Source organism: Pecten maximus, chromosome 3, assembly GCF_902652985.1.
Source record: "Pecten maximus chromosome 3, xPecMax1.1, whole genome shotgun sequence".
Lineage (NCBI taxonomy): Eukaryota > Metazoa > Mollusca > Bivalvia > Pectinida > Pectinidae > Pecten > Pecten maximus.
The window spans coordinates 7,843,361-7,965,256 of record NC_047017.1 but is presented as its reverse complement, the minus strand read 5'-3'; the positions used below and the strand labels follow the sequence as shown (position 1 = coordinate 7,965,256).

At 35.6% G+C, this 121,896-nt stretch overlaps 2 protein-coding genes across 2 annotated transcripts; one reads left to right on the top strand and one right to left on the bottom strand.

Moving 5' to 3' along the window:
* Window positions 1-4,147: 4,147 nt before the first annotated feature.
* LOC117323067 (EH domain-binding protein 1-like) lies at window positions 4,148-83,884 on the bottom strand. Its single transcript, XM_033878067.1, has 24 exons — window positions 83,787-83,884; window positions 75,653-75,828; window positions 75,290-75,347; window positions 74,129-74,278; window positions 69,246-69,427; window positions 67,423-67,685; window positions 64,963-65,524; window positions 63,993-64,062; window positions 63,245-63,411; window positions 62,724-62,772; window positions 61,117-61,883; window positions 60,683-60,731; window positions 58,597-58,797; window positions 57,929-58,073; window positions 57,249-57,308; window positions 53,813-53,937; window positions 53,326-53,407; window positions 52,942-53,009; window positions 52,207-52,236; window positions 48,516-48,636; window positions 47,919-48,018; window positions 28,048-28,121; window positions 10,655-10,769; window positions 4,148-5,961 (listed from the first exon to the last, which is right to left on the bottom strand). Exons 2-24 carry the CDS (start codon window positions 75,751-75,753, stop codon window positions 5,877-5,879), a joined length of 3,624 nt encoding a protein of 1,207 aa, XP_033733958.1. The 5' UTR covers window positions 75,754-75,828; window positions 83,787-83,884; the 3' UTR covers window positions 4,148-5,876.
* A 382-nt stretch (window positions 83,885-84,266) lies between these two features.
* On the top strand, window positions 84,267-95,935 carry LOC117323066. Its single transcript, XM_033878066.1, has 9 exons — window positions 84,267-84,351; window positions 85,326-85,471; window positions 85,652-85,907; window positions 86,456-86,524; window positions 86,983-87,693; window positions 87,982-88,157; window positions 88,662-88,797; window positions 89,824-89,969; window positions 90,363-95,935. The coding sequence occupies exons 1-9, from the start codon at window positions 84,288-84,290 to the stop codon at window positions 90,810-90,812; spliced, it is 2,154 nt and encodes a 717-aa protein (XP_033733957.1). The 5' UTR covers window positions 84,267-84,287; the 3' UTR covers window positions 90,813-95,935.
* Window positions 95,936-121,896: the final 25,961 nt, after the last annotated feature.

Below are 121,896 nucleotides of genomic sequence, written 5' to 3'. Positions count from 1 at the left end.
GCACTTCCAACATGGTTACCAGGAAGAAAGTGTGCTGGTCAATCACACGAGAGAATATATCATTAAAATGTCTATTTTTGTATCAGTGTTGCTAAAATTACATGTAACCTCGCATGGAAATTATCACATTTGGGATTTCTTTTGTTTACAGAGTATAATTATCATATATACAACAAAATTATGATAAACAACTTGTATACAACATTGTCTCATCTGTTATATATACTTGTAGTAGTATTTACATGATTTGAGTCAAACATTTTCATTCTGAAGTTTTTCTCTATTTTCTTCTTCTTAAAGTCTGTTGATTTGCTTCATTGTTTTTACTGGTACGTATACTCAACCACACAAAAAACAAACAAAACTTAATTTTTATATTTTTACAATATATTCTAAGTGGGATATTTTACAATATATTCTAAGTGGGCTTCAGAACATGAAAACATTTGTATATTTATAAGACAAACTGAAATTTTTTCAAAACTTTTTGAAAGCATTTTAAATGACATACAATGTATAATTAATATGTATCACAGATGATTAAACTACAATGTATGTAACATGACAAGATAAGCAATATTTCAGCAAAAGTTTCTACAATGGCAGAATATCAGAGAACACTCATTGGTATTCAGCATTACAGGCAAGGCCAGTACATATTAACTACATCAGTTTTCTCAATAGTCACTAAATACACACCTGACCTCTTAACCTTGGTTAAAAATCTCTACTTCTTAACCTTGGTTAAAAATCTCTACTTCTTAACCTTAGTAAAAAATCTCTACATCTTAACCTTGTTTAAAAATCTCTACTTCTTAACCTTGGTTAAAAATCTCTACTTCTTAACCTTAGTAAAAAATCTCTACATCTTAACCTTGGTTAAAAATCTCTACTTCTTAACCAAGGTTACATACACAATTTATGGGGTACAGAATTCTGCTGGCCTCTTAACCATGGTTGAAACACCTTTATATCTTAACCATGGTTAAAACATCTTTCCATCTTAACCATGGTTAAAAAACCTTTACATCTTATCATGGTTAAGAAATCTGAAGAATTGTGATCACCTTTTATAACAAGTCATATATATCATAAATTAAAAATAATGGTTGCTTCGAATTCTCCTAAAAGACTAACTACCGGGCAGATGTCCTCAAATGAAATGGCGTTAAACGCCTCTGATTGTCATTTTTCATTGTAACATTGTCCGTCACCTTGACATACACCGTAACATTGTCCGTCACCTTGACATACACCGTAACAATGTCCGTCACCTTGACATACATTGTAACATTGTCCGTCACCTTGACATACACCGTAACATTGTCCCTCACCTTGACATACATTGTAACAATGTCGGTCACCTTGACACACTGTAACAATGTCGGTCACCTTGACACACACTGTAACAATGTCGGTCACCTTGACATACACCGTAACAATGACAGTCACATTGACATACACTGTAACAATGTCGGTCACCTCGACATACATTGTAACAATGTCGGTCACCTTGACATACACCATAACAATGTTTGTCACCTTGACATACATTGTAACAGTGTCGGTCACCCGACATACACTGTAACAATGTCGGTCACCTTGACATACACTGTAACAATGTCGGTCACCTTGACATACACCATAACAATGTTTGTCACCTTGACATACATTGTAACAGTGTCGGTCACCCGACATACATTGTAATAATGTCGGTCACCTTGACATACATTGTAACAATGTCGGTCACCTTGACATAATTTGTAACAATGTCGGTCACCTTGACATACATGTAACAATGTTTGTCATCTTGACATACATTGTACCAATGTTGGTCACCTTGACAAACATCGTAACAATGTTTGTCACCTTGACATACACGGATACAATGTCAGTCACCTTGACATTCATTCTTATGCTTCTACTTAGCATCCAATAATATATCAAAGCAAACTTATGAGTCTAACCTCCATATACACGATTTAACAATTAAATGTACATGTTATATATCTCAGTACCACCAACAGATGGCATAATTAAGCTACCCTCAGTAACAAAACCTTACAGTCATGATGATGTTGAATGGGAAGCCAATGAAATTCTGATAAAATATATTTCTCAAACAAAATAGCCCTGTGGAATGATAGTTCACAACCGTTACTTTTCAAGAGATGCCAAATTTCTTCTGTTTAGAGTAACAATCGAGCAAAATCCGAGATATTAATTTTACTAAAAATCTAAAATAATCATAAAATTTTTTGTGTCAAGAAAGCAAAAAGATATTTCTAAACCTGTTCCGAATATCTAATTCTGCTAAAAATCAAATGAATGAACAAATATGTAGACTGGACAAATAATTTTTCTGACCACAGGGACCTGGAACAAATTCTCAACCCTTTGGTCTGTATATATATAATGAAATACTTATGGATCGTGGGTTATGACTGTGTGCCATACTCCTGTGATTCCGACAGTCATAGAGTGTCACAAAAAGTTCTTACTAAAAAAGATTACAGTGCAAGAACAGGTAATACACAAGCAAAATAATAATACTGAAAATATCTCAATATAATTTAAAATAAGGAAAGCATTTTATTTTTTTTATTCAGTGAGCACAAAGAAATCAAGATAGAATTTAGATACCATATATATATTTATCCTCAAATAATCCCCCTCCCCTCGAGTTAAAGTTTGGGAAGGGTTTAATTGGGAACCACTTTTAGCTTTTCTATTTCAAAAATGTGAAAATGGTTTGTATCAGTACGAGTTTTTTCACGTCATATAGACTATGCAGATAATCAGCTAGAATACCTGGTAATAAAACAACTACTGTTTTAACCTTCATTTAGAACAATTGCTGTTCTTTTTTGTTCCCTTTAATTAGAAATAGTTGCAAGGGTTAACTTATACAAAGTTAAATTTCAGAGTAATGAAAGAAATTTTTCATAACCTAAATATCTCCAAAACATGATTCCCTACTTTTTACCTACACAACAATTAATCTTTTTTGATGAAAGTGGAACCATAAACATATATCATATTTATAGCCTGATTAGTATATTGTACTTCAGTTTATAATATACAGAGCCTTTATGATCTCTTTAATGGAACAGTTGTTTCAGTACACCATAATTAATAAGTTTGGTTTAATTTCCTTAATGTCCTATTAACAGCTAAGGTCATTTAAGGACGGCCTCCCGTGTTTGCAACAAAATTATTGTAAGGCTACAATATATAGGTCACCAGATAATTAGTGGATGGAGAGAGTGAAAATCTTTTGTCCAACACTGTCAGTACACAAAACGTTTTACATGTACAGTAAGATAGACTGTGTGTGATTTTGACCTTTCAAAATCAAATATTTTAAATTTCTTTGAAAAGTTAAATTACATAAAGATGGGGTTTTTTTTTGCTTTAATTTCCAGACATTATCTTATTCATTTTCCCTGATGACATTAATTTAAAAAAAAATTCTAGGAAACCAATTTTTCTATCTTAAATGAATAGAATCTACTGCCGCTCCTAATGCGAGAGTACTCACCAGGGGAGATAATCAAGGGGACATAACTGTGGGCAATTTATAAGGGGAGATAATCATGGGGGACATAACTGTGGGTAATGTATAAGGGGAGATAATCAAGGGGACATAACTGTGGGTAATGTATAAGGGGAGATAATCAAGGGGACATAACTGTGGGTAATGTATAAGGGGAGATAATCAGGGGGACATAACTGTGGGTAATTTATAAGGGGGAGATAATCAGGGGGACATAACTGTGGGTAATATATAAGGCTGAGATAATCAAGGGACATAACTGTAGGTAATCTATAAGGGGAGATAATCAGGGGGACATAACTGTGGGTAATTTATAAGGGGAGATAATCAGGGGGACATAACTGTGGGTAATTTATAAGGCTGAGATCACAACACAGAATATAGAGGGCTCATCACTCAAAATCATACATTTTGACTGGAAATTGGTAGGTTTATGTGCATTTTCCATTGATCAAACTTATAACAAATTTTATGGCTTTGGTAACAGATGTTTGGTTTGGTTTGTTTTTGTTTAACGTCCTATTAACAGCCAGGGTCATTTTAAGGACGTGCCAGGTTTTGGAGGTGGAGGAAAGCCGGAGTACCCGGAGAAAAACCACTGGCCTTCAGTCAGTACCTGGCAACTGCCCCACGTAGGTTACGAACTCGCAACCCAGAGGTGGAGGGCTAGTGATAAAGTGTCGGGACACCTTGACCACTCAGCCACTGCGCCCCCCTAACAAGGTAACAGATGTATTGGATTTTTGTAGGGATAATTACAGTACACAGTTAAAATCACAACATTCCACGATTTTTCTATGTTGCGAGTGTTAACTTTTAACAAAACCTCGTAAAGATCAGCAAAAGTACATATAGAACTTACAGAGTATCTAAATAATCCTCACTTCAACTAATGATGACTGTATTTATCATAAATCTTGACCTTGAAAAAATCTATAGCTTATGAAGAATTAACATGTAAACGGATTAATGTTTCTTGTATCCTTGAGTTCAGTATCGAGAAAAATATATATCCTTACAAAACCAACATCATCACGATGGGACATTCTTAATGTTCTTCCTCTCTCTACCGTATACACATATTTACATCCTGTTCTTATGCACACACTCCTTCAGGCACCTCGCCCATATCTCCTCGACACAAATATTGGCTCCCTCACCCATTACACAAACCTTTCTGTCATCTGCCCCCTCGCTATTAGTCTGTCTCGTGATATTCATTTTTATGTATTTGTTACTAGATCCCCGGTACATAATGCCCACATTCTGAAATATTTTTGACCTACTTCCTGTTTTATGTGGTGACACATTTTTGTACCTTTTTACCCAATATCCTGTTTAGGCGGTAACCGATATTCTGATCTTCCCTGTTGTAGGCAGTACTGCACCTACAGTAACATTCACCAACTTCCTGTTTAGCTGGCACCACATTTTGAGTTCACTTTACTCACTTCCTCTTGGAGGTGGTGACACATCTTGAGTAAACTTTACACACTTCCTGTTCAGTTGGTGCCACATCATGAGATTACCTTACCCACTTCCTGATTCGATAGAGAGATATATTGAGTAAACTTCACCCACTTCCTGTTAAGGTGGTGCCACATTCTGAGTAAACATTAACCAGTTCCTGTTAGGGTGGTGCCACATTCTGAGTAAACATCAACCAGCTTTTGTTTAGGTGTTGCCACATTTTGAGTGAACATTAACCAGTTCCTGTTAGGGTGGTGCCACATTCTGAGTAAACATTAACTAGTTCCTGTTTAGGTGGTGCCACATTATGAGTTAACCTTACCCACTTCCTGTTCAGGTGGTGCCACATTCTTAATAAACACACACCACTTCCTGTTTAGGTGGTGCCACATTCTGAGTTAACCTTATTCACTTCCTGTTCAGGGGATGCCACATTCTGAGTAAACATTACCCACTTCCTGTTTAGGTGGTGCCACATTCTGAGCTAAAATCATTCCACTTCCTTATTGGAAGTACCCAATTCTGAGTTTAAATTACCCACTTTTGTTTTAAGTGGAGCAACATCAGCATTGAGATATTTCAGGATTTGGTGGAGCCATGTAGCCTAGGCTTCTTTTAGATTTGGTGGCACCACATTATCATGGACTCCTTTTTAAATTTGACGGAGCCACGTAGCATTGACTCCCTTCGAGTTTTCATGGAGCCACGCAGCATTGACTCCCTTCGAGTTTTCATGGAGCCACGTAGCACTGACTTCCTTCCAGTTCTGTGGATCCTCATAAGGAGCAACCCCTGGCAGTAAAAGAAATCCCACATTGTTTCAGCGGGTCCTTATGTTCAAGATGGTAGTTTACTGAACACAGCATTGTTTATCTTGTTGGTGTAGGAACTTCCCTTCCGACACCACCTGGTCCAACTTTTCTTCATCCTCAATTCTGTAAATGAAAGAAAATCTTGTTAGAAGGATGATTATTCCTCAAAATTCAACTCAACTTCCTTTAAAAAATCAAAAAAAATCTTGAAATTTTGACTTTTTTGTCCCCAACTTCTTAAAAAATTCTCCTAAAAGGAAAGAAAAATGGTCATGCATATTCAGAAATGGGATAATGAAATAAGCCATTTCAGTGTTTGGAGTCCTCCATGAGGTGTTTCCTGCTTTTCCAATGGATAGACAAGACACCACCTGAATTTTACCTGTACACTCTCTGCCAGGTAGGGTCGTATCCCAAAATGTTTGTAGTCCCCCTGTGACACTGTGCTCTCTCGCTGGATATCTAAGTCAGACGGCTCTGTAGTAATGCTAAGCCATTATATACAAGTATTCAGAATATTTAATGAGGATGGTTTGTAGTAAAATCAGCTTCTTAGCCATGTAAGTAACTTGTCAGAGTGTTGTTGGTAATAGCATTAGGGCAATCCGTTTGTGGAATTTTAAAGCTGTTTTGTAAATATTGCATGCACCAAGAACTAAGACCACATTGGAAATATACACAGTCATAATCGATGGAGGTATTTGGTTGAAACTTTTTAAAATATTTTTTTAAAGTTTTAACCTAAAAGAACCACATTAATGGTGAATAGAATTATATATCTGTCTCCTGATTGTGTTATTTTAAGATTATTTTCATTATTTTTGATTCTTACTCGTAAAACCCAAAATATAACCTTTATAGGATCTGATATGTATTATAAAAGTGACAATATATCTAAATAATGTCAAATTAAAATACCATCAATAAGAAAGAAAATGATACTGAAGCCAATTTGACAAAAGGCAGAGAAAATCATTTGATGTTACATGTCTTTCAACATCAGGCTCATTTAACACTGTGTAATAACATGGTCATGTTAAATATGTGGAAAGTGAAAGTAAGAATTGGGCTAATTTGACAACAACAGCGGGAGATAAATTGGCAATAAGGCCTAGGACCAGATGTCACAGGGTCGCAATCCACTGTCACTGTTCCGTGAGGCAGAAAAACACAAATAGGACGAATGCCTGCCTGCCTCTGCAACCTCATTCACGGCTAATGAAGCGCAACCCTACACCAACCCTGGCAGTTTAAAAGTCTCGAAACATTAAGACAACTAGGAAAATACACGGACGTGGTAAAAGTGAATGATTTTTTTTCTGCTGGATATTCCCGGCTATGTTACCTGTTCGGCTTTAAGGTACCGAGTTAGCTGTATTAATTCCACCCGAATGACTGACAACTCTTGATTCTGATGCAGCGGACAAGTTAATGGGAGAAAAGAAAGATGTGCAGAAAATTGCCTCAGTAACTGGTGAAAACCATCAACATGTAGTTTCAGATGAATGAGTTTGAATGGCGGCCCAACATGAAGAAATTATCTTTTCATCACTAAACCATTACGCCTGTGCCAATACGCATTCAGATGTACGCACACTAGGGAAAACAGAAAGCCATTTACATTATCAAATATGGAAACTCCGGTCTTATATAGAAGGCCAATTTGATGACTTCATCTAAAGACCATTAGCATACTTATTACCTGAAACTTGTGTAAATAAGTAGGTTATTGAAGCTAGAGGTCACTCGGCATGCACAGACATTTCACAACAGGTATAACGTGGCCACAGATGAAAGGTGGCATCACTTCAAAGTGGCATCAAAAGCATCGGAGAACAAACCACAGACAAGATGAAGAAGAACAATGCCATGTTTTTTCTTGAAGATGCAGACTGTCAGCCATTGTCTTTGGTACTTGAGAAGTCAACAATGGACAAACGTAGTCGTGGTTTATATCTAATGAATATCGGAGTAAATCACTGAAGATTGATTTATACATGACAGTTATTTGTGTGTACTACATATCTGAACTCCCAAGGAAAAGTCAGGCAGATACAACCAATATGTTTAGCTTGAATATCAGCTAATTATATTGCATGTAGAATTAATTGAAATTTTTTTCCTCATGTATTTTTTCCCCCCAAATGATTTCATAGGGACTTTCATGAAACTTGGGAAACAATTTAGCAAATCATAAATGTAGGATTTCTTAATACTGTACAAAGAATTATACTGTACACAGATTTATTGTACTAACACACTGTTTCTAAATATAGTAACCTCAAGTCAATATCACAAATCACCAACCTCCACATGATTACGAAATGAAGACTGTTTATGCTTTTTTATTTTATCAACTGAATTTCAAAATCATAAACATTTCAAGAAAATTTGTCAAAATTTAAAATAATCATTTAAATCATTATTTTGAAATTATCCTACATTCAAAATTAATGTTCAAGACATCAAATTAACCACTACCTGGTATATATATGGTGAAATTGATTTTATTTGTGAATTTGAATTCTAATGACAAATTGTTTGAAACTATTTTTTTCATTTAATTACCAAATGATGCATTGACATGTTATCAAAGTAAAATATTTACTAATCAAATCTGAAGTACATCATTGTAAAATTAATTTCTAAAACATATAAATGTATATGAAAAAAAACCACCAGTATATACATTAACAAGTACTCTTAAAAGTAAAAAATTCTAAGTAAGGTGCTTTTTATAGTATACCTAACAAAAAAATCTTATTTGATTAAGTTCACAGAATAAATATTTATCTATTTAAACAGGAAGCTGCCTTCTCCTGTCTGAGATCGTATTTGTACTTTAGCGATTTGCAGAAGTGTTCCTCACTTTTGTACTATACTCTAATGTATAGCCCTACCAGTACATGTACTGTACTTTCAAAAGAGTGCAAAACAACCCAAAAGTCCAGAAGCCAAATTAAAAAATAATTTAATTGGCAATTTACGTTTTAATAACCCCAATTATGTGTGTTTTGATGAACATGTGAATTTGTTTTAAAATCAAATTGACAAATCTGTTCGTCGATAAGTGGTAGAAGTATCAGCATTAGATGAACAAACTCTTTATAAATGTTCTCCTAGATTAATGCCATTTTTTTTTTCTTTTTCGTGTGATGTTTGATTTCAGATGTGAATTAACATGATTTTGTGCTGTCATCTACAATATGAGGTAACTGTAATTATATTGTCACCGTGCCTGTCTTCAAGGCAAGAGATAAGTCCCTAGGGACTTAGAATTCGCCTGTTAAAACGAATCCCTCCCTGATTCCCACTGACAGGCCTATTGGGTACCTAGCTGGTCTTAAGCAGATTACATATTTAATTAGCCTCCCTTGAATGGACAATAGAGGATTTGGTATTGAGCTTTAAAAAGGATTAAACATGAGAAAATTTACTGTTACTTAAAATCTAGGCTTATAACTTTGATCATAAACTAGACAATCTTGTTCTTTTATTTTCAGCTATGTAGCAACAAACTTTTAAGAAATTATTTCCCCCTATTGCGTAAGGAGATTAAATAAATGTATTAAACAAATTTAGCTAAATGGTTTTCTCCTTAGAAGAATGAAAACTGTTTTTTTACTGTTTTTAGAAAATTAAGATTTTTTTTCCTCCGCTGAAATATCTAGAGACATTAGAATCTGCTGACATTGGAAGTTGGGTGTAAAACATTTGCGTCCGAATTGTTTAATGTTCATTAACATCCAATATGTTTCGAAACTGCAGGCAATGAATGTTTGGCCAACTTCCTGGAAAATTCCCAGCCAACAAAAAAGTGTCAGACGTACTAATATGCGAGTCTGTCCACTTGCCAAACCTAATCATCACGTCTTATTTCAAACAGAAAGATTTTTTTTTGTCTTTAAATGTCAACAGAAATTTCATCTCTTTTTAAAATTCTTCATTTCTCCTTCAGAAATATTCAGTAATTCCATGAAAAATGACGAAAAAAAAAAAAAAAAAAAATATACCGTAAAGGAAAATGAACACATGACCTCTCGTATTATTTGTTTCCAAAGACCAGCCCAAGACCAACCCAAGACCAGTTGATCGAGGCTCTCACTATTTTATGGCCATTATCAGCGGAGATACAAAATGGTTATACCACTTAGTACTGTGATAGATGGCTGATACCTGAAACACGAACCAGGTATTTCATTTGTAAAGGAGCTTAGGATAGTAATTACACAGAGGAAGCTTGTGGTATGAAAATGAGACAGGCAGCACGAGACTTAAGTCACACGACAACATTATTGGGGAATATCACGAAACTCGGAGGCTGCGGTAACAGGATAACGTTGTGATGATGGACGGCCAATGGACCGTACCCGAGTACACTTTTAATTTACAGAACACAAAGATTAAACAAAAAAATAGTTTTTACAAATTAATCTATATTTTTTTTTAAACCTTAAATATGAAACTAACAGGTGGAGAGAAAGAGAACGGAGGGATAAATATAAGACTGTGATGGATGTAGATGAAAAAGGTACCGGTAGATGAATCATGATAGAGAGAAAGAAGAATGGGATGGGAAGACAGCAGAAAGTGGTAGAAATTGTAAAGAGAAGAGGGCGAAAGGAAATGAAAATTTGTGGAAGTAAGATAGAGGAAAAGATGAAGAAAGAATAGAAGAGTAGATGACATGAGGAAAAGATGAAGAAAAAAAAGAGTAGATGACATGAGGAAAAGATGAAGAAAGAATAGAAGAGTAGATGACATGAGGAAAAGATGAAGAAAGAAAAGAAGAGTAGATGACATGAGTGAGACTTACGCTCTCTCCTGTGTGTCCAGATGCTGGACAAGTTCATCCCGTTTGTTGACGATGGCGACCAATTCTTCGAGCAGTAGCTTTTCTCTGTGTTTCTGAGCTTGTGTCTTCTGCCAATCTGGAAAAATGAAACAACTAGAAATTGAACAACTGCAGTATTCAAATTTAAATTATTCTCAAGGAAATAGTAATTTATTTCTTCATAAACTAAATAAATAAATAAAATAAATAAAGAAAATAATGGTGATAAAAATGATGACAACCAGCAGTATTTTGTATTTTTCACTGATTCAGACTGGGACATTTGCCTCATTTTGGAAAGAAAATTTGTGAATTAGGGAAGGAAATTTTCAGGATAAAATTGCAAAGTCATGGAATTTAAATATGAAACACTTTCAATTGGAAATAGGGCCCATAAAAGAATCTGCTGCTTTGAGACCTGTCAGTAGCTGCCTGACTAGGTATTCTCTGCTCCATATAAGATGTATAAACTACTATATATAACACATAACTTAAAAGATATTCAGCTGTGGTTTTGGCAGATTTTTCTTTCTTTAATGCGATTTTAGGAGATTTTTTCATTCTTTAACTGTGATTTTAGGAGATTTTTCTTTCTTTAATATTGTGGTTTTAGGAATTTTCTTTAATTGGGGTTTTGGGGGATTTTTCTTCCTTTCACTTATACCTGTTAGACAATATTTATTTATCACAAAACCCTTTGACCTGATAATCATACAGGGCCACACAGTAATCTTGATGGTCAATCAACTTTGATAACTTATTGATGATCAGATACTGATCTTTTTTTCACTCAAAGCAAATCTAACTGTTATCTAAATTTCTGTTTACGATTACATTCAATTCTCCTATAACATGCTTTTGTTTACATATAAGTGAATTTTATTTACATGTAATAAAATTACATCCCAAGCATCAAGTATCCACCGGGGTATACAGATTATATAAAAGTTAGGTCAGTATACTACATACACACAACACACCGGTAGATATCGGCTGCCGAGAGCATATCAACAAGTCCATATGGCATAAAGAAAAAAATACAAATCAATCTAATTGCCACAATTGAATTCTAGAAATTTAACTTGAATATCCAATTTTAGGAAATTTGTCCAATACACACTTTTCTATTCATTTAAAAACAATGAATATTCAACTGTAATGCAAAAGAATAATCTCCAAAAGAATCTGGCAGATATTAAAAAAAAAATAAAATAAAATAAAAAAAGATATATTTATATAATATGTTCAATGTAGCTGTTGTTATCAAAAGTAGCTAGAGTATTGAGAATTAGATTTTAAGTTGAAATGGTATAAAAGTGTGGGAGATTATTTAACATTTTCTCATATTCCTAAAATTTGTAAAAAGTCAAGAAAATTTCCTTCCTTACTCAGACAAAAAAGCCCCATCCCAACCAGTACAAAAAGAGCCCTGAATGTATAAACTGACCACTCAAGACAAAAGAACTGACCATCAAGGTCATTTTAGCAGAGAGAAAGTCAACAGTAAATAGAGGTGGGTCAATTATAGGTATTTTATAGGTTTAATACTATTTAGTCTGGAAAGTTGAGAACCCTATAACACTTATATAAACAAACAGCACAGGTAACTCCATAACACTTATCTAAATACCTGTACAAACAATAAAACAAACACCAAAAACACCTGCTCTAACTTAAAGAGATAAACCGTGAAAAAATATCACCTTTCTCTGTCGAATCAATATTTATTTAGCACCGGCTAATTTAATTTTATCTTATTTTCAAACAAGCACAAACTAGGCATGACCGACGGAGGTGATTAAGGCGGGAGGTGTAAATGTCTTTAGTGAATAAACAATGGCTGTCCTCAAACACCGCTGGACAATAATGTGCTACCATCAATATCAATCTATCCAACCAACAGTCTCATTAAACCCTCACCAAAACACATTTACTCGTGTCTTAAGTCTATAATCACACAATTTAGTTACGTCTTAAGAATCCGTCACATGGTCATGCATGAATGATTTTGAGTCCGGAAACGTTTATTCCATTTAGAGATTTTTTTATGTGCTTATTGGGGCAATTTGTTTCAGAGACAATCAAAATCAGGGTTGCCTTTTAGCCAGTCACATCATCTTTTACAAACAATCAGGGTTGCCTTTCAGCTTCCTCATCCTCACAAACATCATAGAATATCTGTATTATTAGACTAAAACATACGTGAAAATTAACTGCTTGTGTATTTAAAGACGAATTTTCTTTGATTGGCTTAGTGGTAGATTCCCTGTAATTCTCTCACAGGATGTCCACACATGAAAACCGACAATTAAATAAACCAAAACTCCACAGAACCGATCAATCATTCCCCCAAATCTTGTAGATTATGTAAATAAATCCCAACAGCGATTGTATGTTGTTTGGAATCCCGAGTCCAACCAACCGTACTGCCTTCTTCAGATTCTGACAGCAGGCAAAGACAAAAAATGCACGTCCATTTCATACATGTGTACTGTTTTTTAGGCATAGAATTTATCCAATAAATTCTAAATGAAACGGCCATCGTTTTGGTATGAAACATTTCATATCCTGGCTTCGACAATGGTATGCCAATGAATTGATGGCTGACAATGTCAGCCCTGTTTAATCACTTAGAAGAAATATCTTTTCATCTTTCAACAAAAGAACTTTACAGAAAACCCTATACCTCCTTCCCCCAATTTCCCACCCCAAAAGGAAATAAACTGGAATAAAATTACATGAAAAGAAATGATGTATTCTCTGCCTGAAATATTGCCACGTCTGTATAATGTAACAAGATCTATGGGGATGTCACACAGGACATCGATATTGTCATCAAGTTTAACACTAAGTGATACTAATTCTCACTGAGTTTGTGATTCTGGGTTTATATCTATCTACACAGGTAATTATGATCAAATAATATCATTACTAATTCTCCATATTGAATTTGATGCACATTTCTTGCAGTTTCATGTTCTAAGAACTGATCAATTAAGATGATGGTTTAAGTTATACTTATCTAAATTCAGAATATGTAGATGTATAACGATTCTGAAAATAATTTATCAAATATTTTTCCTATTTGGTCAAAAGATAATACTATGCGTTTCAACTCAAACAATTTTTCACATGTTAATTCAAAACGTTTACCTATTATAAGTTGATAAAATTATAATTAATGGTTTTTCATCAAGGAATTTGGAATATTTTTTGCATAATATCAAGTTACCAGTAGCCTGTTGAGTGTTCAACCTAGACTACTTGTAAACGCCCGTCCCTATGAACAAACTCTTGTCAATTTTTTTCTGAGATAAAAAGAATGAGTTTTTTTGCTTAATCAAAGTCCATAAATGGGCAATCACTTCAAAGTCAATATTGTTTATAAAAAGATGTTCAAGAGAAGCTATATAGACTCTCTATCTCCAAAAAATATATATTAATATAATTTTTGAATAACACTTAATTCACATGGAAAAATAAGGTTGAATATGATAATATAATTATCTTCAAGAAAAATGTTTTGAACTGAAACATTTATGTATTTTACTTTTATAAATGCATGCTAACTGATTAAAAACACTTACTAACACTTACTAAATTTGTCTTCGTTCTAATATGAAATTTCACATGATTTTATTTCAACAACTTTATTGACAGATCTTATATTACTACCAGTCATTTGGATGGAAAAAACTTAGGAAAGGTCTACATTGTATATAAATTGTCTCTGAAGATGGCTACAGTATACAGAAACAGATTATGTAATTAAGATAGTGAATTGATACGTCAGATCAGAAATGAAATCTAAAAATAGAATATAGTTTTGCCTTCTCTATATTGATCTTTTCATGTTCCAATTGAGGAAACAGCTTTTTAATTTAGAGTACCACACTTAAAGGAGACAGAGATACTAAATTTTATGGTATATTTTTCTGGTAGAGATAATTTTTAACAGATATTTTTTCCTGAATCTACTAAAGAATGTTTCTGAATTTTTACTCAGTATTTTTTTCTTTTAAATAACCAGGAGTTGAGAGTGATAATGACTGCTGGAAGGCCAATCACTACTTTTAGCGATACATTACATGTGAATTTAATTTGAGAATTTTCAAAATTAGCATTTAGTGACTATATAGTTTCATTGATAAAAGAGGAACTGAATGGTGTTATAGTTTAACTACGGGTATTTTGGAATTAATACACAAGATCCTGAGAGGACCTCAGAATTGCTATTCATGGTTGTCCGTTTCCTTGATGAGAAATTGAATGATTGGGTGTTTTCAGTCAGAGTTTCCTGGAATTAATAGCCGTTTAACCCCGCTGATAATTGTGGCAGAGAAGGAACATGAAGTGTTGGACATTTCCGCGGTAACCAAACATTGATGTGTGATCAGATGATGGATTAGCGCGAGGATCGTCACCCCTTTCCCTGCAGGTGTTGGCGGGGACAGTAATCTGTGTACATATCCCCCCCAACATATTCCCCGAGAGACAAGGTTTGGGAGGGTTCGGTAGGCGGAACCATTCCTTGTTAACGGGCAAACACGTGCCGGAGTATCACGCCTCCCCTTGCCATTGTCTGGTCGGAACTCTTCAGTGTATAGGTTTTCATGTTGATGGGTAAAGATGAAACTTGACTCTGTGTCTCACTGTGGAGTCCATTGTGATCAGGTGGGTGAGCGGATCGTCGGACGGGTGGCGAGCACTCTCACACCTCATAATATCATGTCAGTCTTAGTCGTAGCCATTTGAAGATTTGACTGTAAATCATCGCAAGGCAAACAAAAAAGGACATCAGGGATATGATTTGGACACACACCGAGACACACCACTAGTTCATGAACCGAGTTACAGTCCATCAATATGAATAATCCCTTTCAGTAGTAAATGACCATACAATAGTGTGTCGATGATAACTACAATTATGGCAATATTTGTTGGGATTCTTTCCCCCTCAATCTCTGACGGGGCTTATCCCATGCTCAGTACATACAGACACGCATATTATGTCGTGCCCTCGTTCGAGTGGGTCTCGGAACGTAACCCGATGCCACCGTCACATGTACATACCTCTCATGAGAGTCGTAAAAAACTGTTTTAATGGTCAGAAGAAAAAGCTTCGGATTCTCCCGAGACAAACTTTCACTTTATTGGTGCTTTTTTTTGCCGGCTTCCTTTAATTTTATTTGCCGGTTTTTTACAGCGAAGATGTAAAAAAAACGACGATATTGTAAACAGAAATGACTTACGATGCGTGGAGTACACCGTGCTCTTTACTTCCACGATAAAAAACTCGGAGACCATTAGTAAGTGACGTGACTAGTTGGGGTTACCCATGACAAAATGACAGCCCAAACGTGTCTCCGTCTGTACAATCGATCACCAAACATATACCCCCTCAACTCTGTATATTTATCATCGTTTCCATTTCCCAGACTATAGTTCTTTCCTGGAGCGTATGTATCAATATTAGTATGTGATACTAGCCATCAAAATTTCTAATAAAAAATCCTGTAATATGAAATCCTGTAATATGATATCAAGTAATATGATATCAAGTAATATGAAATCCTGTAATATGAAATCCTGTAATATGAAATCTTGTAACATGAAATCTTGTAATATGAAATCCTGTAATATGAAATCTTGTAATATGAAATCCTGTAATATGAAATCCTGTAATATGAAATCTTGTTATATGAAATCCTGTTATATGAAATCCTGTAATATGAAATCCTGTTATATGAAATCCTGTAATATGAAAATCCTGTAATAGGAAATCCTGTAATATGAAAATCCTGTAACAATATTGCACCAAACACTTTTAATATGAAATTTTTAAATGTAGATAAAATCGAAATGAGACTGGAAATCAGGGAAATTGTCAAACCTTGTTATCACAAGGTTACTTAGGCCATGAAAAAAATCTATATATCCCAAGTAATCATGGTAATCGAGAATGTTTGATGTAAGTAGGATTTTTTACCGTCAGAACAAAATTTTTATTTTGAGTTTAGCAGACTCCTTGAGTTATCAGAGTTTGAGATAATGAGGTTTTAAATTCAAATTCTTCTACAATATTCAAGATATAGGATTATCCCTGACAGTCATCTCAACAAACGTCATCATACTGATGAAGAAATGGATATTCATGAACATCAAGCTCTGTCAAATTAAATTGTCTTATTGATCTTTATATGTCAACAATATTAAAACTATAAATGATGATAAAACTAACACTGCTTTTCCATTGAATATTGTTTGAGCAAACATTTATCAAGTTAATTGTTTATATAAGATGTCAGATTCAATTGAATATTTTATCTTTCTTAAAGAATGGACAAAAAAATTTAAATTGCTCAGAGGTCAAGTTTTTTGGTTTGTTGCCTTGAGGTTAAATTTCCGGAAAATATCTTTAATGAGACTAAAATCAAAGTTAACACATAAATATCAATGTATTAAAACTATGATTTTCAAACTTGACAGGTGAATTTAATGTTAACAAACTGAAAGTGTATTATGAAAAAAGTTTAATCATAGATATTACAAATTATGTAAAACGTGAATGGTTAATAACATACCTACAATATTATCTTAACACTTCAATGCTTTTGTCAGAGTTGAAATGACTGCACCCGAACACGACAATACAAACATACAAAAGATTCATATAGACTTGTGTATATTTTTTAAACCTGTGCCAATTTTATTGTTCACTTTATACAACAATGTAGAAAAGAAATTGAAGGCTGTTGACGATGGCAATCATCGACGGTAAACACGGTGAAGCAGACGTTACTTTTAATCTGACTGTGTCAAGTCGCAAAGAGGCAGCGGTCATTTCACGGTCCATTTATCAACGCATTGTAAGAAACGCTCCATATGGGCCCCTCATTCTTATACAATATTTCATATTCATGATAATTTTCCATTGAAACACAAATTGTCCGGGATGGTGCACGTACGTTAATGTTGCTCCCTAACAGGTAAGGCCGTAAAGATGTTTGCACACGGGCTGTTTCCATCAACAGCTGGGGTGATGGGAGACATGATTGATAGTGGGGGATGTGGCCAAACGGTCCCGCAATGCTGTACATACAACAGGGTTTTCTGGGAGACATTTCGAGGGGCCACAACAGCATGACTATCAACCGGCCATTTACTTTTATTTTTACTGCGGGACATTGATTTTTACCAAGCTGAAATGTCTTAAGGTGTCACACCGCCATTGTGAAGAAATTTTATAGTTGTCTACTCTGTCTACACACATGGTGTTCACGGGGCAGTCTGCCAGAGATCTTTACGTAACACATCGGTTACCAACATCATATAAATTCCTCATCAAGTTATGGTTAGTTTCTCGCAGATCATAAAATAAAACTATCGTCGTTACCTTCAGGAAGAAAACATAACTTTATCATCATGTGGTGTTAAAGTTATATTATAGAATTATCTGTTACATCAACCCTATTTAAATATAACATGCCATTTTCAATCATGGTTGCTAAGATTATGTAATATAGATTTATGCTATATGCCATGTGAGTAGTAATGCAGAAAACTTGTGTAATTGTGTAATTGAATTTTGAAATTTATCTAAATCTTTTATTCCAACACTGATTATAACAATTAAATCCTTTTTTTATTTAAATTGAATAAAAATATATATGTTTATAATAATAATAATAAAAAAACACCATAAATATATATATTTGTATTCTGTTTGGAAATAATAAGTCAAAAATCTCATAAATTGAAAATTAAGGAACACAAGCAAATTTAACTTCCATGGAAATACTAATAATTTGGATTCTGTTTGTCAAAACAAATCTGTTCAGTTCAGAATCCCCATCAAGAAAAGGTCAATTGTGTTGTACTACAGTGGAGACCTCCCGCCCTGAACCAGCGGTCGAGTTTACTAGCTCCAGGGAGTCGTGGGCTCTCAAACCACCACAGCACCTGTACCCCTGGTCCACAATAATCCTACAGGAAATTGTTTGTCCTTTCTGTGTCTAGGACTTAAAGCGTTTTTTATGTACTAATAATACATTTCTGGACAGTCACATAATGTGGTTAGGATTCGTGACTTGTATCAAAATGGAACGGCACATCAACGATTTTAGTCACAATTTTTTGTTTATCTGATTCATATTTGTAAATTCCCCACCTGCATCAGATGAATTAGTGATGAATTTGGCTACCTCGAACCACAGAAAACATCGCAGAGCTGTAAACCCAAAGTATATAATCCAGCTATGTAGACATTGTGTATTGAGACCAAAAACGATCAAACAGATCTAGGAGTATTTATATTTAGGAACTAGTAAGATATTAACAAATAGGTTAGATATCTGATATCTATAAACAGGTATGATATCTACAAACAGATATGATATCTACAAACAGGTATGATATCTATAAACAGGTATGATATCTACAAACAGATATGATATCTACAAACAGGTATGATATCTACAAACAGATATGATATCTACAAACAGATATGATATCCACAAACAGGTATGATATCCACAAACGGGTACAATATCTACAAACAGGTATGATATCTACAAACAGGTATGATATCTACAAACAGGTATATCTACAAACAGGTATGATATCTACAAACGGGTTAGATATCTACAAACAGGTATGATATCCACAAACGGGTACAAGATCTACAAACAGGTATGATATCTACAAACAGGTATGATATCTACAAACAGGTATATCTACAAACAGGTATGATATCCACAAACGGGTACAATATCTACAAACAGGTATGATATCTACAAACAGGTATGATATCTACAAACAGGTATATCTACAAACAGGTATGATATCTACAAACGGGTTAGATATCTACAAACAGGTATGATATCTACAAACGGGTTAGATATCTACAAACAGGTATGATATCCACAAACAGGTATGATATCCACAAACAGGTATGATATCAACAAACAGGTATGATATCTACAAACAGGTATGATATCCACAAACATGTATGATATCCACAAACAGGTATGATATCTACAAACAGGTATGATATCTACAAACAGGTATGATATCCACAAACAGGTATGATATCTACAAACAGGTATGATATCCACAAACAGGTATGATATCCACAAACAGGTATGATATCTACAAACAGGTATGATATCCACAAACAGGTAAGATATCCACAAACAGGTATGATATCTACAAACAGGTATATCTACAAACAGGTATGATATCTACAAACAGGTATGATACCCACAAACAGGTATGATATCAACAAAAGGTATGATATCTACAAACAGGTATGATATCTACAAACAGGTATGATATCTATAAACAGGTATGATATCTACAAACAGGTATGATATCAACAAACAGGTATGATATCCACAAACAGGTATGATATCTACAAACAGGTATGATATCTACAAACAGGTATGATATCTATAAACAGGTATGATATCAACAAACAGGTATGATATCCACAAACAGGTATGATATCTACAAACAGGTATGATATCTACAAACAGTTATGATATCCGGAGATATCTCATGACAGGTTTTTCTTTGAAAATGTTTGAAGATGTCTATTAGCTGATACAGAATAATTTGGGTGCCATTGTCATTGTGATATACATCAACTAATTACCCATCAACCTTTGTGTATCTGTTGACGAGTGTCAGATCAGAGAATGACATTCTCAGGTAAGATCTTGACTTTTGACTTAAGAGGCCTCTTTTACCTGGATATACCAGTGACAAAAAAAAAATATCTGTAGAAATTTATAACGGTAGATTGATGACTGCAACCATTGGACAAAAGCTCCCTATCTCAAGATTATTATTCTCAATTAGGAAATAGGATAAAAATTTGTTCATCACCGAGACGGGTGGCAAAGAACCTTAGTGTCATAGTAGCAGTTTGATCTTGATGGATATTTACGGATCAAGCGGAGCTGTTGTCTGATTGGCCAATCAGAGGATGAAACCGTATTAGTTTTCCAGTCTGATCAGTGCCAATTAATTATCATGCCTCTTGAATCTCTCTGATGTAGTGATTTTGGGCACTCATGTACCCTTCAAATTCCTGCCCTAGGTTAAGACTTAACTACGCAGCACGCGAGACTCTTGTTCTAGGAATGTCGGCTATTATGTCTTCGAGATATCAATATAATTTCAATATTATGGATTTTTTTCGCTTCCATAAGCAGTTTCTCGTTTTTTCAAATCATTCTCATATCAATAGGTCTATATAGCGAGTTGATAATATTACGGGTTTATTACATTTCTGCTATTAGTTTATTTCCCGTGTTTGAAGACACTCAGAACTCATTTCACAAATTTTTAGTTTGTTTTAAATTAATACTGACATACAAAAGTGTATATAACTCTTTAGACAAATTTATGCTCAAAATTTGACATCTTACCTTAAAACTAAAAACTAAACTTTATTTTACAACAACTGCGAAACAAGTTATCTATCAACTCAAATATTTATCATTCTTGTTGGCCCGGATGGAAGTGCGCGAGGGGTCTTACTGTAGGAGGAAACCGGAGTACCCAGGGAAAACCCAGGTGGTCGGGTAGGTGACCCATACCTTTTCACCTCCATTCGGGGAATCGAACCCCGGCCGCATAAAGGCAACTACGATACCACTGTGCCACCCAACCAACTTTGTCTCTATTTGGAAAAAGTCAAACAACCATTCCTTGTCGGCCACTGTACCACGATCAGGGCAGATTTTGTTTTTCTCTGACCAGGGGAAGATGCTTGGACAAAAAAGACAAAATGAGGACAAACAAGGCCTGACAAATTTTAAATAAAAATATTTTTATTCAGAAATCAAAACAACAACCATTTAGCCTATTTTGAATGAAAAAAATCAGTTTCAAAAGAAATGTAATTTCGTTACTATGTACGGTTGTGAATTCTCGAAGTGCTATTTGTGTGATGTCACAGAGAGTGTTAAGATCAAAGCTCAAAATTGCAATAATATCTGAAAATTTTTGCTGTATTTAATTGAATTTTATTATTATTAATGATTCTACAACAGAATCCACAAAAATAATACTGTCATAAAAATAACCCTGTGTATGTTAAATATACAATAAGCAGATTAAAACTGAAAAAAAAATCTGAAAAAAAAAAAGTTATTCTGAGCATAGCTTAATATATTAATTAGGGCATATGCTTTGATGACAAATTAATCTTGTACCAAATTAAGCAATTTCTGGTACCATATAAAGTTTTTTATTCTTTCATCTCCAAATACTATATAACCTCAATGATGCCAAAAATATCTTTTCATTGATTTTCATGAAATTATACATAGCAATATTTTGTAATTAATATCCCAAAATTTCCTTAATTTCCTTATTATCAGAACTGAATATCCTTAATCGTCTTTGTCCACTTGATTTAGCGTATTCCAATCCTAGTAATTAGGTCAGGTTAATTTCCTGTATCAAACTTCATTAAGAAGTAAAACAGGAATATTCAACATTCAAACAAAACGTGGTCTAATGATCAATCCCTATATGGGTTTGGGGAAATTTGTCATAAAATTACAAACATTATAATAGCTGTTTTTCTCTCAAAACACATTGATTCTCAAATTGTCATTTATGAGGTTCATTATGAGGTACATATATTCCTTTCCAATAAAACTCGTAAAATATACAGATCTATAACTTTAGATATGATAGGGACTACACGGAATAGTTTGTCAAAATGTCTAAGGCATTTGTTGACAACCAATTAAATTGACACAAGAATACAGCATACAATATATATCATCTAGTCCTTTCCACTATAGCTTGGAGCCAAGATTAATATTTTGCATATGCTTATCTTAACTTTTTGAATTATAAAGTTTTTAATTTTTATTTTCAAAATAATCCGAAATTTAACAGATAAGCATGATAAAGAGCATTTAAGATATTTACTGTAGAAAACAATAAAGATACTGAGATTAGCGTAATCATGATTTTGAGTAAAATTGGTAAACCTCCTGTCAGTTCGAATCGGCGGGTAGTTCAAACACGTAATTTAAATTATTTCATACTTGTTCTTCTGAGAAAGATTATAAGATAGTTTAAACTTATATTAATCATGCTTGTTGGCCGTAATGGAAGCATACGAGGGGTCTTACTGCGGCAGGAAATCAGAGTATCCGGGGAAAACCCACGAAGTCGCGCATGTGATCATGACCCCATAGCTTTTTCATGTCCTATCGGGGAATCGAACCCATACACCTAGGTGCAAGGTAATGCGTTACCATCTGACCATCCACTTTTAGATAGTAAGAAAGTATTATTGAAAATTAAGACACATGTATATTACCATACAGATATTAAAGTTCCATATCCCATATTCAGGAAATCTGGGTGATTTAAAATTGAAATATTATACCTGACAAATTTTAGTTTTTCACTTTTCCTTTCTCGTATGTTTCGTTTCCTAACTAGCTGAAAACCCAACACACACTCAATGATTATGTAAACAAAGCCTGAGTCCGATTACAGAGCACACACTCCGACGTATTAGCTCAGATGCTTGTAAGGCCATTATTTACCGACAACATTCGTGTCTAAATACTGACAATCTGCTTCCCATTGACGTTTAAATGAGCAAATTTATCAAAAAAGTGTAAAATACACAACTATAGCATATGTCACTGGTATGTTTTCGCTGGTGACCTATTCAATATGACACAGGTTCTGCTGAACAAATACGCAACAGGCCCAAATTATAGAAGGAATTGTAAGCTTAACAGAGACAAAAAACTACGGTAGCATTTCCAGAAAATATGAAAAAAAATATAATTATACTTACATTTTTTTACCCAAAATTTACAGCGAAAAATAATATTTATAATGTTATTCCTAAAAGTGCTAAGCATCTGGATGTCAAATGATAATTTATTAAACAGGTGGATGTGTTTTGTAGTATTTCTAACAGGTCTGAGCTGATTGTACTTGAATGTGTAAACTTGGGTACATTAGCAGAGGAAGTGGTAGAGAGAGAGAGTGTTGGCGCTGTTTGATGACAAAATAGATTTCAGAGGACAGACAGAGAAATCGTGCAAGCAAGTATTACAGGCGAAGTGTCTACCTGCTCGGAGATCGATCGAGATGAAGAAGGAGACATATGGACTTTGACAGACAGACGGGAAAGTCGGATCACAGGGAGAAACGGGAACACACATTACAAATGAACACTTAATGCATGTATCACCTTATGACAGTGTGGTCCAACTTAAAACAATCACGCTGTCACCTTGTCAAGCCATCAAAAACAAACCACGGCCAATTTCTACATCCTGATGGATGGCCTGGCTTTGTCGCTCAGGTGCAGCAGCTGACAAGATACAGGTAACAAAAGCCAGGTGAGGGGTCATGTGACCCTCGTCCAGACTGACCGACAGGCAGTCTGTCCACCCAAACATACGGCCAAACAAAAGCCGGGGAAACTGCCATATGTTTCCAGTGGATCTCTCTCGTCACTGTACATAAGAAACAGGTTCTCTCTTTGTTCTGTAATTGTTTCTTCATGACTGAATACGACAGTCTTTGGATAATTGCAGAGGAATTATCTTCTTTTAGGAAGCTCCTAATAGCTGGTGTTTACCCACAAAATTATTGCTATTTTCAAGGAGAAGAAGAATAGAAAGAAAATAAAGAGTTCTGTTTATATCTCAACAAATAAATGATTCAATAACTATATAGAACACTTTTTTAATGGCTTCACTTATTGTTGCTTTTCTTCTTCTTTTTCACTGATTAACAATATTTTTTGTTTTTAATTTTTATGTACCATACTAAGAAAACCTTTCCACAGATAGTTTCAATATTTTATCAATATTAAAAAATATATATACCTGAAAAAAAAACAACCTTGTAAATATTTATTCAGAACCAATTTTTAATCTTAATTATTCATGATGTTTTTCGTTTAATTACTTTGTTATATTTGAATCTTTATTAATTCTGTGGCCTAATATTTCTACTCTATTCTCTGGATGATTAGGTTGTATAAGTAGTGCAGTGTTGGGAGTAATGAGTATTTAACGGATGTTCGGGAGCCTTCCAACATGATCTATTGTTATCAGCTACACTCAAAATCCTGTTATCTAGCTGAGCTAGGCCGGTGGTGGAAAATTAACCTGAACAGGTAACACAGGTGCTCACAGGTGAGCATCGTTATTTCAGGTTAATTACAAACCTGTTACAACCAATCATTAGTACCTCTCCTTTTTATAAACAGCTCGTAAATGTCGCAGTCATTCAGGCGTTTCCGTGCTCCATCCATTTCTAATTTTTCCTGCTATCAATAACCATATTTAGCAACATGAGAAGCTTTTATTTTCTTGAGTTTTGATTTAAATGATATTCATTCTGTTTTCAATTTACTGTTGCAAAGATGTATACACAGTTATGCTGAATGATGAAATTCTCAATAATTTCCGGTTTGTTATTTTAAAATTAACAATAAAAAAAAAAAATCCTGCAATAAAAATATACTCAATAAAATTTCAAATATAAAAGAGAAAGGCAAATAATACTCAAATTTAGTTTAAAATTCAACAAAAGAAATCAACTAAAATTTCTAATGATTTGTAATCAATGTGTTAATTATGTTCAAACATTTTCATAATGTTTTCAATAAGAATAATATAATCATGCAAACTTGAGTTTTCATCAAAATAACCAAATATCATTTTATTGATTTTGCAGATTTAAATGTACCATTCATTTTTTCTCAAATTGTTTTTATAAAATCAATGTTTAAAGTTCTAAAGCTTCCCTTGATTTTGTTCAATTAAAACTGTGAAATCTCGATATATATCCGGCAGCGAATACCTTGACCTTAGAATGAAACAATTACATTTAAGTATGGTGTGTAAACACAGAGGCAAGAACGGCACAATAGCGAATCAAAACATTTGATGAATGAACAGGTATTGTCCACTCCGGACTGACCACGAGAAAATGACCAGAGGAATACAAAACTAATGTTTTTCCTATTTGACTGTTGTTGAGCAGTATGGTAAGGCCGAGTAGTGCTTGTTAAACAGGTGTCATAAACAAAACACATGAACCGGTCAAATGTCCCGAGGAATGACCAGTATAGTGGTGGACAAACCCGAGCGGTCAGTCCTGGACACCTAAGTGTCAACACCACATAGGTAAACACTGACCAGTTAATTACAAACTAATTATAGCCAGGAATGAAACAACTAAAATAACATTTACCTAAAATACAGGTAAGAAAATTCGGCCTATCATAACAAACTGCCTGTAATTGACCCACAAATTTAAACTGACCATTCAATGTCCGGAGATTAGTGGACGCTGTTGTCCAGGTACAATCAAGTTATGATAACATCATTACAGTCAGAGTACAAATGTATAGGCAATTCTCACATCCGACCCCTGACAGTGCTAAAAAGTAAAATTCCAGGTAAAGTACGACATCATCTGTGATAATTATATAATGGTGCAGGAATTTACATGACATACTGTTTTAACACCTTAACACAGTCAACTGGTGCCGGTCAGGTCTGCCATGCATACCGGATTTTGGATACCCCTTTTCCATTGTTAAGTGTATTGGACAAAACTTGATTAGATCTTTTCCTTGTTGCCTAATTTACTGGAGGACAAAACTTAATATCATTTCCTTTGTCGTCTAATTTACTGGAAAAATCAAGATTTCGGAGACTCTTACTTTTAAATAATGTCTAATGTACAGATAGATATTATGAAAAATTCTAGTTTAATGGATAAATTTTTAATTCTTTTCTGTGCTGTCTTGTACAGCTGAACAAAGATTTCTTCCAAATTTTGTTTTTTCATTAAGAAAAAAAACGAAAAAAAAACAAGGAAAATCATTTTTTTTTATCTATACATTTCTAAAGTGAAATTTTACTTATATTATACAATACACTCAATGGCCCCTGGATTATATTTTCTTTATCCACACATATTTAAACAGAAAATATTGTTTGGCAAACTTCAAAGGAATCTGTACTGGTTCAGTATGTACATGTCTATATTATGTACTAGTTTTCTTTAATAAAATATTCAAATACACACAGATTTCACACCCAGACTATGCCAATCTGTGCAAAACACAATAATTTTACATCTAACTATCGTAACACACAGGCCCATATGGTGCACATGTATATCTTAATAACCATCTTAATAAACAAACAAATACGAATTGTTCAGAACATGTTACTGTCAATTAATGCATATCAGTTCTTCTATTGGCTGAATTCCAGGGATAGATGTTTATATTTAGCAAAATATAATTTTACTTCTTCTAAAATTCTATGAATGATAAATTTCTGTTTAAGATTTGTGATATCCTGTTTTGTAAGTTTTTTTCAATGAAAATTTCGTTTTGAAGTAAAAAATAATTCAAATCTAATATTGCTCAATGACAGTATTAATAATGAAACAAATCTATTTGCTTTTAATATATGCCATAAATTGATTCTACAATATATTTTACATAAATTTATGAATAAATTATCAATATTTAGAGCTAAATTTTAACCTGTAACAGTTTATATCTGCTAATTGTTTGAGCCTATGCAGTTCCTGCCCCCCCCCCCCCCCCTCAGACTCAGATAATAAAAGTTTATCAGCTACAGTGAGTTATTATTTATATTGACAGAACATTCAACAATAACAACTATCGGCTGTATATACATAAACTTATGTTCAAGTAAATATACAGCATTGTGTTCATCGTAAGATTCACAAGTATTGATTAATTTCTAAAACAATATACCAGTAATGATGGTTAGCTTTTCATTAAGGCAGCCAGGCAACCATCTGACGGACTGATAATTGAATATGTAGACCTCATACATAGATCAGAATACGCGATCAGTATATTTTAAATATTGGACACAGGATATTTCAGTTACAAACTTAATTATGATAAATTATCAATAAAATCAAGTATATTTAAAACATTTTTTTCTGTAGGACTGGAAATACATTTCCACAATTTTTTAATCCCTACGACCTAAAAAAGTTCCTTGTGTGCTTATCAACTTAGATATGGAATGTTGATATATTTAATTCTATAAGAATTAGATTCAGTTACAATACTTCCTTAAAACAATGGATACATTTACCTTATATCATCTTCAAACAAAACCTGACAAAAACCATTCCTGAACTGAAGTTTATGACCCCTAAAAAGAATTACAATTCTATTTTGAGTTTTTTAATTGATACTAGTCACAAACAGTAAACAGTGTTCACTGAACTGTGTCCGTTTCCTGTTCTGGCTCGCACAGGAGGCCCACATACAACTTATAAGACCTTGATCTTTTCAATATACCAACCTTCAATCGCCATCATAGCGCGTAGTTCCCGATTCAACAACTCAAATCGTCGCTCCAAATCGTCCTCTTTTTCTCTGTAGAAGAAGAAAACAAAATTTTACTCCTGTTTAGTTTGAGGAAACAAGCGAGAATAGAAGTTCCTGCATGCTACTTATATAGGCTGAGAAACTTTACAGAAAAGCTGATTTCTTAACCAGCATTACTGTAATGGGTTTATGTCTAAAGATGATAATATTTTCACAATATACTTACAAGACTTAGAAGTTTTCTCTTGGGATAGCAATGTAACTTATCCCTTCCTAAACCTTTATTTCAGCAAATGAGAAAAACTACTAAAACTTCTGATCTGTCAGGCACATTTTGGGAGAAATCGCGCATTTGGGCAGATTATGGAATGGCGAAGGGTAAAGAGACGGAACAGCTGGCAGAAAAGGGTGAAATTAAGATAAAGAAGCTAAAGAGATTGTGGGCTTGGATTGATGTTCAGTGTGAGCCAGCTAAGACTACGTAAGACCAGCAAACAGCAGAAAGCTGCTTATACTCTTAGTATTTTTCTCATAAGGAGCTTGGCTTGACTGTTTCAGATAAAGTCTTAAATGGTCTTTGAAAAATTCATTCCACCAGCCACATTTGGTCGTGTGGGGTTTCCTTGTCGGTCTTCTCGGCTGTCAAGTAAGGAAATGAACCAGGGTCCTTGGAGGATTTTAAGCCTGCTATTTATTAGGTGATAGGAGATATAAACAGCCTCTGTAGCCAGTCAACAAGAACGTGGAGACTGACAAATCGGAACATCGACAGTTTTCTCCAGCGACATCGTAAAACAGCAGCCCCAATCTGCCAGTTCTGTGACAACGTTGAGACATGGGGTCACATATCATTACTAATTGTGATATTAAACAAACTAATGATTATCATTTTGCTGTTTAATTTCCTAGAACTCATCCAAGTGCTCATATTTTTACAGAAATTTGTTTATTTCCAGATTGGCTTATTTTGTTTTGTGGAGTTTTTGTACTGGCATGCGATTTGGGGAAATGACGGATGACATTGCTAGGACTTCGGTGTTTATATATATGACTCGCCAGTGTTCCCAGCTGTGACAAGTTTTGATGGGATTCTACAACACATTAACTGTCCTCTCCCTCCGTCTCAAAAACCTAATGAAATACTGAAGTAAAATGAAGTGACAGTTTTTTCCTTTTAAATTTAAAAATTATTCTTGAACCAAATTTGAAATACAGATCTATATAATTTGAAATATTCTGGGTATGATTTCGAATATAATTATTCCTTTAGTACTAATATTTTCATTTGATCGCAAATATAATTCTAAACATGCTGATATTAAAATACAAGTAAAATTCATACTAAATTTATTTTAAGTATATAAACTTGTATTCTGCTATTTTCGTTTAAATCTATGTATATATTAGTTTACTCAAATACAAAAGTATTTAACTCCTGTTTTTAAGCTTTATCCCGGAGAAGTGAACAAGTTACTAAACATCATCTTAAGGAAACGTCAGTTTCAGATTACGAAATTAACAAGTAATGACGATGATGATAAAAGGATAGTATACTATCTGTAGTTACAACTGACACTAGGAAATGAGGATTAATATACATGTGGTGGAGGATGAAAAACATGCTTATCTAAAAACCCTAAAACTTCCTTCCTAATGTCTCACACTCTAGATTTAAGTTACATCACAGAAAATTTTTTATTAATAATTTTCCATATCTTTTCTCTGCTTCTTCAATTCATAATTTATAACTTTCATTATCTTTTTTCTGCTACTCAAATTATTACATGTTAAAATTGAATTCATTTTTGAATAAATTTTCTTTTTTTATCCATCTTTTTTAATCAAAGTGATTATTTTATGTCAAATAGTAGAAAAACAGACGTTTGATTACAGTACAACTACCAAGTAATATGTACTCAAACATGTCAGATTAATAAAATATTGTTTATAGATATATAGATATATTTAGTCCTAAATTTATGACAATTGTCACTGAAAGTACATTGAATGATTAAAATGAATTTATACAACTCGTTTGGTATTTTGAGGCATAGTAGCAGCTTCATATGTTTACGACCGTTGTTTTGATGTCGCAATGAAATAAACATCATGTTGATTTCTACGCAAACTAATTACGCATCAAAACAAATGGTTATACTAATGGTTTGAAAATTTAAGATCTGAAATTAATATCTTTGAAATTTGGATTTACCTTTTAAACTGATGGCATAACTGAGTGCATAGCTTAATCCTTACAAAAGCTTCTCACTATCATCGAGGGAAATATATTTGTTGTGACAGCGACATCTTGGTAAATGATACAATGTTTCGACAAATCACATCAATTTTTCCCTAATTACCAGTTACACACTGGAGTCTTTAATCAAATAAAAGAAAAAAGATGAGATGAAACTGAAGCTCGATTGGTGATTTGTCAAATTCTCTTTAATTATTTGTGTTACGGTAAAAGTGAAGAAAAAACCTCCAAACCTTACAAGTTCTAGCATATGTGTGATGGTAAAATCGATACGGGACAGATTTGTCGACTTGTTTAATGGTGATCAATCAAGCCGTGGAACTATCAACATGTACTTTTTACAAAAAAAACTTACTGACAAGGTTTTTTTTTGTTCTGAAACATATGTTTATGCATTTTTTTAAAACTAATTAATATTGCGCTTCTCTTTTTACACTATTTCCATTTTTTTCTTTTAAATATTGAAACTATTTACCTGTAATTTGTATGGTAAAAAGATATTAACAAGCTTTTGAAACATGTTTCAGCAACTTTTTACAAACAATTTATTACTGCATTTTTAATACATAAAATGTACTAATTCAAATTTCCTTTTTCTTCCCATTTTATTAGACATGTTTTTTTTTGTTTTTGTTTTTACATAGCATATGTTTCAGCAATTTTAAAAACTATTTTGATATTGATTCATAACACTAAATTTCATATTTTATTCTATTTCATAACTTTTTCTGAAATCATTTTGTACAACATTATGTGGAAGCTTATTTTCAGGAAAAGGTATCCTTTTTTATTCAATATTCAGGAATAAATCATTTATTATTTATTTTTTTTTTATTCTTTCTTAAATTCATACAATTGTTAAAACATATTACCATATGTATGTGTTAAAAAGATGTTAATTGTTTTGTATTAAAGTCACAATTAATATCATCCTGTATTCTAATCATTAATTTTTTAGTCATAAGAGAAAATATGATTTTTGCCCCAATATTTTATGAAACACTAAAAGAATTTAACAAGTCTGTTCTTTTTGCAGTACATCATATAAAGATATCAAAGTCATATAGAAGTGAAATTCTGACTCAATCTATAAATATTTTTTTAAACTACGATGTACATGCATTCAAAATATAATATTTTTATACTATTTCTATCTATCCAATGCTATAAAATTCACATATATACATTTAATATTTTGAAACAACATTACACAGGTGACTGTATGTGGTCAGGAATATTTTGTTACAATAACTAGTAGTGTTTACTACAAAACAAGAGAGGATATGAGGCCATCGAGACAAAACAAATCCAACATTTTCGGTCTGAGAATGGTACTTGTCTTTGATACACACAAAACCTCTAGGTGTTTAATAATCTTCAAAACTCTCAGACATTCTGGGGCATTAGGAGACCACGTTGGTCCGAGAACATGGCCCTTTGCCAGCTATGAAATAATGCAAGATTTAATCTTTTATGACAAAATATGAATTCCATAATGACATCGGACTCATTAGTATCGGTCCCCGCGGCTGTCGTTATAATCTCCCCGAAACCAGGCGCGGTTACTCAATGTATCCGAAGACTAAGGCCTTGGAATGTCTGTACGATAGCTAGGGATTACACTACGATTTACGCAGGTGCCAACACAATACCGTTACAGATGAATAGTATTTTTCTTAATCATTAGCCCTCCTCCTAGATCTCTAATGTTCTTACTGCCGTCAATATTGTTTCTGAACATTTTCAAAATAACATCAATTCCAATAGAAAATTACTCATGGGCATACAAATTTACGACTAGAATAACATTTGACTTGCTTTTAGACTTCCAAAATAATTTTTTTTCTTACTTATTTGAAATATTTAACAATGAAATATGGAATTAGTGGACAAGTTCAGTCTTGTTTGTTAAGATATTATTGGTGACAGGTGTGTAGGGTGTCTCTAAATCCCAATCACAATGACAACAGGGTCACATATAATAACAGGCAATAATTATATAGAAGGAATTAGGGTCAAATTTGAGTCTTACATCATATTAACCTTACCGACATAATATATGACACATATTGTATATAATACACCGTTATTTTAACACAACACATTCTTCTACTTCTCAATTGTAGTACCGATCAAAACATAGCTGTAGGCATGGAGTTCTGTTTTTTTTGTTTTGTTTTTTTGACAGAAATAAAATTAATGGTGCCTTGTTTGTTTTTGTATTGTCCAATATACCACAGCCCATCAACACTTAAATCAAAGGATCAGCTGTGATTGTATAGAGCTTGTGTTTATATCCAAGATGACAAATGACAATGTTATGATGGTGATCTAATTATTGATACATTTTAATCATGATTACTGGATTTAAGGAAAAAATCTGAAGTTAAGAGATTTAAGAGTTAAGAGATTTTAAAAAAATCTGAAGTTAAGAGATTGAAGTTAAGAGATTAAAAAAAATCTGAAGTTAAGAGATTTAAGAGTTAAGAGAATAGCACTGAGCATTTACCATGTACCATTATGACATGCATAAGTATGAACTCAACATCTTTTAAAGCATTTATTTATGCATTGATCATCTGTGACCTTGACCTTTAGATCCTGAAAATTCTATAAATTTAAAATTCCAAATGAAACAATATGGCCCTTGAGGAAGAATCTGCATCATTTAAGATATTACTACAGGAAGGATGTACAATAGGATGCTGAGCCTAAGAAGTCCTGTTTATCTGGCACGGTGATACATTAACAGTAAAAAAGGACTTCTGAATTAATACTTCGAGGATGTGGTTGTCAAGTGGGTTTTTTTCATCCTATTTCTTAACAACAGGTTTTTTAAACAAGATCCACTTGTGTTTTTTTCATCAAACATGTACACCTGTCATTATGACTTATAAAACTCATAATGTCCATCAACTCATAATTATTTTTCTTCACCGATCAGAATATTCACATCATCCAAACATTCTGTATGGTTTCTCTATCACACAGTTTCTCCAATATTCTGCCTCCAAAGATTTCTCCCTGACCTATCCCTTCTAGATTTCCTTATATCCACACATTTCCTGTAAAATCTTGCCGGTCCCTTTCCCTTCAAAAGAATTCCTGAACGGATCTTTCTGTTTCCTCTCTTCTGCGTTGGAATGTCTCCTTACCTCTCCCCACACCATCAGGAGACGAAAACAGTATGATGAGAAAAAAGAAACTAACCATAATATTATGATTAATTTTTACCCATCTTTTTTTGGCTCAACTCAAAAAATGGCACAATTAAAGATCCCAATTCACAAAACTCCGAAAACCTAGTGTATTAAATGTTTATAATGAATTTAAATGAGTTTTTATTGCATGTATATTACACGAAAGGACCAGACACAAGTTATCGCAACTTAAATGTTATGCAGTTAATGGCAGTTATTCAACTGAAGGTGTTGATACAAAATTTAATTTTAATTTTAATGTTTTTGAAGCAGTCAGTAAATTCTCAAAATCTACCAAACTTACATGTTTTTACCTAGAAATATGATTTAAAAAGCAATGAAAATCTCTTTTTGTTAAGATCTTTAGTTGTACACCATATGATTTACCTACTGCATATATTGGTTGTAATAAAAGTGACACTCTCTGAAAATTGGCACAAGCTAAAAGCAAATTTTTAATGTTATGGATGGCAACGGAAAAATGACACTTAGTCACACTTCTGTTTACATGTATATCAGATTACAAGAGTCACTGCAAAAAAAAAAAAAAAAAAATGAAAAAATTGCTTTTTATTTTTATTGTAACAAGTGAATACAAATGTTGAAATGAAAGATTGTCTAATCAAAATGCCATGCACCCGGGAAAAAAACTAAGAACCGAAATAAATTTTGCAAAAATAGTTGAATCAAAATACTACAGCTACATACATATCAATAAGTTCAAAGAGATAGACTGAAAAATTAAGAGATCTCCAGACAAAAGTCAAATACTTCATAATCAAAGGGCAATAACTTCTGCATAAATATACATATTTTATGTTTTAATGAGATTACTTGGAAATGTAGGAGATCTTCTGACAAATGAAAATTAATGTCAGACGGATGGACGGAGAATACCATAATACTCCAGAACTTAACAAAGCAAAGAGAAAACTGAATACCACAAGTTATGGCAGTGGGCATACATGAATACGATAAGGAAATTTAAACGAAGTATAAGACTGAAAATGAAACTTTGATAGCCAGGAACTACTGTTATCTGTTAAGTCAGGATGTCAGTATGTGTTGGCCGATGGCTATTTTGTCAGGGCGACTCTGATGTTAGAAGAGTTGTATAGCTGCCAGATCAACCCAAAATAAACATCCCGGGTAGATACCTTCCCCAGTTTAGTTTAGAAAACAACAACTCTTCGAAACACATAATCAAACTGGCAAGTTGTTTTAAAACACATATGGGATTAACACAGCAAATCCTCTTTTGCTAATCCTGCCCCGAAAGCAAAGTTTTGTTTTGTTCTGTTGTATCGTTGATTGATGATAACAAGCGCCGCTTTCTGCCGGGTTTTGGACAACACGAGAATAACCACTAGTCTCAGGAATGTTGGACTGTTAAGTTACGTACCTCTAATCCTATCTAGAGTGTTCTAACAAACATTGATTCAATTAAATTTTAAATGTCAACATATTCCCTTACAGAGGTACCCTCATATACCGCCAGGGCTTTAGTAGACAAACTGCAGTGCACCTATTACCAAATTGATTTACCGGTAATTTCTTACGACTTTCGAGGTGATTAGGAAAGTGACTACCGATAGGTTGTCAAACAGTTTAACTCTGTATATCTGTTTTGTACATACACTTAGCCGGAGTAGGACTTCGAAGAGGGACCTGATCGGGTTAGGGCGTTAAAATCACACCTTAAGCTCATCATATTGTGGCTTTTGTAGGGTTAGGTCAATGATGATAAAGATTACAAAAAAAAAACATACACAGTGTACATAATAAATCTACAGTGTGGTACACTGGGAGATTACACGGAGAGGATTCCTGTACATATATAACACGGTAATTCATTCAATACACAAACAGCCGTAGTAAGTCGTCTCCTCACCTCTATAACAGTGCATACAGCCACAAAATATCTACCAATACACTGTAGAATTACTTTAGATTAACGTACATTAAATGATTAATGTCTAACAATTATTGAAAAATTCTATCAAAGGCCATGGAATCAAGTATTTTTAAAGCAATTTTTTTGCTTCCTTCTTTTTCTAAGGTTATATAATCTATAAGTATATATAGGTAATAATGATATAGATAATATAAAAGGAAATAAAGTCTAATATGATGATTGCTGGAGCTACTTCTGGACCCATCTTTGAACCAAAGGTATTTTCTGATTTGCTTTTTCAATTTTTTTTTTATTTATTTACAAATTCGAAAATTAATATTCACCAAGAGCACAGAATTGTCAAAACTAGTTTACAATCATATTTTCAAATGTTAAGCAATATTCAATGCCCGTTTTGACATTTTCATGATATACATGTACTTCATTAAATTCAGGGCTTTTAAAAAAAAAAATTCATTATTTTCATGTTGTCCTAGTTCTTTTATTTATTTATTTTATTTAAATGAAAATTCTTTTTGGGGAAATACTACCATTTTAAATGTTTTCATTAAAATTTGATAAAAATCTATCTTTTTAAATGAAAATTAAAATATATAAAAAATAATTATTAATATTTATAATTTTACGCACTGCACCATACACAAAATTGTTATTGTAATGTCATATTCCATATAATATCACAATCATAAAACATTTATTTAATATCATACACCATATATAAAAGGGAATATGTGATGTGATGATTAATTTGTCTTTTCCTATTTGTGAATTTATGAATATCCGATAAATAAAAAAAAATCTTAACAGAATCAGACTTGTTATGTAATCATTGAATTCTCTACAGCAAACATATTTAGTATTGTGTATTTTCCGATAGCTATAATTGACTCCGACCAGAATCCTAATATCAATTGTTCACTGGCTAACAGTATTATTGTATACACACAACAAGCTACCTGTCCCTTCTAAACACTCGGCATAATTGTGGTCTTCAGGGCGGGAATCGTCGCAGTAAGGAACTTAATTAATACCAGCGCAGGTAAATCTCAAGGACCCCTGTTTACAAGATATCAATGAATTAAAGTTTAAAAACGACCAATGACACAATTAGATCCATGATGACTTAAGATTTGCTCATCCACAGACTAGAGAATTAAAATTTTTTACTATAAAATTCAACTAGCGAAAAAATTTACCAAAATTACTTTAAGAAAATTAAGTTATTAAGGACAAAATTTTGTTAGTATGGGGTGTTAAGAGGGTTGGCGGGGGAGGAATATTATTCTCTCAGAGGAATACGAACGGAACTTGGTCTGAGTAAACGGAACAATACAGGAAAGCAGTGTATTGTTAGCTATGCTTTCATTATACACAAATATACCAGTGTCAATATTTCCTCTACTAAGAGAAATTTTCTGTTGACATAAACAAGCCGGTTTGTTTGCTCACTACAATGACCGAACTAATTAGTTACCAAAACTGGCCCTACCCCGAGTGATATGTAGGCTCAGTGTGAAGGGGGCAGCCAAGTGGGACCACACCGCCCCAACAAACATGCATTACACAACTCGGCTGGGTTAGAATCTTACAACTGCGAAGCTTGATGTTTACCTAACCTCCAATCTCATTTTCTCCAATGCCACTTAGCTTTGTTCATCAATAAATGTTTCCCCGCTATATGTATGGAGCCATGCAATGGAAACGGTTCATTAAATTATTCAATTTGTAAAAACATCCCCAGCTGTATTGACCGATAAGGCTGGAGTGGACGCACACCTGAAATGATCATTCAAAACTTGACGATGGTCAGAACACATTGAGAAAACTCTGTCCACAGTGTATTCTAAAGTCTGATTTGGTACGGTCAACAATAATGGCACAAGTATCGAAATGTTTTTAATGAGCCAAAGGACGCTAATATTTGGACAAATTTTCGCACAATCGCTTCTGATGAAAAGTTTATCTACTCCCATGTATGGCTGGATACTTCAGTTTCTTTGCAATTCTATATTTAGAAAATTTGTACAGGTTTATAACATTTAGCTTTGATGTAGTAGGGCCACTTGACAGTCTGACCCATCCTGTCTAAATATAGCCTAATTAGGGTGGTCAGTGGAGAAATGCTGACCATTGATGATTTCTGTCTCTAGATTCTTTAAATTCCATTCCCTTACATACATAACCAGGATTGGTCAAAAACATTCGAATTCTCTAACAGTTACACGTACTGCGTGGTTCGGATTCCTTTCTAATTACACGAAGAAATCCATTAATGAAAATAGATGAGTCAAAGAAAGTAGAGAAGGAGAAAAAAAAATGTTTTAGTTCATATATGATTATAATCTAAAACTCAAGAAATATTTGTTTATAAAAGTTTAATGTTCTTGCATTTAATTTTGATTAATGATGAGTATATATCTTAAACTACCATAAGGCTTTTTATTAAAGTTACAGTAACTGTTCATTTTAATTAAAAAAAAATTCAAATATTTGAAATCACTGTAAAATTTAATGAAGCATTACCTTCACATGACGTTTTTACTCTATATACTGTGTAAGTAATATTTCGTTATACTGCCATCGTTTTCACAATAAAATATTGGCAATAAAATGAGATATTGTAAAAACGAAGACAAATAAAACGTGGCTATATGAATAGATATTGTCGCTGTCGTGGTGACTTCAACAATTTGCGTTTGCTCTGTCATTCAATTTTACTTCATCGCAAAAAGCTAATAACGAGAGTTGTCTGGCCCTCACAGCAGTTTGATTGTACAAGCAACATATAACTTTGATGAGCTGAGAGTCACTTTTCACACCGACCATCATGTGTGAATCTGCATGTAGCCAGCGTACCAAATCACTAATTAAACTGGGCGAGAGTAAATGTTGATTAGGGTTGGCAATCTGCCAATTACGATCAGAAACGGAGAACGTGTTACATTTATTCTAATATATACACACAAAAATATAAAACGTAGCGAAATGCTAGAATCCTACTTAATCAAATGTCCGATCGATACGTCCACTTACACATGACGGGAGCTATTGTACACAAATTCACTATCAAAATGTTCCGCTACGCCGATGGTGTACCTCAGCATATGTGTCACACTTAAAGTATCATTAGCGACACCTGTTACTGCGGTGATAATCCTGAGCATTTGTGTAAATTCATGCAGTATCAATCATGTGACATCATATGGAATCATGTGTTATTCATCAGCTACTCGACGGACGGCTCCAGACGGCCAGCAACAAAAAAATCACAGATCCTCCGTAATTGTTTGTTTTGTTGATGCGTAGAAAAATCACATTGTCGTACTTATATGTACGATCGATACACTCCCAAATGTCACACTCATAAAAATAACCGCAGTTCAGAATAATAACTCACCTGTATACATTCAAAATTTTTAGTGCGAAGCTATTTATAAAATATAATTTTTAAGGTTGAAGTGGGAGAAAAATTTGAATTGTAAATTCTGCTAAAAATTCCTTTTCTCATTATGATACGCTTTGAATTTAAGGACGTAAAAATTCCTGATATCAAACTCAAATTAATCTCTGGGAACTACTTTAATTTGGGGTTAATGAACTAGAAATATTTTGGTCTATGTTATGTACTGGGTATCTGCTGTTGCCACTGATACTTAATGCTGTAATGTCAAGGCCTTAATTATGATTTGAACCTTCAATATTTATGAAATGTGAAGAAGTTTCAATTCTTTCACACATCAAGCTTTTTTTTCTACTTCTTTTAAGGTCCTAAGAAATTTTGGCAAAATCATATTTTCAGGGTTGCATATTGAAATATTGAAGTATGAAACTATCAACATTAGAAATATAATTGTGCTCCATATTCCTTGAAATCACACTTGATTTTGCAAACTGTTTATTAATTCAAAGAATAAACTTCCTTCTCTCCCATTTTTTTTCAAATGTTGTCAAATGGCAGTCTCTCCAACAACAGTCAACAAAACAGGTGGAAACAACGGCAGTCTCTCCAACAACAGTCAACAATATAGGTGTAAACAACGGCAGTCTCTCAAACAACAGTCAACAATATAGGTGGAAACAACGGCAGTCTCTCCAACAACAGTCAACAATATAGGTGGAAACAACGACAGTCTCTCCAACAACAGTCAACAATATAGGTGGAAACAACGACAGTCTCTCCAACAACAGTCAACAATATAGGTGGAAACAACAACAGTCTCTCCAACAACAGTCAACAATATAGGTGGAAACAACGACAGTCTCTCCAACAACAGTCAACAATATAGGTGGAAACAACGACAGTCTCTCCAACAACAGTCAACAATATAGGTGGAAACAACGGCCGTCTCTCCAACAACAATATAGGTGGAAACAACGGCCGTCTCTCCAACAACAGTCAACAATATAGGTGGAAACAACGGCAGTCCCTCCAACAACAGTCAACAATATAGGTGGAAACAACGGCAGCCTCTCTAACAACAGTCAACAATATAGGTGGAAACAACGGCCGTCTCTCCAACAACAGTCAACAATATAGGTGGAAACAACGACAGTCTCTCAAACAACAGCCAACAATATAGGTGGAAACAACAACAGTCTCTACAACAACAGTCAACAATATAGGTGGAAACAACGACTGTCTCTCCAACAACAATATAGGTGGAAACAACAGTAGTCTCACAACAACAGTCAATTCACAATATGATAATTATGTAGAAACAACACCATATATAGTTATTTTCTCCTAGATTCACATCAAATTTTGAACTTTTATGGTATCTATACTCAGTTAATATTAATCTATTTAATTTTTCGGGAGAATATTTCCCAGAACATTTTTACTGGAACTGTTTTGATATCCTTGTCTTCTAGATAATGATCTGCTATGGATATTATTCTACTTCTCCAAGCCTCCCTTATTTTTGTAATTGAAATATTCTATGAAATGTCTTTTATAATTACTTGCAAGAATATTTAAGAGGTGAATATCCATAACGGAATATCTTGCGATAAAGAATTTTCAAAATATAGCGTTTGAATGTATAAACCAATATAATGATCAGCGATGTGTTCAGGGCAAAGCCTGAGTTAAGTCACCGATGTTGACAAGAGCGCCACGGACGGAGACCGGAGTGCCGCAGAGGAAGCCAAATGGCAAAAGGTCTGAGAAGTGTGGCTGAAACATAGCAGGCTTTTAATGACAGAAAGATTTGTAACAAGGAAACAGGGGCTTAGTGAGAAAATCGTTACTTGGCAGGCGGGGAAACGTCGTAGTTAATGAGCTGACAGTACAAGGAAATCATCTGCAATAGCCCAAGAAGTGCGAGTAAACACACAATTTATAGGTGGTGCCCCTAATCCCTTGTCGTTCTAACATGCCAGTGGCCCATAGTTTCAACTTCAGACTCGGCCTTTTTGGTCTTCTGCACGTCTTTGTCATTGTTTTTATTTTCTAATTCTTTGTTCTGCGAGTCTTTGTTTTCCCCCATAATAAATTTGTTCTCAGAAGATATCAACCATTTTTACTTATGTGTGGCGTCTTCAGTGTCTTGCCAGAACAGGTTTCGCTGGGCTATCTCGCTTTGAATGCTAAACATTCCTGAATTATGTTATCTATACATTTATATAATCAGGGTTTTTTTTGCCTTGTTTCCTGTGTTTCAGACATATTTAAGCTTAAATCATGAACAATATCGCTACCTTACATAGAATGGTTCTACTTTCTGTTCCCATCCTTCATACTTAGTTTTTCCAACTTCTGCTTTTTTATTTGTGATTGATGATCTGTCTAAATGATTACTCAGCACATTTTTTTTTTTTTAAATATTTGAGAACTTGCGGAAAGGGACATTAGAAATATGCAGAAATTTAGCATTTGCTACATGTTGCAGTTCATAAGAGAAAATGTAATATAAACCAACCCGAAATAAAACATTACTAATAGATTGAGACCTCATCAAGTTGAGTTCATTGATGGGAGTCTTATATAATGTCATTTACTAAATAGTTCCATATTTATTGTTTAGGATGTTTTTACCCAGTCATAATTGGATTTAGGTATGGCCATCAGCCCTGGTATGGAGACAGAAATGGAGACAGATCTAAGTACAATCTAGGTATGGCCATACAGCCTTTGGTATGGAGACAGATCTAAGTACAATCTAGGTATGGCCATACAGCCTTTGGTATGGAGACAGATCTAAGTACAATCTAGGTATGGCCATACAGCCCTGGTATGGAGACAGATCTAAGTACAATCTAGGTATGGCCATACAGCCCTGGTATGGAGACAGATCTAAGTACAATCTAGGTATGGCCATACAGCCCTGGTATGGAGACAGATCTAAGTACAATCTAGGTATGGTCATACAGCCATGGTATGGAGGTAGATCTAAGTACAATCTAGATATGGCCACACAGCCCTGGTATGGAGACAGATCTAAGTACAATCTAGGTATGGTCATACAGCCCTGGTATGGAGACAGATCTAAGTACAATCTAGGTATGGTCATACAGACCTGGTATGGAGACAGATCTAAGTACAATCTAGGTATGGCCATACAGCCCTGGTATGGAGACAGATCTAAGTACAATCTAGGTATGGTCATACAGACCTGGTATGGAGACAGATCTAAGTACAATCTAGGTATGGCCATACAGCCGTGGTATGGAAACAGATCTAAGTACAATCTAGGTATGGCCATACAGCCCTGGTATGGAGACAGATCTAAGTACAATCTAGGTATGGTCATACAGCCCTGGTATGGAGACAGATCTAAGTACAATCTAGGTATGGTCATACAGCCCTGGTATGGAGACAGATCTAAGTACATTCTAGGTATGGTCATACAGCCCTGGTATGGAGACAGATCTAAGTACAATCTAGGTATGGCCATCAGCCCTGGTATGGAGACAGATCTAAGTACAATCTAGGTATGTCCATACAGCCCTGGTATGGAGACAGATCTAAGTACAATCTAGGTATGGCCATACAGCCCTGGTATGGAGACAGATCTAAGTATAATCTAGGTATGGCCATACAGCCCTGGTATGGAGACAGATCTAAGTACAATCTATGTATGGCCACACAGCCCTAGTATGGAGACAGATCTAAGTACAATCTAGGTATGGTCATACAGCTGTGGTATGGAGACAGATCTAAGTACAATCTAGGTATGGCCATACAGCCCTGGTATGGAGACAGATCTAAGTACAATCTAGGTATGGTCATACAGCTGTGGTATGGAGACAGATCTAAGTACAATCTAGGTATGGCCATACAGCCCTGGTATGGAGACAGATATAAGTACAATCTAGGTATGGTCATACAGCCGTGGTATGGAGACAGATCTAAGTACAATCTAGGTATGGCCATACAGCCCTGGTATGGAGACAGATCTAAGTACATTCTAAGTATGGTCATACAGTCCTGGTATGGAGACAGATCTAAGTACAATCTAGGTATGGCCATACAGCCCTGGTATGGAGACAGATCTAAGTACATTCTAGGTATGGTCATACAGCCTTTGGTATGGAGACAGATCTAAGTACAATCTAGGTATGGCCATACAGCCCTGGTATGGAGACAGATCTAAGTACATTCTAGGTATGGTCATACAGCCCTGGTATGGAGACAGATCTAAGTACATTCTAGGTATGGTCATACAGCCCTGGTATGGAAACAGATCTAAGTACAATCTAGGTATGGCCATACAGCCCTGGTATGGAGACAGATCTAAGTACAATCTAGGTATGGTCATACAGACCTGGTATGGAGACAGATCTAAGTACAATCTAGGTATGGCCATACAGCCGTGGTATGGAAACAGATCTAAGTACAATCTAGGTATGGCCATACAGCCCTGGTATGGAGACAGATCTAAGTACAATCTAGGTATGGTCATACAGCCCTGGTATGGAGACAGATCTAAGTACAATCTAGGTATGGTCATACAGCCCTGGTATGGAGACAGATCTAAGTACATTCTAGGTATGGTCATACAGCCCTGGTATGGAGACAGATCTAAGTACAATCTAGGTATGGCCATCAGCCCTGGTATGGAGACAGATCTAAGTACAATCTAGGTATGTCCATACAGCCCTGGTATGGAGACAGATCTAAGTACAATCTAGGTATGGCCATACAGCCCTGGTATGGAGACAGATCTAAGTATAATCTAGGTATGGCCATACAGCCCTGGTATGGAGACAGATCTAAGTACAATCTATGTATGGCCACACAGCCCTAGTATGGAGACAGATCTAAGTACAATCTAGGTATGGTCATACAGCTGTGGTATGGAGACAGATCTAAGTACAATCTAGGTATGGCCATACAGCCCTGGTATGGAGACAGATCTAAGTACAATCTAGGTATGGTCATACAGCTGTGGTATGGAGACAGATCTAAGTACAATCTAGGTATGGCCATACAGCCCTGGTATGGAGACAGATATAAGTACAATCTAGGTATGGTCATACAGCCGTGGTATGGAGACAGATCTAAGTACAATCTAGGTATGGCCATACAGCCCTGGTATGGAGACAGATCTAAGTACATTCTAAGTATGGTCATACAGTCCTGGTATGGAGACAGATCTAAGTACAATCTAGGTATGGCCATACAGCCCTGGTATGGAGACAGATCTAAGTACATTCTAGGTATGGTCATACAGCCTTTGGTATGGAGACAGATCTAAGTACAATCTAGGTATGGCCATACAGCCCTGGTATGGAGACAGATCTAAGTACATTCTAGGTATGGTCATACAGCCCTGGTATGGAGACAGATCTAAGTACATTCTAGGTATGGTCATACAGCCCTGGTATGGAAACAGATCTAAGTACAATCTAGGTATGGCCATACAGCCCTGGTATGGAGACAGATCTAAGTACAATCTAGGTATGGCCATACAGCCCTGGTATGGAGACAGATCTAAGTACAATCTAGGTATGGCCATATAGCCGTGGTATGGAGACAGATCTAAGTACAATCTAGGTATGGTCATACAGCCGTGGTATGGAGACAGAACTAAGTACAATCTAGGTATGGCCATACAGCCCTGGTATGGAGACAGATCTAAGTACATTCTAGGTATGGTCATACAGCCCTGGTATGGAGACAGATCTAAGTACATTCTAGGTATGGTCATACAGCCCTGGTATGGAGACAGATCTAAGTACAATCTAGGTATGGCCATACAGCCCTGGTATGGAGACAGATCTAAGTACATTCTAGGTATGGTCATACAGCCCTGGTATGGAGGTAGATCTAAGTACAATCTAGGTATGGCCATACAGCCCTGGTAATTTTGGTTTGGTTTGGTTTGGTTTATTTTGTTTAACGTCCTATTAACATCTAAGGTCATTTAAGGACGGCCTCCTGTGCGTGCGACATGCATGAGTGTGGTGAGTGCGTATGTGTGTTTTAAGAGGCTGCGGTATGTTCGTGTTAAGTCTCCTTGTGTTAGGCCGAAACTTTTGCCGATTTAAAGTGCTATCTCACTGAAGCATACTGCCGAAGACACCCAGCAGCACACCCCACCTGGTCACATTATACTGACAACGGGCAAACCAGTCGTCCCGATCTAATTTGCTGAGCGCTAAGCAGGAGTAGCAACTACCATTTTTAAAGACTCTGGTATGTAAGAAGACAGATCTAATTATAAGTACATGTTCATCGAGATTTTGGATCTATTACTGTTAAAGTACATTTAAAGATATAATCTTCCATTTCTACCTTTCCATATTTTTTCTATTTTGAAAATGTTCTTCAATAAATCAAATATGCCAATTTCATTTAAAAGTGTCCCATAATCATCCTTTTCAATTAAATCCTACTGCGAGTTAGATAAAAAAAAAACAAAAAAAAAACCGATATCTTTATAAATTCCTGCTGTTTCTTAAGTAAGACAATAATCCTTAAAAGGCCTAAACACGATTTAACAATAATCCTCCGGAGTGACGACGACTGCCACATTTATATTGATTTTATACGACACATTATCTAAGCCCCCCGATGCTGTCTTAATAAGGCATTATTTGCCTGTATATACTTATACAATGAGATCACACTGCAGTGTCGTAAAATAAAATTATTAGCATGTCATTTCCAACAGGATTATCATCCCCCACAGGCTTTCCTCTTTACATGTCACATTTTATTTTGTGTATCTTTTAACTATGTCACAATATATATATATCGTCGTTAATGACAATGATATCCTATAGCTAGTCCACAATTAAAATGTTTTTTTTTTCAGTTAATCAATATTTTTATTTTCCATCAATTTTTTAGTCTTTTTCTTAATCCTGAATTAAAATGATCTTTTAATTGGATAATGTGATATACTGGGGGTATACTGCTATTTTATCAGCTGCGTTAAAAAATCAATAATGAATTTTATTAACATTTAAAATCTATTTTATCATGACTTTATAGCAAAGATTGTAGAAACACTGACTACTAATTTCCACAAATGATAAACAATCGTTGTAAGGTCTTGTTCAGAAATCTGACAATGAGAACTCCCATCACACTATTACCGTGTAAGCAGTTAAAACTTCACAGGGCTACCTGTAGTATTTCGTTAGTTAGTGTCATTTTCATACATCAATTTCGGGACCTCCTGGACATCGTTTTTGATCAAATTTTTTCATCGCAAAATATACGGATAGAATGTTTTTTCAAGCATTTTCAGCCCAAAAAAGTCCTGGCGAAAATTACACATGTTTTTATGGTAAATTTTGTGCAACCATGCTTTGTAAAATCTGCAGAACACATCAAAACTTTTTTTAACATATATTAATATTCTTTGGTATATATTTTTGTGCCATTACTAGTTTCCTCAAATATAGCAAAATTATGTGTATATATTATCACCTAAACAGTAAGCCCATTAATTTAAAAAAAAAAAATAGAACTTGTAAGACAGCAGGCAAAAAATGACAGATAAACAATCATAGGGCTAGTTTAATATTTAGTTAAATGTTACATAATTAAACTTAACTGATGAATATGGGTCTTTTGCGTTTATCAGATTGTTGGACCACAGTTGTTTGCGTTTGAAATAAGGACGGGACTGGTGATTTTTTGTCGTTTTTGAAAGACTTTCAAGGCCGGTATTAATATCTGCTGGTCCATAAGATCCAAGTCTGAAAAATTACACTTAAAACAGCCGATAGCAATGAACACATAACCTCTAATTAATAAATGGGCCAGGGGAGGTAATCCAGACAATATGTAACTATATGAAACAGAAATGGCTGTTTAACTTGTACAGTTATATAATTATGTGTGATTTATCTTGAACGGTAATAGATTAATGAACTTTTGTCAGCAATTCAAGGCTTCAAACTCTATATATTGATTTATTATTTTATTTTGGAACAAATTTGTGGTCAAGGGACTTTTGACCCTTTAACCTTGAATGATGACCACTGGAAGCTAACCAATTGTAGGATGTGATGTTATGATATAATATGTACATGTATATAGTAATATAAGTTTTATACTAAATTTGTGTATACAATATCTATATGTACATCATCGTATCATTATCATATATAATATAAGTTTAATTCTAAGTTTGTGTATACAATGTCTATATTTATCATCGTATCATTATCATATATAGTAATATAAGTTTTATACTAAGTTTGTGGACATGATATCTATATGTACATACACAATATCTATATGTACATCATTGTATCATTATCATAACATCATGTCCTGCAGTTTGTTAGCTTAGTGGTCAAAAGTATAAAACAAAGTAGGGAGAAAAATAAAGATGCCTCAGGCGAAATGATCTGAGGTGAAGAAGATGAAATAAATTAAGTTCTCCCAAGTTACAGATCTATTCCTTTATCTATTCACTAAGGAGGTTGATATATAGGGAGTTACTGACCTCTCCCTATTTTATCCATATTTTACCTACTGCTATTTATGAACTGTATACATATAATACTAGAAGGAACAATTTATGCATATCTATAATCTACATTAATATATTCACAGCCAGGATTATTATTATAATTATTGGAAAAATCAATTATCAATGCGCAACAGGTATGTGAACATACAAGTGTACATGGAGATGTAACCATTTCTCTTAAAGAAATGAGAATCGAGTGTCATTAAACAAGCTAAAGCTTTCAAGGACACGAAGCCTGTGAGATTATGATTCTGTTACAATTTGTTTAAAGGGAAATAACTCTTGTACTGTTGAAGCTTCAAAACCATAACATATTTAAAGGGAAATAACTCTTTAATATTTACTGCTAAATTGGGATACATTTTTATAATTTGTGACATTAGATTGATGAGAGATTTATATCTAATTGTCGCCATGATTTCCAGAAAGATTTAAATAAAAAAAAAAATGATTGCTGACAATGTCATAACAAGGTCCAAACTATTATATATCCAGATTAAACACTATCATATTGTTAAGTAATTGTATAATACTCACAATATATTTAGCTGCATCTGTCGGCGAATAAGAGCATTACGTTTATTGACCAATAAAAACCACTCCTGCATCAGTTTTTCCTCTAAAGCTTTGTTCTTGCCTGTAACAATAGATGATATCAATTTGAACATTTCATGCATCAACACTCATAAAATTTGTTGCTTTAAATGTGAAGTTTATAGGTACAAAATCATGAATAAGTTCCAATGTCAACAGGAGGTACAGTACATAATTTTTTTTTATTGGCATTTCAAAATTTCAGCTCATGCAGTTCTCCTCTACGTAAGTTCTATGAAGTGGCAAAGATGCAGGAATTAGGTCTGTAACTTTTGTACTAATATGACAAATTATCACACACTTGTTTTCTGGATTTCATTTTCAGAACATGACATTCCTGGATAAAAGCTTGGTTTAATTACATGGCAGATGACATGGATGAAGAAAATATACATTCTATTCTTATTCATATTGTCCTTTTTAAGAGTTTCTGATGTATATAAGTTTATGTTTTCCCCCATATTATGCCCATGCATTTGTTTTTGAGATTTCATATTTGTAATTTCTATTTCAATGTCAGTATCCTGGTTTTTAACATACCTTTAGCCATGACAACCCTGAGCTGACTCTCTAGACCTTGAGCTTCATCGTCAATCTGTTTCTGCTCTCGTTCTAGAGCCTCCATCTCACTGTGTACGTACTGATTTGTGTCCTGTAAATTCTGATGAAAAAAAAATAAAACTTATCACAAGCTGCAATGTATTGTACAGAAATATAGTTCATTTAAGAATTAAATTGTCATAAATTGTATTTCAGTATCTGATGTTAAGCATTTTGTTATTTGAATTGTTCAGAGGGAATTATAATCAAAATGAAAATAAATGCATTTTCAAATCTCCAGAATACTGATCAATTTTAAATTCATACAGTATATTGGGAATTCTGAAGATTGATTACAAAATTTTTATCCTGAAGATCGATAAAATTCAATTTTAAGACTACATTTGTATTATAATCAATTTCACTTATTGTCAAATCACAGTTAATGTCATGATTACAGCATACCAACTTTAATCTGAGATTAAGTATAATTAAGTTCGTTATGAAACAGACCTTATCAGATCAAAAGTGTACAATAAAGAATTTGGTCATGCAATAAAGAGGTTTTAATTAAGGCATAGAGACATGACAAGGCCGAACAGTGAATCTATTAGATCCTTAGTTGTGAGAAATTCCCCACAGTTTGAACTATTCAGTAGTTCCAATGTACCCAAAATTCAGTGGGGTCATGAAAACTTTCAAATATCCCTAGCATTCCAGTTTATCATTGCATATCTTACATAGATTTTTATTGAAGGAACTAAATTTTTTGAATTAAAAGACTTTGAGTTATCAGAGTTTGAGATAAGGAAGGTTGATTGTACAATTGTACCTAGTAAATTACCTGTATATGACGAGTAAAATGTGCCCATATTCATAAAAACTTTACACATTTTTTCTGATTTCAATAATCTTACTAATTCACCAGAAAATCCAGTTAAAAGATGTTACTTTTAGCCATAAATTTAATTTTCAAACGAAGGTAGCCAACACATAACCTCTGACACAATGCCTGGGGTGGGCTTACAGAACTGCAACAGACATGAGCGGGCTTATTACCAGATAATTTTGGTAGGATGCAAGGAGCAGAAAGGGCAGTAACTCTGTAAATAATCTTGGTATATTAAGGTCATAAACCGTAATTATACTAAAAAAAACCTTCTTCATGGTAATGAACTTTTACACTAGTGGAGGGGGCTTATTTTAGGATAAACAGGATACAAATTCAACATTAATGTCTCTATTTCTCATTCAACACCAAAACTACCGGTAGTCTATTTCTTCATTTTAATTGGTCATGTCCATATAAAGTAGATATTTAAACTTCAATTGATATTTTTAATTAAAGAAATATAAATTATTTAAATGAAATTTCAACACATAAAATATTTTTCCAAATACAAAAACATATACATAAGTAGAGAGGATATTTAATGAGCAGAGCACAAATAAAATAAGTAAAATAATAACCTGTGTAACACAACATTCATTAAGATACCAAGAAAACCACATGTATAAAACAAGAGGCCCAGAGGGCCTGTATCACTCATCTGGCTGATAAAGGATTCAAATATCATTTAAAATCTTCTAAATTATGTCGCGTAATAAGTGTGGAAAATTCAAGTGATTTTGAGAAAATTGTATGAAGCAGAGATACACCCAGTGTAGTGACTTAAGATGTAATCAGGAAATCACAGGACTGTGTGAAGTTGTCAATCATAACGATCATGAGGGAGGTGGATAGTGAGATTATAAAAGTCAAAGAAGACACCAGAATTTAACGGTAAAGTATTTTTTTGCTCTTACCAGTGAGTTGATATGTTGGTGGTAGCATGCACAGGACAAAGACACAGCTTATAGAATTTCTACGCAATTATCATGATACTTTATAATTCATCATAACATATGTATTGTATCATATCTAATAATGTAAACATCTTAGTTAAGCAAAAACTTTTCTTTTTTACATTAAATATCAGTATTGAATTAACATTATGCATACATAGCATACAATATTTTGCATGCAATATACATGTATATATATATATGCAGTAAAGTATCATCAATAGAAGTCTGATATACATTTTTCTTTCTATAAAATCTGTAATTATCAGCTTAGACTGGTCACGTGCACCAGCCTCTAAGTTTTTTGCTAATAAATACGCTAGAATCAGGCAGGTAAAGCCTAGAGACCAAACTTATTAAGTTTAATTTCATTCATAATTTTAATATTTTAGATACAGCGGGCCAGTCTAGTATCAGCTATATGTTTGTGAGAATTACCAGTAGACTTATATTATATGCTTGCTGCTGTGAATTCATTTAAAAAAAATTAAAATCCTGATTTTTTTTTCTAGATAATAATCTTAAAACTTTGATTTCAGTAAATAAGGAATGTCTCTTACAAACTTGATAAGTACTTATCTGGCACAGTCAATTTTCTGTAAGTAACACATGTACAAGAATCCTATTTCATCCAGATATCTTACACATGTAACAGAGCGTAGGATTAATTAAATTTAAATCACTGCCTCCGCTAGGGATCGAACCCGGGACCTCTGGCTTACTAGTCTTACGCTCAACCGATCGAGCTAAAGAGAAGATCTCCCTAGCCGAGCGGTATATTGCGGCTAGTATTTACCAGGGTTACATACTCCCTCTCCAGGAAAGAACTCGTCCTCGAGTTTCCAGGAGTAACAGCGATGCTTGTGGAGCAATCCTGAGTATTTTTCCCCAGTCCCTACATGGGCGCCAATGTAACAGAGCGTAGGATTAATTAAATTTAAATCACTGCCTCCGCTAGGGATCGAACCCGGGACCTCTGGCTTACTAGTCTTACGCTCAACCGATCGAGCTAAAGAGAAGATCTCCCTAGCCGAGCGGTATATTGCGGCTAGTATTTACCAGGGTTACACACATATAAGATTTACATGTCATTGAAATTAAAACAACTAAAATATCTGAAATAAGAAGTCAGTCTTCCAACAGTCAAAATGATGACGTGTACCCATAGTCAACTTCACTTATAACAAATTTCTGCAGAACATGAAAAACCTTTCATACCTGCAGCTTAATTAGTTCATATGCAGTACATACGCTTGGTCCAAAGTTAGTTTTCGTCAGATTAAATTATCAAATATCATTATCTCGTTAACTCAGGAAATTCCGTAACTTAAAATTTCCCCACAGGAACGCAAAACAGGATTGAAAGAAAGTTTCTTCAGTAAGTTTTTCCCTTAATGATGCTTTCCTCTTAGAAATTTAAACTTACTGTAAGATATTCTCTTGAGTTAAGGAATGTTGATGAAAGCCCGGTCTTAAATCAGTATCAATACTTATAATAAATAGTTGTTGCCAAAATTTCTTTGTTCTTGACTTTGTTATCATTGAAGTTGACTAAACATTTAAACAATTAAAATTCTCTGGCATAGCTGTCAGTTTACAGAATATATATTTTATACTATTTTATCTGATCAGTATAGTATTTGGGAGGAAGTTTTGATGCAGGGATCTCCATGTATGATAAGGAAAGGGAAGCAGGGGATATTGATGCAGTTGTTTGAAGGAGCTTGATGCAGTTTTTTTATGTAGAACATTACAAGGTTACATTCAATTTCAAAGCAGAGGATTTTAATTTAATTATAAATCGTCCCATCATTCAGAGGATTGTGTAGGGTAATGCTAATATTACCAAGTAAACTTCAGTGTCTGATGACTGGACCTAGAATGCATCGGCAACGGAAATAATCATACACATTATTTATTTGTAAATCTGCTCTGTAGACAATAGTAAAATATATATGGTTTCCAAGTCCTTAGCTTGGTCCTGAGACTAAAAGAAATTTCATAAGCACCAAAGCTACCACACATGTTGTTAACTAGACAAGCAAAGCGAACCTGATTGTGTTTCACAAACTTTGAAATTGTACAGGAGTTTCATACAAAACGTTTATACTGGAGTTACATGAGAGATTCTTTGATTCAGAACGTTTATACTGGGGTTACATGAGAGATTCTTTGATTCAAAACGTTTATACTAAAGTTACATGAGAGACTCTCTCATTCAAAAATATTGTACTAAAGTTACATGAGAGACAAACCTTGAACTGGAAATTGTTTTGACAATGATATCTCTATTTTATAATGACAAATATAAATGCATAATTCTGTTTTAAGTGTGTGTGTGTTTGTTTTAAATATGATGTCAAATGCTTTATGTTAAATGAAGTCATAATTAGTGCAATTCGTGCAGCACTCTTTGGTAAGGAGATAATATGTAGTAAGGTAGCATACAGCCTTAAATCATAAATAAAGACATGTTAGAAATATAATATAAATCTAAACATGTATTATAATAAAAGAATAGTTACTGGTGTTAAAATACTGTTAGCTTCAAAGGGAGATAACTCTTGTCAATATAACTTACTTCATCCCGTTTACTCAACAACTCGTCAATATCCAACGAGTCTCGTGTATCTCCCGATCCTTCACTTCCTAAAAACAAATCAGATCAGTTTTAATAGTTATAGGCACATTAAGTTTTTTTAAAATTCATTAACTGTTATGGGCAAGAATCACCAATTTGTATAGAATGAAACCATTTTTTTTCTGATTTTTTTTTACAGACGCTGAATCCTGTGTAGCAGTAAATTTTAGAAGATTATTGTAAACTGTAGCCACCAAACTGTGCATCCTTAAGAACAGTTCAGGGAGAACTTACTGTACCCAGGACATCATTGGTGGATTATACAATCTTTGTCATAAACTCTATATACCATGCTGTTGCTGTGAGCTGTCACATCACACTTACCATCGATGGAAATATCTCCGCTGAATGAGAGAGGGGAGACAGGTGTGATAACCTTTCGGCCATTGACAGGTTTTACTTCCTCCTGAAATAAAAGAGGTAAATTATACAACTATGGCAGGGTTTAACTGTGTATGCACAGGGTGGATTTTCAGTTTAACTCGCAGAGCTATGGACTGCCATGGTGAGGGGTCACAGGTTTAAGCCTCGGTGGAGGCACACTATTTTCTTTCCGTTATACACTTGTCTCCCAAGTACAGACATCCACAAATACAGCAATATTCACAACTAAACCATGATTTCTAACTGTTGTGGAGATGGTTTCTTACCTGTTGTGGAGATGGTTTCTTACCTGTTGTGGTGATGGTTTCTTACCTGTTGTGGAGATGGTTTCTTACCTGTTGTGGAGATGGTTTCTTACCTGTTGTGGTGATGGTTTCTTACCTGTTGTGGTGATGGTTTCTTACCTGTTATGGTGATGGTTTCTTACCTGTTGTGGGGATGGCGTTTTGTCCTGAGATAACTGTGAGACAAGGTCGGTCCTTTTCACACTGAATTTCTTCAGTTTGAGGTCAAGTTTTTTGGGAACTTCTCGGCTGTTTGCATCCAAAGTCACTGTAGAGACAAATAAGTGTTTTTAATCTTCTGTCTTCAATATGCAAATTAGCAATGCCAATATCTAATCATTACATCGTTACAAAAGGATGAAATTAACTATTTATGTATTAAAAGGGAAATAGCGGAATGAACATCAAATATACTATGCTTATTTTTAACTGTAAAATATTCTGTCACCTCAAAATACTCAAATTAATCTGTGACAATGATCTTTAGATTCAATCATCTTAAGGTAATTTCAAATTCCATTAATTTCTTTCTGTTAAAATTAAACAAAATTATAAAGAAAGAGATTTATCAGACAATAAAATAAAACTGAAGACTTGGGAGCTTGGGATTGGGGACAATGTACATAAGCAGGAGATCAGTGTTGCTTGGTGGTTGTGGAAGGTTACAGCCTCACAGTGAAATGTACCTTACCAAGGCCCTAGTATAAATTGTCTTATACACTGTATTTATAATATCTTATCCTTTAATAAGTTTTTGGGACCAATGAGATCATTTCAAAGTATTGGGTAGGCTTATCATGGGACAATAAAATTACATTTGCTGGTAATTCTACTGAAAAGTAACAGATACGGATGGATTTATTACCATGAACAGGCTTATTGTCTCATAAAATATTCTCCATTGGGGCAGCTACCACGAACAGGCTTATTGCTTCATAAAATACTCTCCATTGGGGCAGCTACCACGAACAGGCTCATTGCCTCATAAAATATTCTCCATAGGGGCAGCTACCAGAAATAGGCTTATTGCCGGATACATGTTGTATATAGGGGAGGGGTATTACATCTGACAGCATCTCATTGCAAAAGATAACATTTAAAAATACAGGCATTAAATTATAAAGGAAAACACCATACCATCGTCAAAGGGAAGTAACTCTATACCATCAAACTTTATTTTAAAAACATGATCAGTACAGATCATAGTCAATATTTTGTTGTCAAACTAATCAGTATTGTACAAAAGTGGATTATGGTTTTTTTTTTTTTTTTTCAACATTGTCATAGTAAACTAGATATCTCAGTGATCTCACTATCCAGTAACTGATGGTGGATAAAATGAAAAAAACTTTCAGTTGTAAGTTTTCATACATTAATGTAGTAAATTATATAGCTAATTAGTAATTAGTACAAATTAACACCACAAACCATACAAACATAGTATATCCAATTAAACAGTTAAATGAAGGTTAGTAGAACTCTTTCAGGTATATGTCTGCTGTAGTGTATAATCCAAACCCAGCTGTCTGATCACCATGATGACTTACAACATCAATCCTTAATGTATAGAAAAATTTTGTTTGATCACTGAAGATCTAACTAATTTTTTTACATCAAATTAAAAGTTGATTTAGACACTGATAATAAATGAAAAAAAAATGCATTCAAGTTTAAGAGCCTATTTCTCCCTAAGCCTTCCAGAATGTTTTGACAATTTTCTTTTTCTAATGACCTAGGTAATTAAAATCAACCCCAAAGGCCACACCCATTTATCCGAGTAATCAAATGGCCAAAGAGCACGACCTGTATTTTGTATTTCACAATAAAGATTTATTATATATAATAAGCATATTTGATCAATGCTACCTTGAATGAAGGTCAAGGTCACTTATTTGAATAAATTTGATAAAGCCTTCCACCTCAGCTTTCTACTGGCCAAAGATCACTTCTGCTACAGGGAACCTGTTCAAACGTTGACACCAGCTTGGACAGATGACATTTGGATCTGTGAGCTAATAATAGGGCTGGATACAGTAGAATCAACATATTTTAGAAAGCTGGAAACAATACCTACTGTTTATAAGTCTATATTTAAATAGATACTCTTGAATCATTTACTTTATTTATATTTTTCCAGTCTCTGGTACAGTACAACTTGACTACTGACAACCATAACAACTTAGCTAGAATTATAAAGTGAAAACCATATGACCCATGTGATCAAAAATCTCTCTCTTTCTAAAAAAAAAATAAATAAATAAATAAATAATAAATAAAAAAAAAAATCCATGACAGTGAAAAGGGAGATAACTCTAGTGACAGTTTGGACATAATGATGACAATCTAAGTAACATGAATATTTTATCCTCATGTAGATCTGGACAGGTAGTCTGATTGTGATACCTGTAGGGTGCTAATTCTCAAGCCTTTTACACTGTAATTCCACAGTAGTGAATGTGCTATGTGCAGAAAGTGCAGGTTGATAACGTCTGTTTTCAGTTTCTGCTTCATAAAGACTACACATTGTAATGATTTGTTTTCTTAAATATTTAATTTTCAACAGATTGCAAAAGTCTTTTCATATTTTTGCATACTGCTACCTGTACTTGACATGTTTTAGTTGCACAAATTACACAAACATTTTTCCAAGCAGATTATATCAGAGTGAAGGGCTAGGGTAATAAGCATATACCAAACAGTGCTGGTATTTCATGATCTAATAATTTGATGACAATTCAAGATTGCTCAGCTATGTTTAAATATGGACCCAACTCATACTTTCACTTGAGAATTGATACTAAAAACATTTGTATGGGCATTTGGTACAAGAAAATCAAGCATGCCTTCAAGAATGAATAATTGCATGGAAATCATTGTGCGCAAGACTACAGTAACACTGCTGAAAAAAGCAAAATATTAAATCTGATAAGAACAAAATTTTATTATAATAATAAACCCTGAGCAATTTTTATGTGAAGTGTCGAGAATGTAAAATATCACTGCAATGAGCTTTAAGGTAACAAAGCTAGAAAGCTTCAAATGATTAAAGAATAATGCGAACATAGGTATTCCCCTTATATATATATACACTAAATAAATTAGATATACTGATATACATTTTTTTGTTAGGAACTAATATAGATAAATATAAAATACAATCCATGAGTTTAATGGAGAACTGTTGACTCTATCTTGTTCTTTAGATGGAAGCATGCCATAAGTGTTTTATTGTAAGCTGGGTTAACAAGCAGTGCCCACCACCCCATGCTTATATAGGGGAGACAACTGTCGTCCATCCAAGGGGAGACAACTGTCATCCATATAAGGGGAGACAACTGTCGTCCATACAAGGGGAGACAACTCTCCATCCCACAAGAGGAGACTTCCACCTTACAAGGGAAGATAATCATCAACCTCACAAAGGAAGACAATTGTCAAGTTAACAAAGGAGAATAGCATTTCCCTAGTAGGGGAGATAACTCTCCATCTTCAAAACAGGAGATAATTATCAACCTTACAAGGGGACTCTCCATCACAAGGGGAGACAATCCTCCACCTATTATGGGAAGACAATCTTACCACTTCTCATCACAAAAAGTTGAGAGGATGTAATTCTCTTGGCTTTAGGCTTCCTTAAAACTGTTGTGCCAAAAATGTCGCAAAAAATGAAAGTTACATTCACAACATCAACAAGGAGAAACAGTCAGGCAATAAAAACAAAAAAATAAACAAGAATTTAACAAGAATTTGTAACTAATACCACAAAATATATATTTACAAATGAATGACATAACAAATAGAAATAGTGCAAGAAAAAAAGCTTTATTGTTGAAAAGAAATATAACTTCAAGCATAGAAGCATGCATTTCAAATCTATGAAACACTTGAATGAAAATGTTGCTGCTAAGCTGATGTGAATAAATACCTTGATAGTTCTTTTAAAAAGTGTACAAAATGCCTTTTCTCATTTTAACAGATAATATTCCCTCAAAAAACATTTGAAACAAATTATAAACTGTGTTATTGTTTTTCTGCTCTAAAACAATAACTTCTACATTATCACAGAATCTAATCACTTTCTTATTTTATTTCATTTCTAATGAATTTTAGTGCAACAACTCAAATGAAACAAAAACCAAATGTGACAAATCTGTGAATCAAGCCATTTTACATGCAGAATCACTAACTCCTATTCTGATCTAAATATAATCGGTAACCATGACAACACTAAAGTGACCTTGACACTATTACATTCATACCTGACTCCTTGTCGGTGTCTTGTGACCCTTCCGATGCCGTGCTGGACTGTCGCTCTATAGATTTGGTTTGGTCAAGACTGGCCCGAGCTTCTTCAATCAACAATTTTGCTCTTTCTCGTAACCGCTTCTGTTTTTCCTCATTACTCTACAAGAAAGTTTTAGCATTACAATGTTAAGCATATATGCCACACTTTAATGTAATTAAGAAAGATCTTCTCTAAGAGATGAGGGACCATTTGTGAATGTTTATAAAATCTGTATCAGAATGCTGATTAATTTTGGAGATTGAGCTAAAAGGTATATCAGAACCAAATAACTGCAAATGAATGCTTCAACTAAAATTTCAGAAACACAAACAGTTGATGTTTATGTCAGTTGAATCAAATTTCAAAAGTAATCCAAACCGATACAGCTTCGGTGTCCAATCATACAACACAAAATATGTGAAAATTCAGAAAAAAATCCAAATTTGTCTTAACATTCAATTGTCATTTGTCTATACCTACACTTAAAATGATTATATATGCCAAAATAAGAGGGCTCTGGGGAGTACTCTAATGACTTAGATAACCAAAGAGCAAACAAAATCAAGGGAAATAACTCCCAACATAATTTACTCGTATAATGTGGAATATTGTAAACACCCATATAGCGGTCTTTGTATCTACCTGTGTGGGACTAGAAGGTGATGGAGTGGGCTTGATTGGTTCTTTCTCCGGGGAACTGGGACTTTCCTTTGTTTTTTCTTTCTCTGGTGACCTTTGAACAGATCGGACGGGAATGTCGAGACCAGCATCTTTCCGGGCCTGTTCCAACAGTAACTTTGCTCTCTCCTTCAGCTCCTCGTGGCGCGACTTTCGATTTTCCGGCTACAAACAATTTTGTTGATCAGTAAAATTACCACTCATTCTTGGTTATAAGCTAATAAATCAGATTTCATTGTGTAAATTGAAATCATCAGTCAATGAACTGCAATTCATGGGTTAAAACATTGACGAATACCCACACCTGATTGCACTGCTCTACGCTACACTGATCACCCATGGGTCATCTCAGTGTTTCAATATAAGGCTATTTGATTTGTTCCGTCACATGTTCCAATCATAATTAATTCAGCCAATCAGATTGAAGATAATGTACGCTTGATAGAAACAGCATATCAACAGGAAAATCCATTAATATTTCAGCAGAATTTTTTTCTGACAGAGATGAAGAACTATCAATTAGAACAGGCCAGGGTGATGGAAAAGTCGGTTATCAGGATTTTCAGCCGATGTGAACTCTACAAAATTATCGTTCAATTTTGAATTCAGTTTAACTTACTGACATACAAATAACATGCTATGCACACTTGGGCTGTTCCTAACATCCTAAAAACATTGCCGAACTAGGATATACTTGTTTAAGACACTAAAGAACCGTAGGACTTCTTTCACACTATATGTAAATCACAGAATCTGCATGCCTTCATGGGCGCAGTCATATTGTTACATGTATTTTTTAATATTTTCCCCTCTAAACTGAAGAGTTCTTATCCTGAATGGGTTATGTTGATTGGTTTCTACATATAGTGCAACGTCACTGAAACAAGGATTTTTTCACAGAGTTAACCCACGGGTGACAAGTGAAGCACAACATAGTGCAATCAACCGTGGCTATCTGTCGATGAGGTTAAACCCGAATTCATTGATCCATGACTTATAACTGTTCATAGACAAAAAGAAAGTTTCTTTTTAATAAATTAAACCTTGTTCAAGGTTTAAAGACAATGGTTTAGGGTTAGAAAATAACCATTATGTACAGTATATATGTCAATATAACATACAAATTTATACATTATGTATTTTCAATGTTATAATTCTATAATATTATGAATATAGTGACAATTAATGAAAGAAAAAATGTTCGAGGAAATGACATCTCAATATTGTACATCACATCATACAATTTTCTCCAACATTTCTGGCCACAGTCACTTACCTTATCAGGGGTACTGGTATTCAATAACTTACCTTATCATGAGTACTGGTATTCAATAACTCACCTATCATGAGTACAGGTATTCAATAACTTACCTTATCATGAGTACAGGTATTCAATCACTTACCTTATCATGAGTACAGGTATTCAATCACTTACCTTATCATGAGTACAGGTATTCAATCACTTACCTTATCATGAGTACAGGTATTCAATCACTTACCTTATCATGAGTACAGGTATTCAATCATTTACCGTATCATGAGTACAGGTATTCAATAACTCACCTTATCAGGAGTACAGGTATTCAACCACTTACCTTATCAGGAGTACTGGTATTCAATCACTTACCTTATCATGAGTACAGGTATTCAATCACTTACCTTATCAGGGGTACTGGTATTCAATAACTCACCTTATCATGAGTACAGGTATTCAATCACTTACCTTATCAGGGGTACTGAGTACAGGTATTCAATCACTTACCTTATCATGAGTACTGGTATTCAATAACTCACCTTATCATGAGTACAGGTATTCAATCACTTACCTTATCAGGGGTACTGGTATTCAATAACTCACCTTATCATGAGTACAGGTATTCAATCACTTACCTTATCAGGGGTACTGGTATTCAATCATTTACCTTATCATGAGTACAGGTATTCAATAACTTACCTTATCAGGGGTACAGGTATTCAATCATTTACCTTATCATGAGTACAGGTATTCAATCACTTACCTTATCAGGGGTACTGGTATTCAATAACTTACCTTATCAGGAGTACTGGTGGCCACAGGTTTGTCAGCAATACATTTATGTCTGAAACACAAAATTGTTCTACATTAAACAAGACCTATGAAGACGGAGCTAAAAAAATAATTAAAATTTACAGTAATCATCATTTCCAACTGGTAAATATTACCATATAATGTGCATATAAAATATCAAAATGATCAATCATTTGAAATTAAAGAGCTTTCGTTACATAAACAAATTAAATACATTCACTACATTAAGAATATCTGAATTGCAGAAGAAATTTGGCATACTGATTTGTTGATAGACATGTTAATTATATGAGAATCACATTATATTTATGTATTATTTTAATAACAGACTGTGGCCACTTCAATTAAACATAAACTACCCTCCTCAACACCAAGGACAATTTTTCCTTAAGGGGAGGTAATCCATGACCACTTACGTTTCAGCGGGTGTTCCACCGCGAGACGAGTGAGCACTCACTGAGGGACTAGTGGAATTACTGGTGGGTATAGAAGACCCGGCATGGGACCCAGCATCAGGACCCTCACTGCTCATATCCTCATCGTCCGAATCGGAATCAAACGGATTGTACAGTTGTTTCCGCGTCATCACAGGTTTCTTTTTAGAGGACAAATCGTCTTTTGCAGGAGAATTACGTTCCTTAGAAGTATGCTTAGTAGTTGGAGGAGAAGAACTGTGTTTAGTCACTTTTAAATCTGCTACAGAGATTTTTTTCCGGTCCATCTTACTAACACTTTTGCTGTCACTTTGAGAATCAGAACCCGGTGTGCTATCTCTGCTATGCTTACGTCCAGAAGCACTAGATTCCATCTCTGGAGTTTTCTCCTTACTAATTCTCCTTCGTCTTCCTCCATCCACTGTATCCCCCTTATTGTCTGTCTCCTCCCCAACAGGGATATTCTCCTTACTCGGAGAGCGTTGCTTAGCAACCTTTGGCTGCATTCTGTCACCATACATCTCGTTAGAGATCTCAGCCTCAACTTGGCGGTCCATCTCACCGAGAGTGTATGTGCTCTCGGCAGTGTTGACACCGATTTGTTGGATCTCGAGCGTTTGACCGGTGAAATATACACGTAACTGATGGAGGTACGTCATCACAGCAAGCTTGTCGGGGACCTGGAGTAGGACCATGTCGGACGGCTCTATCACACGCGGAATTCCTAGCTTGGCTGTAGCATCAAACGCCTGTGATATAATCAAATAAATACTTCATGAAAACTTACCTAGTATACATATTACAGAGGCAAAGCTCATGTTACTTAATTTTTTTTTTTAATTTACAGCAGATTAAGAATGCTCGAATTGTTTAAAAGAAATCTGTCCAGAAGCTGTCAACAATACGCTGACTGTGCCATCATTTTCATTCTTTATGACAGTTTCAAACATCAATCATAAAATTTCAGCTTAAAAGGTTCTTTAATATTTCTAAACTTAAATATTGCTACATAGATGGTTTATATCTATCACAAAATATCAATATAACCTACACTAATATATTTAATCTAAAATATGATAGTGCTCATTACACTTTCTATAAACTGTTTCTACATGAAATATTTTTGACACACCTATTCATCAAAGCGCTATGTTAAAATTTGGAATTGTGCTAAAATTTGAGGGTGCCAAATAAAGTATGTTTCAGTATCACAATACACAATTAATTTCCAATCGGACTATCTTACTGGCTGTGTTTTATCTCCTTATAGAGAAGAGTTCTAAATTAAATGTTCTAAATTAAATATCATAATAATGACATTGACATATTGTTCTGCCTTCTAGCCCTAGCTTAGATGCTTTCCTCATTTACCTTTTCTTTTTTTCACTAAAAAACTGCATCTATACACAAATCAGTGTGACTTTCCTTTAACAGTCTTTCTGACACTAGTATCAATCAGCAATTATTTTGACTGAAACACTGTTTAATTTCAAAAGAAACACAAACTTACACAGGTAGGGGCTGAGTGGGAGAGGATTAATGGGTAGAGATAATTAACTATGTATAGATATTGTGTCATTAATACTTACAATTTTGTTGTTTCCTTTGATGTCATGAGAAGCCAGTGACTTAAAATTTCTGTATAAAATTGAAACAGAAGATCAATATATACTGACAGTAGAGACATTTATGGTTAAAGACAGGTTTTCACTGAGGTTGGTATAATAGACCTGTTTTAAAGTGTACATCATATAGGGACTTTCAATACACAAAACATAATATTATATAGATGTAATTTTGTGGTTTGTCGATAAAAATCAAAATAACAGCCTGTCAAACAGTCAGTTAACTAAGTCAATGGTTTGACATACACTTTTTGTTTTTGTTTAACGTCCTATTAACAGCCAGAGTCATTTAAGGACATGCCAGGTTTTGGAGGTGGAGGAAAGCCGACATACACTCAATCGTACTAAACATAATGTCAATCGACCACTTGAAACTTTGTCTCTGATGACTTTACATCTATTTATAACTAAAAGAATAAAAGATCTCAGTAATATGTTAAATGATTGACAGGAAGAAAAATATCTTGACATTACTACACACTCACACGAGATCTGGTCTAAAATGATGAACAATTGCACAGAAAGCCATCCCATTCCTCCACGATGTTGTCAAGTTGGTGACCTTGACCCCTTTGTAACCTTTAGTGACCTCTTTGCACCAGTCAAGCAGGTTTTGACTGGAGCTGTTGCTGTTGTGTGTAGGAGATTCATTCTGAAATTAAATGATTCACATACAATTCAATTCAACTGTTGTCCAAATGGTTATTTTAAAAAAAGCTTTGTCAGTCAAGACTTTGGGGTAAGACTCTTGAATGTCAAACTCTCTGTCAAGCCTTAAATTAGGTAATCCAGGAAACCTGACAGCTAGATTGGCAAATAGATTGTCGCACCCCATATTAATCTAATGAGTCTCTTCATAATCATTATTTTACCTGTAGAAGTTTGTTGTTTATGAACATAATTCATTCGTTCATAATTAAATTGCTAATTTTCAATTTACTTTAATCTAGTAATTTTACTAATATTCAAAAAGGTAGTATCAATACCACTGACAATGACGCTGGTTTTAATATGTTCTAGACTTTTGTTACAACATGTATACGTCAAGTAAAATCTATTAGATGCTAACTTTTTCATCATATACAGCCATAGAATGGGATTATTTTCTAATTCTGTAATATCATATTATTCATAGACCAATTTACCAGGTATTTTAAAATCACTAATTTGAATTCCTTAAACATGATGACAGATTTTTGTGAAGACAAATCCTGTAAGATTTGCTAGTCTTACCTGATTGAGGTCCAAGGCTTCTAACACATTTCTGCTCTCTCCTTTTACAGGGGAGCATTCAGAAGATAATCTGGAAGTGAAAAAATAATATTCCTCACGAAATTCAACTTTATAATATTCCTCAAGAAATTCAACTTTATAATATTCCTTATGAAATTCATCTTTTATATAATATTCCTCATGAAATTCATCTTTATAATATTCCTAATGAATTTCATCTTTATAATATTCCTCATGAAATTCTTTATAATATTCCTCGCGAAATTCATCTTATAATATTCCACACAAAATTCATCTTCATTATATTCCTCACGAAATTCATCTTTATAATCTTCCTCACAAAATTCAAGTTTATAATATTCCTTATGAAATTTATCTTTTGTATAATATTCCTCATGAAATTCATCTTTATAATATTCCTAATGAATTTCATCTTTATAATATTCCTCACGAAATTCATCTTCATAATCTTCCTCACGAAATTCAACTTTATAATATTCCTCTCGAAATTCATCATTATAATATTCCTCATGAAATTCTTTATAATATTCCTCGCGAAATTCATCTTATAATATTCCACACAAAATTCATCTTCATTATATTCCTCACGAAATTCATCTTTATAATACCGGTATTCCTCATGAAATTCATCTTTATATATAATATTCCTCACGAAGTTCATCTTCATTATTTCACTAAAATTTTACACAGGTAAATCGTTGGGATAAATCATTTACGTCTGGCATAACGTGATAAACCATGAAAAAACCCTTTAGAAATATAGCTTTCTATGATAGTATTTTAAAGACCTTGGATAATGGAGGTCACACCACAGTTTAAGTTAAAAAAATTCTGCTCAAAAGTACAAAAGCAACAGGCCTCTATATCCTGCCTTCTTTAACATGATTTTCTCAACCAAAATTTCTTTTTGTGTTCTGTTTGAAGACATGTCACAGTTTTGGGTACCCACCGTTTACTAGGGCTCGACGCTGTGGAAGAAAATTCTGTGGACGTCTCCATAGAATCAGCCTGAGCGTCTGGGGGCGGAGTTATAGGTCTCAGCAGTTTCCTCTTAGTTTCTGGCGTAGATGGCGGTGTACCTTCATATATCGGTCTCTCAATGGCCGAATGTTCTGACCTGGACGTCTTTAGCTTCACCTGAGGCTTGTGTTTGGGGGAGGAGTCACCATTTTGAGGGACAGGTGGAGCGGGGGCTTTCTTTTTAGTTTTTGATGGCAATGTGTTGAACTTTTGTGGCGTGTTCTGTTGGCTGTGCTTCTGAGCATCATTGATAAGCCTCTCGGAGAGTGGACTAGCCATGCCGATAGCTCGATCGGGAGGGGTAGGTTCATCGAAAGGATTGTAATCCAAGCTACTGGACTTACTGGGAGCAGTGCTGCTGCCGATTTTACTACTACTGCTGTGATCCACCCCCTCTGTACTGCCAGCTTTGCTGTCTACTCCCTCAGAACTACCACTGTCCTCAAACGGATTCATACTCTCCTTCTTTTCTGGCTTTTTCTTGACAGGCTCTTTAAAAAACATACAACAAATAAGTATTAATTCAATTATTGCCATAACTGCAATGCTTGACAAACATTTTCCTTACCAAGGTCAGCAAAGGGGGGTAATCAATTATATCAATATGATGTGTACATTATTAATTCACAATTATTTATAACCAAATTTGCTTTGATGTTCTAGCCTAGTAAAACAAAGGGAGATAATTATAAAGTTGAAATTCAAGGGACGGATGAGACATCACTATTGGCCAGGATCGTTTTCATTATGCTGACAAACCAATTTATCAATTTTCTTTTATGTAAGATTTCCGGCATAAATCTTGACAGACCATCTAATTTTGATGGGTATGCCGGGATTTGTGGTTTGTAGATTTCTCAATTGATCATTAATAAACATTTTTTTTTTTTTTTTTTTTTTTGTATTCAGGGTGACATGAACCTGGTATAGTATCGAAATAAAAACAATTCAGAAGGTAATGAAACTGAACTCATGCAGGAATGCAGGAAATCAAACGTGTAAAACAAAACCAAAAACAAGAATCCATAACAATGGTCTTCATGAAAGCTGTAACAGGGAAGTGATGTTCAGAAATAATGCACATGTACATGATTATATAAAAAAAAAAAAGTAACATAACACTACTGTTGTTATTTACATATTCAAACAAGGATCAGGAAGTAGACCCAAACTTACCTTAGAGATTATCATCAATTAAGTTTTAGATAGAATGAATCAAGGCTCTATATATAGTGCTAGCTATATATAGTGTATAAGATAAATCTATTGTCTGAATAAAGCTTTGATGTAACGATTAATCAACAATGTTCAATCCTGATCTATTTTTAATTTCATTAACTAATACTCATTAATTCAAACCTTTCGACCAATCAGCAGCCTCCACTTTATCAACAGAAAATAACATCCTGGTTCTACAGTAGATATCAAAACAAAGGTAGAGATAACAAACAAAACAATCAGTAACATAAGTAATAAAAGTTTATCATTTTACCATCAATATCTGACAGTCCTGTGGTATGTAGCAGGGCTTAATCTACAATGTAAGGGAAACTACTCTATTTGGACAAAAGGGGAAAATCAGTTCTAAAAAGGGGAAATTTTAAAAATCACAAAGTTTCAGTTTTTAACCTTAAAAACACATTTTCCAAGTGAAAACAGCAAATGGTTAATTAGAAAAAAGCAAATCTGGATGATTTGGGGATATTATTGCCATAAAAATGAGCAAAAATACAATATTTCAGTGAATTTTAACAGAAATCAGATTGGGAAAATGGAACAAAATCCTGAGGGAAAACTACTTATAAACCATCGTGAAAAATACCTAGATTGATCCTTGTATAGTAGTGTAGCTAACAACATACATATACTGTACATGTTGTATGCAAAGGTATCAACAAACTGTTCCCCTTTTAAATTCAAAAATAGGTAAAAGTAACCTATATATTAATAAAATGTTAAACTTTTGCATAAAATTTTATCAAAACTATCTAAAGCCTTTCTATATTTTTGTTTAGATATCAAACTTTATCAAGCTTATCCGTAAGAGGTGGTCGCCTTAGATACATTAAATTTTTTTTTTTTTTTCAAAAGGTAATTTGCTTATTAGGTAGGAAATTTAAAAGGCCTAAAACTTGACTGGAACCACCATTGGGCCAAAACAGCTGTTTAGCAATGCTTCTGACTTGAACTGACTACCCAGTGTGTTATCGATAATATAAAATTGTTAAAGTTATGGGAAAAAAACAGCTGCTGTGTTTTTTGTGTTAAAATGTTCTGTTACAGGCAACTAGGACTGTGAAATATTGATGGATTAAAAACATTTAGATCTGTATTTCAAGCAGATAGAGAGAAAACAAACGAAAAAATAAGAAAGAAACAGAAATAATACCAAACCATGCTTCATGATCACCAGTACAATCCAAATCTGGGTCACCAAAAGGATTGGAGTCGGAGTAAAACGGATTACTATAATCCTCTTCAAACGGATTACCATCATCCATGTCGTCTAGTTTAGACAATTCTGACGTAATCTCTGATATTTTCGAAGAGAAGCTTTTATCTTCAACATCCTCGTCCTCAAGTTCCTCCAGATTCCCGATATCGGCCCGACCAATACTCAGCATACTCGCTACACTCTGCATATCCTCGTCTCTGATTGGAGGAAAATATCAGTCATGAATGTAAGTAAATGCTGATCTCTGATTGGTAGAAAAAAACAGTGCTGGAGGTTTATAATGCTGGTCTTCAATTGATGAAAACAAATTGTCTATTGTTTGTGCAATTATCATATAAATGTATAAAGAAATAGAAAATGTCTAAGACATAAACGCCCCCTGCTGCCACTTGAAACCTTGAACCACAATTTGGTGAGAATCACATCAGTAGTTCCTGAGATCAGCTAGTTACATTCCATCGGGACAGGCCGGGATGGGACAGGACGGGACGGGACACGAAGGGACGGGACACAATGGGATGGGGATAACACTATATGCCTCCCCTTTCATGGCGGCGGCATCAAAACAGAAAATAACATTTTTCAGTGTAAGATCTAGGAAATTAGTTGATACATAATGTATGATTACACAAACATTTTATTATTTCTATGATGTGTAGAAAATGTTTTAATGCCAGTAGGTACTTTAGATAGTGTCAAGTCAGGAAATCCAAAACCAAACATGGAATTATTTTCATTCACATATTCACCCCATTCTTCTCTTAATGCTCTTATTCCACTTGGGATAAGTTCTTAATATGAACACATACAATATTATAATATATATAATAAAATGTACAAACACCAAGTAATAGCAGGCAAGATACCCTAATACTGTATAAAAAACAAACAAATTATCAACCCATTAATTATGATACATTCTACCATGTTTGCTATGTAACGCCAGTTTTGATTGGTTTAAAACCATGTATTATTTTCCAATAACCCACGCTCGTGCCAATAATACACGGTCGTGAGTCACGGCTGTTACAATTTTAAATATCTAATATTCACCCGTTTCATAAAAGGTTACTATAGCCGAGTGGGCTAATGGGTTAGTCTTTCAATATATTTTTATCACGACGCGAGTTCGAATCCTACGGAGGCCCCCATTTTTTTCTTTTTTTTTTTATCTTTTTTTTTTTAATTTTCAAAATCAATGCCATATGATAGATGCTCTTGATCGTAGTACTGTATTGCATGTATATTTCATCAACAAATAATACAATACTCAAGAAATAAATTACAAGGTTTTCCCGGGGTTTCTTTGCTGTTTTTCTATTAGAAAGAGGTCGATCTCAGAACTAAACAGTACATGGTAGAATAGAAATAATCAACTTTGACTCGTGTATTGTTGCAGGATATACAACTCGGACTCGGATATTTTGCAATTTTAATTAATAACTCAGGCCTGCGGCCTTCGTTATTAATTTAATTGCAAAATATCCTCGTCCTCGTTGTTTATCCTGCAATAATACACGAATCATCGTTAATTATTTCTTAAATATATACTTACATGGCCCATTAACTACAATACAATATACTAATGTGGCCTATTAATTATAATACAATACATACTTACATGGCCTATTAACTATAATACAACATATACTTACGTGGCCTATTACTTATAATACAATATATACTTACGTGGCCCATTAACTATAATACAACATATACTTACGTGGCCTATTAATTATAATACAATATATACTTACGTGGCTTTTCCTTCTCGTAGAAACACACATGATAGTGTAAACTGTATGGAGGCAGACACAATCTTCCTGGTCATCGGTTTAAGTTTCAGTTTCATCGTGTGTTGGGTGGGAACCTGTGTCGCAAAATCCTTCATGTTGATAGGTGCAGTAGCAAGTATCTTCCTTCTGCCTCCACGCGAGTACTGTCAACAAGAATTATCAAGAAAAGTTATTAGTTTAGCTATTTTTGTTTAAGGTCCTATTAACAGCCAGGGTCATTAAAGGACATGCCAGGTTTTGGAGGCGTGGGAAATCCTGAGTACCAGGAAAAATACCACCGACCTACAGTCAGTACCAGGCAACTGCCCCTCGTGGGTTTCACACTTGCGACCCAGAGGTAGAGGGCTAGTGATAAAGTGTTGAGACACCTTAACCACTCGGCCACCGCAGTCCGTTCGTTGTGGTAATATTTTCATTGATGATTGTCGTAAAAAAAAACAACGAATTATAATGCGAATTCTTGGATTCAAAATGGCACCTTCACCTACTCTGAAGTCTTTAATTTCACTGAGCTAATATTTTTCAAAGCACTCCTGTCAAAATTAATCAAAGTACTGGAAGTACTGTAAACGAACATTATTGTTTAATGCAAAATCAGTAATCTTCTTAGTTTTAAGTTGATAAATTTACTGATATCGGTTTAGGAATTAATTGCAAATAATTTGAAATGTTTGCAGCTGTTCTGATTTGATTGTACACATGCATGTTTCTGTAAGGTCCTAATTGAAATTGGAAGTTTATTGATCTATCTTGGATCGATGAAAATAAAATATGTCTTCTTTCTTTCGGGAAGGCATCATCAGTTAAAATACAGCCAGGACTCTGTGACCTTATTGATGCCAACTTCTAATATGAACTAAATTTAGGCTAGTTCCATCGTTAGTTTGGCATACATAGTTGTATTTCAACTTAATATGATGAAACACACATAAAGAATTACTGAAAACCAAAACCAGAGCTGCTAATCAAGGCCCGAATTAGGAATGTATCCTATTGAAACTGTACTCAAGCATTTATGGTACTTCAAAACAAAAAACTTGACTCCTTTTGTTCAGGAATCATTCGATGTTAATAAATCTGTATATGAGAAGATAAACTTCTGGTATAATTACAGAATGGTTAACAATGTGATAAAGAATAACAACCAGATAAAGACCATCTTCATCGAATAATTCAGCAAACAGGAAAAGAAAACTTCAAGATTCATTTTCAACTTCAAACCTGATCACAAAGATTACAGTCCATTCGATGGGACGACACATTCCCTATTTATTGTCCTTTTCCAATGTTGATCATCCAATCATACTGAACCACACAATTCAGCAATGTAATTGCACAAATCACACCTTTATGTGGTGAGAACATTTTTGGGGGTGTTATAAGATTCCATAACTGTATGCAAATTGTGAAGCATTCCATATCTATAACTATATATATATATATATATATATATATACAGTACGTGTATATATTTACACATATCAAAATTGGAATGACACAGGAGATTTGCAAGTTTAAGTTCACCATCAGTCATGGGATGTTTATGTAAAATGTTATATTTACCGGGGTAATTAGTAATTTTGAGAATATATTTATGAAGCTCTATTCTGTACATTCTACCAGTGCTTAGAGAATGGACACAATTTTATGTTCTCCAATGTCAAAATTAATCATATGTAAAATATTAGGGGCTTATTCGCCATTCTAGGCCTGATTGCCGTCATAGTAAAATTACCAAAATGGACTTGAAATCAATATTTTTAAGAGAATGATCTATGACTTGAATATTTCATAAAAATAATGTAATACATCGTTTATTCACTTCATTCAGATCTTCAGACACCACATAATTTGTGAAGTCATATATAGAAATATATGAACCATTTTGTTATTGATTTATTCACACAAGTAAGCACTAGATGTAAACAGTAAGTATATGTACCGCTATCTACTGGCATGACTTTGAGTACAGTAAACTACACTCGCTTTGTGGATATTGACAGGATAACATATATTTACATACTAATTCAATTTTAGAATTGTAACTGAAATCTTGTAACAGCATGGCACAAATAGTCATCTGAACATGTGTTGTATATTGAAAAATTATTTAAGGTAAATTTTCAGTTTATCAATTCATTGATTACTCCGTGTTTGAAGTATGGTGTAGTGAGAATTTCAAGTCCTGATCATGACTTGATGAAAATTTTAAATTAACAAATTATTAAAATGAATTTGTTTGAAAAATAACACAAGTTCCACAGCAATATTATATAGAGAATCAATCACAATATATCAAAAGTTATAAAACTACAAATAATAATTAACGGCTGAATATCAAATTAAGTGAATATCACAAGTCTTTTTGCATTTGTTTTTAGATAATCCGGATTTCCGTTTTCCAGCTTTAACAAAAAAACGAGAAGTATTTTAATTGCCGTTATAGTTGAATTACCAAAATGGACCTGAAATCAGTACTTTTAAAAAAAGAATGATCTATGACTTGAATATTTCATAAAAATAATTTAATACATCGTTTATTCACTTCATTCAGATCTTCAGACACCGCATAATTTGTGAAGTCATATATAGAAATATATGAACCATTTTTGTTATTGATTTATAGTTCACACAAGTAAGCACGAGATGTAAGCAGTACGTATATGTACCGCTATCTACCGGCATGACTGAGTACAGTAGACTACACTGGCTTTGTGGATATTGACAGTATAACATATATTTACATACTAATTCAATTTTAGAATTATAACTGAAATCTTGTAACAGCATGGCACAAATAGTCATCTGAACATGTGTTGTATATTGAAAAATTATTTAGGTAAATATTAACTCATTTGCTTGACTTCAATTTTCAATTTATCAATTCATTGATTACTGTGTTTGAAGTATGGTGTAGCGAGAATTTCAAGTCTTGAACATGACTTGATGAACGTTCTAAATTAAAAAATTATCAAAATGAATTTGTTTGAAAAATAACACAAGTTCCACAGCAATATTATTCAGAGAATCGATCACACTATTTCAGAAGTTATAAAACTACAAATAACAATTAATGGCTGAATGTTAAATTAAGTGAATATCACAAGTCTTTTTGCATTTGTTTTTAGATAATCCGGATTTCCGTTTTCCGTCTTTGAAAAAAAAATACGTAGGCGCATTGCATAGTAAACGTAGCCATGTGTACATATGTAACAGCTGATTTCAGTCAGATTGACTTAACATGAACTTAACACCGTCTCAGTAGTTCGTCACAATCGAAAATTTGATCGTGAATTCGGTATTTTGCAAATTCTTTCAAAATACTTCCAGGTAAAGGAAAAAAATGCATATGGTCTCTATACACACACCAAAGATTAATTGATCCTATATTGGGTCCATTCTCTCGTAAAAATATCGATTTGGGTCCACTATCGGCCATTTCGGTAATTCAACTCTAACGACAATCGGGCCGCGATTCGCAAATGAAAAATTAATTTAAAATTCGTAAACCTCTAATATTTTACATATGATACAATTAGGCATTGAAAAACATATATGTGGGTCAATTCTCTGAAAATGATGCCAATTTATATTATAATTGAGCCCCATTTTTCTTCGTTTCGGTATTTCCAAGTCTGCTTCACCTGTGGTCCGTTTCAGTAAATATTCTCGACTTTGCCGAAATAAAAACAAGCTATATAATTGTTCATTTTAAACATGACAACTGCCGACCATACGTATCTAAAAGTGTTATTGTTGATATCATCTGAATATATTGCCGTAGTTATCTGTCACTTCGATTGTAAACCCCCTGCCAAAGTCATGGAAGAATCGACCAATCAAATTGGTTTAACGTTTGATTTCCGTAATCTTGCAGTTACCTCCCTTACAACAGTAAATACGTTCCAAGTATCGCCTACAACAACCAATCCCGTGCACATGGCAAACAAGATATTATCATTTGCATTTGATTTATTGGTCGTTTTCGTCAAAGGAAAATGGAATATGGAAATCGATGACAATGTTAACGCTATGACCAGTCACCCTGACCACAAATGCCACCTAGTATCTACCTTTCTCGCAAACATGTACTGTACGCAGTACATGCCCAGTAACCTATAATATGATACAATGTATCGTCTCGTATGCCGTTATTGATATATTTCTTTCTCTAAATTGTAGAAATATTCATCTAGTTGATAATGATGTAACATTCTAGAATATATATAATACACATTTAAGTAAATCGCGGACATATTTGCAGACCGATGCTATAATGTCAGCCGTTTTGGAATGAACACGGAAGAGCAAAACTTTCTAAACATCCGGAGACGAATGCGCCTGCGCAATATTTGTTTACATAAATATCTTGACCTGGAGTTATTCGTAAAGTTCAGGTTCATTTAGTCTTCACATTTCGCTAGCGTTATGCATTTCTCAAATCGTATGCATCTTGAAAACATCTACTGAATACATTTCAACATTTTCGGTAAAACTACTACATAAAACGAAGGTATTTTTGTAAGTAAATTATTTGAAGCGTAAGGCAATGGGGGCAGCCATATTTCATTGAAACAGACAGTAGATGGCGTATTGGTGAATGTGGCTACCAAATATGGTCATATTTCTCAGTCCAGTTCTTGATGGCAATAACCGAACATTAATGTTCGTTTAAAAAGCAAGCAAATAAACAAGTCTTTATTGTTAGTTTATATCAATATAACAGCATACAACATACATATTATATGTACAGACATTATACGCCTCTTAACTATAGATATAACTGTTAATTGTAAATTTCCATGTCCTCTCATACCAGGATGTTAAATGTATAATATTCTCACATCTTCGATAGCGAAGACCCACTCCTTGTCCTCGAAGTCCGGATGGTTGTGGTCACGGAACAACGTAACTTGAATCTCCACATTTTCTGGTACAGTCCATGTTACCAGGCCTCGGTAAGGATTCTGGATGGTCGGCTCCCAGGTGTGTGGCTAAAAATAGGACGATGTTCAATGAAGTGGAAACTGGTGGAGTAGCTATACATGGCCAGAAAATCTACGTTGTAGCAAGCTAGCATTAACATTGAAGATACATATACATAGTATATATAATACATCAAGTGAAATTTAAAGCCTAATATCATATATGACAAAATCAATACATTAAAGTGTCTTATTAACAGTTTAAACAAGTGTTTAACTTTATATATGCAGAGCGAATGTAACAGAATTTATAGATTTGATTAAGTGTATAATGTCACTATCTAAGTACATCTGTACTAACTATACTGTGCTGGCACATTTTGGGAAATTCTTCTAGAATTCCAAAACAATATTTTAAGTTCAAAAATGTGAATTGCAGCTGAATATTCAGTATTTTCACCTAACTTGTACAATAAATCGGTTATGTTGTTGATCTAACCATACAGCTGTATGGTTTCATTTCATCACACCTGGGATTAGAGACCATACCTGTGATTCATCACAGCTGGGATAAGTGAGACCATACTTGTGATTCATCACAACTGGGATTACGGAGACCATACCTGTGTTTCATCACAGCTGGGATTAGGGGGACCATACCTGTGTTTCATCACACCTGGGATTAGGGAGACCATACCTGTGTTTCATCACACCTGGGATTAGGGAGACCATATACCTGTGTTTCATCACACCTGGGATTAGGGAGACCATACCTGTGTTTCATCACACCTGGGATTAGGGAGACCATACCTGTGTTTCATCACACCTGGGATTAGTGAGACCATACCTGTGTTTCATCACACATGGGATTAGCACACCTGGGATTAGGGAGACCATACCTGTGTTTCATCACACCTGGGATTAGGGAGACCATACCTGTGTTTCATCCCACCTGGGATTAGAGACCATACCTGTGTTTCTTCACACCTGGGATTAGGGAGACCATACCTGTGTTTTATCACACCTGGGATTAGGTAGACCATACCTGTGTTTCATCACACCTGGGATTAGAGACCATACCTGTGTTGATTTCCTCCGACTCCTTCTGGTCCACACCACACACAGCTTGTTAGGTTGCCTGTACACAAAGTCTCATACTGAATTGATTATGATATACACAGGAGGACATCAAGATTTTATTTAAAGAACTGCAAAGTTAAGCCCCGAGTTTCTTTAATATTTTTTTTTCTGTGTCATTTTTAATTTCTGGAGCTTATGCTTACAAGAAAGTATTTACATACAATAAATTCCAGGCATCAGGATTAATAACTTAACTATGCATACAGGCCACATAAACAGTCTTCTTTGATTTTTCAATCCTTTTTTCATAAACCTGAAGGATTTCTAAGAAATATTACATATTTTGTATTTTACCATTCTTACCATTTTTTGGTACACTCTACCTCCAGTTCCTGATAAGAACAGGTGAACTGGTATTTGGATGCGGATTTCCCGACCCGCTGGAGTCTCTTCCACACACTCATATTACTGGTCAGTCTATGATACTGGACATTGGTCAGTCTCTCTTCTCATCTTGGTCAAGAAGTCCCAATACAAGTCTGTAGAAATATAAAAATTGCAAATCAAAATCTAGACCTGACCTCGGCTGGTCAACACATTCAGAGTCTATAGAACTCTGTACCTGACTTTGGCTGGTCAACATATTCAGAATCCATAAACCTGGTAACTCAAAATTATCTACCAGACAATGTTTGTTTGTGTTTGGATCCTGCATCACTCCTTATAACCATAATCAATTTAGACATTTTGACTTGACCTTCTCTGTATCAACACCTGTGCCCCCACGCCCCATTTTTTGCTATAACCTGGAAAGCTCAAGATTAAGTTAATTTACAAGTTCAAATCAAATGATTTGCCTGTTAATTCCCTTTTGGACTATTTCCTTCTTCCCCATGGGGAACCAGATCCTCCATTTTTTTGCTTTAGGATTTATCCTTTTTGTTTCATTTGAGGAAGAAAATTGGGAATTGACATGAGAAGGGCTTAAACGATTTACCTGTAATAATCCTTTTCAGCTCTGACCTGCCCTTCCACACACTGGGAAGCAGACCGTCTATCTATAAATCTACATTTCTTGTCCCAATAACGCTTCAGACTAATTAAATCTCATCAAAATTCACTTAGGCATTCAGATTATCCAGAGAGAAACATATACATCAAGCTTAAAGCATACAGCTGGGTATCATTACTGCTACTGGCATACGCTGAAAATAGTAACAGCAACCTTGACCCAAAAACCCTGACAACCTTCACAAGACAAAGGTTACCACAGGACTACGTAAATATTTAATGTACAATATATATGACAGATAAATCAAAATTGAATACATGCACACAAGTAACATTACGCAGGAAGGACATTTTAAGGACAGCTTATTAGTGATAACAACGACTGAGATTAATGGAATCTTTCATCCCCTCCGGGGTGAGACAGGGGAAGAGGGGGTAGATTCTTAAGTTGACAAACACGAAGCTTCCCGACTGTTTGGCAGCTTAATTAGTTTACCCCCGAGTGTTGAGATTCCCCTGTCCTACTTTTATGGGGGTGAATGATTATTTTTCGCTTACCCTGTTTACCTTCTTATGTACCTAATATGGACATTACATCAATACATGTACAAAGAAATGTTGACATGACATTATTAAATAATTGTGACGTCATTGTATTGTCGCCACAATGTCATTGTAGTGTCGCCACAATGTCATTGTATTGTCGCTGTGACGTTATGGTATTGTTGACATGACGAAATGAAATTGTTGCAGCTTGTCTCGACCTAGGGTGAGACAAGAAAATCTCACACCTGTAAAACAGCGGATACAGTGTATCCCTGTCCTGTGTAAGAGAAAAGAAAATCTCACAACGGTAAAACTGTGGATATCCCTAGCTGTCCAGGGTAAGAGAAAATTATGTACTGCCATATCAAGGTATGTATGATACACTTGATGAATGGTTGTAAGTTATTGCTGTTTTGGTCCAAAACTCATTTTTTAAGCACGATATACTCACCTATCTTGTGACCTTAATATTTACAGGTACACACGTACAACAATGACTATAAGTAAATGTAAGTAATAATTGTTTAGGTCCAGTACTAGTAAGATCCAAGGCTTCATGCATAATGTGTATATGTCAACTACAATGTACAGCATGCTGTATAAAACTTATCAGTGATTCTAGTGTACAGCTAGGGGTACAGAAACAGCCTCTGCCTGATTTACTACAGTGTTTAATTCTGATTTAAAGGTTTCCCTTATCAACAATGTCAGTTTTGTAATTAATTTTACCAGTATCCAGATTACATAGAATTGGCAATATTGGAAGGTGTGTTAATTGATGATCTGTATTCCCTCATGAATTTATTCATTCCACTCCACAAAATCGCTTTTATCCAAGCTATCCAAGCTATCACACGTTCCCTGCATTTGTGTGACCTTCAGCATAAGCTCTTGACCATGACGGCAGACCTAAATTTGATATTCGCTCTGTCTCATTCTAAAAATATGTTTAACAAATTACAATATACCTTTTTCTACTGGTAGATTTCAACAAGTATGCTGTAAGGTATTCAAAACTAAACCACAGAGGAAAAACTACAAGTGTTAGGGTGTTGCTACGTACTGTAAACGATATCTAGTTGAAGTAGCTATATACAGGATATATATATAGTTTCACTCGATAAATAATCTAATCCTGTGTAATTTAAAGAGTCAATTAGAATAAACACATTAACATGAGGCCCAAGGGGCCTGTATCACGGTAACTGTTATGAATGCAGCTTTATTTCAATATGAGTCTATAGCTAATTAACATGCATTCATTTTGACAAACTTTGTAGCCCTTCAACCCAGCATGTTCCACTAACCAGTATCATTGACCCAGCTCTCTATATATCCTACTTAAATAAAACAATTACAATATTAATCATATTTGACACCTCCGACATTGAAACTAAGTTAAAGATGTTCATTTGAAAACAAACCTGGTAATCCTAATTCATCCAAGCATGCAACAAGCCCAATTATTGATATCAAGTTTCTAGGCCTCTTAGTTGAGAAGAACTCAAGAAGTTATTTTAAAGTTGGATGCATGCTGGATGCTGCTCCATGGCACGAGCTCTAACCTTCGGTCAAGTGAACGCGAAGGGTAAATTGGGTAAGTGAGAAAAATGACAAAATTATATCAGGGCGCAACTATAATTTAAATAACAATCTGTCACTTACAGATGCTTTACAATATGCAAAGTGTATGATATAATCTGCAATTACTTACCAGGTAATACAAATGTACTCACATGATATTATGAAGTGACGTGTTAATTTTATAATTTCATTTATCTCAGCATAGTTGGCAAATTCTTCTACACATACATATACTGTGTATATTATGTATAAATACTTAATAGACATGCATATATTTATTTAAATTTTATCATGTCAGTTTAAATGCACATATAACAGTTAAGTGTAGTTCCATTTCATCGTAAGATTTTATTTCCCTATACACTGTACAATGTACCTTAAGCTTGCGTACATTTTAAGGAAGTGGTTGACCTTAGCCACTTACTTATAACACATATAAATTCTAATCATTTTTAGGCCACACCATACCAACTCATAAGACACAAAAAACTAGTGTTATCAATTACTAAATTATTTTACTGCAATTACATAAGAAACAAGAAAAGATGGTCTAAGATTATCAATTTAATAAAGCTGCCCCCAAGGAAGTCATTGTTTGACAAATTTCCATTAGTAGTGACCTTGACCCTTATATAACTAACTCATAGAGGTTTTGTAGCTCAAAAATACCATCAAATGTGAAATGACACCACTTTGTTACAAATTATTAATATTTATGATGTGATAATTAATATATACATATGACATCGCACGATTGTCTCCTGTTGAGAATCACATGCATGTCCCAAGTTGAAATGCGCCAGCTGTACATGTCTAATTATATACAGTAAATTAGATATTAATTTGAGTTTTCATTAATTATAATTTTATCAGTATGATATATATATATATAAATGCCATAAAAAGAATCTTACACATGTGATTATGTCATTTGGAATTAATTAATTTTGTTAAATAGAGGTTACACAACGAGTGGTTGTTGGATATGGAATTTATTTCACACGAGTAAGTTATTTTTTAAAAGTTACAAAAGACACGAGCTTAAGCGAGTGTCTTTTGCAACTTTTAAAAAATAACTTACTAGTGTGAAATAAATTCCATATCCAACAATTTCGAGTCGTGTGACCTGTTTCTACCACAATAATATCGGCTTGAATCAGAATCAAAGGGAAACGTGGCCAAGTATAATTTCGCGTATGCAAATATAGTGTACCGGTAACGTCCGGGACCCGGTGATGTGACGTCATTAGATTACTGATGACGTCAATAACAATTGCAGCTTGGGTCAAAGTTCACCGTGTTAGCCAATCAAAATGCGTACAGAGTTTATACCACGTGTGGTATAAACAGATTGTTAATCAACAGCTGTAATGATTAACTGTCATGATGGTCTGAGAGTTGAATAACACGGCGTATTGTGGTAGAAATATGAAATGCCCACTCACTTGTGGTGTATCAAATAATTTGATATGAGTTAAATTAATTTTGCGAGTTTTCACTTCCATTCTCATAAATTATATATGTGTCTTATGTGAAAAACAGAATCTTACACACAGGTCAAGACTATATTAATACATTTGTGTATATGTCATTTGGATATTAAACTTCTTAAACAATTTGATTTGCACACCGTGGCCTGAAGTCTGCGGTTGATGGCATATCAAATTATTGAACTCATCTAATAGAAGCCATATATATACATATATGGTACTCACTCATGTAAGATCCTCTATGTATAAATTTTGATCAAGATAAAATCCCAGAAGAAATTAAACGGATAGATGAAACAACACTGAATAATTGTTTTCAATGGTTTCTCTAAATAGAAATTAACATTAATGAACGTTTATATTATTCTGAACTCTGAATCATGAACTTCAATATCTGAGGTACTTCAGCCCTAATAAGTCCCTTTAAGCATCCACTTCGATTCAGGATGTAAATATTATTGGCAGTTTGGAATGAGAGTAAAAAACAGTGGATATACAAAAATATCTTAAACAATTATAAACTTCGCATTTGGATCTTAAACAATTAAATTCACATATATACAATTAACTTGGTGTGGCCTTCTGTAATTATCCCCATCTTATATATACACAGTAATAGTGACATTATTATATATAAAATATATGATGTATATATAAAGCTGTACATCCCATGTGTAATAATTTGTTCAGAACTTTCATTAGTCTGAAACAATCACAATTAACACATAAATATAAAACTACAAAGTACACCACTGTACATGTTATATAATTATATATACAGTGTAATTTATTTTCTATTTCTGAGCATAAAGACCATATATGCTATAGATTTGATATCTGCCCCCTTCAAATTGATGTAGAGTTATGATCAAAACTAATGTAAATTTGTTGTAACATTGATGTCAAGTTAAAACTACCTGTAAAGTAAATATGTTGTAACATTAATATTGATGTAGATCTAGAGTTAAAACTAATGCAAATTTATTGTAACTTGTATTTGATGCTTAGTTTTTTTTATCAGTTTACATATTAATCTTATCTAAAATAGGCTTAACACTAAACAAATAATTCAGATATATAACTAGTTCTATATACAATTGTAATAATAATGTTACAAATTTCACTGAAATATACCTAGATTTAATTGGATTGTGCAGTTTATAGTTTTGACCAATCAGAAGCCATGGAATGCTGGGCATTTTGAAAGATATCAAACCTCATTATCAGCGTTTGGGAGACTTTAGAAACTAGCCAAAGCAATAGTTAATGATATTTTTTCAAGTTTTGAAAACTGATGCCAATGAGTTTCCTGTTGACATGTCCCCAGGCCCTATTTCTAGAATATTAAAACCATCAATGAAATTGAGCTTGATGATTTTGGTCTCTAGGATTTTTTTCTGCTTCCAGGTTTCAAACTAGGGAGAGAATATCTAGTATCAGAATTTAGCAGAGCAATTCTTAACAAAAAACTAGGGGCTGGTTGCCTGGTCAGTTAAAGTTTCCTGGTATGTATACGTATGTACAAGTGCCAGTCATGATCCACAGGCCTAGGGATTTCCTTATAAGTTTATAATATACAACTGGATGACTAATAAGGGTCATCTATAGTAAATGTTGTAAATCATTGGAACTCTCTTCCTACCAACGATCAAAACGTTTGAATCCCGATTGGATAAGCATTGGGGGCAAACTGATTGTTTTTATAATCATGAGATAGACAATAACGAACTGATCATCCCTATTTCGGGAAAAAACTCATAGTAACTTCGATCTGGATATATAGGCTAATATTGCCTGCGTCCAGTAATATTATTATTATCATCATATTATATAGGAAAAATAATGTTGAATTTCAAAACAAATTTGCACAAAAGTACTCAGTCATTGATATACATATATGTATCCAAAATATTTGTCTGCACCTGTAGTTTCTCAAAATCATCAGTAATTACAGATATATATATTGAAGCCAAATGATCTTTGAACTAGTCATTTCACATCCTCATGGAATTTTTCTTTTCAAATTAAATCCACAAATTTCCTCATTAATCTACTAATTTTGATATAATTTTTTTCTATTCAAAACTTTGGAATGATCAAAACCAAATAAACAAAATGAAAATTAAAAATCATATATAACATGGAAAATGTGCACGTTATTGTTTTTAATCATCATCTGTCAGCAAGAATTTTTGCTTCGGAGCAAAAAAAAAAAAATTCCTTAATTAAACACATTTAATATTCCAAACCCCCCCCCCCCCCCCCCCAACAATTCAATTGATGGACTTGTACAAAGATGGATTTTTTTGTGCCTTTGAAGAATGTATACCGTATATATGACCCAACATGCCATGAATGCACTTATAATACCATATACAATAATGTAAATAACATTGCTACATGTTGCATTCTTCACATATATACACAACACTGATGGTGTTAAATTGATAGTAGTCTGTATACGCCCATATATATATATATACTCCTCAGTTTCAATAAACTTTTTAAACATACAACAGGAGTTTGAGAATATGATGCTGTCAAATCAAGTTTTAAGACTATAAAAAAGCCAAATGAACAAAATACAAAAGTGCCAGTGGTATTTAATTGTGCAAATATATGTAAAATTTTCCATACATATTAGATTAATGACAGAATTCTTTTTTCCACATAAGTGAGTTATCGGTGATCATGAGTTTGAGAGACAGCAATTGAACATGTTCTGTTTAGTTAACCTTAGCATACTTAATATTTCAGATCAATAAAAACAGCAGAAAATACTGACATAACATGTACACATTCTAACTAAAAACTGGTGTCAGGGCTGTAGTAGGATTGGAAAAATGCACAGTCAGGACCTCCGAACACTAGCCAGATGCTCTACCAATGTGAATTGAGCTACCTGGTCGTCGATGATCGACCCAGTCCACTTCCGCTACACTCTTCCATCCATTTTTAAGTCTTCTACCCCGAATTAAGACTTCACAACTCACAACCCAGGTTCTGGTATACATATATATCCCCTTGTCAAGCATTCACTTCACTTGAAACAAGGTTTGGTCACAGGCACTAAATGTAGTAGGAGTGGAAAAATGAACAGCCAGACAGGGGTTCACACCCTGGACCTCTGAACACTAATAACTGGATGCTCTACCAAAATTGATTGAGCTACCTGCATGGTTGCCGATGATCGACCCGGTCCAGTTCCGCTACAAGGGCTATCTAGAAAACTCTGGCTAATGTAGGCGATATGTAATGAAGTGTGTTATATGGCCCTTGATGTAATTTTATATTTTATTTATATAATGTACATCTGCCGCAAAAATAAAATAACAATATTCATGTCTACCAGTCCATTAACATTTGGCTCCGCTACTCAAGCTCCCTCTCTGTTTGTGTCCCATTTGTGCCGAAATTCGTAAATAAAGGAATTGAAAAGAAATTTCCATTAGACATATACCTATATCGGTTAGAATGTCGAAGTCTGTTGTCAGGCCCTGGTGAAACTGTTCAGTATCAAATTATAACTTTAAATATTTCATATCAGGCAGCAAGTCTATAGACTAGGGAAGCAAATGTAGAAACATACAAACTGTGAAAACTGTTCTCGGCGAATCTTTTCGAATTTGCAAATCCTTCATCACTTGTTGTTAACATCAACGCTGTATAGGAAAAGTGTAACCAATGCCGCCATAAATGATATCTATATCAGTATGCATGTCATCACTTGGGCTGCTGAGGAGAGCAGACACCGACTTGAAACTTGATTCTTACGAAACAAATACATATTTAGAGCTACTATACGAAGAACTAAATACAAAAATAAATATCACAACAAAACGGGTATAGGTCAAACGTGTACTTACTACAATTGACTGCAAGCACTCCGCTATTCGTCTGCTATACTTTATCACTCTCGAAACGGCTCTTATTGTGTCGCCATTTTGACATTAAAGAAAATAAAGGTTATCACGTGACTGTTTGCAGACGATTTTTTCAAAACAGAATTACAAGATAACTATTTATAACTTAGATTTTAATGTAATACGTATCTTATTTAGTACAGAAATATATTATCAAATTTAAATTTAAACATACAATTTTAATACGATTGAAACCAATCGTGGTGTATTTACCTTTTGATCAATAGCCCCTTGTATTGTTTTGGTCATTAGTTATGAATATAAATGTTCCTTACAATTGCTAATAGTACAATAGATGCCATAAAAATTTAACAAAAGTAGCTTTGTTGTTCAACACGATTCTCACAAAAAGATAAATGCTTTGGGAGTATGGAATACACACAACGGACTGTTGAATATGAGGTAAATAAATATGATAGCAGACGAGTAGCAGGGTGCTCGAAAATGGCGACAGCCCGACAGCGTGAACAAACTCCCAAAAAAACGTCAAAAGAGAAAGTAACGAAAGGTATTACACAAACTTTGCGTGAATTGAAGCTGAGATGTTTTTAGGGATGCGAAAGGCAACGTTATAAAACATTTGGATAGCTACTTATCGTTGATGGGTCTGCGTCGGCTGCTAAAACTGTAAACATTTTCATACATTGTAGCAAATTGTAACTTTTTGTACGTTAACGGGAACATAACGCTTAATTTCAACATTGTATTTCATTGTTAAGATAGTTAATGTAATCAATTACAGTGGTTAAACGGAGATTGGCGCTGACATTTTCATAAATCCACGTTTTTAAAGCACTTTGTTGTATAAAAATGCATGGCAGACGCTACCAATATGGCGGCAAAGTATTCAGCGATGTTGTCTGCTTTTCAGAGTGCTCATTTTCATGTGGTCCCTTTAAATCAAATTGAGATTAAATTGTTTTATTTTGTAAGTGTTAAATGTGGGAAAATAAAGTCTCGTATATGCTTCAAATTTAGCATTTGAGATTTATAATTGAACTTTTTATTTTGGTTGCACATTTTATGCAGCTCTTGAATTGCTAGCCTACGGTCGATCACCTATAAATATCCCACATTTACATTTGAAATGATCGCGGGAACATAAAGGCAAGATTTAAAATCATTTTACATGGTTAAACATTTAGAAATGGATCAAATATTATTTGTTTCTTTCTTAATTGTTTATTTTTTTGTGTTTTTTTTTTTAAGTCTATATTTTGTTATTGTAATAGATTGATGATGGAAACTTAATTTTTTCTTCTTTCTGAACGACTTTCTTCCTTGCAATTGACACTTCCTCTTATTTTGTCTAATAAGTAATTAATAACCTCACCCCTGCGAGGGGCCCTGATTATTCAGGAGACATTCATTTTTATTGATTAAAAAAAATCAGCAAAATGTGATAAAAGCAAAATTGCACATACACTGAATTTGCTTGATAACATTTTTGGATTGAGTAAGGGTAACAATTTTCTTTTTCAGTGTCACCTCACACTTTAAGAACAAGACGATCATCTCTTAGGACAGACGAAGAAGATGATGCCAATGACCCCTCTGGGTGCATGTCTTTGGACGTCCTTGCACAAGTTGCTTCTGCAACTTTACAGAAAGAACCCAAGAAAAAGAAGGTATTCAGTGAATATTAATTGAAAATAAAAATTCATTTGATTTTAATTGGGTTTTAAATGTGAAAATTAATTCTTCATTTGTCAGAAATATATTCTATGTTTCATTCATGAACCTAGAGTTTTAAGTATCAACGTTCTGAAAAGCAAATGATATAAATTTGTTTTGATATTTCATGTTAGTTGAGAAAGCGGAGCCTCCAGACATTGGAATTGTTAGACTTGGATCAGATTCAAAGCTTGTCTGACAAAGCACTTCTCAGTTTCTTCTCTGAAATGAAATCCAACGAAATAACACGGAACTTCACATATACATGCTACCTGATGCCGAAGAAATGTCAAGAACAATTCAAGAGTTTTGGAAATGAAACACAGGCCAGGATGAGAATGAGAAACCACCTACAGAAACACATTGAGAAACTTATTGACGAGTTTAATGGTAATACAGATACTGTCTTTCCATTTATCGATGCTTTCTCCATATAAGAACGCTGAGAACTTGTGCATGTGTTTTTTATAAACAATATTATCTTTTGATTATAATTGATACTAATAACTGTTTAGGAGGAGTCGGAACACAGTGGCTAAGGTGTCCCGACACTTTATCATTAGCCCTCCACCTCTCGGTTGGAAGTTTGAAACCTACATAGGCAGTAGTCTGGTACAGGCTGCAGGCCAGTGGTTTTTCTCGGGGAAACTCCGGCTTTGCTCCACCTCCAAAACTTTTTTTGATAATAATTGATGCTAATAATATTGTTAACTATTTGTCTCAAGCTTTGTTGACCTCATGAAAACAAAACAAAATTTCGTACTCCTGGTTAAAAGAACAGTAATGTTTGTTTATTTTTGAAATTGATGTGGTAATTTCTGTTGGCTTAGTTTATGGAATGCGTGATATATTGCTCCTGTGTTACTTTATTTAGTAAGTGAAACACTATTAAAATATATGTGAAATTCATTTGGTTAATGTATTGACTATTTGTTTAGATCCCAGTGTTAAAGGGAAGTATGTGTTTCAAGCGGAACCTATCCATGTAAGGAACAAGAGGATATCAGGTCAGTGGTTACAGTTTTCACTGTCTTAAAGCCATTGCTGTTTGATCTGTAGTTTTAAACTTTTAGGTACTATATTGTGGAGATAAAATACCATTACTATGATGGATGCCTCTGGGAAGGAAAAAAATGAAATCAACATGTACTCTGATTTCAGACCCTAAATGTTACATCATATGTCATGACCATCAAACACTCGTCCAGAGTAATTAAACTATCATAGCAGTAAAACTCTGCATTTGAAACAATAATATTTTTACCTTTGAAAAAGATAATTCACTACTATACCTATGATTTATAAATAGTCTTGTGCTCTGATAAAAGGCCACAAGCATTTCTAATTGCTATATGGTTTATGTCTTAAATATTTCAATAAACAGTCCTGAAATAAATTTCTTCTGATGTTGAAGTAATCATTTTCATTGTGGGCAGTTAAAGACCTGTCAGTGTTTTTTTTGCAGTTCTTGCAAGCAAAAAGAAGTCTGGAGGCAAGCGAACAAAATTCACAGCATTAAAACAAAGGGGTGAAAACAATTCAGATTCAGAGGAACAAATCTCAAAAGGAACACTTGTGAATGAGGACAAATCGTTTGATCTGGAGTGTGAGGAAATGGCCGAGTTCTCTGATGATGATGATGATGACGATGAATATGAAAACATGATTTCTTCCCCTGGTAAAAGAAGCAGACTTTCCCAAAAACAGGCAAATTTTCAGCTTCCAAAATTTCCAGTACGTTCTGTTTCAAGGGGAAAATCATACGGAAAAAGATCTGGAGAAGATGGTAATGACTCGGAACAAGATGAAACTGAACGTCGAATGGAGGAGAACGAGCAGTTTATTATTGATCTGCTTAGTCGGACTCAGCCACACCATGACCACTGCTACACAACCATATTTGGTAAAAAGAGAGGAATTGATGATATCGTATTCCATGACACTTCTGATGAGGAAACTGATGACGATGATATTGGCGACCATATTCGTGCATATGGGAAAAAGATCATCCGTCCAGAGAAAGGGGTAGAACCAATACTCTGCCTTGGTAATGTGTCAGTCATGGACGAGTTAACGGGGACAGGAACTGACGAAGCTTCAAAAACAATCATTGTGTGTGCAGAGGAGATCATCGACGACCTACTGCCAGACGACTATGAAGGGCACAATGGTCAAAGTTAGTTCAATTTTAATGCATTAAGAGATTCAAAATTAGGTTTCAATGATAATGATTAATGCCAAATGTTAATTATATAAGCATACAGATATTTGCATGTTTTCAATGCAGAAATGATTTTCAAATATGTAATTTTGGTCTGAAATAATTTCCAATAAGTATCCATTTCGTGTATTGAAGATATTAAAAAAATAGCCCTTATTAGTTTCCTAAAGCTCTGCTCATGTACAGCTTGGAAACTAGTTTCATCACTCTGAACATCATAAATGTGTGAACTTTTTACTTTAGGACCCTACCCACCAATGCCAAAATATGCGATTGCCAAGCGAGGTCGTATGCATGTCCCAGAGGAGTTTGACCCCATCAGTGAAGAGGAGGAACCCCTCATGCTAAACCCGAAGAGGAGGAAAAAAGGCATGGTCACTAGCCATGTGGACAGGGAGGTCAATGTAGAATGGGAAAGGGTAAGTCACACCCTCTGACCAGTGCTGGGAGGGGAGGGGAGTGCAGAAAATTAATATTATGAAAGTAAAAATTGCGGAGAAAGTTACTCTCAGTTTCACAATTTTTCGAATAGTTTGCAAAAAAGACATTCCTTTTTCTGCTAGAACATGAATCCTGAAGAAAAATGAATCCTCGCTCAAAGTGAATGTATATATATCACATGTGAAAAGATAGTCTAGCACTGGTTTATAAACTTTGAAGATGTGCTTGTGTTGGTGTGAGAGATTTAGCAAGTGATATGAAAATGGACTAATATTGGGAAAACCTGAACTTATGTGGTTTTCACGGGCCATGAAAAGTGCTAGAATTGATTGCAGAGATATATGAAGTGCAAAATATTTAAATCTTCAAATATGATAAGATTTATTATAAAAATGCCATGTAATGATACTAATGATGTTGCATGAAATACTGAAAGAATAAAGTACTACAGGTATTGACATAGAAATGAAATATTTCCACAGAAATTAGCATTGAAATGCATTCGAGAATTGAAGCTGAAGAAGAAAGAAGACAGATCGCCTCTTCACTGTAGAATTTGTAAGGATAAGAAGTTCACAGCTAGTGCTACACTCATGTACCACTACAGGAGCCATGCAGGTAAAGTCACAGGTCTGAAGTCCAGAATTATAATCATATTCCCTCCAATGGTATAACTACAGGAGCCATGCAGGTAAAGTCACAGATCTGAAGTCCAAAATTATAATCATATTCCCTCCCAATGTATTATGGTTCCCTTTGAATGTAAAAAAAAATACCTTATCTATTGTCAAAAACAATTTGTAAGCCCCCCCCCCCTCCCCCCTCCCCTGGTGTAAAAATCTGGTATTAAAGTTTGAGGAGTCTTGTTAGTAAAGCACTTATTTTGAAATTGATGACTGCAAAAAATGATGAAGGGGACTTACAGATGTATTTGTGGGCGTGTGGTCATTTGCAGATAAATACAGAATTGTTTTAGTGCTGGTGCTTTCTGTTGTCCTTGCTCTAACACAATCTTGCTTGGGGCGTCACTTTTGAACTGTAAATGTATATCTAGATGAATAAAAATTATGAAGTTTCCCTCAGGCATTGTGAAATATGCGTCACTGCAACCTTCATTTTAAGGGGTTCAGCAATAACTCGTGTCGTGCATGTGACGACCTCAGGTGAATCATTAATGATTTTCTTGCATAATATGTTGAGGGTGGGGAAGCATTATGTATAGACATCTTTAAAAGATAACATTAAGCTTGCAATTTTAGTTTATACTCATCTCTCCCACAGTATCACTTATGAATTTGACACTGAAATGAGATATTATAATCATAAGGGCCCAATAATTGAGGAACTGATATTTATAAATACCTAATCCTATTTCACACATCACTGCCAATACTAGAACCTCTGCCTATTTGAATTTTCACACATCACTGCCAATACTAGAACCTCTGCCTATTTGAATTTTCACACATCACTGTCAATACTAGAACCTCTGCCTATTTGAATTTTCACACATTACTGCCAATATTAGAACATGAAAAAGGAAAATTTTGGGGAATGGAATTAGTGTTTGATTAACAGTTTGCTTGCATTGGTACAATTTAGCTGGTGTTTATATAATTACCATGCATTTGATGTTTGTTGTAGGTATCAAGCCATTTGTGTGCCTTATATGCAATACCACCTTCACCCGCCAACACAGCCTTAACTACCACATGCTGATCCACAACAACCAGAGTAGGTTCACATGTAAGGACTGTGGCAGGAAGTTCAGGCATCCAAGTCACTTCAAGGTTTGGAATTTATTTTTAAATCTCAAAACTTTCTACATAGGTGCATTCTGTTTAATGTAATGTAATACAGTCCTTGGAACATTTTCATCGACTCGTGCAATTTAACTAGCTAATCTCAGGAACTGCTGATGCGATCCTCACCAAACTATTTCAGGATGTCAATTGGCAAGTAGCAGCGGGGGCATTTATGTGAAGTACATTTTCTAGTTAGTCATTTATTAGGCTAGAATTCATTGATTGTTTCACTGTAATAAAGACATGCTTCATGTTATCAAATCCACAGTAAGATTACTATATTTTTTAATGACTTTGGCATGTGACAGTCTGTATACACAGTTAAGTGAGATCTGCTGATCATGACAGATGTGCTATATAAATTCTGCTCACTTTCAGGAACATCTGCGGCGACATACTGGAGAGACTCCATTTGTTTGTACAGATTGTCCTCAGAAATTCAAAACAAGGAACACGTACAAGAGACATTTGAAGACTAGGCATGGCAAACTTTTGACAGCAGCAGGTATTCGTGTTCTTAGTGTAGAAGAGTTTGCGAAAATACGGACAAAGCCTTACCGAAGGAATGCGTCGGAGAAAAAGTCAAAAATTTTGTGTCGTAATCTTGATGCTCGTGTTAAATCAGAACCTGTAGATGCTGACGTCAGCAAGGGCAAGGTTGTTGTGAAATCTGAATCAGTTGCACAATCGACAGACAGTGCTGACAATGAAAGGACAGAAGGAGAAGAGGATGAGACAGATAGTGAAGAAGGTCAAGTGGAGGAGGAGAATTCTAGTCTCGAACAAGAACCCTACTTTGTACCTATCAGTATTGTTGTTAATACCTAATCTACTGAAGCAGCATTTTCATGCTCCAACAGTTAATGCAACGCATCAGTGGTTTCTCAGTATCAGTAGTAAACATATGCAAGTAAATGGTCTTGTGCTCAGATCAATGTAGCTGCAATAATCACCATTTGGCATAAGACATTGCAATATGAAATTGTGTTTTGCCTTTCATTTATGGCCATGTCCATCATAAAGTATATAGGTATACTTTTGAAATGGAATCTTCTTACAGATCTGCAAATTGATATACTTATGCATGATAAACTTTTATCTTGCTCACATCATTTTGGGAACTTGCTTCTTAAACAGCATTTTTCGAAGTGAATCATGTTCTTTACACTGAAATATTGCAAACTTCTTTTTCATATAATTGAAAGGATGTTTATATCAGTGTATATGTACTACATATATTTCTTTATCAGATAATAATGGTATATATCTATAAGCATCACATGATACAAGTCATACAGTATGTATAGTCTTCTTGTTATTTCTTGTCATATGTTAGGAGATATTTCTATTTTTAAGGAGAAAAGTCACAAATATTCTGTTCAATTGTAACTTTGTACAGAAATCATAAAGAGTCCCTCCATTTGACATATAAAAACCACTGGAATAGTAGAACAAATTATTATATCATATAGATTTGAAACATCTAACATGTAAGTAAATCAAAATATCTTTCTGGTTTGACGTAATAAGTTGCCTCATGAGTGATTTTGGAACATTTCAGAACGTATGTTACTTGTTTTCTGTTCTGAAATGCACCAGCTAGCGAGTAAGGATGGCAGAGTCCTGTTCTAGCTGTCCTTATACAGTAAAATCTTTTTGTACTGCCGATTTGTCTAGTAAAAACTCATCTTCTTTCATTCACTGTTTGTCCTGTAAACCATTGTATTATACTTTAACTCAACTTCAACTATTTGTCTCATAAATCCTAATATTCTTTCACCATTTTGCAGTCTTGCCACCATTTTCCCATAAAAACCCGCTGTTAAACTGTTTCCAGTTGTCCTGTACAACCTTGTTATATTGTCATGTTCTGTGGAATGGGAAAGGAAAGGGGACACTGTATTTTGATCAGTATGAAATAACAAATGAAATAACAAGTATAAATATAAAGGTTGTACTATAAGCTTATGTAGGGCTGTATGCTATCTTGTCATGTCTTACCGGTTTGCTCTTCTTAAAGGCCAAAAAAATGAATTACTAGGTTTTCAGGCCCTTATGCATTTCATTGAAAGTGCTGCATTGCCGATTTTATTGAAATTTTTTTTTTTAATGGAAATGCATCAGCCACAATCTTTAAAAGTCGGAAAACCGCATATTTGTTTGAAATTGTTTCAATGATTGAATGAACAACAAATAAAGGCAAGCTTTTAAATGATTATGATTTGTTTACCTCATGTTAAAGACAAAAGATAGCAGAGAAAACGACACTCATTTGGATCAAAGGACCAAACAAAAGTTAAACGCTTCAGTCTTTATTTACCAATAACTAGCTGTGTAATATTAACAAAGTACATGTTAATTATATAACAGAATACCAAAATATTTGTTGAAAACAATAAAAAAAATCTTGTCTGCCATGTTTAATGGAGAAAAAACATTTGCCTCACTGTCACATCCATCTCTTTTGAAAAAGAAAGTGCCCTGAGAACCAAGTAATCAAAAAAATTTGGCCCAAGGCAGTTATATAAGATTTTACCATTGATCTGTTGCATTTTGTTTTTAGATACGATGTGTGGAATGCGTGTGAACAATTTTTTTATGACAATTGATGTCCTCATATATACATACCTACATTTTTGTCAGTATTTGTAGGATTCTCAATTGTATTTGAATAATTAAATTAGAATTGAAATCAAGTGCAATAATAGCTACCAAAAGGTGGTGTTCTTCCTAAAGTAAAAGGGAAGTTATTCCCCTTTGATATTGTCCCGGTTGGATCATTTCTGCAATCTTTTTTTTTTTTTTTTTTTAAGAAAACTGTAATAAAAGTCACTAATACATGTATATACTAAAAATGAAGATTATAAGGAAAAAATCCAATATGACGAATCAGTTGTAAAGGAATATGTTCATTGTGAATTAGTAATAAAAAGGAAAAAGTTTTGGTGTCTGCAAGAGAATTTATTCAAGGAGAGAATTTTTTTTTATCAAGGGGGTTGTCTCATTTGTAATATTGTTGATTTGACCCCTATGAATAGTTTTATTTGAAAATGACTGGTTTCATCTCATTACAACACATTGTTTGATATATTGTACATTTTCTATATGTTGATATTAAATTGTACAGGTAAGACAATGACTGGTTTCATTATTACATATAGATGTATCCGTCATATGAACAACATTCTTTTTTATATTGTCATATACCACTTGTACAGTCAGGATATTCCAAGTCTTAAGTGCTTTTCATTGTTGCTTTGTGATACTTGTATACATATAATGTCATAATACATAAAGAACATCTATACAATGTAATTTTGTCACCAGCATACAACTTGATGCCGAGAGGTCTTCTCATGTCATTGTATTGATTGGATTTTTATGACACTTAGAATGGAATCAATTGTCTTTTTGTTATCATTTTTTTACTGAAAACAGAAAAATTAACTATAATTTGGAAGCAACCCCCCCCCCCCCCCCTTTTTTTTTTTCGAAAACTTTTAATGAAGTGACCAATCTACTAGTCATTACATGTATAGATATCAATTTCACAAATATTGTGATTTTGGTGTGTTACTTAATGATTAAACATCATTGAAATTTAGAAAATCAGTGATGAGCCTTGGAATCATGTCCTCATATCTCTGCTCCCTAAATATTGTTAAGATCTGCTGAATCCTTCATTTATCTGAACAAAGTGATTTTATGTAATATTGCTGTTTTCTTCATGCTTGTCACTTGAGTTTGGTTTGTCTTTCAATCACAGAACATCCATTTACTAATTCTTTGTAAAGGTTGATATCAGCATACAATGGTTATTATTTACATTTAGGGTATCTAGCCTTTTCGTTCAAGATGTATAACATTTGAAGAATGATGAATATTCAGTCTTTCATTGTATGATAATGAAGTAGAACCTTATTATTGAATAGTTTTTGAGTGCTGTACATGTTATGACCCGAGCTTTTTGTTTGTATTTTAGAAATCTGTTAATCAACATATGTTTTCTGGTCAGAAACTACCACTTTTTTCTCTTAATTGTTTTTGTATTTTTGGAATAATAATAATATGTAATATATGTAATAGATTTATAAAATCATTATAAAATCATAGCCAAGGCTATGCAGTTTCAATCCTAGAATCGGTAAACATCAATTAAATGAAACAAAACAGTGTCAGGTATGTTTCATATTTTTTAGAAAGATACATCTAGAATTTTTTAAATACATGTACAGCCATTAATTTATATCAAATTTGATTCCCACTTTTTAGTTCGTAATTGATCAGCCCATTTAAAGGAAAATTCACCTGTGGTATTCTTACTTAACTATTTCATTAGAATGATTATCTCATATGGTCAGATAATAGCTGTGTATTCACAAGTTAACCTATGCTAGATGAAATGTTGATCTATGGAATTGAATGAAAATTGACTGTCAAAAAATGGACCAAGTTTTGTAATACATCATCCTATATGTGTAAAATACCTGGTATTTTTGTACTAGTTTTTGACTTGTAATAAATTATAAGTGTTTTTGCCGTGATAGGTTGTAATTTTAAATTTATATGGAGATCTGTTCTAGTAATTCTTTTTCCTGTTGAATATGTAATTGATTTTCGCTCCAGCATTTTTCATTATTTTGAATGGAGATTTTTTGTTGTCATTTAATTTTGGTATCATCTCCGTGATGATGCAATGAGAAATGAAATTCTGTTATACTTTAATTTACCATGCAGGCATGAAATAACTGTATCCTATTAGATGTTTAAATAAAGTTGTCTTATACCTGCAGTCTTGTAGATCAAGTTGAGCTGTGATCCATTGCACTGGGACTTGGTACAACTATGGATATAGTTGGGTTTGGAATTTGACAGGGCATGATCAAGCTGGCTATGAATTTGTGTATAATACCTATAAAATGGGGAAGGGCATGATCAAGCTGGCTAGGAATTTGTGTATAATACCTATAAAATGGGGAAGGGCATGATCAGGCTGGCTAGGTGTATAATACCTATATAATGGGGAAGGGCATGATCAGGCTGGCTAGGTGTATAATACCTATATAATGGGGAAGGGAGTTTGTACCAAGTCCCTGTGATCCATTGTTAATGCTTGTTATCTGTTAAACTACATTGTGTAGATATATTTGTTAACAAAACATCAAGAGATGACCATAATTGATACTTTTATCATATCAGATTGTTGATACAGAGAACAGTAATGACAAAGAACTTTAATGACAATCTTGATAGATGTATTAAATGTGTATTATTGTTGATAATTTGTGAACATGTACAACCCACCTTCTGACCAGACTACCAAACATGTTAAAATATATAGGAAACTTCGCAGAATCTCTAATTGAATTAATGTTCACTGAATTAACGTTAAAATTACAATTGTTTGGCTGTTTTTTGCTTTTACTCTCCAACAACAGGTGAATTCAGAGCTGGAAAAAATGCTAAGTTTCTTTGTTGAAAAAGTTAACATATTAAATAAATATTTATGATGGTAAATATGTGGAACTGAAACGATGTAGGTTCAAATATGTTGTTGTTAGGAATGTAAGTGAAAGGATTTGATGAATATGATGATGAGCAACTTAAACATAAAATCATTAATACTTCATCACCAACTAATCATGAATTTTGGCCCTAAAGTGATTTTATGGCATTATGTATCTGAACTGGACCTAACATAGTTTATCGCTGGTCGAAAGTAGCTCAGTGAAATCCAGGTGTCAGTGGTGCTGGGTTCAAATCCCACACTGACCATTATTTTACTGTTAATACCGGACTGAATGAGTCTTTGGTATGGACCAATGAAGTAAGAAATCTCATTTACACTTAATGTGATGTCTGCTGACGCTTATACACATTTGTATATATATCTAAACATCACATGAATTGCTTTATAAATCATAATGAATAAAATAACCATTAAACTTGAACGGGTGTTGTGTCATTTATTGACCTTTATTTAATAATTAATTAAATTAATCTTTTTAACTTTAATTAAAATAAGCCCCAATAACTATCGGGTTTGGTGTGCTTACTTAGGTTTTCTGAATCATCATTAAGATGGTAGGTACATGAAGATCTATATATAGGGATCTGTTGAAGCACAAGTACACCTGGCCCTATATGCCCAGGGCTACTGAGACAACGCTCTCATGAATCATTGTAACACCGTCATGCGTGACCGCAGACACTATTCTGACTTCCAAACAGGTTTTGCTGGTGAGGTACTGCATTGGGTATTTACGAAACTGAAACCGTTGTTATGTAAGATTCCATTGAAAATGTATACTGTACCCGCAATGGACCGAGGTTACCTTGCACTTTAACAATCCAAGGGCATATTATATATCTGTGTATTCCACCTATACATTGCCCAATATTAGAAAATCCAGTGACAGAATGTATTTCCTTTCTAAAAAATCCAGAGCCATTTCTGGAACTAGCATCATTATAAAAATAAAACAAGTTGTTTATCCATTTGTCTGAAAGGTACTGCTATCAATATTTCACCTGAGTATTGATTATAAATACCAAAAAATCATTGACAAATGTACCTACCCCCTCTGAAGGGGTCTGTTGTTACATAGGGTAGGTGAGTTTGCAACAGTGAAAGTTAAAATCTAAAATATATTTTTAGAATTCAAGTAGTGGAGTGACTTTGTAAATGTCATATGGTTACCACCCATAGAAAAGTATAATTTGGTACCTGTTTCCTGTTTTGATGTATATTTCTTAAAAGTTACTACTTATTCTCGCTGTAAACTAACCAACCAGTTTGGTTTATTAGGAAGAGTTGGTAGGCCTTTGTGAATAAAGAGTGTTCCATTTTCAAAAGAAACACATGTAAAACCATAGCTAATCTCGCAAACCCCCTTCTTTTGTACAAACTATTTCAATAGCAAGTAATATTTACTGGAAGTCTGGTCATGAACCTTTAAGTCTCCTATAATAATAGTCTGGAACTTTTGCAGATTTATAGTTCTACCTCACTGAATCATTCTGCCGAAGACGCCCAGCAGGACACCCCACCCGGTCACATTATACGTATTAAATGCAATGATGTCCATTCTCCATTGCATTCATTTCAGTATCTCGGACATCACGTATTATGTATTATAGTATATGCTTGTATGCAGATGAGCCGAAAAGCTCGACTTAATGAAACAAAATTGAATTTTGTGTTTAAAATTATAACGTTCGTATGAAACGTTAATGTGCAAAAAATTCAGTGTTGCCTTTGGTATCTTAACTTGGATAAACATTTTTTAGGAGCACATTTTGTAAGAGTTTCTCCCCTTCAACCAATAAAGCAAACGTGATCACAAGCATATCCGTCACAGTCACAAGTAAAATAAAATACAAAAACAAAAACAAAAAGCATAGCATTAACAAACCTGGAAAGTATTTAAATAGCACATGGTACGGACCATCTTCCAACAAAACCGAGGAACATCTTCCGTGTATGTTTTGGTGAATTTCGGGAAAAATTAAACGTAAATTGATCATGATATACCGGCTAAAATATATACTCCAATAAGTAATTCATTCTTCCGAAAGAAGAATTTTCTGGAAAGCAGAAATTTTATAAAAAAAAAAAAAAAAAAAAAAAATTAAAACTCAAAACCATGATTATTGTTACTGACAGGGAAAAATCGGTCGTCAAGTAACAGGCATACTGTTTGAGAAGTTACCAACTTACTCCAAGAAACCTTGTCTGGACGTAGAACCTCTATGTTTTCTTGCCTTATTAGTCCTATGTTAAAACCAAAACAGTTCTTACGTACACAATATACAAAATAGTATTTAAAGACACGATATAAAGCTGTCTGTACCCTTTACCTGTTTGAGGTTTTGTCGGTTTGTACGACTAATGTTATTGACAACTTATCAGTATTTTACCCTTAAGAAGTTTAGAAAGTTGGTATGTGACCTGGCTTTTTTAGCCCACCATCATCAGATGGTGGGCTATTCAAATCGCCCTGCGTCCGTGGTCCGTGGTCCGTCCGTCCGTCCGTCCCTCCGTCCCTCCGTCCGTCCGTCCATCCCTCCGTCCGTAAACAATTCTTGTTATCGCTATTTCTCAGAAAGTACTGAAGGGATCTTTCTCAAATTTCATATTAAGGTTCCCCTTGGTGCCTAGTTATGCATATTGCATTTTGAGACCAATCTGAAAACAACATGGCCGACAGGCAGCCATCTTGGATTTTGACAATTGAAGTTTGTTATCGCTATTTCTCAAAAACTATTGAGGGGATCTTTCTGAAATTTCATATGTAGGTTCCCCTTGGTGCCTAGTTATGCATATTGCATTTTGAGACCAATCTGAAACAACATGGCCGACAGGCAGCCATCTTGGATTTTGACAATTGAAGTTTGTTATCGCTATTTCTCAGAAACTAATAAGGGGATCTTTCTGAAATTTTATATGTAGGTCCCCCTCAGTGCGTAGTTATGCATATTGAATTTTGAGACTAATCGGAAAACAACATGGCCGACAGGCAGCCATCTTGGATTTTGACAATTGAAGTTTGTTATCGCTATTTCTGAGAAAGCACTGAAGGGATCTTTCTCAAATTTCATATGTAGGTTCCTCTTGGTGCCTAGTTAGGCATATTGCATTTTGAGACCAATTGGAAAACAACATGGCCGACAGGCAGCCATCTTGGATTTTGACAATTGAAGTTTGTAATCGCTATTTCTCAGAAACTAATGAAGGGATCTTTCTGAAATTTCATATGTAGGTTCCCCTCAGTGCCTAGTTATGCATATTGCATTTTGAGACTAATCTGAAAACAACGTGGCCGACAGGCAGCCATCTTGGATTTTGACAATTGAAGTTTGTTATCGCTATTACTCAGAAAGTACTTAAGGGATCTTTCTCAAATTTCATATGTAGGTTTCCCTCAGTGCGTAGTTATGCATATTGCATTTTGAGACTAATCGGAAAACAACATGGCCGACAGGCAGCCATCTTGGATTTTGACAATTGAAGTTTGTTATCGCTATTTCTGAGAAAGCACTGAAGGGATCTTTCTCAAATTTCATATAAAGGTTCCTCTTGGTGCCTAGTTAGGCATATTGCATTTTGAGACCAATTGGAAAACAACATGGCCGACAGGCAGCCATCTTGGATTTTGACAATTGAAGTTTGTTATCGCTATTTCTCAGAAACTAATGAAGGGATCTTTCTTAAATTTCATATGTAGGTTTCCCTCGGTGCCTAGTTATGCATATTGCATTTTGAGACTAATCTGAAAACAACATGGCCGACAGGCAGCCATCTTGGATTTTGACAATTGAAGTTTGTTATCGCTATTTCTCAGAAAGTACTTAAGGGATCTTTCTCAAATTTCATATGTAGGTTTCCCTCAGTGCGTAGTTATGCATATTGCATTTTGAGACCAATCGAAAAACAACTTGGCCGACAGGCAGCCATCTTGGATTTTGACAATTGAAGATTGTATCGCTATTTATCAGAAATTGCTGAAAGGATCTTTCTGAATTTCATTTGTAGGTTGCCCTCTGTGCCTAGTTATGCATATTGGATTTTGAGACCAGTCAGAAAACAACCTAGCTGACAGGCAGCCATCTTTTATTTTGAAAATTGAAGTTTGTTATCGCTATTGTACAGAAGGTACTGAAGGGATCTTTCTCAAATTTCATATGTAGGTTCCCCTTGGTCCCTGGTATTGCATTTTGGGACCAATCGGAAAACAACATGGCCGACAGACAGCCATTATCGCTAAATCTTAAATTTTATATATAGGTTCCCCTTGTTTGAAAAGTACTAGAGGGCTGTTTCTGAATTTACACAGATTAGTAATATAAGACTTAGAGGAAGGGAAAAGTAGAGAAAAGATCAATCTGACATGGAACCTATCAAGATCATTCAATGGTGGGCGCCAAGATCCCTCTGGGATCTCTTGTTTTTGGTGATTGAATCAGTATTTTGTGAGAAGTTTTCTAAGCTGTTATGACTTATTAATGTATTTGAGACCTACGAGTCTTTACATTATGCCGAATACATCAAAAATTTCAAAAAGACGTTATATCTGATATAGCACGTGTCTTTCGTTGATCAAAGCCCTATCATCATATTAAAGTCCTTTGAGGACACTGTCTATTTAATTGCCGCTATCACTGAAATGTCACGTGACACATCCGTCTGATATCTCTCCCAGTACATTATACCGACACTGAAATATCACGTGACAGACACTTCAGCCTGATATCTCCCCTGGTACATTATACCGACACTGAAATGTCACGTGACTCCACAGCCTGATATCTCTCCCGGTACTTATACCGACACTGAAATGTCACGTGACATATCAGCCTAATATCTCTCCCTGTACATTATACCGACACTGAAATGTCACGTGACTCCACAGCCTGATATCTCTCCCGGTACTTTATACCGATACTGAAATGTCACGTAACATATCAACCTGATTTCTCTCCTGCTACATTATACTGACACTGAAATGTCACGTGACACATCAGCCTGATATCTCTCCCGGTACATTATACCGACACTGAAATGTCACGTGACTCTACAGCCTGATATCTCCCCCTGGTACATTATCCGACACTGAAATGTCACGTGACAGACCTCAGCCTGATATCTCCCTGTACATTATACCGACACTGAAATGTCACGTGACCCTCGCCTGATATCTCTCCTGGTACATTATACCGACACTGAAATGTCACGTGACTATACTCAGCCTGATATCTCTCTTGGTACATTATACCGACACTGAAATGTCACGTGACACCTCAGCCTGATATCTTTCCCTGTACATTATACCGACACTGAAATGTCACGTGACTCTACAGCCTGATATCTCTCTTGGTACATTATACCTACACTGGAAATGTCACGTGACACATCAGCCTGATATCTCTCCCTGGTACATTATACCGACACTGAAATGTCACGTGACTCTACAGCCTGATATCTCTCCCTGTACATTATACCGACACTGAAATGTCACGTGACTCTACAGCCTGATATCTCTCCTGGTACATTATACCGACACTGAAATGTCACGTGACACATCAGCCTGATATCTCTCCCTGGTACATTATACCGACACTGAAATGTCACGTGACTCTACAGCCTGGTATCTCTCCTGGTACATTATACCGACACTGAAATGTCACGTGACTCTACAGCCTGATATCTCTCCCTGGTACATTATACCGACACTGAAATGTCACGTGACACCTCAGCCTGATATCTCCCCTGGTACATTATACCGACACTGAAATGTCACGTGACACATCAGCCTGATATCTCTCCTGGTACATTATACCGACACTGAAATGTCACGTGACACATCAGCCTGATATCTCTCCCGGTACATTATACCGACACTGAAATGTCACGTGACTCTACAGCCTGGTATCTCTCCTGGTACATTATACCGACACTGAAATGTCAGTGACTCTACAGCCTGGTATATCTCCTGGTACATTATACCGACATTGAAATGTCACGTGACACCTCAGCCTGATATCTCCCCTGGTACATTATACCGACACTGAAATGTCACGTGACATCTACAGCCTGATATCTCTCCTGGTACATTATACCGACACTGAAATGTCACGTGACTCTACAGCCTGATATCTCTCCCTGTACATTATACCGACACTGAAATGTCACGTGACTCTACAGCCTGATATCTCTCCTGGTACATTATACCGACACTGAAATGTCACGTGACAGACACTTCAGCCTGATATCTCTCCCTGGTACATTATACCGACACTGAAATGTCACGTGACACATCAGCCTGATATCTCTCCCTGGTACATTATACCGACACTGAAATGTCACGTGACACCTCAGCCTGATATCTCTCCTGGTACATTATACCGACACTGAAATGTCACGTGACACTACAGCCTGATATCTCTCCCTGTACATTATACCGACACTGAAATGTCACGTGACACCTCAGCCTGATATCTCCCCTGGTACATTATACCGACACTGAAATGTCACGTGACATATCAGCCTGATATCTCTCCCTGGTACATTATACCGACACTGAAATGTCACGTGACACATCAGCCTGATATCTCTCCCTGGTACATTATACCGACACTGAAATGTCACGTGACATACATTTCTGCCTGATATCTCTCTCCCGGTACATTATACCGACACTGAAATGTCACGTGACACCTCAGCCTGATATCTCTCCCTGTACATTATACCGACACTGAAATGTCACGTGACATATCAGCCTGATATCTCTCCCGCGGTACATTATACCGACACTGAAATGTCACGTGACACCTCAGCCTGATATCTCTCCCTGGTACATTATACCGACACTGAAATGTCACGTGACACCTCAGCCTGATATCTCTCCCTGGTACATTATACCGACACTGAAATGTCACGTGACATATCAGCCTTATATCTCTCTCCCGGTACATTATACTGACACTGAAATGTCACGTGACACCTCAGCCTGATATCTCTCCCTGTACATTATACCGACACTGAAATGTCACGTGACAAATACTTCAGCCTGATATCTCTCCTGGTACATTATACCGACACTGAAATGTCACGTGACACCTCAGCCTGATATCTTTCCCTGCTGTACATTATACCGACACTGAAATGTCACGTGACTCTACAGCCTGATATCTCTCCTGGTACATTATACCGACACTGAAATGTCACGTGACTCTACAGCCTGATATCTCTCCCTGGTACATTATACCGACACTGAAATGTCACGTGACTCTACAGCCTGATATCTCTCCCTGGTACATTATACCGACACTGAAATGTCACGTGACACCTCAGCCTGATATCTCTCCCGGTACATTATACCGACACTGAAATGTCACGTGACATATCAGCCTGATATCTCTCTCCCGGTACATTATACCGACACTGAAATGTCACGTGACATATCAGCCTGATATCTCTCCCGGTACATTATACCGACACTGAAATGTCACGTGACTCCTCAGCCTGATATCTCTCCCGGTACATTATACCGACACTGAAATGTCACGTGACACCTCAGCCTGATATCTCTCCCGGTACATTATACCGACACTGAAATGTCACGTGACACATCAGCCTGATATCTCTCCCTGTACATTATACCGACACTGAAATGTCACGTGACACCTCAGCCTGATATCTCTCCCTGTACATTATACCGACACTGAAATGTCACGTGACTCTACAGCCTGATATCTCTCCTGGTACATTATACCGACACTGAAATGTCACGTGACACATCAGCCTGATATCTCTCCCGGTACATTATACCGACACTGAAATGTCACGTGACAGCCACTTCAGCCTGATATCTCCCCTGGTACATTATACCGACACTGAAATGTCACGTGACACCTCAGCCTGATATCTCTCCCTGTACATTATACCGACACTGAAATGTCACGTGACTCTACAGCCTGATATCTCTCCTGGTACATTATACCGACACTGAAATGTCACGTGACACATCAGCCTGATATCTCTCCCTGTACATTATACCGACACTGAAATGTCACGTGACATATTACAGCCTGATATCTCTCCCCTGTACATTATACCGACACTGAAATGTCACGTGACTCTACAGCCTGATATCTCTCTTGGTACATTATACCTACACTGAAATGTCACGTGACACATCAGCCTGATATCTCTCCCGGTACATTATACCGACACTGAAATGTCACGTGACATACTATCAGCCTGATATCTCTCCTGGTACATTATACCGACACTGAAATGTCACGTGACACCTCAGCCTGATATCTCTCCCGGTACATTATACCGACACTGAAATGTCACGTGACACATCAGCCTGATATCTCTCCCGGTACATTATACCGACACTGAAATGTCACGTGACATATCAGCCTGATATCTCTCCCTGGTACATTATACCGACACTGAAATGTCACGTGACATATCAGCCTGATATCTCTCCCTGTACATTATACCGACACTGAAATGTCACGTGACACCATCAGCCTGATATCTCTCCCTGTACATTATACCGACACTGAAATGTCACGTGACTCTACAGCCTGATATCTCTCCCTGTACATTATACCGACACTGAAATGTCACGTGACACCTCAGCCTGATATCTCCCCTGGTACATTATACCGACACTGAAATGTCACGTGACATCTACAGCCTGATATCTCCCCTGGTACATTATACCGACACTGAAATGTCACGTGACATATCAGCCTGATATCTCTCCCTGGTACATTATACCGACACTGAAATGTCACGTGACACATCAGCCTGATATCTCTCCCGGTACATTATACCGACACTGAAATGTCACGTGACTCTACAGCCTGATATCTCTCCTGGTACATTATACCGACACTGAAATGTCACGTGACTCTATCAGCCTGATATCTCCCCTGGTACATTATACCGACACTGAAATGTCACGTGACACCTCAGCCTGATATCTTTCCCTGGTACATTATACCGACACTGAAATGTCACGTGACTCTACAGCCTGATATCTCTCCTGGTACATTATACCGACACTGAAATGTCACGTGACACCTCAGCCTGATATCTCCCCTGGTACATTATACCGACACTGAAATGTCACGTGACGGACACTTCAGCCTGATATCTCCCCTGGTACATTATACCGACACTGAAATGTCACGTGACATCTCAGCCTGATATCTCTCCTGGTACATTATACCGACACTGAAATGTCACGTGACTCTACAGCCTGATATCTCTCCTGGTACATTATACCGACACTGAAATGTCACGTGACTCTACAGCCTGGTATCTCTCCTGGTACATTATACCGACACTGAAATGTCACGTGACTCTACAGCCTGGTATCTCTCCTGGTACATTATACCGACACTGAAATGTCACGTGACTCTACAGCCTGATATCTCTCCTGGTACATTATACCGACACTGAAATGTCACGTGACTCTACAGCCTGATATCTCTCCCTGGTACATTATACCGACACTGAAATGTCACGTGACTCTACAGCCTGATATCTCTCCCTGTACATTATACCGACACTGAAATGTCACGTGACTCTACAGCCTGATATCTCTCCCTGTACATTATACCGACACTGAAATGTCACGTGACATACAGCCTGATATCTCTCCCTGGTACATTATACCGACACTGAAATGTCACGTGACTCCACAGCCTGATATCTCTCCCTGGTACATTATACCGACACTGAAATGTCACGTGACAGACACTTCAGCCTGATATCTCCCCTGGTACATTATACCGACACTGAAATGTCACGTGACACCTCAGCCTGATATCTCTCCCGGTACATTATACCGACACTGAAATGTCACGTGACAGACACTTCAGCCTGATATCTCTCCCAGTACATTATACCGACACTGAAATGTCACGTGACACATCAGCCTGATATCTCTCCCAGTACATTATACCGACACTGAAATGTCACGTGACAGACACTTCAGCCTGATATCTCCCCTGGTACATTATACCGACACTGAAATGTCACGTGACACCTCAGCCTGATATCTCTCCCGGTACATTATACCGACACTGAAATGTCACGTGACATATCAGCCTGATATCTCCCCTGGTACATTATACCGACACTGAAATCTCACGTGACAGACACTTCAGCCTGATATCTCCCCTGGTACATTATACCGACACTGAAATGTCACGTGACACCTCAGCCTGATATCTCTCCTGGTACATTATGCTGACACTGAAATGTCACGTGATATATCAGCCTAATATCTTTCCCTGTACATTATACCGACACTGATATGTCACGTGACAGACACATCAGCCTGATATCTCTCCCAGTACATTATACCGACACTGAAATGTCACGTGACACATCAGCCTGATATCTCCCCTGGTACATTATACCGACACTGAAATGTCACGTGACAGACACTTCAGCCTGATATCTCCCCTGGTACATTATACCGACACTGAAATGTCACGTGACACCTCAGCCTGATATCTCTCCTGGTACATTATGCTGACACTGAAATGTCACGTGATATATCAGCCTAATATCTTTCCTTGTACATTATATCGACACTGAAATGTCACGTGACTCCACAGCCTGATATCTCTCCCGGTACATTATACCGACACTGAAATGTCACGTGACTCTACAGCCTGATATCTCCCCGGTACATTATACCGACACTGAAATGTCACGTGACATATCAGCCTAATATCTCTCCCGGTACATTATACCGACACTGAAATGTCACGTGACATACACTTCTGCCTGATTTCTCTCCCACTACATTATACCGACACTGAAATGTCACGTGACTCTACAGCCTGATATCTCTCCCTGTACATTATACCGACACTGAAATGTCACGTGACACCTCAGCCTGATATCTCTCCCTGGTACATTATACCGACACTGAAATGTCACGTGACACCTCAGCCTGATATCTCTCCCTGTACATTATACCGACACTGAAATGTCACGTGACACCTCAGCCTGATATCTCTCCCGCGGTACATTATACCGACACTGAAATGTCACGTGACACACTCAGCCTGATATCTCTCCCTGGTACATTATACCGACACTGAAATGTCACGTGACACCTCAGCCTGATATCTCTCCTGGTACATTATACCGACACTGAAATGTCACGTGACATCTCAGCCTGATATCTCTCCCTGGTACATTATACCGACACTGAAATGTCACGTGACTCTACAGCCTGATATCTCTCCTGGTACATTATACCGACACTGAAATGTCACGTGACTCTACAGCCTGATATCTCTCCTGGTACATTATACCGACACTGAAATGTCACGTGACTCTACAGCCTGATATCTCTCCTGGTACATTATACCGACACTGAAATGTCACGTGACATATCAGCCTGATATCTCTCCCGGTACATTATACTGACACTGAAATGTCACGTGACACATCAGCCTGATATCTCCCCTGGTACATTATACCGACACTGAAATGTCACGTGACATATCAGCCTTATATCTCTCTCCCGGTACATTATACTGACACTGAAATGTCACGTGACACCTCAGCCTGATATATCTCCCTGTACATTATACCGACACGGAAATGTCACGTGACACATCAGTCTGATATCTCTCCCGCGGTACATTATACCGACACTGAAATGTCACGTGACAGCCACTTCCGCCTGATATCTCCCCTGGTACATTATACCGACACTGAAATGTCACGTGACACATCAGCCTGATATCTCTCCCTGGTACATTATACCGACACTGAAATGTCACGTGACTCTACAGCCTGATATCTCTCCTGGTACATTATACCGACACTGAAATGTCACGTGACACATCAGCCTGATATCTCTCCCTGGTACATTATACCGACACTGAAATGTCACGTGACTCCACAGCCTGATATCTCTCCTGGTACATTATACCGACACTGAAATGTCACGTGACTCTACAGCCTGATATCTCTCCCTGGTACATTATACCGACACTGAAATGTCACGTGACTCTACAGCCTGATATCTCTCCTGGTACATTATACCGACACTGAAATGTCACGTGACAGACACATCAGCCTGATATCTCTCCCCGGTACATTATACCGACACTGAAATGTCACGTGACTCCTCAGCCTGATATCTCTCCCGGTACATTATACCGACACTGAAATGTCACAGAAACCTCAGACTGATATCTCTCCCGGTACTTTACACCTATACTGTAATGTCACGTGACATATCAACCTGATTTCTGTCCTGGTACATTATACCGACACTGAAATGTCACGTGACTCTACAGCCTGATATCTCTCCCACTACATTATACCGACACTGAAATGTCACGGGACATACATTTCTGCCTGATTTCTCTCCCGCTACATTATACCGACACTGAAATGTCACGTGACTCTACAGCCTGATATCTCTCCCTGTACATTATACCGACACTGAAATGTCACGTGACACCTCAGCCTGATATCTCCCCGGTACATTATACCGACACTGAAATTTCACGTGACTCTACAGCCTGATATCTCCCCTGGTGCAATATACCGACACTGAAATGTCACGTGACATATCAGCCTTATATATCTCTCTCGGTACATTATACCGACACTGAAATGTCACGTGACACATAAGCCTAATATCTCTCCCGGTACATTATACCGACACTGAAATGTCACGTGACTCTACAGCCTGGTATCTCTCCTGGTACATTATACCGACACTGAAATGTCACGTGACTTTACAGCCTGGTATCTCTCCTGGTACGTTATACCGACACTGAAATGTCACCTGACACCTCAGCCTGATAGCTCCCCTGGTACATTATACCGACACTGAAATGTCACGTGACTCTACAGCCTGGTATCTCTCCTGGTACATTATACCGACACTGAAATGTCACGTGACATATCAGCCTGATATCTCCCCAGGTACATCATACCGACACTGAAATGTCACGTGACATATCAGCCTAATATCTCTCCCGGTACATTATACCGACACAGAAATGTCACGTGACATACATTTCTGCCTGATTTCTCTCCCACTACATTATACCGACACTGAAATTACGTGACCTTTTTTAAAAAATCCCCGAAATTTTTCTCCCCCTACATTAACCACACAAAGTCACGTTACCCCTGCCCAATCCCCCTGGAAAAATCCCCCCTCCCTGTTCATTAATTTTCCCCGGGCGACACTGAAAAAGTCCCCGTAAAAACCCCAGCCTGATATTTCCCCCCTCCCCCGTACATTATCCACACTAATGTCACGTGCACATCAGCTAATTTTCTCTCCCGGGACCTTAACGACCTGAAAGTCCGTACAAAAATTGCCGGTATCTCCCCTGGGCATTTTAAAACCCCACTGAAATTCACTTTACAAACCCCCCTATATCTTTTCCCCGCGTACTTATACCGACACTGAATGTCCTGACCCCAAATTACTTCCCCCCAAAAAGAAGAAAAAGGAAAAAAGCCATTTTGGACAACGCAGGGGGGAAATTTTCGTATTTCCGGTGTCCCACTGGGTGTCCATTTTTTTGCCTGATACCCCTTCCGGAATTTAGAAGAAACCTAAAAATCACCCTTATTTCAACATTTAGACCCGAGGTTGCCCCGCCCCAATCCCCTTTTGGACTTTAAACCAAATTGTGTTTTGCCGGTTTCTCTCCTGGTACATTATACCACACTGAAAAAAGTCCCCTTAAAACCTATTCTTCCCCCCTGGGAAATTATACCGAACTGAAATGTACGTGAACCGGTGATTTTCCCCCCGTACTTATACCGACCTGAATTTCACGGGCCCAGGCCTGATTCTCTCCGGGACAAATTTTACCCACACTGAAAAGTCACGAACCTCAGCTGAATCTCTCCCGGGTTTTTAAACCTAACTGATGTACGTGACTATAACCTGATTTCTCTCCGGTACATTTTTCCGACACTGAAAAGTCCCACTTACAAAAAACCCTTTCCCCTTAACAAAAAAATGTCCTACCAAAAAAGCCTTTTTCCCCTGGTTTTTTTTTTTTTATCCAACTAAATTCAGTGAACCAACGCCTTTTTTTCCCGGTACTTTCCGACACTGAAATTCACGGAACCCAACAGCCCATTCTCTCCGGAATTTTTTAACTGAAATTCCCCCCCAAACAACCCTTATATTCCTCCCCCGGAAATTATACCGAAAACGAAAATTCACACTCCAGCCCCATTCTCTCCCTACATTTTTTAACCCCACCTGAAATGTCACGAAACCCGACTGTTTTCCCCTACTTTAATAAAAACCGTAAATTTCACGTGACATTTCCCCGTTTTTCCCCCCTTACTTTTACCGAACTGAATTCACTGCTCACACCTTATCTCCCTTTTCATTTTCCCCAAAAAATTCCCAAATGACAATCGCCTATATTTCCCCCCTTTTCCCGGCATTAAACCGGGCACCCCCCCTTTTCTCTCCCAACCCCTTTTCCCCTTTCCTCCCCCTCGCCTTTTCTCTCCCCCTTTTATACCGACCGAAAATTCACTACAAACACCAAATCTCTCCCGGTACATTATGACACTAAATTCACGTGAACCCCCCTGATATCTCTACTCCCTAAAACCCACATGAAAATTTCCGGCCCCACCTTTTCTTTTCCCTTTTTTCCCCCAAATTCCACCCCGAAAGTCACGTGCTCAACCTGATTTTCTCCCGGACATTTAATCCGAACCCCAAAAAGTCCCCAAATGTTTTCTTCCCCCACTTAAGAACTGAAAACACGTGCTCTTAGCTGTCCCCCCGGGGTTTTAAAAACCGACACTGAAAAAGCCCTCAAAACACCAAAATTTCCCGGCATTAACCCAAAGGGGAATATCCCAGTTTTTTTTAAAAAAAGAACCTTTAAGGCCCGTCCCCCACCGATTTTTCTCCCTCTAAAGGGAAAAACCGTAAATCAAAAAATTTTTTTGGGTTTTCAAAAAGAAATTCCTGAAACCCAGGAAAATTTCCCGGACAATTCAAAACCCCGTTTAAAACTAAAAGTTTTCATTTATTGCCCTTCTTTCCATTAAAATTCCGAATTTTTAAATTTTCCCCTTTTTAAAAGGGAAAATTCTAGTTTTTTTTTTGGGGGGGAAAAAAAAGATTTTTTTTTTTCCCCTTTTTTTACAAAACGTTGGGGGTTTTTACCAAACTGGGGCTTTTTTTTTTTTTTTTTTGGGGGGGGGGGGGAAAAAACCCAAAATGGGTTTTTTTTTTAAAAACCAATTTAAATAACACCCCCCCAAAAAAAATTCCCCCAAAAGTCCTTTTTAAATTTATCCGACGTGACACATCAACCTGATATCTCTCCCGGTACATTATACTGACACTGAAATGTCACGTGATACCTCAGCCTGATATCTCTCCCGGTACATTATATCGACACTGAAATATCACGTCACGTGACGTATCAGACTGATATCTCTCCCGGTTCATTATACCGACTCTGAAATGTCACGTGACTCATCAGCCTGATTTATCTCCCGATACATTACATCGATACAGGAATGATTCCGCTATGTTTTCTTCTACATCACTTGTAATGCTGGGAACAACGAGTAGCGTTTTAATGGCGTTAGTGTCTCAGCCTTGGGGTAGAAACCATTGCAATTCTCATACGAATGAACGCTCAAATCAAAGGCCAAAAGTCAGGCAGTGTCGAGGGAGATATGGCAACATATTTTTTTGCTAGAAAAAAGAAGTTGCCTCTTAAGGCCCAGTCACACCGACAAGATTTCTCTAATACCCTCGATTCTCTACACCGGGGAGAACCGTACTTCACCTCTTCTATTTGGGCGGTATACTTTCAAATAAATGATGTAATTATCACTCCGGAGAGTACTTCGTCATGTAGTGAAATAGCCCAGAAAAAAAGTCGATGCGAAAAGAATCTAGACATTATAACTAACTGTTTTTCTGTATTTACTCAACTACGCCATTTCTTTCATTCAATTTCGCACTGTAATCATGCTTTCCAGATCTACGTTTGGAATAGATGTTTTTCATGCTTACAAACGTGCTTACACTGTGCTTTGACATGTGGACCACTCATAACCAGCATCGAGTCTCCTGTCAAAACCAGATTAAATATTTAGGTCACCATTCAAAGACTTAACACACAACGCACAAATATAACCATGATGGGTATGGCGATTAATTTGTTGAAACTATGGTATGAGTGGTATGATTTGTCCCTGTGTGTGTTGATGTTGTGGTATGATTTGTCCCTGTATGTGTTGATGTTGTGGTATGATTTGTCGAGGTGTGTGTTGATGTTGTGGTATGATTTGTCCCTGTGTGTTGATGTTGTGGTATGATTTGTCCCTGTGTGTGTTGATGTTGTGGTATGATTTGTCCCGGTGTGTTGATGTTTTGGTATGATTTGTCTGTGTGTGTTGATGTTGTGGTATGATTTGTCCCTGTGTGTTGATGTTGGTGTATGATTTGTTCCTGTGTGTGTTGATGTTGCGGTATGATTTGTCTCCCTGTGTGTTGATGTTGTGGTATGATTTGTCCCTGTGTGTTGATGTTGTGGTATGATTTGTCCCTGTGTGTGTTGATGTTGTGGTATGATTTGTCCCTGTTTGTTGATGTAGTGGTATGATTTGTCTGTGTGTGTTGATGTTGTGGTATGATTTGTCCCTGTGTGTTGATGTTGTGGTATGATTTGTCCCTGTGTGTGTTGATGTTGTGATATCATTTGTCCCTGTGTGTTTTGATGTTGTGGTATGATTTGTCTGTGTGTGTGTTGATGTTGTAGTATGATTTGTCCGTGTGTGTGTTGATGTTGTGGTATGATTTGTCTGTGTGTGTTGATGTTGTAGTATGATTTGTCCCTGTGTGTGTTGATGTTGTGGTATGATTTGTCTGTGTGTGTTGATGTTGTGGTGTGATTTGTCCCTGTGTGTGTTGATGTTGTGGTATGATTTGTCCCTGTGTGTTGATGTTGTGACATGATTTGTCCGTGTGTGTTGATGTTGTGGTATGACTTGTCCCCGTGTGTGTTGATGTTGTGGTATGATTTGTCCCTGTGTGTGTTAATGTTGTGGTATGATTTGTCCCTGTGTGTGTTGATGTTGTGATATGATTTGTCCCTGTGTGTGTTGATGTTGTGGTATGATTTGTCTGTGTGTGTTGATGTTGTGATATGATTTGTCCCTGTGTGTTGATGTTGTGGTATGATTTGTCCCTCTGTGTGTTGATGTTGTGGTATGATTTGTCCGTGTGTGTTGATGTTGTGACATGATTTGTCCGTGTGTGTTGATGTTGTGGTATGATTTGTCCCTGTGTGTGTTGATGTTGTGGTATGATTTGTCCCTCTGTTTGTTGATGTTGTGGTATGATTTGTCCGTGTGTGTGTTGATGTTGTGGTATGATTTGTCCCTGTGTGTTGATGTTGTAGTATGATTTGTCCGTGTGTGTGTTGATGTTGTGGTATGATTTGTCCCTGTGTGTGTTGATGTTGTGGTATGATTTGTCCCGGTGTGTTGATGTTGTGGTATGATTTGTCCGTGTGTGTGTTGATGTTGTGATATCATTTGTCCGTGTGTGTGTTGATGTTGTGGTATGATTTGTCCGTGTGTGTGTTGATGTTGTGGTATGATTTGTCTGTGTCTGTTGATGTTGTGGTATGATTTGTCCCTGTGTGTGTTGATGTTGTGGTATGATTTGTCCCTGTGTGTTGATGTTGTGGTATGATTTTTCTCTGTGTGTTGATGTTGTGATATGATTTGTCCCTGTGTGTTGATGTTGTGGTATGATTTGTCCCTGTGTGTGTTGATGTTGTGGTATGATTTGTCCCTGTGTGTGTTGATGTTGTGATATCATTTGTCCCTGTGTGTATTGATGTTGTGGTATGATTTGTCCCTGTGTGTGTTGATGTTGTGGTATGATTTGTCTCTGTGTGTTGATGTTGTGGTATGATTTGTCCGCCTGTGTGTTGATGTTGTGGTATGATTTGTCCGCCTGTGTGTTGATGTTGTGGTATGATTTGTCCCTGTGTGTGTTGATGTTGTGGTATGATTTGTTTGTGTGTGTTGATGTTGCGGTATGATTTGTCTGTGTGTGTGTTGATGTTGTGGTATGATTTGTCCCTGTGTGTTGATGTTGTGGTATGATTTGTCCCTGTGTGTGTTGATGTTGTGGTATGATTTTCCCTGTGTGTTGATGTTGTGGTATGATTTGTCCCTGTGTGTGTTGATGTTGTGGTATGATTTGTCTGTGTGTGTTGATGTTGTAGTATGATTTGTCCCTGTGTGTTGATGTTGTGGTATGATTTGTCCCTGTGTGTTGATGTTGTAGTATGATTTGTCCGTGTGTGTTGATGTTGTGGTATGATTTGTCCCTGTGTGTGTTGATGTTGTGGTATGATTTGTCCCGGTGTGTTGATGTTTTGGTATGATTTGTCCGTGTGTGTGTTGATGTTGTGATATCATTTGTCCGTGTGTGTGTTGATGTTGTGGTATGATTTGTCCGTGTGTGTGTTGATGTTGTGGTATGATTTGTCCCTGTATGTGTTGATGTTGTGGTATGATTGTCCCTGTGTGTGTTGATGTTGTGATATGATTTGTCCCTGTATGTGTTGATATTGTGGTATGATTTGTCCCTGTGTGTGTTGATGTTGTGGTATGATTTGTCCTGGTGTGATGATGTGGTATATTGTATTGTTTTTTAACGCTGTAAGTTATATTTTGTGTGATTTTGTCGTTTTATATTCTAACCTCATTTGTTGCCCTTTTCCATCTCTTAAACCATATTTTTGTATGTTTTTGATGTGAGTTGAACTCTTAATTGTTAATGGACGCTGTAGATTTGTACGACAGTGCGATGGGTATTCTATAGTTTATATCGAACGTGCCGTTACAGATACCTCCCTGCCATCACATCCAAGCCTGGTTACAGCTGTATTTGCATTCTCGTAACAGCATTGTATGTCCTGAGAGCTGGATAGTTAACGCCGATGTTATCGATTTCCTAACCTCGGTCGATATTTATCAGGGCTATAGATTCCTGTTTGTATTCTTATTGGTCTAATTATACCATCGCTTAGTAATATCCCTGTACATTCTATATCACACCCTAACATCACACCATACTATCACACCATAACATCTCACACCATACTATCACACATAACATCTCACACATAACATCTCACACCATAACATCTCACACCATACTATCACACAATACTATCACACCATACCATCACACCATACTATCACACCATACCATCACACCATAACATCTCACACCATACTATCACACCATAACATCTCACACCATACTATCTCACCATACTATCTGATTATACCCTCACTTAGTAAAATGTTTGTGATATATGTAAGGGTTAACTGTAATATTTTTTTTACGTTATTGAGCAATAACACAAAAAAACTTGGGTGTACTCTGAATAAACCGCGAAGCAGTTTATGAAAAGAGTACACCCCAGTTTTAATTAACAACGATAAGAAACATTTTCATTAAGTTTAGCATGTTTATTTTGCTCCAGATATTTAAAAACACATCGATAAATACAAAATCCCGTGAACAACGATTACTCCGCTACTTCCGGTATAACTGAAAGTAGTTCCTTTTATTTTTTTTTATGTTATGAGATGATAGCATAATTTTTTGAGCCAATGAAAATGCTTGTTACAAGCAAAATTAGATTATATAGTAATAACATCTCACACCATACCATCACGCTATAACATCTCACACCATACTATCACATCATAACATCACACACCATGCGATCACACTGCATATCTACAAATGATTTTAATATTGTAATTTTGGGGCCATCGATCAAGTTTTAAAGTCAAAAGCCGCACTTGACAAATAAAATCAAAAGTTGTGCACACAATATTTCAAGCACCCCTAAGGATATTAAATTTATATTCAAACAATAACGCCCACTACACTATTCAATTAGGGATCTCATCGGTACAGGGATGGTACAAATGACAAAAGATTTAAACACATAAAAAACACATTTACATACAGTACAAGATACAGTAAAACGAAAATAAATTGAACGCCATCATACAGCTGTTTCGTCCTTGTAGGACTCGTCAGTGATGTTAAGGACACCATACAGATGTTTCATCCTCCTAGGACTCGTCAGTGATGTTAGGGACATCATACAGATGTTTCGTCCTCCTAGGACTCGTCAGTGATGTTAGGGACATCATACAGATGTTTCATCCTCCTAGGACTCGTCAGTGATGTTAGGGACATCATACAGATGTTTCGTCCTCCTAGGACTCGTCAGTGATGTTAGGGACATCATACAGATGTTTCATCCTCCTAGGACTCGTCAGTGATGTTAGGGACATCATACAGATGTTTCGTCCTCCTAGGACTCGTCAGTGATGTAGGGACATCATACAGATGTTTCATCCTCCTAGGACTCGTCAGTGATGTTAGGGACATCATACAGATGTTTCATCCTCCTAGGACTCGTCAGTGATGTTAGGGACATCATACAGATGTTTCATCCTCCTAGGACTCGTCAGTGATGTTAGGGACATCATACAGATGTTTCGTCCTCCTAGGACTCGTCAGTGATGTTAGGGACATCATACAGATGTTTCATCCTCCTAGGACTCGTCAGTGATGTTAGGGACATCATACAGATGTTTCGTCCTCCTAGGACTCGTCAGTGATGTTAAGGATATCATACAGATGTTTCATCCTCCTAGGACTCGTCAGTGATGTTAGGGACATCATACAGATGTTTCGTCCTCCTAGGACTCGTCAGTGATGTTAGGGACATCATACAGATGTTTCGTCCTCCTAGGACTCGTCAGTGATGTTAGGGACATCATACAGATGTTTCATCCTCCTAGGACTACTCAGTAATGCTAAAGGCTAAAGCGGTACAGTAATAAGAGGCGACCGAAAAACCCGGAAAAGAAATGTCAGAATCTGGAATGGAGGGGCAAAAGACCCATAATTCAATAAATTTCTTATTTTCTTATATCGCAACATATGTATATTTTTAACCTTGTTGTTATTCAAATGAATTGAAACCGAAAGAGGTCGAAATCAATTCTGAAGATGTGAGTAATTGTGATTATCACATAATCAATTTTTAGAGAATTACGAAGCACGAGGGCTGATTGATATGTCGTGAGCCTTATATTGCCGGACATATTGTATTATTTTTCAACATAATCCCCTTCAGTATCTATACACTTTTGCCAGCGGTGTTTAAAGGCCTCAATGCCACTTTTAAAGAGCTCCTTTTCTTGGCTGTTCAGAAAGTCATCCACTGCATGTATGACGTCATCATCAACTGACTGAAAGTGGATGCCTGAAATAGCTGCTTTGTAGGTCTGGAAATAGATCAAAGTCTGATGGAGCGAGATCAGGTGAATTAGGTGGATGCTCAATCAATTCAAAGACACAATCGTGAATGGCAGCCATGACAATGGTAGACTTGTGAACAGGAGCATTGTCCTGATGGAATAAAACACCTTAAGTAAGCTTAAGTTTGATATTTTCCCGTAACTGCCTCACACGTGAAGCATAGTATGTGTCATTGATTGTTTGTCCCTTTTGGAGATAATCTATCAGCAGAATACCATCTGCATCCCAGAAAACTGAGGCCATAACCATCCGAGCTGATGGAACAGTCTTTGCCTTCTTTAGCAGGAAGAGAGCCAGGGTGCTTCCATTGTTTCAATTGTTTTTTGGCCTCTGAGGTACATGTAAAATGATGGACCCATGTTTCATCCATAGTGACAAATCTCTGAAGAAAGTTGACAGGATCTTCCTCAAAAAGGTTAAGATTAGCACGCGATAATATGTACCTAGCTGTTTCTGATCAACTGTCAGAAGTCTTGGTACCCATTGAGCCGAAAGCTTTCTCATTGCAAGATCCTCGGTCAGAATCTTTCCTGTGAAATGCCAACTCTACTAGCTATATATCTTTCTGTGACTCGTCTGTCAGTTATAACAATATCATGAACTTTATTGACCATTTGTGGGGTTGCAACACTGACAGGCCTTCCAGGACGGGGGGTCATCCTCAGGGCGCTTTAATTCCACCACCCACCTTTTCACTGTAGTAGATGAAGGGGCATCTATCGCTAATGTTGCTACCTTATCATTATGGATATCCTTAGGTGTTAAAACTTTTCTTATGCAAATATTGGATCACTGCTCTTTCACCGATTTCACCGGGGTGGGTGGGTGGGTGGTGTTACATGTTTACGTGTTTCCCGGAGGATGCGTCTTCTGTATGTAAACTTCATTTATTTCACAACAATTACGGAACAAGTTATATCAACGTATATCAATCAGTCTTGTGAGGGGACTTACTGTAAGGGGAATCCAGGGTATCCAGAAAAAAACCCACATGTTCCGGAGAAGTGACCTCTAACCTTTTCACGTCTGATCGGGGGAATCGAACCCTGATCGCCTAGGTGAAATGCAAAGTGTTTGACCACTCTGCCGCCAACGCACCAAAACGTCTTCTCCTTCATCGACGACACATGTCGTACAGATTAAGGCCTTTATCCGTTACATAAGTGACATAATCAAAAACGAGAACTAGGGCGGTGACAAGGAAACCACCAGACATATCAACAGGTATCGAGCACGTCATCCTCGATTCTCCAGGGGATACGATTACACGCTCTCTTCTCTCTTCAAGAGATCGGGTAACCCCTAGAGTATCTAGGATGCGAAGACGTTTGACTTCAAATGGCACCAGATATCGTATGGACAAGACATTGCAAGCATTAAGTACTGTGGTTACTAATATTGGTAAAATCCGACGTATTAGTTGTAAATGTTATTACATCATAGATTATCATTGTCTCTACGTTGGCAAAAAGTTGATGCTGTGAAGATCAATTTGAAAGGACTTCATTACCCATGACAGGATTATACATAAGAAAAAAAGATAAAAAAAAAAAAAAAAATGCGAATTGGTAAAAACTTACATTCTAATTTGTTGTGTTTTTACTTCCTTGTTCCCCATTTTACGAGATACCGAATTAGACATTTCACAGGCGGCAAAATTTTCAATTGCGCCATCAATTCGGATTAGCTTTCTGGTTATATTTCTATTTGATTTTGTAAGACGCAGTGTCTATCATGGGCCATAACGTTTTTTTTATTACTAACCACTGCGGGGGATTCAAGCTATGGCGGTATATTAGGTAAAAAAGAAACTAGAAGAAAAAAGATAATTCAATAGAAATTGTATACTGCCTTAAATGTTTTATACCCTTTCTTCCTTCCCAATTCTCAGCTCACTATTTTATCGAACATTGCCATTTTGCGTGCTGTACGCCTTCGTGGTAATCAGGAGTTGACGGATATATCACCAACACAAAGAAGTATCTTTACAAAGATAGGCGTCATTGTCCTTGAACAACGTTAGGGAGTTGACACCCACTATGCTGTCAATGTATGTCATGAAAAGGCATTAACTATAAAAACTGCGACTTGGCCAATTTAGTATTCCACTGAAAAAACCCTAATGGTCCACTAGATTGTTGAAATCAAAATAAGTAGTTTAAGGAAATAAGAGGTTCTTTAAGTATAAGATAAACTTTAAAATAAAAATAATCAATTCCCTTCTGGTGTTACTCTATTAAACTGTTCTGTAAAATACAGAGAACGTATGTACCTATTTTGTTTCACATACGGGTCTAGTATATTTCATAAGCGCATGGAATGTAAAGACAAAAAATGAGGTAAATCTTGAAAAAATATAAATTAAATATCTTAACAGTAATAACATGTTCTATTCCCTTTATTTAACTGCATTAAACGTGAAAACGTATAAAACCATGCTTACCGTGGAAGTGAAACACATTATACATTTATAGACATCATTTGAGAGCTGCTTATGATTTACTAACCCGATGTATATAATAACCGCAATGGGTGGTTTTAGTGTAAAACTGTCGTGGATGTATCCATTGGCAAGACACTTAACCGTAATTGCTCTGGATAGTCATGGGTCTCCTATATATTGTTCAGTGAGGTCGTCGACATCTTAAACAGACATCCCGCTCAGAAACAACAGAGAATACCGACATAATAGCGATACCCTAACCGTACCACAAAATTGATAACACGACGGCAGAATATGAGCAGAATATATATATGTGTTTGAAGACTCTCAAAAAAATATCTTGGAGAATGAGATACGCCAAAACGAAACTCCAAACACTAGAGAGTTCTCTTAGTTAACGTACTCAACTGATAACGTTCTCAGAAATTTTGATGAATACGCTTTTTGAGTACGTTCTCATCGGAGTACAGAATTGAACATGATCACAAAAGTTGAGTTTGAGCATGAGTACATTTTCATGAATACGGGCCCAGGCGTTTCTGGAGTGTAAGCGTCCGCTATAAAAATCTAGCTCAAATCAGAAGTAGGATGGTGAGAACGGAGAGGCAAAATCACCATGTCTGTTGACAGTTCGATTATCAGAGCCGATAAACGAACACGTGAAAACTCATCGTATTAAAGTTCGAATCACACGAAATCATAAGGCATCGACATCTATTTAAAAAAAAACTTGAAATTCATTCTGGAAAATACCAGATTTGTGAGTAACGATCAAATTCTGTACTCTCCTATCTATTTTAGAGTCCCACCAATTCGTTTTTGTAGTTAGCGTCTGACGTATAGTAATATCACATAACAATAGACACTATAAGATTTTTAAGCAAATCTGTCAATCACGATTTATTCAGTTAAGTAGGGTCCCTCCTTATAATTAATTAATTTTGCTATGATCATTTCTCTGGTTTAGATGTTCGAAGACGCTATTGGTAGTGGACCTTCCCTTAGACAAACTTAATTCTGTACTCAATAAGCTTGATCATAACACGACATGTTCATGATATTTCCAGTAGCTGTCAAGTACTGTACAAACAATTATCTAGTGTGAAAATTCGTCAATTCAAGCACAAATAAGTAATTCTTCAGATTCATTATTGACACGTCCCTAAAGGTCAATAAGCCCAATATTTGGTATAAAATATCATGTACTGGTCGTGCCTGGTTTGGTTGGACCTTGCAGCCTTTTAAGTGGAAACAGATCTCGACAAAGTGCCTCACCATGCAGTTTTTTTATGATCAGGTATGCAGCCATAATGAATGTTTTGACAAGTTAAGGAGAACAGATACCATGATGTACTGTTTTATTGGCATGGGGCATGGTGGATACCTTTGAAACCAAAGGACATGTACTTTGAGACTAGGATTGGCTAAATGTTTTCTCTGAAAAATCACCGCTGGGTACTCATAAAAACTTAAATGTCAGGAAATCGGGGTTCAAACCACCACATAACATATATGAGTCGCTTGTACCAAAATTGGTCGTTAATTTAAAAATCATTGTTAGGAACCGGTTGCATCTATTAACAATATGTCATAAAAATGCAACAGTGACATTTTCTCTAAGCTAATGTACTTTTCGCTTCGGTGAAATTATGAACTAATTAAAGTATTTCAGTCCTGAAGGGTGGTGTTTGAATTAAGGCAATTTTCGTCTGGAGAACATAAACAGCAAGCATGTATATTTACTGACATGAGGATTCTGGTAAAGGCTAGTCCGACCTGTCTCAATTTTCTCGTTTCGCTTCCTTATAAGATATTTGAAGTATTGGAATTAAAGCGCGAGGCTATATGTTATATATGTTATATAGCCTGCTATGTGTTAGGTATTTCCTTATACAAACCTTGTAGTGAATGAAATAGAGTATTTTTCTGGATAACTATAGCTTTCTCTGTAAGTGTTTCCTTATGGAGAGATTTGAAGTGTGCAGCGTAGTGTCATATTGCCTTTCCGGTGTTAAGGATATTCTTATTTACCTCGTACAGTCGATGAAACACACCCAAGTATCATCAATAAAATATGAAGGCTGCACCTCCGTTGATTAAACATCTTTGATGGTTTTGTGTCTTAAATGAAGTTATTGGAAACTGTTTCCGTCTTGAATTCCAATATAAACTTCACCCGTGGTCATTGTCCATTTCTAGCGATACTTTTTTCTGCACATTTAGGCGACAATTTCTGCATATATGTATCCTGACATTTATCAGACTGTCAATGCCATTGCTGTCGTGACATTTCTGACGTCACAACCGAAACTTTTTGGCTAGCTAGATTTCCGCAAAAATAACTAATAATCATCAAACTGATTGTAGTGAGTGATCTCTCGTAGTTTAATATCAATTTATATATTTGCTACGTTGTTTCTCAATTCGGGAACGTGTCATATTTTTTATCCGTGCTAGAGTTTCATTCCAGGCATCGTCAATGAGGCAGATGACTTTTCCAGAAAAAAACTCAATA

Bases quoted from the DNA above. Each gene is read 5' to 3' on its own strand.
- LOC117323067 (XM_033878067.1), bottom strand. From the start codon at position 75,753: ATGAGTGTGTGGAAGAGACTCCAGCGGGTCGGGAAATCCGCATCCAAA. The intron at 65,525-67,422 runs GTATTATTTCTG...TGTTTTTTAAAG, and splicing joins TGATCATGAAGCATGGTTTG to AGCCTGTCAAGAAAAAGCCA. The intron at 60,732-61,116 runs GTAAGTGGTCAT...TTTGTGTTTCAG, and splicing joins GGTGGAACACCCGCTGAAAC to ACATAAATGTATTGCTGACA.
- LOC117323066 (XM_033878066.1), top strand. From the start codon at position 84,288: ATGGCGACAGCCCGACAGCGTGAACAAACTCCCAAAAAAACGTCAAAA. The intron at 88,158-88,661 runs GTAAGTCACACC...ATATTTCCACAG, and splicing joins TCAATGTAGAATGGGAAAGG to AAATTAGCATTGAAATGCAT. The intron at 88,798-89,823 runs GTAAAGTCACAG...TGTTTGTTGTAG, and splicing joins CCACTACAGGAGCCATGCAG to GTATCAAGCCATTTGTGTGC.